The 144,179-nt window shown below is 34.5% G+C and overlaps 1 protein-coding gene across 10 annotated transcripts; it reads left to right on the plus strand.

The window, feature by feature from the left end:
* On the plus strand, window positions 28,778-118,047 carry TRIQK (triple QxxK/R motif containing). 10 transcript variants are annotated; one of them, XM_021089115.1, is made up of 7 exons: window positions 28,778-28,913; window positions 48,212-48,366; window positions 61,087-61,149; window positions 82,575-82,632; window positions 85,306-85,387; window positions 107,043-107,128; window positions 112,215-118,047. In XM_021089115.1, exons 5-7 carry the CDS (start codon window positions 85,327-85,329, stop codon window positions 112,326-112,328), a joined length of 261 nt encoding a protein of 86 aa, XP_020944774.1. In that variant the 5' UTR covers window positions 28,778-28,913; window positions 48,212-48,366; window positions 61,087-61,149; window positions 82,575-82,632; window positions 85,306-85,326; the 3' UTR covers window positions 112,329-118,047. The 10 variants fall into 10 exon arrangements, 8 of the variants coding, with proteins under 8 accessions (XP_020944774.1, XP_020944775.1, XP_020944778.1 ...); XR_002343223.1 differs by lacking the exons at window positions 61,087-61,149; window positions 82,575-82,632 and adding an exon at window positions 38,461-38,497; XM_021089116.1 differs by lacking the exon at window positions 82,575-82,632.

Raw genomic sequence — 144,179 nt, forward strand, 5'->3', positions numbered from 1 at the left:
CTGAATTTCTACTGACAGTTTCGCTCTTGTGGGCCTCCTTTCTCATCTCCTCCAAGTACAGTCATTCTTTAATGCATTACAATGAAAAGGCGCTATTTGTAACATATTTTACTGAAGGTTTGCAGGAAAGGAAGGGGAATTACTCCATAGCACTGAAAGAAAAACCATGTATAATTGACTATAGTTATTATAAACTTAAACTTGTTTAATCATCTTTAACAGAATTTTCCAATGGACACCGATGTTCATAGGCCCATTCTGTATCCATATTGATTACCTACCCATCAACATTCTTTCTACTACTTGTTAATGTTTATGTTAATTTAGTTTGAATATTAACTTGGCTCTCAATATCTACACCAGTCTTAATTCTGGGCCTATCTGTGCAAAATCAAAAAGGTACCTTACTAAGTTTGCAAAAAAAAAAAAAAAAAAAAAAAAAAAAAAAAAAAAAAAAGGAAAGAAAAAAAAAATCAGGAGTTCCTATTATGGCTCGGTGGTAACAAAACTGACTAGGGTCCTTGAGGATGCAGGTTTGATCCCTGGCCTCACTCAGTGGATTAAGGATCTGGCATTGCTGTGAGCTGTGGTGTAGATGGCAGACATGGCTTGGATCTTGCATTGCTGTGGCTGTGGCGTATGCTGGCCGATTCAACCCCAGAGCCTGGGAACTTCCATATGCCACAACTGTGGCCCTAAAAAAAAAAGAAAAAAAAAAAAGGATTCACAGTTCTTTTTTTTGTCTTTTTGCCTTTTCTAGGGCCACTTCCCATGGCATACGGAGGTTCCCAGGCTAGGGGTCTAATTGGAGTGTAGCCACAGGCCTACACCAGAGCCATAGCAATGTGAGATCCAAGCTGCATCTGCAACCTGACACCACAGCTCATGGCAACACTGAATCCTTAACCTACTGAGTAAGGCCAGGGATCGTACCTGCAACCTCATGGTTCCCAGTCAGATTCGTTAACCACTGCACTATGATGGGAACTCCAGGATTCACAATTCTTGATGTCAAGGTGATAACACTGTGCAACATGTCACCTTCTTTGTGAAGCATTTTCTTATAACCATTTACCCCATATACAAGTAGCTACTTGATCTTTAATGCCAAACACTACTCCTTACATATTACTATTATAGTAACTGTAAGACACAACCCATAATTTGCCTACAAGCCTATCATGCTTTCTGATTCAAGGGAGTAGGCTAAGCACATTAATTTACCTTATCAAATTCATTGAAATAACATATATATGTATATATGTATGTGTATATATATGAAATAACAAATATATATATACTTACATGTACATATATATGTATTAAAAACACCATGAGGACATTGGAAAATAATAAAAGATACAATCAGTAGACTGGACATTTAAAAGAATTTGGGGAGAACAGAAAACATAACAGAAAGACAAGTTCTAGTGTGGTGCATTCTGAAGCTGGGGACATAGACAATATCTAGATCATGCAAATGATGTAGACCATGAAAAGGAGTTCAGATTTACTTTCAAGTGCATGGGAACATCACTGAAGAATTTAATCAGGAAGTGACAGGATATGCTTTACATTGTTATAAACTCACTTAGGGAGGTTCTGGGAAATGGCACTCTGCACCCAAGTCCCAGACACCCACATTACCAGCTTCCTATCAACAACATCTCCTTTGAAAGGCAGGAAATAGCGTAGGTAGCTTGACAGAGCTGGCCCAATGCACACCTGTTCAAGGGCTTTGCAAAAATATTTGGAAGAGAAAGAAGCAGAATATGTTATCCTGGTGGTACAGGGAAGGGACATTGAAATTCAGAATATTCCAGGACCCAGAAGGACTGAAAGGGAAGCCATATAGATGGACTTGGATAATTCTTAAGTCCAAGACTGTATATGCTTTAAGAGAATACAGATCATAAAATCTTCGTTCTGGTTCTTGGAGACCTGACAGTTGATAAGTTATACATTCACTTGTTCACAGGAAGCTGAACTGTGTACCTTCTATTACTCTTAAATTTCCCATCACATAAATAATCTGGGAAACTACCTAGCCACTAGGAGCAAATAAAGACATGAGTGGGAGTTCCTGACGTCGCTCAGTGGTTAGCGAATCTGACTAGGAACCATGAGGTTGCTGGTTCAATCCCTGGCCTTGCTGAGTGGGTTAAAAGATCCAGCATTGCCCTGAGCTGTGGTGTAGGTTGCAGATGTGGCTCAGATCCCGCGTTGCTGTGGCTGTGGCTTAGGCTTGCGGCTACAGCTCCGATTAGACCCCTAGCCTGGGAACCTCCATATGGCACAGGAGTGGCCCTAGAAAAGGCAAAAAGACAAAAAAAAAAAAAAAAAAAAAAAAAAAAAAAAAGGACACGAGTAGGTGAAGGAAAATACTTGTTTTCCTAAATGAACCAAGAAGAATCTTTAAAATTAATGGCCCCTATGAACTAGAATTGCAAGGTGAACACTAAACAATGTTCATCATCTTCAACCAAAAGAATAATAAATAGAATATGTTATAACTTATTATACTTTCCACAACAAATGTATATTATTTTCATATTAAACAAATCTTAATAAATGAACTGAAGGCTACAATAAAGTAAAATAATAGTAAAGATAAATTAAAATGAAAAGGGTAAACATAAATATATCAGTTGTTTCTCTAAATATGAATGGGATGAATTCTCCCTCTTAAAGATAGCAATTGTCAGCCTGTGAGGGGGAAAAAAACGTATTTTGTGATTAATTTTTATAAATCACAATTGAAACAATGAGATTTTAAAAAGGAGAAAACAAAAGAGTGGTAAATAGATACCAGGGATCTATAGAAAAAAGGAGAGCAGTCACATCTGCAAGAGATTCACTTGAAATCCAAAGATACGAACAGGTTGAAAGTGAAAGTCTAGGGAAAAAAAAAAATTATTGCTTTCAAAACTCTTTAATATATATCTTAAAAAGATAAAAATAAAGGAACACAATTCATCTTGGTACATTAAGAAATAAAACAGGAAATTGTAGGAAAAAGGTATTAGAAAAATATACACCGAGATTAATAAAATAAAAAAATAGAAAGTGAGTTGTTTGGAAAGGCCAATAAAATAGTTTAATCTTTGAGTTCCCGTTGTGGCGCAGTGGTTAACAAATCTGACTAGGAACCATGAGGTTGGGGGTTAGATCCCTGGCATTGCTCAGTGGGTTAAGGATCCAGCGTTGCCATGAGCTGTGGTGTAGGTTGCAGATGCGGCTTGGATCCCACCTTGCTGTGACCCTGGTAAGGGCTAGCAGCTACAGCTCCAATTAGACCCCTAGCCTGGGAACCTCCATATGCCGTGGGAGTGGCCCTAGAAAAGGCAAAAAGACAAAGAAGAAGAAAAAGTTAAATCTTTTACTGAGCCTGATTGAAGACAAAATTAGGAGAGGAAAAATGTATGTAATTTGAGTAAGATAGAAATATAATCAGGTTAACAGTAAAATATTTCTAAAAGAAAAATCTGCAATTTTTGGCAGCAAAGTTAAAAATTTAGAGGAAATGGATGTTTTTCTAGCAACATTTAAGTTAGTAAAATCAACCCAACAGGTAGAAAGCATGAGCAGATCAACTAATCATAAAATAAACTGGAAGTATGTCGAATATCAACAGTTAAAAAAAAAAAGACATCACACTTAAATGAATTTAGATAAGCTGTGTAACCTCTCTGTGCTTAGGTTTTCTTATCTGTAAAATGTGAATAATAATATCTACTTCACAGACTTTCTGGGATGATTCACTACGTTTATATAAAAAAGGGCTTAAAATTGTAACATACTGAACTTTATGTGAGTGTTAACATGATGGAGGATAATGTGAGAAAAAGAATATATATATATGTGTGTGTGTGTAACTGGGTCATTTTGCTATATAGCAGAAATCGACAGAACATTGTAAATCAACTATAATACAAAATTAAAATAAATAAATAAATAAAAATAAAGAAATTAAAAATTTTGGTTACTATTGTATTGAAGAGGATATAATCCCAATGCTATTTAAATGATTTGGGCAATAGAAAAAAAGATGAAAATTTCCTCACTGAAATAATTCCTAGATTTGATTATAAAACAAAATAGGAAATTGGAGTTCCCATCATGGCTCAGAGGAAATGCATTTGAGTTGTATCCATGAGTACGCAGGTTCAATCCCTGACCTCACTCAGTGGGTTAAGGATCCGTCATGGCATTGAGCTGTGGTGTAGGTCACAGATGTGGCTCAGATCTGGCATTGCTGTGACTGTGGCTGTGGGTGGCAACTGTAGCTCCAATTTGACATTTGACCCCTAGTCTGGGAACCTCCATATGCTGCAAGTGTGGCCCTAAAAGGACAAAAAAAAAAAAAGAAAAAAAAAAGAAAAAAATTGTGAACTAACTTTTCTTATAAATAAGTTGTAAATTTCTAAGTATAATATTAGAAAATTGAATCTAGCATATTCATACTCATCATACATTATTACAAAATAGGATTTATTTTAAGAAGGCCGGGATAGCTTAAATCCATAAATACAATTAATCTCAACAATGAATTAGATGCAATCCTTCTGAATATATCAGTAAATGCTTAACAGATGAATCAAATGTGATAAAATTTAGAATTCAAATTCAAGAATATAATAAAATTTATCTGCCATTCTTAATTTTTAAAAACTGAAATTTAAAGAAACAAAATATAAAAAAGGATAAGATTTCGGCAACAAATAACATTTATTCTAAACAGTGAAGCTTGGAGTTCCTGTTGTGGTGCAGCAGGTTATGGATCCAGCGTTGTCTCTGCAGGAGCTTGGATTACTGCTGAGATGTGGGTTTGATCCATGGCCTGGCACAGTGGGTTAAGGATCCAGGCTTGGCCCAGCTGTGGTGTAGGTCACAGGTGTGGCTCAGATTTGATCCCTGGCCTGGGACCTTCCATAGGCTGCAGGTACAGCTGGAAACAAAACTAGAACAAAACAAAAACAGTGAGACTCTATATTATAAAGGACAATAGTTCTTCCTATTGCCATTATTTTCAGCCCATCTGTAACATTGTCCATGATCCTCCATATTTTATTTTTATCATCAATACTTAAAATTACATAAACATACTGTGCATTTGGCTATTTTTGTGGTTTTTTCTCTGTATCACATTGACCTTGATAATGTAAACTCCATGAGGACAGCGTTTTTGTCTGTTTTCTTCTTTGCTGTATCCTTTGAACCTTTAACAGTGCCTAGCATAAGAATTAAATTAAAGGAATAATTAAATAAATTAATTTATTCCATTTTACTTTGGGGATAATAACTACTGCAATAAGAAAATTGGGTTAAAAAAGACAAAATTACTTCTTCGTTTTGACAGTTGCATGCATAAAGAAAACCTAAAGACACAAATTAAACATTTTAAAACTACCAGAAATAATGAAGTATTTGGTAGGAATTTCATTCTTTCTTCCAGAAATTTAATTCTGGACTGAAATTTAAATTTCCATGAAGTTAGTGGTATCTCCAGTTGAGTCACTCTGTTAATAGCAACCTAAAATACAGTTCATGGGCCCTTGCTCCTGACATCTCTGAAGCTCCTCTAATTTGTGTTTCTCAATTCTATGACCCAGCAATAAATTTGATTTTTTTCTGGCCCAAGTTAATCAAGGCCAGTTTCTGTCACTTGATATCAATAATCCTACCTGGTTGCACCAAATGATACAATAAGTGAAACCTGATTGTTTTACTTAATGAAAATAATATAAACAGATCTTTGATGAGCCTAATAAAAAAAATACAGAGAAAGCCCAAAGAGAAATCAAAAAAGAGCACAAAGGAAATAAAAGAGAAGGATCATCACAGCGAAAACAGCATCAATATTAGTACCAAGTTGACTGAAATTATTAGAGGAGCAGATGCTCTAGTCAGTTTAATTTTCTTATTAATTGACAAATAAAAAAGAAACCCCCAGCACTAGAGAAAATCTTTATGAAACATATTCCTTCCTTTTACTGTTTTTATAAGCAATGTAAAAAGCATAATACACATTTTCTTTCGTGATTACAGTATTATGTTTCAATCTTATCACATTCTGGCCAATATTGTTATAGAAATATTACATTTGTAATATATTCTTATGACTTTAATTATTGAGGTATTAGTATTTTTAAAATATTACAAATTCTTTATTAATGTTGTTAAAACTTGTGGCAGTATTTCCATTATTTGTTGTTTGCTTTTAAGTCTCTATTTTTAACAAATAAGAGTTTTTAAAAAATGTTTTTACATAGCCAAATGCATTTAAATATAATTTGTTCACTTACTTTTATACTTAAATGTTTCTGATTATCTAGGTATCATGCCAGGTTTTATTATAGTTATAATTTCTTCCACATTTTATTGTTAACTTTTTATATACTTGGAATTAATTCCTATTTTTGGATGCCTTATAGCTCTAAATTTATTATTTCAAAATAGAAACAATGGAGTTCCTGTCATGGCTTAGCGGTTAATGAACCTGAGTAGTATCCATGAGGATGTGGGTTCAGTCCCTGGCCTTGCTCAATGGGTTAAGGATTCGGCATTGCCGTGAGCTGTGGTGTAGGTCGCAGACATGGCTGGGATCCCACATTGCTGTGGCTATGGTGTTAGCCAGCAGCTACAGCTCCAATCGGATCCCTAGCCTGGGAACCTCTATATGCCATGGGTGCAGCCCTAAGAAGACAAAATACAAAATAAATAAATAAATAATAAAATAAAATAGGAACAGGAGTTTCCGCTGTGGTGCAACGTAATCAGTGCCATCTCTGCAGCGCCAGGAAGCACAGTGGGTTAAAGGAACCATTGTTGCCTCATTAGTGGCACAGGTCACAAGTGCAGCTGGGATCTGATCCCTGGCCTGGGAACCACATATGCAACAGGGTGGCCAAAAAAAGGAAAAAAAAATGCACTTAAAAAGTAAAGTAAAATAGAAACCCCTTTTACTTACTAATATTTTCATTCCTGACATAATATTATCAAATATTATATTTATCACATATTAAATTAAATCCTCATTGCTAAAAAGATTTTTTATGAATTATCTGTTATTTTTTTACTGTTTTGTCCATGTGTTTTTGCATCTGTAATGCACTCATTTTCTTAGCTCTTCTTAAACATTACTTTTCCAATTAAAATTTAAAATAGTTTTTGCATGTCCACTTCCAAAAATGCTGTTGGAATGGAGCTAAAAGTACAAAATGGGAAAAGGGGTAGATTTCTGTATATATAGGCTTTGTAGGGCCACACTTGTGGCATTTGGAGGTTGCCAGGCTAGGGGTTGAAACAGGGTATAGCTGCCGGCAACACCACAGCCACAGCAATGTGGGATCAGAGCCACATCTGCGACCTACACCACAGCTCATGGCAACACTGGATCCTTAACCCACTGAGCGAGGCCAGGAATTGAACCCACAACCTCATGGTTCCTAGTCGGATTTGTTTCCGCTGCTCCATGATGGGAACGCCAATCTCTGTATAATATTAACTTCAACTTATATACATAAATATTCCAAGGTATAAGAGTTTAGTAAAGTATAACCCCTGACTCTAAGAAACTTATGGTCAATAAAATTTGTTAAGTGTTCAGAGAAGAGTCTTCTGGTGTAATGAGAACGCAGAGAACTTATATATGAGCCAAACTGGGAATCTTGGAAAGCTTCTGGGAACAGATGATGTTTGAGATGACCAATTTATTAAGGGCAAATTTTACCCTAGTAAATGTTGGAGATTAAGTAAAACAGAGACAATCTGAAATAGAATAATTTTAGAGGAGTTAAATTAAATGACACGTTATAACACCTGAAACTAAAATTTACTTTGGTGAATTTCTGGTATGAAAGTAAAATAAATGTAAAGAATCCCCCCAGTCTAGAGCCCTTTTTGACTTAGATGCCAGAAAAGGTGGCATGGAACTTAAATAGCCATGCACTTATACAAACACACACATTTCTTCCTCTCTCCTTCCTTTTGTGCCAATAAAGAGAATGAAAAATGTAAAGAAAATGAATTCACTTTGGGGGGGTATAATAATTTGAGAAAATATAAATAAGTATGAGGTAACAATAAAAATCATCATAAGTGTGTTATTCAAAGATAATCCTGAGAACTAAATAACATATCTATATCTGTATATATGTCTGTGTCTGTCTGTATATTTTTACCTATATATCTATCTATATCAATATTTAGATCATTGTAAATATACTGCTTATTAGCCTGATTTTTCACCTGAGAAGTTATACCCATGTTTTTAAATATTCTTCAAAAACAATTTTAATAGGTACATATAATACTAGAATATGAACATATTACAAAGATCTTTGTATTAAAATTACTATAGATAATTTTGGTGAACTGACAAATCAAGGTTCTTAGACTGTAAATGTGAAGGATAGAACCTTGATTGTGCTAATGACCACCTTATGTGTATTCTTATTGGCCAGAGCTTAGACATGGAATATGTAATGCAGTTTCTTAACAATAATAAAACAATCGCACTTTACATTTTCCTCAGTTAACAAATGCTTTTGGCTAAGTTTGTCTGACTTTTGTGACAGCTGAGCCTAAGGAAACCTTGGAGGCCTTTAGGACACGGCAGACATGGACAAACAGTAGTACATGATATTAAATGTTCATCTTTGGCTTCCCACAGTATATGGAAACTGAAATAGAGTGAAGCCAGATCTCATCTAATGTCTCTAAATTAAGCTATTCCCTTATTTTTGTAGGAATAGATAGGTACATTAATTTCCCTTCCACTTATTATATGATGGGAGTTGGTAGGAAATCAAGAAGAAAAGTGGGAAAAAACATAGGGGATGGAGTCTAGAAGCTATGCAGTGGTGACAAGGAATGGAGATTTCATGGTCCTTAGCAAAATTTGCAATGAGATTTTACTATACAGACATCCCCTCTCACTTTTGCACACACAGGTACAAACACATTTCAACTTGCATTTTAAGAGAAAAAAATGCTACCTGTTTAAGAAATGACCTCATACAAGTTTGGAGATCAGTAGAAGTCATTCAGAGTTAATTACAGTGTCAGTCAATTTGAAAAAGAAAACCAAAATGAAACAAATATATTGTAGTATTTGACTTTAGTCTAAGAAAGAAATTAAGGCAATGTATTTACTAACTTTGGACACATGATAGATTGAAAGGTATTTTTCATGACAATTGACATGGAACTAATCTATTCTTTTTTTTTTCCTGTTTACTTCCCTTTAAAGTATATATGGTATATAATGTTGTGCCCATTTCTTCTCTACAGCAAAATGACTCAGTCATACATATACAGATGTTATTTTATTTATATTACTTTCTATCATGGTCTATCCCAAGAAACTGAGTATAGTACCCTGTGCTATATGATAGAATTTTAGTGTTTATCCATTCTAAATGTAATAGTTTCCATTTGCTAACCCCAAACTCCCAGTCCATCCCACTCCTTCTCTCTTCCTCTTGGCAGCACAATCTGTTCTCTATGTTTGTGATTCTGTTTCTGTTTTGCAGATAGGTTCATTTGTGCCATATTTTAGATTTCACATATAAGTGATATCATATAGTATTTGTCTTTCTCTTTCTGACTTACTTTGCTTAGTATGATAATCTCTAGTTGTATCCGTGTTGCTGCAAATGGCATTATTTTGTTCTTTTTAATGACTGAGTAGTATTCCATTGTATATATGTAGCACATCTTCTTAATCCATTCCTCTGTAAATGGACATATAGATTGTTTCCATGTCTTGGTTATAGTGAATGCAATGAATATTGGTGTGCCTGTATATTTTTGAATGAAAGTTTTGTCTGGATATATGCCCAAGAATGGAATTGGTGGATCATATAGTAGTTCTATATTTAGTTTTCAGAGGAGCCTCCATAGTGGTTGTACCAATTTACATTCCCACCAACATTGTAAGAGGGTTCTTTTTTCTCCACACCCTCTCTAGCATTTTTTATCTGCGGACTTATTAATGATGGCTATTCTGAGTGGTGTGAGGTGGTACCTCATTGTAGTTTTGATTTACATTTCTATAATAATCAGCAATGCGCCTATTGGCCATCCATATGTATTCTTTGAAAAATGTCTATTTAGATCTTCTGCCCATTTTTCAGTTGGGTTGTTTGTTTTTTGTTGTTGAGTTATATGAGTTGTTTGGATATTTTGGTGATAAAGCCTTTAATTAATGAAATTAGACAACACAATTATACCATTCCCAAAAATAAACAAAATAGCTTAAAGACTTAAACATAAGACATGACACCATAAAACTCCTAGAAGAGAACATAGGCAAAACATTCTCTGACATAAACTGTACAAATGTTTTAAGTGAGTCTCCCAAGGCAATAGAAATAAAACAAAAATAAACAAATGGGACCTAATTAAACTTAGAAGATTTTACACAGAAAAAAAAAAAAAAGAACTACGACAAAGAGAACCTTAGGAATGGGAGACCTAATTTTTCTTATGTGGAATTTATCTTGTTAGAGGTAACAAGTGATGTATTATACATAACAGTTAAACATCCTTTCATAATTTTCAGATTTTATAGAATAATGACATAAAATATATACATATATACAAAATCAAGAAAACATGGAAAAATGTAGGAAAAAGAGAGGAAAAGGAAAAAATGGAAGGTAAGAGAGGAAAGAAAAAAGAAAGAATCGTATTTTAGTCTACCTAAATATTATAATGTGAACCTTCATAGAACTGGCGCATCTTCTAATCTGCATGAAAAAATTACTTGGTCTTAAGTTTTGATTTATATGATTAAGGACAGGATTGTGAATGTTAAATAAGCAAAGATTTATTGCAACGAAAATGTGTTTTTAAAGGTAGACTACGGTCTGTAATAGAATAAAAGGGAAACAAGAATTAATTCCTCTTTACAAATCTTTGATGAAGAATTAGCTTAAATTTTTTCTGGTGAGCATGCTGCAGTGTATATGAAAGTAGAAATATAATATATGCATCAAACTTTCATAATGTTAGCTCAATAAAAATAAGACAAAATTAGAAGATAATTTCAGGAAGTTAAAAAAAACAAAAACCAACACTCAAAACAAAACCAACCCTACTTAGGTTACTTCATCATTCCAATATCCGCTATAGCACTGATAACAAACCGAATTCTGCACATTTCAGATCCCAGCCCAACCCAGTCTTTAAGAGCTCCTTTCTTTCTTTACTTCTTCTGACTCCTTGTCTTCCAAATCCTTGCCGCCTATGTGTATATAATGGTATCTCATATGTTCTCTGGGATGACTTCATTATTTTTTATATCATAGTTTATTCAAACCCTGTCAGTATAAGAAAGTGTTAACTAGACATAGATTCCAGTTGTACAACACACATGGAATTCAAATATACATCTGACATTTAAACAGCATGATTCGCACAGGGATGCTAATGGACTTGATGAAGACAGGACAGAGTGGTAATAGAATGCCAAATCATCATTACAGTAACTTTTCAACCATACTTTCATTAGTAAAAAGTAATGCCTCATGCTTCCTAATTTATAAACACCTTTTTTTGTGTGTATCATCTCAATTTAACTTTCCATTTCTGTGATTTAAATATTTTTCAGATACCTGAAACTTCAAGGTATTGTGTGACTTGAAATTTACAAAGACCTAGGCATAAGAAACCAGCACTGAATTGAGATCTGCTGAAATGAACTGATTAGCAAATCATAAGCTAAAGTTGCATTTATTCTTCAGTTTAAACAAAACTTGGATGTTTATTTTGAAAACTATTCAAAAATAATGTGTAAAACTTAGGTGAGATAATTAAAAAGAAAAATTCAGTGGATTCCCTGCCCTTATTCTGGCATCTGACCAAAAGACATCTCCAGCATAAATAATAGTACATATTTACCAAACTTTCTTTTCTTTCTGACCTGGCCACACAGATTATATCTATAAGCCCACCCTCTCATAATAGGTAGGAACATGTGACTAAGTTATAGTCAGTGCAACAGGAAAAACTTAGGTACATACTGCGTCTATGCATGGTCCCTAAAGATACACCCATATTATTCTCTATTCTTAGTCTCATTTATTTCTGCTTGCCAGATGCAGTAGATTCACATGTGATCTTAAAGACCCTAGGAGTAGTGGACCTTCTAGATGAAAGAAGCTTCATTCCCTGGATGACCTCATGGAGCAGAAGCCTCACTGTCTTCCTATATCAATTGCAAAGTCAGCAAGAAATAAAATTTACTACATTAAATCACTGGAATTTGGCACTTGTTTCTTATATCAATTAATCTACTCCGTGCTTATAAATAAGTACAAAATATTTTGCCTTGACTTGAACTGAAGTTAAGTTCTTTCGTCTCTAGTCTGCTTCTTTGTGTCTCCAGTGGCATTTCTTCCAAGGGAGCTGTCAGATAGGACTAGTGGCCTCCTGATGGGACAGACAGCAGCCCTGCTCTTCTACTTTGTTCAATATTTCTAGAGCAAATAAAAGTAATTTACTCTGAGTTTAAATTTGGAAACCATATCATTCATATCACTAATTGTATTTATAATCTTTCAAACATTTATCTTATATAATTCTTACAGCAGCACTGTGAACTGGATATTATTATTCTAATTTTGTAGATGAGAATCTAAGGCATAGAGACATTAAACAGCTTGCCCAATTTGTCACATATAGATGGGATAGACCTAGCATTTAAGTTCAATTCTGAAAGGCCCTAACGTCTTCAGAATGGATTGCAGTAGGGTCCACGTTTCCCATAATACTTCTTTTAGTATTAAGGCACCACAACCTCTATCTATGAGGAGGACAAATAGCCTCAATATCACATCAAAACATCATCCTACTTCTGGGCTTATAATGTGACCCTTTTCAGGAAGTATAACAGAAGACTATGAAAAACACAATAAAGAAGGCTGTATGAAAAAGGGTATATAATAGGTCCCATTAATTTGGGGGCATCTGATTCTACAGGAACAATTAAAAGAACAATATATGTTTAATATATTCAACTACTTAAGCAATAAAAAATATTTCTTTCTGATGTTTTTCATCAGTTCTTGTGGATATTACAGCATAAGAAAATTGCCCAGAAAGAAGTCAGTCGTGATCCATCCTTCACCTTGCATATTTCCCATAGGTGAAGAATATATGGATAATTCAATGAATGTCAGGTTGCTGAAGGAATTTTTTTTTTTTTTGGTCTGATATACATGCATTAGGCTGAATGACAAAAAATCAAAGCAAGACAAACCAAAAAACTTTACTGAATTTGAAGAGGGCAGATATATTTTAATATTCCATAATACATATATCATACATAAAAACTTTGTGTTAATATCCAGAGAGTACACATGACTGAAATTAACAGTATACCAACTGTCTATGTTATCCTTATTTAACTCTAATTAAAACACAAAATTATTTTTCATAAAAAAATTCACGTAAGGTGAATTACATTTTTTGTAAATGATGCAATTGCTAATTTAACAGATTTCAAATAAAAAGCAGCCAAGGGCTGCCAAATTTCTATAACGTAGTAATATTTTTTTACTATCAATTGCTAATTTTAAGTATTTCTATTTTGTCTCCATTTAATTATTTTTCTAAGATTCTTACAAAAATAGAAAACGTTATGTATTTGTTTCTTGATATCTTGAAAGTGAGGCTTTATTGTGTGTTCTAAAAAGTACAATAAAAGTTATTATTTGCATAAGGGAAAATAATGCTCTTAAGATGTCATGATAAGCTGTAGAACTTAAAAATACTATAATTCACTAAGATCAAAATAATGCAAGTAAGTAAATGCTACATCTTCTCCATTTCAATTTATTAGATTTGATAGTAAAAATATCTTAACATATTCATTATTTTACCAGAAAATAAAAAGTTTTACCTGTTCTTGTCCAGAAACTATTGGAAATTTAAAATACTCTTCCTGAATTCAATGTAGGTAGAAAACCTCACCTGAAACAAAATAGTACAGAACTACTGTAATAAAAAGAAATAAAAACAGATAAGCCCAAAACTCAAGAAAAATAAAAGAATAGCAATATTAATATTAGACCAAATAGGATTTAAGGTAAGGAGCATTAAATGAAGTGAAAGGAATGTTTCATACAGATTAAACATAATGTAGGAATTTTAGCAGTATATAGTGGTAATGGTTCTTTATGCACCAATCAACATAGTTACAAAATATATAAAATGAAACTGACAAATATACCAAAACATAATAAATCCACAATTATAGTGACAAACTTTAGAAATGCTATTGTTCATTTCAATGAGTAACGACAAACATTAAATAGAAGCAAATATTTAGTCATAATAAAAATAATTAACAAAATAAATGTATACTAAAGCATCTTTAACTGAATAAATTATCAGTGACTTGTGAGATTGTCATATCACAATGGTGAAACATGAATCACAGTAGAGTTAATACCAAAATGAAGATTCTCTTTATTATTGCTATTCTTCAACATTGTATTGGAAATCATAGTTAATGGAATAATACAAATAAAGTGGCATATACATTGAAAAGGGAGAAACAACTCTACACATGATTCCAAATTCAAAGACAGTCTACCATTACTTGCACATGATTCTATATTTCAAGACAACAGACAAATTTCTGTAGCAGCTGAGAAATTAGACCAATTTGAATGGCTGTATATATTTTAAGTTTGTGAAAATTGAGCATTTTCCCAAAAAACCAGTAGTAAGCAATTAGAAAGTATAGTTCATGTAGTAAATGCAATTCATAAAACCACAAAAACTACACTATTTCAAAAAACAAACTTAACAATAAATGTGCATATGACCTGAAAAAGTTATGTAACTTCAGTTAATGAAATACAGAAAAGATATACTATGTATGCTCAAGAATAAGAACACTCAATATTACAAAGGCATCTAAAAGTCAATACAGGCTATCTTGTTTTATTGCACTTCACTTTATTTTACTTTACAGATTTTTTTTTTTTTTTTTACAAATTTAAGATTTGTAGCAACCTGGCACTGAGCAAGTCTACTGACACCATTTTTCCAATAGCATTTTGCCCCATGTCACAGTTTGACAATTCTTGAAATATCTCAAACTTTATGATTATGATTATTATATTTGTTATGATCTGGCATCAATTACTTTGATGTGACTGTTATAACAACAAATGTGATGGAAGTAGCAAGAGAACTAGAATCAGAAGTGAAGCCTGAGGATTTGCTGCAATTCCATGATAAAACTTTAACAAACGAGGTGTTGCTTCTTGCGGATGAGCAAAAAAGTGTTTTGTTGGGATGAAATCTACTCTTGGTCAAGATGTAAAAATCATTGAAATGATAACAAAGGATTTAGAATATTACATTAACTTAGATGATAGAGGCAGGATTTGAGAGAGTTGACTACAGTTTTGAAAGAAGTTCTACTCTGGGTAAAATGCCATCAAAAATGCATGACATACTACAGAGAAATCATTCATGAAAGGAAGAGTCAATTGATGCAGAAGACTTCATTAATGTCTCATTTTAAAAAATTGCTTGGAAATCCCATTGTGGCACAGTGGAAATGAATCTGACTAGAAACCGTGAGTTTGAAGGTTTGATTCTTGGCCTCACTCAGTGGGTTAAGGATCCGGTGTTGCCATGAACTGTGTTGTAGGTCTCAGACGTGGCTTGGATCCTGCGTTGCTGTGGCTGTGGTGTAGGCTGGCAGCTATAGCTCCTATTAGACCCCCTAGCCTGGGACTCTCCATATGCCATAGGTGTGGTCCTAAAAAGCAAAAAAAAAAAAAAAAAAAAAAAAAAAAAAAATTGCTGGAACCACTCCAGGCTTCACCACCACTACCCTGATCAGTTATCAGCCATCAATATCAAGGCAGACCCTCCACCAGCAAAATGAAAAAAAGGCTCAGATGATGATTAGTACGGGGGCAATAGAGTATTTTTAAAGTAAGGTATGTACATTGTCACTTTAGACATAATGTTACTGCACACTCAAGAAACTATAGTAGAGTGTAAACATTTTTTTTTTTAATTCACTGAGAAACCATAAAATCTGTGTGACTCATTTTACTGTGATACGCACTTTATTGCAGTGGACTGGAACCAAACCCATGATATCTCCAAGGTATGCCTGTATGAATGTCAATAAAATAACTATCAAAATACCAATAATATTTTTGTGGAATTTGAAAAATTCTCAAATATATATGAAAGTTGAGAGTTCCATATCTAGTGCCATTATTGAAACTAAATAGCCAGATTGACCTCTGGAATTTCTAATGCTGAAAGCAAATATATATGCTGAGGATTTAGATATAGATATAGATAAAGGTAAAGATATAGATATAGGTATAGATATAGATATACACATAGATATATAGACACAGATAGAGACATATCTCCAAAGAGCTAGTAAGATTAAAACATTTTTTAATCACAAAAAAGAGATGTGGCAATTACACTCTTTAAAGATGAACACAATAATTTCTTCCATCTCACTGTAAGGTGACCTCAACATGCTAAGAGAATTCCAAGCCATGCTGAAAGGCTATGTTCAGGTCCTCTTGTCAACAGTCCCAGCTAAGTGCAATCCAACTTTCGAGACATCCTAAACCTAATTTTGTGTAGAGGAGCTTAAAGATGATTGATTTCTACTGCCAGCCATTTGAGTCATTCCCCTGCAGTTTAGCTCCCCTGCTGAGACCCCAGACATTATGGAACAAACACTTCCTGTTGAGTCCTGTCCAAATTCCTGACCCATAGGATATTTAATCATAAGAAAGTTATTGCTGTTTTATACCACTAGATTTTTGGTGGTATGTCTTGCAATAACAGTTAATTGAAACAGCTGTATTTCAGCAAGTAGCAGGAATACTGAAACTGCTTTTGCCATGAATGTGTATGCTGAAGCTGGAAATTTCAGTGGTTTTCACAGCCTTCACAAGTCAGGGCCCATCCAAAGCAGGAACTCCAATAAGAAACTCTCAAACTCTGAGTTGGGAACCTCAGTGTAAGCAGGAAGAATATAAATATACCCATGCCCCTATCCTCAAAGGACAATGGTTGTGCTGATTCTGAGCAGAAAGAAGGAAAGAAACAAAATCCCTGAGACATTGTACCCACAAGGTCAACTTTGTATATACTTGCAAATATTTGCAAAAATTGAGGTTCTTATGCTTCAATTAAGTTTTAAATTATTCTACATTTGTGATGCCTAATGTACTTATAAAGGGAACACAAATCTTGTGTGGAAGATTTCCCCTTACACCCCCAAAATTCTAATAATTAATTTCCAAATAAAATGGAACAGCACAAAACTTCCGTTCCAAGCTATGATTAAGTAATAAAGATCAGATCTTTAACCTAAAACAACTAAAAAATGGGACATCTCAATAGTTTTAAACATTGGACATTAGGCAGCAGGACAGTAAATCCTGAGAGAGGAAAAAATATTAAGTGAGGGCTATGACTGCCCTACTTACTTACACCCTGGACAGAGTTTCCAGGCCACAGTGCAGGGAGAGGGAACCTAGGTGGAGCCTGGTGGTGTCTTTCAGTTGAAGTGATGAAGTTGGGAATGCGCAAGGCCAAGGACGCTGCAGTTCATGATGGCGACTATCAGAGAGGAGGGTACAACAGAGTGAGAACTCTGCATAGATACAGAGGTTACTTCTTGAATTTCAACTGAATACTGATCAGTGAGTGCATATAAGGAGACAACCTGAATTTTTTAGAAAAAATTCAACTTGGAAGAAGCAAAGAAAACAATCTACAGGGCTAATACAGCTTCAGGAATAGTTTCTGTTCTTATCAGCCAATGTGGAAATACATTGGCTCTTAGAATAAATGTAAGTGTATTAGATCAGTATGGGGAAAGATTAATAGACTGAAGGCTGCTCTGCTCCTGCCTACTAAGCTTAAAACAACCCTGAAGGGGATTTAATTGTTTCTAGTATCAACTGCATTCCACAACAAAACTCAAGTATATTTTAGGAACACAAAAATATCTAGAATCCAGCAAGGTAAAGTTCAAAATGTCTGATATTCAACAAAAAAGAAATCACCCATGTAATGAAAAAAATATTCAATCAAAAACAGCAGACTCAGAAGTGACCCAGATGATAGAATTAGTAGACAAGGATGCTAAAAGTTATTTTAATTATCTTCCAGATGTGCAAGAAGGCAGGGATAAGAATAAATATATTAAGAAAAGTCATGAACGATATTAAAAATTATCAAATTGAATTTCCGGATATATAAAAATAGTCTGATATAAAAAATTCACAGGATGGGATTCACAGCAGACAATATAAGTGAACTTTAAATATAAAGCAGTAAACAATAAAAGCATTCAAAACAACAAAAAATCCAAATTATACGAAGAGAAAAAAGTGTTTAAAAATATGAACAATGGCGCAAATGATCCTATCTACAAACCAGAAACAGATCATGGACAGGGAGAGCAGATTTGTGTTTGCCAGGATTGGAAATGGGATGGATAGGGAGTTTGGGGTTGGTAAATGCACACTATTACATTGGGTATGGGTAAGTAATGAATGGGTAAGCTATGGGGTCCTACTGTACAGCACAGGGAACTATGTCCAATCTCTTGGGGTAGAACATAATGGAAGATGGTATGAGAAAAAGAATATATATACTTTATGCACACACACACACATATATGTATATGACTGGGTCACTATGCTGTATAGCAAAAATTGACACAAAACTGTAAATCAACTAATACTCTAATAAAAAAAATATGAACATATCAAGTGGCCCAGTGTATGTCCCTGGAGTAATTGAAGGAGATGGAAGAGTAGGCGATAGAAAAAATATTTGGAGCAATAGTGACTAACAATTTCACAAATCTGAAAAAATTTATAAAACCATGGCTCCAAGAAGCTTAACACATTCTGAACAGAAGAAACATGAAGTCTATATCATGACACAAAATTAAATTTATTAAAGTTACTGATATAGGGAAATTTTTTAAAGCAGCCAAAGGTAAAAGAATATTTACTTAAAGAAGAACAAACATAAGGTAACTGCAGATAGAAGACTTCTTGCTGGAATTGATGCAAAGCAGAGAAAAGTGAGGTAACACTTTAAAATACTGAAATGAAAACTGCCAACCTGGAATTCTACACCCAGAAATAATATCTTTTAAAAATGAAGGCAAAATAGAAACTTATTCAGGCATGCAGAAGGTAAAATAATCATCACTAGCACCATAAGTAATGCTCAGAGAAGTCCTTCAAGCAGATAGAAAATAATACCGTATTGAAACATACACCTACGCAAAGGAATAAAAAACATTGCAAATATAAATATGTGGGTGAATAAAAAAAGATCATGTCAAAATCTTTATAAAGAAAAACTGAATTGTTAAGAGAAATAATAATACACATTATTGAGGTTATAACAAATAAACAAACTACAATATCACAAAAACTGAAGAAATAACACTGATTTAAAGTTCTTTTACTATATGTGAAATGATATAGTATCACTCATTTCTTACCAGTGGAAGCTGAGGAGGTCATAAAATAATGTACAATACATCTTATACATCACATATCCTCTTGCAGCAAAAGTATTACCCTCACTTAACTGTGACTCTGCTGAAATGAGGTTGTTGGACTAGATCATGCAGATTTTATAGGACAGAAATGGTTGTTATCAGGGCAAGCTACACAACTTGTAAGGCTCAGGGTAAAATGATAATGTGTGGTCCACAGTTTAAAACACATAAAAGAATGTCATTACAGATACTAAAATATAAGATTTTTTCCCCTCCTCCAAAGTTTCTCTATCAACTTACCATGGTATTTTACATTTGCTATTTAATGCCATTCTAAGTAAATAAAAATTAAAATTTTAAATAATTAGCATGAATATTACCATTCACCTTTGTATTGTATAATTCTCTTTTTAAATGAAAATATAAGAACATTTACAGCTATACAAGGCTCTTGTATATATATATATTTGGCTCTTTCTGAAATACTGGAAACACTGCACAAAACTAACTCAACTGTTCTTACTTCATTCCTTTATATATGCATATCCATATATGTATAGCCTACCAACAGTCAAGTTTGTATTCTGAGTTTTGCTGAATTCTTACATATCTTGAATCCACTAGAATTCTGTGCCTCTGGAGCATCCAGAACTCCATATGCACATGGGATGCCCAGGAATGATGCCAAACGTGCATACTATGCATATCTCCTTTGCTTATGCACATGCTCCAGCATCCAATTAGACCTCCTTTACAAAAGATAAATCCAAAGATAAAATTATTAAGAATATCATGATGGCAAGAGGAGAGCATTAACCAAACTTGGGGTTCTTCTGCAGGTTCTGTGTGCCTGCACAGTTCTCATGCCAAAAAGCTGGCCCTGAGCAATACAACCTGGATCAGTAAAGACCAAGTGAAAGTCTTAGTTTATATTACAGGCTGAGTACCAGCTGGCTTTCCACTTGGTGGGATTGGCTTTATTACCTCTGTTTGTTCACTTCCCTGACTCTTTAGCCCAGGTACAGAAGATAGTGTTTTCACCTTCCCAGTTTTGTTACCCCATGTAACATGATGCCAAAAGGTGTAGAAAGTTCTCAATGACCCATTTAAGCCCTGTGTATAGGCAGCTGCTCACCTGGGCCACCATCTAAGGCTTCAGCTGCATATGATAGGTTGATGGGGGAGCCACTAGGGTTAAATTTGATATTGAAAAGTATTAATTTAATTCCTCACAACAATAGGAAAGGTTGAAAAACATGATCATTTAAAAAAGAGCCAAAAAAGATTTGATAAAATAAACACCTATTAATGATTGCTTTGAAAAAAAATCTTTGAAAACTAGATATAAAGGGGAACTTCCTTAAACTAGTAAAAAATTTCAAAAAATTCACAGCCAATAAGCACTTAACGATAAAATATTTAAACCTTTGCTTTTGAGAATACAGAAAACATAAGAATGATGCAATCATTACTTCTATTCAACATTTTAGCATGAAAAAGAAATGAAAGTGTTCAAAAGGAAAAGTTAAATAGTCATTACTTAGAAATGACAGAATTATGTTGAAAAAATGATGCAGATAATTTAAAGAGAAGTTGAGCAGAATTGCAAAACACAAAATAACAATTCAAATGTCAATGTAGACTTATGCTTCATACTAGACTAGCCTTTCTATTTAAACAACTGGACAAGATATGTGAGGCAGCATTGCAGGTATGGGGCATGGGTCAGCATATAACTAATCCCTAAAGAAGGGAAACAGTTGGCATAAAGTCCCATGTTTGCTGCAGCTCTCCATTCGAGGTCAATTTTTCTGATCACAGCATAAGGAGTTGGAGAACAAACAACATGTCAGTTCCACTGATCCGTGGAGGCAAATTTCTGAGTTTGGGTCTTTAAAAATAGCTGGAATCTGCAGGTCAGGCTGCTGGAAAGAAGACATAAGAGGAAAGCAGAAGTCTGTTTGGGGGTTCCCTGTAAGTCTTTGTCCAAGCATTAGGCTATGCATATACAATGAAAGACTTTGCAAGGCTTAGTAAAGACTAGTTACTATGAGATTGAGAGAAGAATAAAGACGTTAAGAAGTTGGCCAGAGGTAGAAATGAAATTTCCACCCAGTAGAGTGAATAAGCCTTAGAAACACATAAGGATAAAACTGAGACACCAGAAAGTCCATAGCTTAGGTGCTAAGACTGCTAAAGCTTACTGTAGGCCTACATTAACAAAGGTCAAAACCAATTCTGGACAAGAACAGGAGGGAAAATAGAATTTGGAATTTGAGGACAGCCAGTGTAGAGGGTCTTAAAAAATGCCTTGGGATTTCCACTGATCCACCTTAACAGAGTATAGAAACAAGCCTACACAAATGTAACATGATTATATATAGCTGAACTGGCTGCAAGAAAAAAAAAATTTAAAACAGCACCACTTTTCAGAGGAATATAACATAATTCAGTATCTCTACAGTACATCATCCAAAATGACCAGTTTACAATAAAAGGTTACTATATGGGTAAAGAAACAGGAAAATATGAATGATGACAAAGAAAAAAAGCTGTCAATAGAAACAGATGTTGAGAAGACCTAGATGTTTAATCGCTAGGTGAAGGGTTTAAATCAATTATTATAAATATGTTCAAGGACTTAATGGGAAACATAGCCTTAATGAGTAGAGAATTGAGGAATCTCATTAGTGAAATAGAAATATAACACTGAAATGGAGATTTAGGAAGTCTACAGTAAATAACTTTAAACAATTAATGAATAAGTTTCAGGGAAGAATGAAAACAGTGACGTGGGAATCCAATCTGAAGAACAGTGAATAAAAACTTGAAAACTAACAGAGCCTCAGGGATTTGGGGTGAAAAAATTATCACTCATGTAATTGGTATCCCAAAATGAGAGTATTATGATGACCCCAAAAAATTGTTTTTAAAAATATGGCCAAAGATTTCCAATTGAAACAAAGTGTTGGCTTATAAGTCCAAGAAATTCAATAAAATCAAAGTAGGAAAAATACAAAGAGAAGCACACTTATACACCTAGATATGTGACAGTCACACTACTGTGTTGAAAACCAAAGATAACATCTTGAAAGCCACTGGAGGTTGGAAAAAAAATGTCTGCAGCAGAGAAATAGTTAAATAAGCAATGGCAAAGCCCACATCAGAAACATAGAGGCAAAAAGACAATTGAATTGATCCAGAGTATGGCCAAAAAGAAAAGGGAAAAAAAAAAAAAAAAAGCAACAACTGGAGGAAAGGAAGACAGATGAAAGCTGAGAGGAAGTAACATCAACATACTTGGTGTTGCTGATTTTGTGATATGAAGGAAATTGTTGCCATTGAAAATGTCAGGAAGAACAAAATGTACCAGAACTGATACATTTATGAATAAATATAAAAAGATAATTCCTTAATTTCCTTAAAAAAAGTTAAGTCGGGGAGTTCCCGTCGTGGCGCAGTGGTTAACGAATCTGACTGGGAACCATGAGGTTGCAGGTTCCATCCCTGCCCTTGCTCAGTGGGTTAAGGATCCGGCGTTGCCTTGAGCTGTGGTGTGGCTCGAAGACGCGGCTTGGATCCTGCATTGCTGTGGCTCTGGCGTAGGCCGGTGGCTACAGTTCAGATTCGACCCCTAGCCTGGTAACCTCCATATGCTGTGGGAGCAGCCCAGGAAAAGGCAAAAAAACAAAAACAAAAAAGCTAAGTCAAAAGTAATTACATTTAAAGTTGAAGTTTTATAATTCATTTAAAAGAAACATTTCTGACAATAAGACAAAAGATGGTTTGAGGGAGCCAGCCAATAAATAGAATTACATTGTTACAAGTTTCTCACATTTGTGAAGTGTCTTTTCTGAATGGGAAGTGTGAGGTATTATGTGTGAAATGTGAAACTGTGAGCTCCAGCTCTCAAACGCTGGAGCTGGGGAGAAAACTGAGGGTAGTGTGAAGGAAGAACAAAGGGGAATAGGGGAAATCACTGTTAAATACACAATATTAATGGATATAATATTGATGAATCTTAACAATCGTTTAAGGATACATACTATTAATCCTAGAATTATAGAAAACTACCTCCAACAATTGCAGAAAACACATTCTTTTTTTTTTTTTTTTTTTTTACAGTCACACTTGTGGCATATGGAAGTTCCCAGGTTAGGGTCGAATCAGAGCTGCAGCTTCCAACCTACACCACAGCCACAGCAATGCCAGATCCCAGCCACATCTGCAACCTATAACACAGTTTGCAGCAATGCTGGATCCTTAACTCACTGAGCAAGGCCAGGGATCCAACCCACATACTCACAGATACCACATCAGGTTCTTAACATGCTGAGCCACAGTTGGAACTCCCATATTCTTTTTTAAGTACACTAAGAGTAATCACTGAAATAAACCATATGCTAGGCTGTAAAATAAGTATTAGTAATGTTCAAAAGCTGGAAATCTTATAGAGTATTTTCTTTAACAAAATGTAGTGAAATTAAAAGTCAGTAACAAGGTATTTATGAGATATTTACTCAAATACTTGAAAACAAAACAACAGAATTCTAAACAAATAACGGTGATAAAAGAAAAACTCACAGAAAGGAAAATTTAAAAATATTTTTAGAGAGTTCCTACTGTGGCAGAGCAGGTTAAGGATCTGGCATTGTCTCTGCAGTGGCTAGGGTTGCTGCTGAGGCACAAGTTTGACTCCCAGCCCAGTGCTGTGGGTTAAGGATCCTTTATTGCCACAGCTATGGTGTAGGTCACAGCTGCAGCTCAGATTTGATCCCTGGCCCAGGACCTTCCATATGTCACAGGTGTAGGAAAAAAAAAATTCTGACTTCCAAATGGCTTATATTAACACAACATATCAAAATTTATGGGGTATTACTAAAATGCTTGTTAGAGATAATTTTCTGGTTTTAAATGTTTGTATTATTAATGAATAAAAGTTTAACTTAATTTTTAAAGTTTACACCCATAAGGACATAGAAAAATAAGAAAATTAAGTAGAAAAAAAGAAATAACAAAGCAGAAATCAATGAAATAGTAAATAAATTTTAGAGAAAATTAACAAAGCCAAAATTTGCTTTTCTGAAAAGAAAAACATTTAAATTGCAGAAATATTTCTGTCAGGAAGGCAAAATACAATACCTTGGAAAAACAATTTGGTATTATATTTTTATTTAGAATGTTCATGCATTCTACAAATTTGTGGTTTTACTCCAGATTATAAATCAAAGAGAAACTCTTGCAAATGTACACCAGGAAACTCATATAAAACTATTCGTTATTGAACACACCTAGAATCAGTCTCAAAGCACTATCATAGGACAATAGATGCAGGAATTGGGGCATATTTATGTGTTAGACTAGATTAAGAAATTAAATCAATTATAGTGATGCACAACAATTAATTTAATTAAAGAATTTGTTGAGTGCCTATTAGAAGCTAGGCACTGATTCAGGCACTAGGGAGCAATTAATAAAACTGACAAAATGGATCTCTACCCTCAAGCAACTTACATTCCGAGGTGAAGAAAGATAATAAACAATTCACATAGTAAATAAGTAAATTATGTATAAATTACACTAAAAAGTGGTGAGTGACTATGAGCAAAGAAATAACTGAAGCATAGTAAGGGGACTCTGGAATACTGGAGTTGGAGAAACTGGGGCAGTAATACACAAGGGCTGCATATTATTATCTGTATCACTAAGGAGAAAATCTATCAGTGAATTATAAGCTGCATCCAGATTTCAGAAATGTTCATGAAGTATGTCATTGGTATTAACCCAATGTTAAATGCTCAATAAACTGAGAAAAAAAGTAAATGTGAATATTTTTAACTGGCTGCAAGTGTGCTTTTTATGTATATGTCATTTGCCCGTTAAAGAAATATCTGGCAACTGTAAGTTTGAAATTAAATCCTCAAAATATTTGAAATATGTGACCCACATTTTTCTGTGTTTACAAAATAATTGCATATGTTATTATATCATCTGAAGAATATTTTGAGGTCTTTTTTCTAAATTTCAGAGATACTGCATTTTACTATTCAAAAAGCAAACAAAAATTGAAATATGTATTTAATAATGTAGGTCAGTTCTTTTCATAGACTACTTTCTACATTCTACATATGGCTAATAACTGTAATTTCAAATATTATACAAATTGACAAGATATTTTTAAAGTTTATTAATGTTCCGAGTTTTGAAAAGGAAAGTTTTCTTTAAGAAAGCCCATCTATTTCCCAGGTTTTATTAAGTGATCTAAATAGAGTGCAATAGATTAAAACTAAGACTTTCAAGCATAGACTGGAGATCATAGTCATTTCTTAAACAAACTTACATGAAAAATCATTTCTTAAAATTTTTAAATGAAATTCACCCAAATCTCCTCCTGACTGTTCCCATCGGAATAGTGATATATGTGTTTGACTAATTCCAGGCAGCCAGTTCCAGCAACTGAGAAAGTAAATTTGGATAATCCAACTTTTAAAATTTAAGGCAAACTTTAAGACAGCTGAACAAGATTAAGTAATTTGATATTATATTTCTTAATTTAATGTAGTCAATGAATTTAATACATTTTGACAATATTATAAAACCTGCAAATTGATCCAAAATGATTCTTTCAAATTTCAATCTATATGCACATTCATCTAGACCAAAGATGTTAGCACATGTAATTATTAGATTCTAGTTTACATTTCTTTTACCATAAATTTAACTAAATGAAAAATCTGTCATTATATGATAAAGAAATAAGCATATACATAACATTTTTTTGGAAGTTTTAATTTTCTGTGAAGCCATTTATTTCTTGCTCATTGTCCCTATATGTATTTTATTTGGTATTTGGTTAGTATATTTGTCATAATTTCTTCTAATATATATTTATGCCTATGAGGGAATTTTAGATTATATGTGTTCCAAATATTGGTGAAGAATCATGAACTGAAAAATAAATAATTGAGACATGGAAAACATGATAATGTCCTACACGAAAGTGGAGACTATTAAAGTTTAATTTGAAACAGTTTTTGGACTTTAATTATTTTGAAAGCTGCTTGCAAGACTCTTGCAGTAGTTATATTCATGCAGGGTAATTTGGCTAGTGCCTACTTTATAGATCAGTAAACCACTTGCTGACAATTTGCAAGGACAAGATCTCTCATAAGAATATGTTCAAGATAAAAAGTTCATTGGCAGACTCCTTACTCACTATTCTAACCTTATTACCTCACTGTTGATACAGTTTGAAAATTTATTCCTATGTATATGTAGCACACTGTTTTTCACTAGATGTTTAAATAGACACCAAGGTGTAGAGTTCCAGAAACTTGAATATATATGGTCCAAACATCTGGAACTCTACTTATGGGGAATATACAGCTGTGTTTATTTCAATGATTACACATTTACATGGAGACAATACATTTATTTAAATGTATAATCTCATATATATGAGAATATTCAAACTAACACATTTGCTATACTTACATGATATGCAATTGAAAATGGATTCAAGTAAATAATTCACCATTTTTATTTAAATATTACAGTATTTATTTATATATTGTACTTATTAATATATAATCAGATAACATTCTTTTTAGTGTGAAACCAAATATTTTTAAAAGATTAAAGAAACAATGGGAATCATGAGTCATACAAATCGACTTTTTTTTTTGTCTTTTGATGGCTGCATCCAAGGCATATGGAGGTTCCCAGGCTAGAGGTCAAATTGGAGCTGTAGCAGCCAGCCTATACCACAGCTACAGCAATGTGGGATCAGAGCCACATCTGTAATCTACACGACAGCTCAAGGCAACGCCAGATCCTTAACCCACTGAGCGAGGCCCGGGATCAAACCCGCGCTCTCATGGATATTAGTCGGGTTCATTAACCACTGAACCATGACGGGAACTCCACAAATCAACATTTTTGTACAGAGGAATTCATAGCCAGCAAACTTTTAGAACTTGGAAATTCACCAGGACAAGAGGATAAAATGATCTGCAGTTGGGATGTGTGTTTTTTTAATTCTAATAATTTCGTCATAGTATAGTGGCCATTTTCATTGAATCTCAAAGCACTTGTCCAGAGGCATTGTTTTAGTTTTAAAAATTTCGTTTCCTACTACTATATCTGACAAGATAAACACTTCTGCTATAATATAGAATTAAACACTCTATTGTATAATATACTAACTATTGGTACTCTATTGGAATAAAGTAAAAGGATTTTTATTATTTTAAAGCTACTCATGCAATTCTGGTTAAGAGTATTAAGATAATCTCATTTAACACTACCTTTATTTCTGGAAGAGAAACTGGAGTCCAACAAAAGATTTAGAAGGACAGAAATAAAATTACATTTTAGACTCAATTCCAGGCCCTGATACTTTGGAAGATTTCAGAGACCCTTCTAGTTAAGTCTATTAATACTTGTCTCCTCTTTTTTTGTATGCTGTTTCCTTTCTCAAGGTTTTCATTTGTTTGTGTGTTTGTTTTTAAAGATATGACGGCCTGGCCTAGAGGAAAGTGGCTTATATATCAGCAGAGAAAAAAATAAATTGGAAGTCGCATATATTTTTTAAGAAATTTAAATTCATTTAACCACAGTATAAAAATAATGACTGCAGAACGACCAAATCAATATAATTCTCATCCCCAGTTTCCTCTTTTATAGGCTGAAGACAACATCTCTCATTGGGTGTTGTGAGGTTTATATAAGGTATAAATCATTTAATTGTCAAATGCTTTCCAAATAATAACTAATAACAATATTTCATTCCCATTTTTTAGGTGTGAAAACTGAATACCTGGACAAACCTCCAAAACTTAGTTGTTGGTCAGGCTTCAGGAATCACCTTTACTAAACTGATCAGTCTGTTAAAAGCTTGAATTTGCAAACAACATTGTTTTCAGAGAGGGTTTATCCCTCTATCTAGGGATGCTCCCAAGAGAGTGTGGATAGGAAGTGCGTGTGTGTGTATGTCCATCAGGTGAGAAAAGTTCAGCAATCAAAATCACGTATTTCTGTATTTTATATTTATAAAATAAGCTGCAGTCCTTATTTTCAGTTACTACAGTCATTTAGTGAGACAGGTATCAAAGCTTGGCAATCTCGTCAAAAGGAAGGAATGCCACAGAGCTCTCGCTTTTCCTCGCAGAGAGACCGACCAATCGGAGCGCAAGTTAAAGCTGGTCCAGCCTCTCTCTGTCGAGCCCCGCCTCTTTTTCCATACCGCCCTCTGGGAGTAGGGGTGTGCAGCAGGCTCCTCCCGCCCCCTTCCTCTGAGTGACAGGACCGTCGATCGCAACATTTCCAGGTGGACACGTAGTTTGTTGGCCCTTGCGTTGGCTGAGCTGAGGTGTGTGTGTCCGGCGAAGGGACTGGGGAGGTCCTGCCAGGGAAGATCGGGGTCCGGGACCGAAAGCGGGCGCACTTCCTTAGTGGGCCCCAATGTGTTTTAGGATACATTCGATCCGCCTCTGGGAGCGGCACTTGGGCGGGCTTGGTGGAGGGGGGGATTCTGGAAGAGGAGTAACCCGGTACATGGTAAACCCGTAGGTACGGTAATTACTTAAGGACCCCATCCCGAAGAGCAGGAATTTTTTGGTGGGGCTGGGGATGGCGGGCTCGGGATACAGGCAGTGGGTGGGAGTGGCTGCTGCGGTTGCTAAGACACGCTCGATTCCCGCCCTGCCAGCGTGTCTGTCGCGGTCTGCTGGGGCCTAGAAACCTTAGTCCCACCCACTCCCGAGGCCTTCCTCTAGGCTAGAGGTTGGCTGCCTAGTGCTGTCAGTTAATTCGCGTCTGCTAATTTCACTGAGCTGCTCTTTGCGTCTTTAGCTAACTCTCAGGCCTTCCCTCTTCCACATAACTCCTCTCAACACTTTCCTCTGCCTCCGCTTCTAAAATGAACAAGTATCTGCAGACCAAAACATGTGCAGAGAAGGGCTTCAAGCAGCATGAGGTGGCTTTATTGCCAGGAGTGTGGGGGTTGGGATGAGTCTTTAGGAAAAGAGCTTGGTGAATCCCTGAACCAACAGGATGTTGGTGTCCACATGGATGATTAGGAAAAGGGGGATAGGAGATCTGATTTCTTCCACCTGGAATTCTTTTTGATAGCTGCTGCTTGTCTGAGCCCAATCAATGAGCTTCTCCGGAAGTTGAGGCAGTTCATTATTGTGCAGGTACTAAATTGTGATTTCCCTTTCAGTCCCTGTTGTGGTACCTATAAAGCCCTCTTTTGCTTTGCTGGCTCACATTTAATGATTAACTATGAGATAGTAACCACAGATAGCCCTTTCAAATCTCTTCTTTGCCCGGATCTTTTAGCCCCAAATGATTCAGCAGAACAAACATTCCAGAGAGAAAACAAAAAGGAGCTAAATGTCTGCTTTTACTTCCTTCTGCTAGGTTTACTGTGTAAATCTCCTGAGAAGGAATCTTGTCCTGCTTGTTGTCACTGGGAAGAAGATTAGCCTAGGAGTCAGCATCTGGCAGAGTTAGGAAATACTTCTCCGTGGGCAATAGCCCTCATAACTGTTTTCTCATCTGTAAAGTGGAGATACTTAGATGTCCTTTGTTTATAAAAACAGTAAGGAGGAATAATTGATTGGAAAAGTGTTATTAAAGTAATGATCTACAGAGATGTAAACTGTTACAGATTACACTTTCTTTTTGTCTATATGATCTCTTGTTGATTCTGTCTTTGGTTAGGTAGTACCTGAGAAGTCTTGCATGATATTTCTTTTTTGGTATCACTAGTTTTTCAAATATAAACATAGCCTAAAAGAACTGAAAGAATTGGGAAAGATTACCTTCTAATTCAACCATGAATGACCTTTTTGGTGTCATATACCACTTTGAGAAGCCAAGGGAAGCTAATGACTCTCCCCTTTTTCTAAGGGAAAAATTAGAAGCATAAGTGGACCCTGGGTAAAGAACATCTGTTTTTGATCAGCTTCTTGAGCTTTAAGGAAATTACCCTCCTACCTGGCCTCTAAAGAGTGACTGAGTAATTTATATCCAAAATACTTGGCTGGGAGCAAAGTTGGGTCTCTTTCCTTTTTTCCATAGTGCACCTTACCATAGTTTCCCTTAGGTTAGGGTCTTTAGTCAATTCCCACGCCTTTTTTTTTTTGTTAGTATTTTTTAATGCTCAATAATTGTTGCCATTTGTCAAAACCATGTAAACTGTATTTTATTTCAGACACCCTTTGATCATTATCTGAAATAATATTTTTATATTTAAGCAAACAAAAAGAGAAATTGTCAAATATTTTGGGAAAAATATTAAATTGCATTTTTGAGGTAAACATTAAGTACATAAACCTTCTCTTCTATTAAAGTCCATTTGGGACAAAGAAAAGCTGATTACTTTTAGTATGTGCCACTGAAATATCATTACCTACTCCTAGAACTCTTTTCTTTACTTAAGTGGATGACCTTTTATATCATTTTAATTTCCCATGGCCAAAAAAAATATTGTGTTTGGTTCCACTTTGGCTCTTTTCTTGATTTCTGTATTAAAAATGGGAGGCTGGGAGTTCCTGTTGTGGCACGGCAGACACGAATCTGACTAGGAACCGTGAGATTGCAGGTTCAATCCTTTGCCTTGCTCAGTGGGTTAAGGATCCGGCGTTGCCTTGAACTGTGGTGTAGGTCGCAGACGGGGCTCGGATCCTGTGTTGCTGTGGCTGTGGCGTAGGCCGGTGGCTACAGCTCTGATTAGACCCCTAGCCTGGGAACTTCCATATGCTGCGGGTGCAGCACTAAAGAGACATAAAGACAAAAAGACAAAAAAAAAAAAAAAAAAAAAAAAAAAGAAAGAAAAAGGAAAAGAAAAAAAAAGGAAGGCTGTAAATAGAGTTCTTTTATTTCCTAATCTGTATTTATCTAGCTTTATCAATAAAAGTGAGCATCTATAGTAGATATTATCACTGGATAGAGAATATATTGAAAAGTGAAAAATATAATACTTTTGTAATAAACCTAAATGTATTTAGGAGCACCTGTTGTTTCTTAGCACTTAGAATTTTATTCAAAGTGTTGTTTGGTATTTGATTCTTTTTTAACTCATTGTACTTCTAGTGAAGAAACTAGAATAAAGACAAATTGATTAGAAAGAGAATTCTAATGGATTTAGAGTTTTAGGGGCTCAAAAAATACTACCTCTTTTCTTCTCTAAACTTTGTAATCACACAGGTGGAGTTTGCACTATCAGCTTTGTTGCTGCAGAACTGATTGGACATTGTTCTTTGAGCAAGACACCAGAAAATGAGTATTAGTACTTCCCTTTCACAGAACCTAGTCCAGTGAAAGAAAATGTCAGTTTGCAGCGTGGATACAAGTACTGCTGGCCTGCATGATTCAGGGCAAAGAGGGAAGTAAAAGAAGGCAAACCTCTAATGTTTACAGGTTTATAATAGGTTATTTCTACCTACTGGAATAAAATGGACCATTGGATTTCAGCTATGCATCAAATAACTCCCCTGTTGAGAAGCTGTGAATACAGAGTTGGATCTGAGGCCAGGACTGCTAATCTAGTGCATGGGTTTTTCAGCCTGGGTAATGCCTCAAATCTATCAAATGGTGGGCTATTTTAAATATGTAGGGGTATTCTTAAATTATTATAATATCATTAAAAGCTGCTTGCTTCTATTTTATTTATTTTTTTATTACTCAATGAATTTATCACATATGTAGTTGAATAATGATCATCACAATCCAATTTCACAGGATTTCCATCCCACAACTCAAGCACATCCCCCAACCCCCCAAACTGTCTCCTCTGGAGACCGTAAGTTTTCAATGTCTGTGACTCAGCATCTACTCCACAAAGAAGTTCAGTCTGTCCCTTTTTCAGATTCCACATGTCAGTGAAAGTATTTGATATTGGAGTCTCATTGTATGGCTGACTTCACTTAGCATGATAATTTCTAGGTCCATCCATGTTGCTAAAAATGACAGTATTTCATTCCTTTTAATGGCTGAGTAATATTCCATTGTGTATATGTACCACATCTTCTTGATCCACTCCTCTGTTGATGGATATTTAGGTTGCTTCCATGTCTTGGCTATTGAAAAGAGTGCTGCAGTGAACATCAGAGTACATGTGTCTTGCGAGTCGTGGTTTTCTCTGGGTAGATGCCCAGGAGTGGGATTGCTGGATGAAATGGTACTTCTAGTTTTAGTATTCTGAGGCATCACCATACTGCTTTCCACAGTGGTTGCATCAATTTACAATCCCACCAACAGTGTGCTAGGGTTCCTTTTTCTCCACACCCTCTCTGGCACTTCTTGTTTGTAGACTTTTGGATGATGGCCATTCTGGCTGGATTAAGGTGGTAGCTCAGAGTGGTTTTGATGTGTATTTCTCTAAGAATGAGTGATGTTGACCATCTTTTCATGTGTTTCTCGGCCATCTGTATGTCTTCTTTGGAGAACTGTCTGTTTAGATCTTCTGCCCATTTTTGGATGGGATTGTTTGGTTTTTTGGTATGGAAATTTTGGAGATTAATCCCTTGTCAGTTGATTCATTTGCAAAGATTTTCTCCCATTCTGTGGGTTGTCTTTTTGTTTTGTTTAGGGTTTCCTTTGCTGTGCAGAAACTTTTAAGTTTGATTAGGTCCCATTTGTTTTTATTTATTGTCTTTAAGAGGTGGATCTGAGAAGATGTTGCTGTTGTTTATGTCAGAGAGTGCTTGGCCTATGTTTTCCTCTAAGAGTTTGATAGTGTCTGGTCTTATATCTAGGTCTTTAATCTATTTTGAGTATATTATTGTGTATGTTGTTAGGGAGTGTTCTCATTTCATTCTTTTCCATGTGGCTGTCCAGTTTTCCCAGCAGCATTTATTGAACAGGCTGCCTTGTCTTCATTGTATACTCGTGCCTCCTTTGTCATAGATTGGTTGGCTGTAGGTGTGTGGGTTTAATTTGGGGCTTTCTATCCTGTTCCACTGATCTCTATTTCTGTCTTCATGCCAGTACCATATGGTTTTGATGATCATTGCTTTGTAGTATAGTCTGAAGTCTGGGAGCCTGATTCCTCCAGCTCCATTTTTCTTTTTCAGGATGTCTTTGGTTTGTCTGGGTCTTTTGTGCTTCCAAACAAACTTTAAAATATTTTGTTCAAGTTCTGTGAAAAATGTCCTTGCTAATTTGATAGGAATCCACATTGAATCTGTGGATTGCCTTAGGTAGTATAGTCATTTTGATAATATTAACTCTTCCAATCCACGAGCATGGTATATCTTTCCATCTATTTTGTCATCTTTGATTTCTTTCATCAGTGTCTTATAGTTTTCAGAGTATAGGACTTTTGTTTCTTTAGGTAGGTTTACTCCTAGGTATTTTATTCTTTTGGATGCGATGGTAAACGGGATTGCTTCCCTAATTTTTCATTCTGATATTTCTTTGTTAGTGTATAGAAATGCTGTCGATTTCTGTGTATTAGCTTTGTATCCTGCGACTTTGCCAAATTCATGGATGAGCCCTAACAATTTTCTGGTAGAGTCTTTAGGATTCTATAGGTATAGTATTATGTCATCTGCAAATATAGTCTTACTTCTTCCTTTCCAATTTGGATTCCTTTTATTTCTTTTACCTATGATTACTGTGGTTAGGACTGCCACAACTATGTTAAAGAGTAGTGGTGAGAGTGGACATCCTTGTCTTGTTCCTGATCTTGGCGGGAATTCTTTCACCTTTTCACCATTGAGAATGATGTTAGCTGTGGGTTTGTCATATATGGCCTTTATGATGTGGAGGTATTTTCCCTCTGTGCCCACTTTCTGAAGGGTTTTTATCAGAAATGGGTATTGGATTTTGTTAAAGGCTTTTTCTGCATCTATTGAGAGGATCGTATGGTTTTTATTCTTCAGTTTGTTAATGTGGTGTATCACACTGATTGATTTGCAGATATTGAAGAACCCTTGCCTCCCTGGGATGAATCCCACTTGATCATGATGTACAATCCTTTTAATGTGTTGTTGGATGTGGTTTGCTAGTATTTCGTTGAGGATTTTTGCATTGATGTTCATCAGTGAAATTGGCCTGTAATTTTCTTTTTTCCTGGTATCTTTGTCTGGTTTTGGAAAGCTGCTTGCTTTTAGAACCCTGAAGTTTAAAGGTGCTAAATACTGTATGATGTAGAGGTCCGCCAGCTTCATGAAAAATTTCCTTCCCTTACTCTAATGCCAAGATCATCTGCAGACTATTCTATTGGAAGTTTCTATATGTAGAAACATGGGACTAGGACAGATTTCCCTCAGTCTTTGTTCATATGTACTATATTTGTACTCTCTGCTCTTTATTTTTACTTTTTTTATTATTATTTTTTAAGTTCCCAGGCTAGGGGTTGACTTGGAGCTGCAGCTGCTGGCCTATGCCACAGCCACAGCAACATGGGATCCAAGCTGTGTCTACAAACTGCACCACAGTTTGCAGCAACGCTGGATTCTTAACACACTGAGAGAGGCTAGGGATTGAACTTTCATCCTTATAGGCACTGGTCAAGTTTGTTTCCGCTGAGCCAGAATGGGAACTCCCATTTATTTTTTAAATTGAAGTGTAGTTGATTTGCAATATTATATTAGTTTTAGTTGTACAGCATAATGATTATACTCCATTGAAAGTTATTGTAGAATATTAGCTATATTCCTTCTGTTGTGTAAAGTTTGTACCGCATAATCTCCTATCCCCATCTTGCCCCTTCCCTCTTCTATTTCCCCACTGGTAACCACTGGCTTGTTCACTGTTGTGAATCTGTTTCTATTTTGTTATATTCATTCGTTTTATTTTTTAATTCCACATATAAGTGATAATATACAGTATTCTTATGACATTTCACTAAGCACAATACCTTCTAAGTCCATTCATGCTGTTGCAAATGGAAAGATTTCATTCTTTTTATGGCTAATATTCCACTGTGTGTGTGTGTGTGTATGTTTGTATATATACATATATATATATATATATATATATATATCACATATTCTTTATCCATTCATCTTTTGAATATGTACCATGTTTTTGTTGTCAATAGATTTGGCTCTAAATGTGAAGGTCTTAAAAAAGTCTGCTTAGACTATAGTTATTTTTGGTATTCTCTTAGAATGACTAAAATGATATTAATGGAAAATGGTGATACATAGTTTATCATATTTGATTTCCTTAAGATATAACATATCCTTACTGAACATGCTAAACATGTAAAGAATCATAGAATCTTGGAGCTAAATATTTTCACACATATTTTGCACATTTAATTCTTTCTTATGTGATAGAACTGGTTAAGTGTCTTTGCAACAATAGAGTAAGATAGGTATATATTTTCATGAAAAGGAAAAGATGACTTTTTAGTTTCAAAATGTTAAACAACAGCAATAGAAAGATACTCAGTACTCAGCAGTTTAATAAACTGTTTTGTTGAATCACAGCGTAGAAACAGATCCATAATTGAGAGGACCTTGTCAGTTTCATGTTTTTCAAGCCATTGAACATGGAGAATGACAGCAGGAATATAGTAGCTTGCCTCTTCTATAGTAGTATTATGCATGACATAGTTGCAAAAATTAAAGACCAATTAGATTGAGCAGTTTAAAATTTTGACCAAGACAAAAGGATGATCATTTAACCTAAAAAGCATTTTTACATAACTTGAATTTAAAAAATTCAAGTATTGCAAGATGTAGAATAAGAAATATATGGATAACTGAGACAAAAATCCCAATTGTAAATGACAGTTTATAACCTATACTGGGTAGAAGGTACACTAGACTGAAAGTTTTAGACTTGGCTTTAGCAGTAGATACATCATTTTTTGGGTTTTATGATGTTTTGAGGTATCAAGTTCCTTATCTGTGAAAGGTTTCAAGATTTAAGGTTTTCTATCATTTTTTTTTTCTGAAAAATACGCTTGAGTATTATAAGAATTCCCAATATGCATAGCGATTTACTGTAGCACTGAATCTTTCTGGACAGGGGTATATGAAATTTTTTTTTTTTAGGTATAATTTTAAAAAGAATCTCCCAGTTCCTGATTCCATTTTGCATTTGTCTGTTCATAAAAGTCTATTCTTTTTCTCCTCTCCTCTCTTTCTTTCCTTTTTTTTTGCTTTTTAAGGCCACACCCATGGCATATATAAGTTCCCAGGAAGGGGTTGAATCGAATTGGAGCCAGCCTACACCACAGCCACAGCAACGCAGGATCCGAGCTGAGTCCGCGACCTACACCACAGCTCGTGGCAATGCTGGATCCTTAACCCACTGAGAGAGGACAGGGATCGAACACACATCCTCATATATCCTGGTCGGGATCATTAACCCCTGAGCCACGAGAGGAACTCCCTCCTCTCCTCTCTTCAGCATTCCCCTCATCTTCCAACATATACACATTTACAAAAGCTTGGGCTTTATAGAAATGATCTATGGGGTCTCTTTCAGTGCCAGAATTTTCTGGATGAATTGAGCATTTGAAATAAATAAAGCAGAACAAAAAACACCACAAAACCAAGAAAAAGGAAATTGGCAGAATATGCATAGGCATACCTGTGAAAATCTGAGAAGAATTTTAAGGAAGAATATCTGAGAAGATTCTTTGACATCTAACACATGCAGGAATACATGGACTCAATGGATAGAATTCCATATGAAAAGAACAATGATTCAGAGAATAAGGGCAGTCCCACTATGGTGCGGTTGGTAAAGAATCTGACAGGACTGTTTAGATTGTGTGGACCTGTAGGTTCGATCCCTGGTCTGCCACAGTGGATTGAAGGATCCAGCATTGATACATCTGTAGCATAGGGCACAGCTGCAGCTCAGATTCAGTCCCTGGCCTGGGAACTTCCATGTACCACAGGTGCAACTATTAAACAAACAAACAAAAAACAAACAAAAAGAGCGAGAATATGGTAGAGCCAAAAGAGGACAAAGAAACTAAAAAGAGTAAAACTATATTAGTTTTATATTCCTACTGTAACAAACTACCACAAATTTGTGACTTAAAAGTTCAGGATCTTATACTTTTCAGAAGTTTGATACAGGTTTCACTGGACTGAAATGAAGGTATTGGCAGGGATGCATTCGTTTCTGGGGGCTCTTGGCACCTTTCCCAGCTTCTGAACGCTGCTCACATTCCTTGGTTTACGGCTGCCTTCCTCCATCTTCAAAGCCAGAAACATCCGCATCTCTCTTACTATTCTGTGTCAAGTACACTTAAAACCACAGCTAGGAAAACTTAACAACATAAAGCCATCCAGTTGGATAATTCAGGAGGTTCTTCGTTTAATCACATCCTTTTGCAATGTTTGATAACATATTCACAAATTTTAGGAATTAGGACTTGGATATTTTTGAGGGGGAATATTACTCTGTCTACCACAATAACATAAGTCCATATTTGAGGCAATAAAGAGCAGAATTGATTTTAATGTGGAAAATTTAATGTGTGGAGAATAGACTTGAAATGTAATCTGAACTAAAATACCGAATGCATGAAAAGATGATTGTATATAGAGAAAAAAGAATGAAGTCCACTATATGAACATTTGGAGTTTCTGGAGCAGAGACAAAAAGGTAGATAATGTTTATAAAGAAGAGAACAGAACATATTTTTAAAAGTAATAAAAAGATAACAGGAAATAAAACTTTTCTCACCTAAAAAAATACCTATGTATGGCAGAATTTTTCTTATATAGTTGTGACAACTCAGAGAGACACACTATAAAAATATGCCAAATTATATTGATAAAGGAAATAGTCTTCATATATCTAGAAAGAGAGAAATAGCATATTAGCATCAGGAAACAAAATTTAAGCTGGTCTCAGGCTTCTTTTCTGTGGTGTTAAGTACCAGATGACAACAGAGCAACATTTTTAGAGTTAAATTTTTTTTTTTCATGCAGTTCGTCTTTCTCATGTGACAGCAACAGAAAACCACTTGTGAGTATGTAAGGAACTCTACATCTTTTTTTGCTTTTGGTGGAAAAAAAAGACATGCAATAATTTATACAGAGCTGATACAATATAAATACAAAAGACATAGTATATAAAAAGCAAAATGGATGATATATTGGTATATTTAGAGTCCTAGAATATAGAGGTGGCTTTAAATCTTTAAATAATTATATTAAATCTAGTTAAAAATTGATGGCATATGTTTAAAAAACTGCATGTGAAAATATACAATGTAAAAATTAATCCAGTAATAAAAAATAAAACTTTGTGATCGTCTGATTTATTTTGCCAGAGTTGAAGTCTGGTAATTGAAGAGTATGAATAGATTAAAAAATGTACCTAAACCACTGCCCAGCAAACTGAGCTGGGATCCACCCACATTTAACTTCTTTTTGTAGGACCCATGAACCAACAATTGTTTCTGTTTTTAAATGGCTGAAAAATATCAAAACAATGATATTTTCCAAGTGAAAATTATATGAAATTCCAACTTTAATTGTTTATAAATATTTTTTTGGACACAGTTACACTCATTTGTTTACATATTATCTATAGAAGCTTTTGCATTAAAATATCATTTTTGAGAAATTGTAACAGATGTAAATGTGGTGGTCTCATTGCTTTGCATTGCTTCTCAGCACAACAAATCACAGTGACAAAATGGGAGTTATAACTTGATTTTGCCTCTTGACCTCTAGAGCCTAAAATGTTAATGATCTGACCCTTTACAGAAAAGGGTTGCATCTCCTGACCTAAATATTATATGAACTTTAATGTGTATGACTGAAACTTTCTTCTCTATTCAGGAGACCTAAATTTACTCAATTATGGCTCTTCAGTGTTCTACTTGCCTTAGCATATCTTTGGTCTTATGTGGACTGGGGTTAAAAATCAAGAATCTATTATACTTTATATGTTATAATCTAGATTTTCTCTTTTTCATCTTTTTGGTTTAAATGAAACAAAATTCATGTAAAGGTTTTAGAATATCATTTACAAAGAGTAAAATCAGTTAATACTTTAGTACTGTAAGGAATAATGACCACTTTACTAATGGATGCCAAAATTCTGTGTGTGCATAGAGATAAGCATGTAGTACATTTAATAAATGAGTTATGTGTTAATCATTTAATCACCAAATATTTGGCAAGCACAGGTATCTTATTACAGAGAAAGTGGCATTGAAATGAGGTTTTAAAGGATCCTGTAAATTCAAGGTAGATTAGGCTAGGGCTAAGGTAACATGGAGGCAAAGAGATCAAGATTGGTAAAGCCACAAAGCTGTCAGTAGGGTCCTGTGATTGGGAAATGAAAGAAATTCAGTAGCTGGAACAAAGTTTGGAAAACGTGGCTGGAGTTGAGGCAATAAAGACCCACTAGTCCAGTCCGAGAAGGCTATTGTATGTCAAGCAGAACAATTTTCATCTCATGTGGAAGGAGGATCCATTTCAGATTTTGAAACTAGAGAGCAGCATGATTATTTAGATGCAATCAGATTAGCATTTAAAATGATGGTTCTTAAAATTTTTTTTGATGGCCACACCCACAACATATGGAAGTTCCCAGGCCAGGAAGTGAATCTGAGTTGCAGCTGTGACCTACATCACAGCAGTGGCAATGCCGGATCCTTTAACCCACTGTGCTGGATCAGGGCTTGAACTTGCCCCTCTGCAGCAACCTTAGCCATCCAGTCAGATTCTTAACCCACAGCACCAAGTGAGAACTCCAGTCTTAAATTTTTCAAAACAGTACTCCCTAAAATTCTTTTTTTTTTTTTTTTTGGTCTTTTTAGGGCTGTACCCAGGCTAGGGGGTCTAATCAAAGCTGTAGCCACTGGCCTACACCAGAGCCACAGCAACACGGGATCCAAGCCGCATCTGTGACCTACACCACAGCTCATGGCAACGCCGGATCCTTAACCCACTGAGAGAGGCCAGGTATCAAACCTGCATCCTTATGGATGCTAGTCGGGTTTGCTAACCACTGAGCCACAAGGGGAACACACCTAAAACTCTTTCATGCTGTGACTTAAATCCTCATGAAACAAAAGTTGCCAGGATATCCCCATTCATGTTATATTTTTATAACAAGTTTTCTTTGAATGAGGACGTGTAAACAATCCCCTAATTATCCTAGAAATATATATGGTATGTAAACTTTTGTGAGCAAGCTTTTAAATACACTGAAATCATTTTAAATTTTCAAGAGATTAGAAAGTTACCTGTAAATTAAAATAATGTCTGGCTTTTCCAAGGTACATAGACCTGCTTTAAGACCAAACATAATGTGTATGTGGTATATATGAACACTGGTGCCACTTTTATATGTATATAAGCTTTATCAAAACTTGAGATGATAGAAATTCAGTTATGGATCACTTGAATGTATTGAAATTTTCTAGGATATTTAAAAAACAATGTTTACATTAATCCTTAGCATGTCTTCCAATATGATTTATTTTATTACAACATTTATTAACATTTATTTTGAATACCTGTATAGAATTTGATTAACACTATCCCATTTTATGGAGTTTCTGTCATGACACAGCAGACACAAATCCGACTAGGAACCATGAGGTTGCAGTTTCGATCCTTGGCCTCTCTCAGTGGGTTAAGGATCTGGTGTTGCCCTGAGCTGTGGTGTAGGTCACACATGCGGCTTGGATCTGGTGTGGCTGTGGCTGTGGCATAGGCAGGCAGTTGTAGCTCCAATTCGACCCCTAACCTGGGAACCTCAAGCGAAGAAAACCAAATATCAAAAAACTGTACCATTTTAGGGCTTAATTTAAATATATTATGCAAATAGTTTTCCAGATAATATTTATTTATTTATTTATTTGTCTTTTTGGCTTTTCTAGGACCACACCTGCGGCACATGGAGGTTCCCAGGCTAGGGGTCGAATCAGAGCTGTAGCCACCAGCCTATGCCAGAGCCACAGCTATGCGGGACCGAGCCGCGTCTTGCAACCTACACCACAGCTCACGGCAATGCCAGATACTTAACCCACTGAGCAAGGCCAGGGATCGAACCTGCACCTCATGGTTCCTAGTCAGATTCATTAACCGCTGCGCCACGACGGGAACTCCCTAGATGATATTTACATACACATTTATATTTGACAGATTATTTTCATAGAAATGATCTCACTTCATCCTTTTAGTAATTTCTGTGATATATGTAAAAGGCTACTTCTCTCCATTTTACAGATGTAAAGTCTATATCTTAGGTGAATAATCTGAATACGTTCTTTCCTGTAGAGGAACGTTGAGTGTGCTCTGTGATTAGATTGACTTGAGTTCGAATCGCTGCCTTTTTTCTTAATGGTGCGTACTTGGAAAAGTCACCTAATCATTAGAAAACCCAGCTTTCCTAGATGAGGTTAATTGTACTTTTGTAGGAATGTTTGAGAATCCTTCAATATATGTGACATACTTAACACAGTAAAAGGAAACTACTGATATTGTTACTATTATTAATCATTATCATTAATAAGGGTCCAACACCCACTGTTCATTTTCAATTTTTTCCATGTTTTCCACAAGCTAATTTGAGGCATAGTAGAGTTGAAATGACAAGTGGTTCCTTAATGTAGTATTTATTTTTCCAGTCTGTGTCAATATTGATAAGATTTTGCTCTGAAGTGTTGATGTGTTGCCCCCATATTCCTCTAGGAGTGTTATGTAGTTATGGTAGGTATGGGACATAATACCTTTCTGTATTCTTCAAGATACATCTCCAAGACACATCTGGCCCAAACATTTTAGATAAGGACTTCAGATTGATATTATTATTATTCTTTTATTTTAAAAACAGCTTCATTGAGATATAATTCACATTCATAAAATTTATCATTTTTAAATGTATATATCAGTGGTTTGAGCATTTTCACAGAGTTATGCAACCATCACCACTAATTTTAGAATATTTTCATCACCTCAAAAATATCCAATGTTGGTCACTGCCCATCTCTTCTGCTCCCACCTCCAGCCTTAAGTAACCATTAATCTATTTTCTTTTTCTATAGATATTCTCATTCTGAACATTTCATATAAAGAGAATAAATAGGAACTGTGGATTATTTGGACCTTTATGAAAGGCTGGTTTTCACTTAGAATAATGTTTTTAAAGTTTATATGTGTTGTACTGTGTGTCAGTATCTCATTCCTTTTAATGTTGGAATGATATTTATTATATGGAATCATTTTGTTTATTCACCATGAATTGTTTTCACTTTTTGGCCAAATAAGGGTAATGCTGCTATTTACATTTGTGTACATGTTTTTATATGAATAAATATTTTCATTTCTCTTGTGTATATATCTAGGAGTGGAATTACTTGGTCATATGGTCATTCTATGTTTTGTTTTTTGAGGAACTGCCAAAGTGTTTTCCAGAATGACTAGTGTTTTTCATTCCCACCAGCAATATAAAAAAGTTCCAGTTTCTCTACGTAAACATCAGTACCTTTTTTTTTTTTTTTTTTTTGTCTTTTTGCCTTTTCTAGGGCTGTTCCCACGGCATATGGATATTCCCAGGCTAGGGGTCTAATCATGGATATTCCCAGGCTAGGGGTCTAATCGGAGCTGTAACCACCAGCCTACGCCACAGTCACAGCAGCGCAGGATCTGAGCTGTGTCTGCGACCTACACCACAGCTCACGGCAATGCCAGATCCTTAACCCACTGAGCGAGGCCAGGGATCGAACCCGCAACCTCATGGTTCCTAGTCGGATTCGTTAACTACTGTGCCACGACGGGAACTCCATCATCAATACTTCTTACTGTCTGTCTTTTGGTATATCCAGCCTAGTGAGTATGAGGTGTTAACTCATTGTGATTTTTGATTTGAATTTCCCTAATGACAAATGATGTTGGATGTCTTTTCGTGTGCTTATTGGCAATTTGTATTTATTTATTCAAGACGTATCTATTCAAATCATTTGCCCAGTTTAGACTGGGTTATTTGTATTTTTATTTTTGTAAGTGTTCTTCATCTATTCTGTATATATGATTTGCAAATGTTTTCTCCCATTCTGTTGGTTGTCATTTCAGTTTTTGATCATGTATTTTGGAACACAAAAGTGGTTTTATTTTTTATTTTGTTGCTTGTGCTTTTTTGTATGTGTCTAAGAAACTGTTGCCAACCCCAAGGTTATGAAGTTTTACTCCTATATTTTCTTCTAAGCGTTTTATAATTTCAGCCTTTGCATCTAGGTTTATGATTCACTTTCAATTAATCTTTGTGTATAGTTTGAAATAGGAGTTCAACTTTATTCTTTTGCAGTACTATTTTTTTTTTTTTTTGTCTTTTTAGGCCCACATCCACAGCATATGTAAGTTCCTAGGCTAGGAGTCGAATTGGAACTGCAGCCTCCAGCCTTTGCCACAGCCACAGCAACGCCAGATCCGAGCCCCATCTGCAACTTACACCACAGCTCACAGCAATGCCTATCCTTAATCCACTGAGAGAGACCGGGGATGGAACCTGTGTCCTCATGCATACTAGTTGGTTTCATTACTGCTGAGCCACTATGGGAACTGCAGTTACATTTTTTTAAAAGTCTATGCTTTCATATTGTGAATCTTGACCTGAATTATCATTATTATTTTAAAATAGTCTGAAATTGCAAGCTATTTTTATTGAAATATAGTTGACATATTATATCAGCTTTAGATATGCCATATAGTGATTTGACATTTGCATACATTATGAAAATATCACCACAATAATTCTAGTAATCATCTGTCCCCATTCAAAATTATTGACTGTAGTTCTTATGCTGTACATTACATTTCTATGACTTATTTATTATATAACTGGAGCTTATATCTCTTAATCCCCTTTACCTATTTCACCCACATCTTCACCTCCCTCTCTTTTCATATCCACTCATTTGTTCTCTGTATCTATGTCTCTTTTAATTTTGTTTCATTTGTTGTTTTCGATTCCACTATAAGTGAGATCATTCAGTATTGATCTTTTCCTTCATCTGATTTGTTTCACTTAGCATAATAGTGTCTTGATCCATATATTTTGTTGGCTTTGGCAAGATTTCCTTTTTACAATGGTTGAGTAGTATTCCACTGTGTGTGTGTGTATCACATTGGGAGCTCCTATGTGTATGTATTAATTCTGTCTGTTCTAATGTGTCATTTAAGGCCAGTGTTTCTCTATTGGGATGATTACCTTAAGGCGTTAAAGGCATCCATTGTTACTGTATTACTAGCAGTTTCTTCCTTTATAGGAGGTAATATTTGCTTTACTTATTTAGGTGCTTCATATTGCATGCATTTATATTTACAATTTTTATATATTCTTGTTATTTTGATACCATTATCATTATGTCATGTCTTCTTTGTCTCTTGTTACAGTTGTTATTAAAATCTATTTTATCTGTTGTCAAATTGCTACCCCAGCCTTTTTTCTTTCAATTTTCAGAGTATTTTTTTCCATTTTCTCATTTCAGTCTGTGTGTGTCTTTAGATTTGTAGCGAATCTCTTGTAGTCAATATATAAATATATATGTGAATTTGTGTCTTAATTTTTAAAAAATTATTCTATGTCTCTTGATTGGAGCTTTAAGTCTATTAAACTCTAAAGTCTTATTTATTTATTTATTTTTTATTGGTAACCAATAAACTCATTTTTTTAAATTTAAGTATAGTTGATTTATAATGTGTTAATTTCAGATGTATCTTTAAAGTAATTATTGATAGTATGTAATTTTTGCCATTTTATTAATTGTTTTGTGATTGTTTCTGTAGTTTTTTTTTTTTCCTTCTTTTGCTTTATTCCCTTTTGATTTAATGGTTATCTTAGTGTTATGCTTAGATTCCTTTCTCCTTTTTTGTGCATATATCTATTTTAGGTTTTTAGTTTATGTTTACTATGTTGGTTCAGATATACAACTTGTATACATATACACACATATGTATATGTGTAGTATATATTTGTGTGTGATTATTTTAAGTTGATGATCTCTTAAGTGTGAAGGCATTCCAACCACCTTATATTTTTACTCCCCCATGCCCCACCGTTTTCAGTGTTTTGGACATTATACTTTTGTTTTTGTATCCCTTAACCACTTATTTTGGATAGAGATGAGTTTACTACTTTTGTTTTTAATCTTCATACTAGTTTCATAAGTGGTTGATCTACTTACTACCTTTACTGTATATTTACCTTTGTCAGTGAGATTTTTACTTTTATAATTGTCATATTTCTAGTCATGGCCTTTTCTGCTTAGAGGAGTCCCTATAACATATCTATTAGACCTGGTTTGGTGGTCCTGAACTATTTTAGCTTTTGCTTGTCTGTGTAAAACGTTTGATCTCTCTAAAAAATCTGAATGAAAGCCATACCATTAGAATATTTTTGGTTATTGGTGTTTTTATTTTTTTTTCTTTCATCATTTTAAATATATTGTGCCACTACCTTTCTGGACTTCAGAGTTTCTGCTAAAAGTCAGCTGATAGCCTGATGGGAGTTTCTTTACACATAACTTGTTGCTTTTATCTTGTTGCTTTTAATATTTTCTCTTTGTCTTTAATTTTTGCCATTTTATTTATAAAGTTCCTTGGCATGGACCTCTTTGTGTTTATCTTGTTTTGAAATCTCTGTGCTCCCTGGACTTGGATGTCTGCTTCCTTCCCCAGGTTAGGAACATTTTCAGCTATTATTTCTTTTGAATAAGTTCTCTCCTCCTTTCTCTATGTTTTTCTTTTGGGATCCCTATAATATGATAGTCAGTTTCCTTGACGTTGTCTGAGAGATCTGTTAAACTATCCTGTTTTTAAAAATTCTTTTTTTCTGTTAAGCTTGGGTGATTTTTACTAGATTGTCCTCGAGATTGTTGATCCATTCCTCTGTACCTAATCTCTTCTTGATGCCTTCTAGTGTATTTTTTTTAATTAGGATAGTTATTGTATTTTTCAGCCCTGTTTGATTCTTTTTATTTTCAAGCTCTTTGTTGAAATTATCACTGTGTCAGCTGTGTGGTCATGTGTTGTATGGTAGCTGCAGGCCTGCTTGAGGGTGGAATGAGCTTTTTATGCAGGTGGTTGTACAGCCTGGAGGACATAGGACTGCTGCTGGTCTGTTGGTGGGCCTGGCTGGATCCTAGCATGGCTTTCTGACCAAGTGGGCACTGGGATGGTACCAATCTTCTAGAGCACAAGGCCAAGTCTCTGGGTGGCTGTCCGCATGGCCAAGGGAGGTTTGGGCCTGTTACTGTCCCACTTATGGAGACTAATAGGCTTGAGGGAGGGTTCCAAACTGGGGATTGACCACAACATTGTTATTGCTGTAGAATGAGCTCCCAGAAATTGTTGTTGCTACTTTTCTATTCCCAGGGGCAGTTCCACTAGCCTCCTGGCTCTCTGGGAGGCTCTCTGAGATCAGCAAGTGGGTCTGACACAAGTCCTCTCAAACTACTGCCTCTGAGCTAGGACTAAGAGCATGTGAGATTTTGCACATGCCCTTTGAGAGCAGAGTGCCAATTTTCTATTGCTCTCCGGCTCTCCTAAACATAAGCATTGTTGGTTTTCAAAGTCAGTCATTCTAATGGTTTGTATTCATGGTATAGGACACCAGGCTGGGAGCTGGATGTGGGGCTCAGTATCCTTATTTTTTGGGGAGGACTTCTAAGATTTTGATATTCTTTTCATTTGTGGATTGACAACTCAGAGATATGGATTCTGACTGTACCTCATCTCTGCCTCTCCTATTCATTTTGTTGTGATTCTTTCTGTGTTTAGTTGTGGAAAATCCTTTATGCTAGTCTTCATGTTGTGCTCATAGACAGTTGCTCAGTAAGTAGTTGTAATTTTGGAGTGTCTGTTAGTAGGAGGTGAGTTCAGAGTCTTCCCACTCCACTGACTTGGCTACCTCTGCAAGATATTTTTAATATGATTTGAATTAATAAAACTAGTATTCTCAAATACTTGGGCTTAAATTTTGAGTTGATATTATTACTGTTAGAGAGCAATTTGGAACCACTTAAATTTGATAGCCTTTTCTATGTGAGAGCTATTGCAGTATAAAACTAAAGATAAGTTCAGTGTCTGACACATGATAAATATTCAGTAAATATTCATTGAACAAAAAAAGAATAAACCATACATTATTTGATTGTTCTTCTTGTTGCTTTTATAATGGGCATTTGGTTTAGAAAGTAACATACTTAACAATTTGTGGTTGAATAAATCCAATTATGTTTATAGGCCAACTCTACAAATTACAATAACAGAAAATAATTTCAAAGCAGTCTCCACATTCATATTCAAGTCTAAAATATAGTGGAAACATCTCTTACTACTTTTCAGGTGGTCACTATACAGTGAACTATTCTTCAAGTGTGATTTGCAGAAAGCCTGACACTATTTATTACCGTGAAAGGTGGTCTTTACTTAAATAAATTTGGAACATATTAGATGGAGTCAATTTAAATAGGCTTTTCTATTACAGGACTTCTCAGAGCCTTTTTTAAAAAGTGTACCTTATGTAAAAGGGGGACTAGTATGCAATGTTTTTCAGGTATAAATGGCCATGGAAACTTAATCAAAGTAACCATACAACAGAATTAACAAACCATGAACCGTATATGGAAAATGCCACTGTAGTGATTTTGATTTCTGGACATTAGGGAACTGGAGATCATCAATTTAATATTTCCATATACTCTATTTTGAATTCCAGTAAGAAAAAGAAACCAAGAGTTTATTGTATCTGGAATTGAATTTGCCAGGAATGTGAGCACAGCTTCCTCTGTGAAGATCTTGCCTTTGGAAACATCTTACCCCTTGGCAGCTCTCCAGAGTTCAAACTTGGCAGCCTCAAGGACACAACACAAGGTGTGTTTATTTGATTTAGCATTTGGCAAAAGGTGTTTTGACTTGTGGTTTGTTTTCTTTCACTTTGTTTTTCTTGTTTTGGTTTGTTTGGGGCTATGAACTTGAGATCAAATATAGTTCTTTCTTATAGAAGGCTGAATTACAATAGGAAAATGTTTTTACTTGGATTTATTTTGTAATATTTGGGCAAATTCTAATAAATGAAGCAAGATCATTAGAACTATAAATCTATATCTGATTAATTTGTCAAATTATTTAGTATTAATTATGTACAAGGATTTGTCGCAGCATTAATGCAGTGGTCTGTCTTGATATCTGATATACTGTGATACTTGGTAGGTTATTTTGATAATTATATATATCAGTTAAAATCAATGCCCCCGCATAGTAAGAAATGATCAAATTAAGATCATAAAAACTAAGATCTATTATGCAACATTATTTTGAAATCTTCCTTGATTAATTGGTATGTCCATGTTTCACATATTTTGTGGGTAGAGGAAATATGTCATACAGTAGAAGAAAATGGGCCCTCATTATATCTGTGACCTTATCTTCTGCTGTCCTCTTCAACCCACATCCTACTTAGAATTCTCCCATGGCTCCCATTTCACTCAAAATAAAAGCTAAAGATTTGAAACTCACCTCCATGTCTCTGCAAGACCTTGCCCTTTGTTACTGCTCTAATCTCACATCTCCGACTATTCACTTGCTCAGCCATACTGTCACCCTTGTTCTTTGAACATGCCAGGCATGTTCCCATCTCAGGGTTTTTTTTTTTTTTTTTTTTTTTTTCTGTTATTTTCTCTGATGAATTCCCAGTTATCTGCATGACAAATTATTTACTTTCCTTTGGGTTTTTATTAAAAGGTCACTTTTTAAATGAGGTCTTATGGTTCACTATCCAAATATCTCTGCTCTGTATTCACTAATTAACATTTATTTTATCTAATAAACTATGTATTTTGTACTTATTTGTCTTGCTTATTGCTGTTATTTTTCACAAGAATATTATTTCCTTCTGTGAGGGCAAGGGTTTCAATGAGTGAATGAATGAATGAATGAATGAGTCAATGCTTGATTTAGCAAATATTTTTTAAGGACCTACCATGATCTGTGCTAGTTGATGAGGATATAGGAATGAAATACACAGTTCCTGCCCTCAGAAGTACAGTTTGAAGGGAGGTGGATAATTACAACAGTACGAATAGTATGTTATCATCACTTGGGGAAACAGCATTTAATAAGACTGTGTTGGGCTCATGAAAGTCTTACTGAAAAAGCTAACCCTTTCTATCACTCAGTCTATTTTATGATGTAGGAACAAACAAGCCCAAATCTCAGTGTCTTAACATAACAAATATTTCTTTCCCACACAGACTGTGTGTCCAGAATGGGTTGGTAGGAACTCTCAGTGACCACAGGTATTAAAGATTTTGTCTGAATGAACTTCCATGATCACTGCAGAAGTGGGGAGAGGGAGTGTCTAGTTGTCATGCTAGTGAACTGGCATGTAGATTTTCATTAGTCAAAGCAAATTGCTTTATTTAAAATGGGGGATTGTGAAGTGCAATACTGACTTCTACCCTTAGGGAAAGGAAAATTGGAAGATAGGTGAATAGAATTAATGACCGTGATATCTTTTTACTGTTTTAAAGGAGTATAAGATATTTAGGGAAAGAAGTATTTGAAAGCATTTTCAGAGAAAGGAAGAGTATGGGCAGAGCCAGTAAACTATTACATAGTATGATCATTTCAGAAAACTGCATGTAAGTAAAAGACTATGGAGCTACTCTGTGTGTGGATATGTGTAGTATATATGAGGGATAAAGACAGGTAAAGAGATTGGAGAGAAAACAGGGGTTAGATTATACCATATTGTGCAATTAGAACTCTCTCCTAAAGGAATAGGGGAACAGTGAATGACATACTTCAGGGGAGTTTCTTGATTAAATTTAATTTGTAAGAGATTATTACTTTTTTGTTATTTTTGTTTTTGTGGATTTTTTTCATTGAAGCACACACGCGCATATATATGTATATTTTTTCAGAATCTTTTCCATTAAAGGTTATTATAAGATAACAAATATAATTCCCTGTGCTATAATTATGTTCTTGTTGTTTATCTATTTTTATATAGTAGTGTTTACTTGTTAATCTCAAACTCCTAGTTTATTCCTACCCTCTCTTTCCCTTTTTGTAACCATAAGTTTATTTTCTATGTCAGTGAGTCTACTTCTGTTTTGTATCATTTTTTTATATAGCACATATAAGTGATATCATATGATATTTATCTTTTTCTTTTTGATTTCCTTTGTTTAGTGTGATAATCACTAGGTCTATCCATATTACTGCAGATGACATTATTTCATTCTTTTTATGACTGAGTAATATTCCATGTGTGTGTATACCACATCTTCTTTTATTTATTTATTTTTTTTGTCTTTTACTATTTCTTTGGGCCGCTCCCGCAGCATATGGAGGTTCCCAGGCTAGGGGTCGAATTGGAGCTGTAGCCACTGGCCTACGCCAGAGCCACAGCAACGCGGGATCCGAGCCGCGTCTGCAACCTACACCACAGCTCACGGCAACGCTGGATCGTTAACCCACTGAGCAAGGGCAGGGACCGAACCCGCAACCTCATGGTTCCTAGTCGGATTCGTTAACCACTGCGCCACAATGGGAACTCCCCACATCTTCTTTAACCCATTCCTCTGTTGATGGATATTTAGGTTGCTTCCCTGTCTTGGCAGTTGGAAATGGTGCTGCTCTGAACATTGGGGTACTTGGATCTTTTCAAATTAGATTTTTTGTGTGAGAAGATAGAGTGACCTTATTCTAGAAGAAGTGTGTGGGGTAGCTTTGAGGGGAGGAAAAAATGGAGAGAGTAAGACCAATTATGATACTAATGCAGTAGTGCTGGTGAGGCCACAGATAAAGACAATGCCAGAGGAGATGAAAAGGAGGGAAATAAAAGATAAAAAGGCAGAAAGAGTGTTTATGAGGTGGACTCCAGGGCACAGAGGAAGCAGGACACTTCTTACACTGAGGTCAAAATACTGACACCAAGCAGGGTTTGTGCCTGAGTGTGTGTATTTGGATTTATTTCTATTTGGTGTGTGTATATATATGTGTATTGGTGTATCTGAGAGAGTGAGAGTGAGTTTGCAAAGTGAGTGAGTCACGCCTAAAGATCTGTATTTTCTTTGTGATTTGGGAAATAAGCTCATATGCCCCGATTAAAATGTTGATAGGTTTCAGGAGAGCCCTGCAAGCTGGGATAGCTACTGAGTCAAATGGGAAATGGGATCAACTTGGGGCTGAGAGGTTGTTGGGCACTGTTCTGTACACTTGTAAAAAATCAGATAATACATTTTACTGCAAAAATTGCTTTGGTAAGTTCTTTTACTTTTTTCTTTAAATTATTTAGAGTTCAGTAATAATTTGAAAACAAATACTTTAAATGAATTTTGTGTATGCCGTTTCCATGAGAGGCGCCCGTGGTATATAATCTATCCCCTGCTCCCAAATTTTGGTTAATATGGTAAATACAGACCCAATCATTTCATAACAGAGGAAAATTTTCTAAAACTAGTGAGGTAGTTATCTAGTACTTTTATTTTTTAATTTAATTTTTATTTTACTATTGGACTATAATTTATTTACAGTGTTGAGTTAGTTTCAGATGTAGAGAAAAATGAATCAGTTATGCATATATATGTATATCATTCATTTTCAGATTCTTTTCCCATATAAGTTATTACAAAATATCAAGTAGAGTTCCCTATATGGTATATGGTACTATATGGTATGTCCTTGTGTATTATCTAGTTTATACAGAGTAGTGTATATATGTTAATCCCAAACTCCTATTTTATTCCTCCCCCAATGTTTCCCCTTTGATAACCATAAATTTGTTTTCAAAGCCCATTAGTGTATTTCTATTTTGTAAATAAGCTCATTTGTGTTATTTTTTTATATTTCACCTATAAGTGATCTCATATGATATTTTTCTTTCTGTGTCTAACTTACTTCTCTTAATATGAGAATCTCTAGGTCCTTCCATGTTGCTGCAAATGGTTGTATTTCATTCTTTTTTATGGCTGGGTAATATTCCATTGTGTTTTCCAGTGTTATTATAAAATATTTTTTATGATAGACTTTAAAATAGAATAGTATAATGTTATAGTGAAATTTGATTTTTAAAAATAGAAGAGAAGTGATTGGAGTACTTACGGTATTTTTCTTAGAGGCTTTTAGAAGACATTAGAATGTACTGTAATTTAAAGGATATTCTAAAATTTATTTCTTGTTTGCCATTCTGTGTTAGATTCATGGTCATTTAAAATATTTGGCATGCTAAATTTATTTCTTCAGATTGAAGTTTTGGTTCTTCATTGAACCAGTTTTATCTAATGTCAGACTAACAGCTCTAATAGAAAGAACCTACATTCAATGCATGTTGTTGATATATGAGAATTTTTAACATACAGACTTAGTAGAAATGATATCAAGAATTACAACTCCTGGGAATTCCCATTGTGGCTCTGCAGGCTAAGAACTGGACTAGTGTCCATGAAGATGTGAGTTCAGTCCCTGGCCACACTCAGTGAGTTAAGGATCCAACCTTGCCACGAGATATCTGGTGTTGCTATGGTTGTGGTGTAGGCCACTGGCTAAAGCTCAGATTTAACCCCTAGCCTGGGAACCTTCATATGCTGTGGGTGGGGCCCTAAAAAAACAAAAAAAACAAAACAACAACAAAAAAGATTTACAACGCTTTAACTCCTAAGAAGAGAATAACAAAGAATTGGTGGAAGTGTTAACCTGAGAAAACTCCTTTCTTAGACTGGAAGATAATTTGATTCTTCTGACAAAGAATTAGAGATTCCGGTTCTTAGTTCTAAAACTGGTGTTTAATCTTTTGATGTTGTTCATTAAGACTTCTATTTTAGAAAGTAAGTACTTTAGAATACTAATTATGTACATGTACTATAAGCATGTAATAACTATTTATCCACAGTTTCCAGCACTTATTAACAATAAGATAGCATATATAATTTGGTGTTTATATAACCCAAGTTATAAATAGGTTAAATATTATGAAACCATTCTCCTTTTTCTTTGGATCTTATTGGCTTTTTAAGTGAATATGAAGTCATCAAGTTCAGGTTATTTTTTGTCTGAAAAGCTATTTGGACTGTGTGGTGCCTCAACAGTGTATAACTGATTAAGCCAGCATGAAGTAATGATACTAACATTTATTGAGGACGCACTATGTGAGAAGCACCATGTTAAGTACCTTAAATGACTAGTTATTTAATTTAGTGTTTACAGCAGCCGCATGGGATAGGAGTTCTTACTATACTGATTTTAAAAGTGAACTTAGCATGGTACACAACTAAAAAGTGACAGAAGTAGAAAAGAAATGAGTTAAAGTAGGGAAACATTAACCCACACTTTATCAGGCTCCTTTTTTTAATAAAGAACATATAGTAATATTTTAAAACTCAAAAATTTTAAATTATGATAATTAAGCGTAAAATGTAGATGTTTGAAGTTAAAAGAATAGTCTTCTAGAAAATATCTCCTCGAAAATGTCCTGAGTGTCTATTATGTCCATATTATTCTAATTGTTTGAGATTAATGTACAAATACTTGTGGTATTACATTCTATTGGAAGCAAGTTGGAGAATAAGCAATAGACTAAATTAATATCATAAAAGATTTTTAACATTTTTAAACTAATAGTTGATAGGCCTAAGATAAAATAATTTTTATGCTGCACCACTGATCATCTAAATTGTTCATATCATTTTGTAGTGCCCACATCAAATCATGAAAAAGATGAAATAGTGATTGCTATAATATGGTTATTTATTTTAAATATTATTGACCATTACTTTGAAGAAATCTCTCCCACACTGAAAATGCAGCATTCCAAGAAAGCAATTAAATGTCATTTGTACAAAAACTCTATTTTCTATAATTACAGACCTAGGTGGTCCATGGCTAAAACAGAATGAAAGTGAAAAGTCTTAGGACATATTTTTCCTATGAAATAAACATTTAATTATATTCTCAGCACTGAAATAATTGCAAATGCTGATAATTAAAGATTCAGTCTTATTCTTTTTGTTTTGCAGTATATAGGTGTGTGTTTGTATGAGTGTGAGAAAAAGAGGGATGGAGAAAATAAACACACGATTGAGAGTGAATTAGGTCAAGGTTCCCTAGGTACTTTTGTTTTAGTAGCTTTTCAGAATCCTACCACTGTAATTCAGGGAATTGACTAAACTTTTACATATATTGTTAACATAGAGGGTGCCATTTTCTCTGTCCTGTGTTTCCTCTGTTTCCTCTCAAGTGATCTCAGTACTACTATTCTGGCTATTCCTTTATGTAGCTGTCGCTAGTATACCACTTTGAACTTCTACTTGGTAGGCCATCTTGCATTTATTCTTTCTTGTGAATTCTTTAAGGAGTTAAAAAATGGATATGGTTTATGAACTTCATTACTGAAGTAGGACTGATGTGGTACAGTGAAAAATTATAATGTTCAATCACAAGGTCATTAACAAAGAATGAAAAATAATTAAGGGCAAAAGATGAAAGAAGGTTTTAAGATAAAATCAAAACTCAAATATGAAAAGACCACTGTATTGAGAGAGGCATAGGGAAGATTTTTGCAGAGGATAGAATTTGTATTAAAAGGAAAGTTCAGTTCTTTTAGTAACTAGACTTTTGTACTGAAAGAGATAATATGAAAGTCTTTGGAACAGGCTATAAAAAAAGTTTTGGAAAAAGTAAAGGTAACAAAAGTGATAACTGTAGTTAAAAAGAATACAGTTAGGGATGTGATTTATTAAGTAGAAACTTGGACCAAGAGATTGTAATTATAGTCAAAACGTGAAAAAGTTAGGCAACAGTATATTTTCCTTTATTAATTGCCTCATGCAGTTTATTCATGGACTAAGAGTTGTTTACTTTCATAAAATCCCATTTTCTAATCTGAACTAAACAGGGCAAGTTTGAAGGCAGGGATTCAGAATAGTTCACAGCCTTTTTACTGCATTCATTTCTAAGTGCCTTATTTGAAGGAGAATGTCCTGGTTTATGATTTTCATGTTTTGTTTTTGTTTTTTCCTTTTAGAAAGAGGCAGATGGTATGAAAACTGGACTCCCTTATTTAAAGGGAATGTTGATATTTATAACCAAGCTTATCTCCAGCAAGATTTGTTTTTTACAGCTGTTCCAGGTTGGACAAAATATTATATTAAAACCCTGGCTTGTTTTCCTTTCCATATTTGGGGAGGGGGAGCAATCTTCAGAATGTGAAAAAGTGATGTTAGATTTAAAACCTGAATGCAATGTAAACTGTGATTTTCTGCTTCTATATGTGAATTTTCTGTTTGTATGCTGTGATGATATTACATTTTTTGTTTCAGTGATCTATTTCCTAGATACATCACACTTGAGAAATAATTTACTCATCATTTTCCTATCATCAAAGTATTCTAGGAAGTGTAGTAGATTTTCACTGAGTTATCTTTATTATTAAAAAACTATTTTTGAACTTTCCATTTTGATATTTTAGGTATTTTCTTTCTTCCCAGAGTGAGTATAGTTTTCACTGAGAAATAAGATTTTTCTGTTTTTTGATAGTTATTTTCTAGAAAGTATTTTTTTTCTAATTTTCTATTCACTTCAATTTTCAATTATAAATACTGCTGTTTTTCTTTCAAACATATTTAAAACCTTTCTTTCATAATTAAACTGAAAATTAATTGTATTTTATACCCTAAAATTAATACACACATATTATCTTTGTTTATGTATATTCTGATTATGTACCCATATTAAAAATTTTCCATATATATGGGTATTTTGGTAACAGATATATGGATTTATTGTGAATAAAGTGATTATTAATTTAAGCGGCAATAACTTACATAGCTTGCTTGTCAAATTAGAGCAAGACTCCCTATTTACGTAGCGATTACCTTCCTGAATATGAAATATTATGCAAATTATGATTATGTCAGATATATACTTTTCCTTTTTAATAATTAAAATTGAAACTTTTATTTAAAAGTTTTTTTTCTATCAGCACTCACAACTAAACTATCTAATTTCATGTCATGAAGACCAGCATATTGCTTAAATTTACTAAACCAACCATTACTAGTAGCAAACAATGTAATTATTTCTAGAGAGTTTCTAGTTGTTCTCTGAATAAACGCTTTAAACTCCAATCTTTGATTCATAAAATAATCACTCTCTTTAGTCACATAGAACATTAGTAACTTTAGTAGATCTTATCAATTCAGTTTATTTTACTGTCTTTTATCTTCCTTATTCTTTATAATGATAATTGGTTAAAATTGTTAGGTGAGGAATATGTGAAATCTTCGTTGGTGTATCAGCTCTATCTTTTCGTAAGGAATGCTTAACTCTAGAGTATTAGTTCATTGTACAAATGCTGTTTTATCCTTTTATGAGTGTTTCCCTAATGTGTGTTTAGTAAACATTTAAATAGAATTTTCAAAATAAGCAAATTGACAGGAAATGCTTAGTGAAAGCTGCTAGCATTCTATTACTCTGGGCTCTCACCATGTAATAAAGTGATTCTACAAAAGGTAGGAAACCGTGCAAACAAAGGGTTTGTGACTCACTATCCCTGTTGCTGTTATTGCTGCATGTTCTCAGTGGATACCTAGATGAGTGAGCGTTTAAGGACCATGTGACCTGGGATGGTCTATATCCATTTGCTACTTCTTTAGCTAGGAAATCCAAAGTATATGTTTTACACATTTTTTGAAAAAATAAAAATGAAAGGATGTTCTTCCAATCAGTACCTTCTACATCTGAATGACACATAAGTTCAAATACAAAGAGCTATGGGAGAAATAAAATCCACTCTGTTACTGTATGAAATGGCTGAAGAAGATGTCATATTTAGTCATATAAATATAGACAGTGTATAAAAGACAAGTGAAATAAAATATATTTATAAATGATATTAAAATAATTGAATTTTTAATTCAGAAAGCATTTATATATTTCCCAGGCTTTCAGCCTTTCATTTTGAACATCATTATTCTATTAGTTTATGGGGAAAAATAGCAAGCCACTGACAATAATCATCTTCTCTTTTTTCGTAAATATCCTTCTAGAGGACCTGATTCAGAGGTAAACTGTTACCTTATCTGAAGGAGGATTTAATTAAGACTCTTAAAATTGACCAATGGGAAAGAGAGTAAACTTGCAGAGTACTAATGACATTTTATAGTAAATAAAAATTGAGTTAAAATAGAAACTATTAAAACATATATTAAAGTACAATGACAATTTAATTTCCTAATAAGGTTGTAGCTTAGTTAAGATCTAACAAAATTTACACTTTTTTTGTCTTTAAAATAATTACTGTAATAATATGGCTATGTTTAACTCAATAAACTAGATTTAAAATAATTCATTTCCAGGTATGTATTAGTTTTCTATTGATGCATAACAAATTACCATAAACGTAATGTCTTACAACAACAACCATTTATTAGCTCACAGTTTTGTGAGTCAGAAGTCCAACATGGCCTGAATGGGTTTCTGCTCAGCTCTTATAAACCTGAAATCTGATGCCCACCAGGCTATTCAAGGCTCTGTGAAAGAATGCATTTCTAAGGTTATCTGCCAGATTTAGTTTCTTGTGGTTGAAGGACTGAGGTCCTCATTTTCCCCCTAGCAGACCAACCTTCTTCATGTCACCCATATTTCTTGTCACATAGCCCATCCATCACTGGAGAATTTCTCCTACATAAAATTCCTTTGACTTTGAATTTCTCTAATTTATCTGGCTTTGACCTCTAGACCAAGATTTAAAGTGATTAGATTAGTCCCACTTGAATAATATCCCTATTTTAAGGTAACTGATATAGAGCATTAATTATGTGAAATACCTTTGCTATTAATGTAACATAAGCATAGGAGTTATATTTTATCATATTTCACAAGATTCTACCCACATTCAAGGGTGGATTTGCAAAGACAAAAATATTTCATGTCCCAAAAAAAATTTCATGTCATCTTAGAATTATACCAACCACATTTGCTATAGTTATTTTTTATCAGTATGCATATATGCATAACTTTTAATTGACCATGTGCTCTAGGATTGCCTCATTATTTTTCTATTTAATGCCAAGTCTTTCTTTACCCACTTAACATTTTTTTTACTTACGTATTCTAATTCCTACATCTCTGCTGCTATTTTCATAATTTTCTTCCTGTCTGGATTTAGAACAACAGGTGAGACATAAGAACCCACATATTAAGATTTCTACTTTTTAAAAGCAGTGAATGAATTCCTTGGGAAAGTTATTCTGGGTCTCCATTGGATATTCAAAACTGTTTTGAGAAAACAGAGTATCCCACTTAATTGCAAAAAGCTATGTTATATTTAGGAACTGAGGGGGCAGAAGTAGAATAATTAATTATATTATCTCAGATTCCCCAGTCAACAGACTCTGAGGCACAGCTTAAATTTGGGTGCAGTACGAGGGTGACAAGAGTGAGTGAAAAATGGAAGAAAGAAATATTTTAGGGAGTTCTCACTATGGTTCAGTGGAAGCAAATCTGACTAGCATCCATGAGGACACAGGTGTGATCCCTGGCCTCACTCAGTGGGTTAAGGATCCGGCTTTGCTCTGAGTCCTGGTGCAGGTCTCAGATGCGGCTAGGACCTGGCGTTGCTGTGGCTGGGGCATAGGCAAGATGCTGACCCCTAGCCTGGGAACCTCCATATGCTGCAGGTGAGGCCATTAAAAAAAAAAAAAAAAGAAAAGAAAAAGAAAAACTTTACATAAGGAAGAAAAACAAATATAAGGTTCTTAGTAAGCTGGCCATGACTTCATGAGAAAAGGTAGACTTTTTATTAGTCACATGGGACAACTCCAGACTGACTATAGAATGAATTAGCTAGATTGAGGAAGAGAAAGAAACTTAACTGCCAGCATCTTCTATATCTTATTTTTCATTCATCAAAGCTCACTTCATAGTTTGTTACTCTTCCTGTACTTTTCAGATTGTTGTTGGGCTTTGGGGCTTAATTGGGGTTCGTATGTGGGAGAGGGCCCAGGCTTCCTATGGGTTTAGGTGTAGATATGGCTATAGCAGTGGAGTTCACCTTCAACCCCCAGAGGAAGCCAAGCCAGCCATTGGTATTAGAAGATTGGTTGAGGGTAATGGTTGTTCATTAAGCAAGTGACTGAGGATCCAGTAGGCAGTGAATCTGGGGAAATAACATAAGATGATGTGTAATGATTGTATCCATCCAGTTTCGTTAAAGATTCCTTATAATATGTAAGTATGCCTTTGATAGTACCTAGGTCACAGTTAGAACTCATAAAATGTTAAGATTGATTTTTATATAACATAGTCTCCTTCCATCTTATATAGTCTTTTCAAAATCTACATAGGATTTTTTTTAATAAGTAGGGAAATGTAGCAAGTATAATTAATATGAAAAATAATAGGCTTCATTCCTTCAGATATCTCTTGTTAGTTGAGTACTAGACTTATACTGAAAGGCATTGATCTTATGGATGTGCTTCTTTTCAAATATGAATTTTCAACCAGACCAATATTTTTTAGCAGTGTAGGCAAAAGCCAATTGTCTACTTTTCACACAGTAACTCTAACAACAGAATTCAGATTGATATATATTTGGCCTTCTTAGACAAAGATTTTGATATTATTTGTTTTGTTGTCATTGTTAGTAGGATGAGGGTAGCGTTGAACACAGGTTCTCTGACACGGCAGTTGGACTGTCCAAGATATAAAGGTTAAGAACAAATAGATTTACTTAATCTCCGAGGTTTCTTGAATTTTGTGATTCTGTCATACTAAATAAACTGTTGTGCTAACCAGTTATACTCAGATCCTTCCTTTTTTAGATCTGAGGTAAGTTCTGTATCTGTAACACTACCATCATTATTCATACATTTAGGTATATTCATATATATTTTACTTAAGTTACATGGCATTAACTACCACCAAACGGTCCCAGATTTCTTTTCTTTCAAACTTACCTCAGATTTTATTCTCTGGGACTATATTTTAATTTACTTTTCAAAAATTCTAACTATGAAGAAAGCAATAGCTATCTAAATTTTGTGATTGATTGAATGAACAAACCAAACTAAGTCTGTATAATTCAAGTAAATTTTCATTATCAATTTTATTTTTATTTTATTTATTTTTATCTCTTTTTAAAATCTTTTTAGGGCCGCACCCATGGCATATGGATGTTCCCAGGCTTGGGGTCTAATTGGAGCTACAGCTGCTGGCCTACACCAGAGGCATAGCAATGCCATATCCAAGCCGCATCTGTGATCTACACCACAGTTCACAGCAATGCCAGATCCTTAACCCACTGAGTGAGGCCAGGGTTTGAACCTGCAACCTCATGGCTCCTGGTCGGATTCGTTTCCGCTGTGCCACTACAGGAACTCCTTCATTGTCAATTTTACATGAAAAGCATATTATCTGTTTTATAATGAAATCTTTCCTTATCAAATGAAATATGGTAAAATAATGTTATGAACATCTATGTATCACACCCAAGATTAGGAAATAAAGTTACAAATTGATAGCTTCCTTTCCTGCAATGATGGAATTTGCCTACTAAATAACTAACAATAACAAACTTATACATTTTAACAGTTTTAAACATTGGACAACATTCAGCCTAGAATTGTCATCCTTGAAAGAAGGGAGACAAACAAGGTAAGCAGTGGCTTTCCTCCTGGAATTAGTTTCCTGATTGTGTGTATAGAGAGGAGGAACCCAAACAGAGCCCAGCAAACTCACAGAATTTTGCTGATAGAGATTGGAGTTTGCAGAAGCTGAGTGGGCTGTATATTATGAGGTGGAGATCTGGAGAGAGCTATGTAGCTAAAATATATCAGAAGTCTGCAAAGGTAAGTCCCTTGAGTCTTTATTGGGTACTAGGCCATGCATGTGTTGTGTATAACTCTACATGGCAGGGCATAACATAGGAAGGGAGTTTTAAATTGAACTATTCTGAGAGTTTACACAGAGTGGGGAGATTAGAGCTTTGGCCAGTCATAATGTGATGACCTCATGATCAAATAGGGCATTGAGTGGAGACCCCAGATGCCTTAGAAATAGGGCTGGCTGATCTATCTGAGTAAAGACTGTGCAGACCCAACCTAGAAAAATTTAAATAAAACCTGATCAAACAGATTTGTAAATTAACTGCCTCCCCATCCTCCCCCACAAACTCCCAAAATTTTCAAAGGAAGAAATGATATCCAGGTAGTCACCAATGTAATCTTTATGTTTATCATCCAGTAAAAATTACTAAACATGCCAAGGAGCAGGAAAATGTGGTCCATAACCAGGAGAAAAGCACTCAGTAGAAACAGATTCATAAATGATAGATTTGTGGACTTACTAAACAAGAACTTTAATCAGTTGTTATAAACATTTTTAAAGTTTTGAAGGAAAACGTGAGTATAGAGAAATAGAAGGTATTAGAAAGAATCAAAGGAATTCTAATGATGGAAAATATATTTTCTGAATTTAAAATTTTACTGTATAATATTAATAAAAACAAGATAAGTCAACATGAACTTATTGTAATAAAATTAACCACAAATAGAAATCAGAGAGAAGATGATTAGTTTAAGAAAAAGAAGAAAAAAAAAAAGAATAGAGCCTCAGTGACTTAGACAATATAAAGTGGTCTAATACATATGTAGCTAAAGTCCTAGAAAGTGGGGGGCAGAAAATTATTTGAAGAAATCATGTCAGAAAATTTCCAAATTTGATGAAAACTTGAAACTCACAGATCTAAGAACTCAGGAACCCAACCCAGAATAAAAATAAACAGACATGAAAACATGTCAACATTAAATTGCTAAAAGCAAGGATTAAAAAAAATCTTCTAGATTGGCCAGAACAGGAGAGGAACATACAGCAAAGAATAAAGATAAATTTGAAGAATGCTTATCAAAATTATGCCAGCCAGAACACAGGAAGAGTTGTGCCCCTAGAAACACAAAGTAAATACTTTCATATATAAAAACAAACAAAGCAAAACAAAAACCAAAAAAAAAAATAAAAACAAAACAAAAAACCCATCAGGAGAAAAAGGAAGAGGGCTCAAATCAATAAAATTAGATATGAAAAAGAAGTTACAACAGACATCACAGAAATACAAAGGATCATAGGAAACTACTACAAGCACCTATATGCCAATAAAATGGACAACCAAAAAGAAATGGACAAATTATTAGAAAGGTATAATAATCTTCTAAGACTGAACCAGAAAAAAATAGAAAATATGAACAGACCAGTCACAAGTACTGAAATTGAAACTGTGATTTAAAAACTTCCCAACAAACAAAAGTCAAGGACTGGATGGCTTCACAGGTGAATTCTGTCACATATTTAGAAGCCTGCTTGTCAACAGAGAAAGTTCTGTTTCTGTTTCTTCCCTTCTTTCCTTCCTCCACCAGCCTTGTTTTTTTCTTTCTCTCTCTAAGAATCAGTGGTTTGTATGTAAATTTTATTCCTGTCTGTTGATTGAGGACATCAGTTTTTTTCTCTTCTTTAAACAGTTAAGAGGGAATATTATTAATGTGTTATCTAATATTAACTTATCCTTCAATTTTTGTTATTGCAGCAGCTTATTCATGGTGAATTTTAAATTTATGATTTTACATACTGGATTTAGTTTCTAATATTTAGGATTTTTAGATCTCTCCTCATGATTGAAATTGGCCTATGATTTTGTGTTCTCATAATGTCCTTGCCTCATTTTAATTTCAAAGTTTTGTTAGCCTCATAAAATGAGTTGAGAAGTGTTATGCCTCTTTATATTTTTACAAATAGCACATTACTTTATATATATGATATAGCTTGTAATAAGGATTATCTGTTCCTTGAATAGTTAATATAACTTATCTCTGTAACTCTAGTCTTGCTTCCTTTGTTTTGTGTGGATATTTTATTTTTTAAGGGTAGATTTTTAAACACCGATCACTTTTTAAAAATGACTACTGTTCTATTCAACTTTATTTGAACTTTATTCTGCTGGTATTGGTAAAGCTTTTTTCTAAGAAATGTATATTTTATCTTAATTTTCAAATTTATTAACCAGGCGTTTTTCATGTATTGTCTTGTTATAGAATATTAATATCTACTAAATCTTTAGCTATGCTCTCTTTTTCATTTCTAATACTGTGCATCTTTTTTCTTGAAAGTTTGTCCCATTTTATTATTTTTCAGATAGTCAGCTTTTGTCTATATTGATCATCTCATCTCTTTTGCATCTTTGTTTTCTATTTATTTATTGCTCTTAGTTTATTGTATTGCTCCTTATAATTCGAGGGATTTTACTATTCTTTTTCTAATATTTTCTTTTTAGTTTTTCTTCTATCTTTATTCTAATTTCTTTTTTCTAAGTATTATGTTTTTTGAATCCTATATTATCTGTAATTTTCGTTGAAATATAACATATATACACAGCAGCATGCATGTAACACAAGAGTATAGATTATAAATTTTCACAAAATGAAAATTTATGTAACTAGAACTCTGATAATTTCTAGATATTTTTCAGTTGAAGTTTTTGGATCTCTGTTGTTCATAACTTGATGGAAATAAAAGGCTTTTATTGCTTTTTACTATTCATTTCAAATCTATATTTTCCATATTTTCATTTGGTAGCTTTCCTTTATTTCTGTGACACTAAATGCTCTTAAAATATCAGCTATCAAACAGTATTTTGACATCTTTTATAATGAAATGCCTTATAAAAGACATTCTACATTTGATAGACTAGGAATTAGGGAATAAGAGTTGGGAGATAGAACCTGTTAAAAACTGGAATTCACGGTTTTCTCTTTTGTGTTTTTAACTCACATCTGGGATATCTTTGTCTCTACTAAGCCATTGCTACAGAAACATTTAAATATACTCTTTATATTGTACTACTTTTCTATATTTTTACTTATTTCTACATGGTAGTGCTATATTGGTTAATAACCTGTTTCTCCCCATTAACCTTTTTCTGCACTGTTTTATCAATTTTTTAAACTCATTGCATTCTCCAGTAGTATAATTTGATAGTTTTATAAACATATAATTTACATCATCATTTATAGATATAAATTTTAATAACACAATCTGTTTGAAAACTATGAGTCTGAGAAATTCTTATATTAATAATTGTAATGATATGATCACATAGAACTTCAGTATGAGTGTATGTACTGCAACTTCTATGAAATTGGGTGCAACTAGTTGTTACACTTTTGACATTTATTTGCTAATAAAGCTATTTTTTGAAAGTCATATGCAATTATGAAACTATTAGGCAAAGGAGTCATAAAGGGCATTCTGATGGTTGCCTTAAGCTGTTTATTTCCTTATGTATTCAGATTAAGTTTACCTCAGTGAGTAAATCTTTCACTGGTTTTAAAAGAAGTGTTTAAAAAGCATGTAATGTTATTACTGGGCTTATCCTAATATACAGGGATGCATTTCCAGGGATGAAACCACTATGGAAAACAGTGTGGAGGTACCTCAAAAAACTAAATATAGAACTACCATATGATCCAGCAATCCCACTCCTGGTCATATATCTGGACAAAACTTTCATTCAAAAAGATACATGCACTCCTATGTTCATTGCAGCACTATTCATAATAGCTAAGACATGGAAACAACCTAAATGTCTTTCAACAGATGAATGGATTAAGAAAATGTAGTACATATACCCAAATAAAATGCTACTCAGCCATGAAAAAGAACCAAGTAATGCCCCTTGCAGCAACATGGATGGAACTAGAGACTCTCATACCAAGTGAGCTAAGTCAGAAAGAGAAAAAGACAAATACCATATGATATCACTTATTTTGGAACTTAATAGCACAAATGAACCTATCCACAGAAAAGAAACAAAGTCGTGGACATGGAGGACTTGTGGTTGCCAAGGGGTAGAGGGAGGGAGTGGAATGGACTGGGAGTTTGGGGTTAGTAGTTACAACTATTGCATTTGGAGTGGATAAGCAGTGAGATCCTGCTGTAAAGCACAGGGAACTATATCTAATCACCTGCGATGGAACATGATGGAGGATAATATGAGAAAAAGAATATATGTATATGTGTGTGCGTGCGTGCATGTGTGTGTGTGTGTAACTGGCTCACTTTTCTGTACAGAAAAAAATTGACATAACATTGTAAATCAACTATCATAAAATGAAAAAAAATTACCCTTAACCTGATATATATACTCATGTACTCTGCGTTTTTAAATTTGAAGGAAATTTGAGGATCGTGTAAGAAAGAAAACACTATGACTTTTATTGACTCTCCAGTCTTTTATTGGAAAGACATGCTAACCTAGTTATTACTGCTAATCTGGCATATTTTCCTATAATTTTTATATTTTGTCAGATGATAAATGTTGTATGTTCCTTGGAAACTATCCAGGTGCCAAACTAAAACTATATTTTTAAACTACTTTTGTTTGTTTTTTGGCCACACCTGTAGCATGTGGAAGTTCCCAGGCCAAGGATGTAACCCACTCCTCAGTTGCAACCTGTGGCACAGCTGTGGCAATGCTGATCCTTAACCCACTGCATCACAGGAGAACTTCCTAGAACTTTATTTTTCGGTTCTTCACTATTCCTGAAGTAGCCAAAGAGAGAATGAAAGAAAGAAAGACAAATCTAGGTTATTTTGCACTCTCTAGATAGAATTAAGTGATTTTTCCTAGGATGTTTTTGTTGAATTTGGAAACCGGATTATCTGAAATAGATAATATACATTGAAATGAGTAATAATTAGCATAAGTGATGCTTGCCATTAAACTAGATACAGGAAGTTCAGTGATTTATCTATATATTTTGTAGTGGGAAGAAGTGTGATAATCATTTTTAAATCTTAGATTGTGATGAATAAATATGAATACACATAATTTCATAATGTAGATCTTGAATGTTAGCAATTTGATTTATGCAATATATATATATATCACACACACACACACACACACACACGCAGTATGTGGCTCTACAGGGCAATGATACTTTTAATTTTCTGTTTTAAATCCCTTATTTATCTCTTACCTTCAAAGAGCCTTGATTTTATTCTGTTATCTACCCCTCCCATATATAGCCATGTGCTTGGGGGAAATAGGCCCCATGGCAGGCTTTAGGGATAGGCCTCTTTGGTTTAAGAGCAGTCTCATTTTCCCTTGCTATAGAGTGGGACAGATGTCTGTAAAGTGTAAAATACTGGGATTATTTAATATTTGATATTGCTATTATCTTAAGTTGGTCTATATCACCAAAGTTTGGTTATTTGATAGAATTAGTTCAAATGGACCTTTGTCTATTGTTTCATAGGTGATCTACAAATTAAAGCAATCTTACATATTGGGAGTTCCTGTCCTGACTCAGCATTAGTGAACCTGACTAGTATCCATGAAGATGTGTGTTCAATCCCTGGCCTAGCTCAGTGGGTTAAGTTCTGGCATTGCTGTAAGCTGTGGTGTAGGTTGCAGATGCAGCTCAGATCTGGCATTGCTGTGGCTGTGGTGCAGGCCGCCACTACAACTCTGATTTGACACCTAGCCTGGGAACTTCCATATGCTTTGGGTGTAGGCCTAAAAATATAAAAAAAAAAAAAAGATATTAACTTTTTATTACTAAATATAAAAAATTGGAGTTCCCGTTGTGGCTCAGTGGTTAGCAAATCCGACTAGGAACCATGAGGTTGCGGGTTCGATCCCTGGCCTTGCTCAGTGGGTTAAGGATCCAGCGTTGCCCTGAGCTGTGGTATGGGTTGCAGACGCGGCTCGGATCCACGCGTTGCTGTGGCTCTGGTGTAGGCCGGTGGCTATAGCTCCGGTTAAACCCCTAGCCTGGGAACCTCCATATGCTGTGGGAGTGGCCCTAGAAAAGGCAAAAAGACAAAAATAAATAAATAAATATAAAAAATTAAATATGACAAATTTATATCGCTAACAGTATCTGACAGGTTTCTTACCTGAAGAGAAGAAATTTACAAATATAAATGTGGAAAAGCTAAAATTTCAATGCATTGTGTGACATTAGTTTGGAAATTGGAAGTAGTGACCTCACATGAATACATATATTCCCTACCCCCGTCCACTGGGAAGACTTGGGAAGAGTATTATTCTATTATCCATAAGCATATCTTGTCCCCAGAGCTTGATTTCTAAATACAGTTCCCCACTGAAAGGAAACTCAGCTCCTGGGAGAAATGGCAGATTCCAGGGCAGGACAAAAAGTAAAAGTTAACCTTGAATATTTTATTGTGCCAGAAAACAAGGCAGTGCTTAAAAAATGATCGTGATATGTCAGAGGGACACAAGAAGGACCTTCCACTGGCTAAATCCAGGGCAATTTGAGCCTCAAAATAAACAAATGATGTAAATGGGTTCTAACCCATTGAATAAAGTGGCAATTTATGAGTATATACTGCTATAAACACAAAAATGAATAAATAAATGTGGAGGAAAAAACACTTTCTCACACAGTAGAATACCAGCTAATAAATGTGGAAGAAATGATAGAATTAGAAAATCATCATTTAGCAACTGTGTGAGTATAATTAATTCAGCATAAAACATCATTAAATGCTAAACTAGTAGTTGCAAATTTGATGATGAACAGACTATTTAAATAGTTACAAGGTACCCCCACATCAAATAATTAATTACAAAGGGATAAAGACTGAATTTGTAGTGGTGATATCAGGCAGGAATCACCTAAATCAAATGATCAAAATTAGCACCATCATTTGAGGAAAACATGCAATGAGAAGAAACAGCATTACTTCTGTGATATTACTATGAATTTACTTAGAAAACAAATGAGCAGTAAAAGCAAGCTAGTCATAGGGAGAAATGAGAAATTCAGGTTGGCCATCGGTTAGAATGATTCTTGGAGTGTGATTGAAGAAGTCAGGGCTAGGGATATAGGTTCTTGGGATATATAAATACACCTTTGAGGGAATGAGGCATGCAAGGAGTGCAAGTATGGCCTGTAATATTCCTTTTTGTATATGGTATCCTTGTCTGGTTTTGGTATCAGGGTGATACAGGGTGATGGTAGCCTCATTGAATGCGCTGCTAATTTTTGGAAGAATTTTAGAAGAATAGGTGTTAACTCTTCTCTGAATTTTTGATAGAATTTACCTGTGTAGCTATCAGGTCCTGGACTTTTGTTTTTTGGAAGTTTTTTGATAACATTTTCAATTTTGGTATTTGTGATTGGTCTCTTCGTATTTTTGATTTCTCCCTAGTTCAGTCTTTGTAGGTTGTGCCTTTGTAAGAATCTGTCCATTTCTTATAGGTTGTCCATTTTATTGGCATATAGTTGCTTATAGTAGTCTCTTAATGATCTGTTGTATTTTTGTGGAGTCAGTTGCAATTTCTCCTTTTTCATTTCTAAATTATTTGATTTGGGCCCTTTTCTTTATGAGTCTGGCTAAGATTTATCAATTTTGTGGACCTTTTCAAAGAACCAACTTTTGGTTTCATTGATCTTCTCTGTTGTTTTCTTTGTCTCTATTTCATTTCTTACTGCTCTGATCTTTATGATTTGTTTCCTTCTACTAATTTTGGGCTTTATCTATTCTTCGAAGTCTAATTGTTTTTAGATGTAAGGTTAGATTGTTTGAGTTTTTTCTTCTTTCCTGAGATAATATTGTACTGCTACAAAGTTCCCTTTCAGAACTGCTTTTGTTGTGTCCCATAGGTTTAGGATTGTTGTGTCTTTGTTGTCATTTGTCTCTAATTATCTTTCGATTTCCTTTTTGATTTCTTCTGTGATCCATTCCATTGGTTGTTCAATATCATATTGTATAGCTTCCAGGAGTTTGTGTTTTTTGCTGGTTTTTTTTTTTCCTTGTAGTTGATTTCTAGTCTCATAACATTGTGGTCAGAGAAAATGCATGAGGTAATTTTAACTTTTTAAAAATTTACCAAAGCTTGATCTGTGGCCCAAGACATGATATATCCTGGAGAATGGTCCATGTGCACTTGAGAAGAATTACATTCTACTGCTTTGGGATGAATGTTCTATAAATATCAGTTAAGTCTGTCTGGTCTAGGTTGTCATTTAAGGCCTGTGTTTCCTTGTTGATTTTCTGTCTGGGTGATCTGTTCTTTGCTGTCAGTGGGGGGTTAAAGTTCCCCACTATTATTGTGTTGCTGTCTATTTCTCCTTTCATGGCTGTCAGCAGTTGCCTTATGTATTGAGGTGCTCCTATGTTAAGTGCATATATATTTACAATTGTTATATCTCCTTAGATTGATCCTTTGAACATTATGTAGTGTCCTTCTTTGTCTCTTGTGATTTTCTTTATTTTAAGATCTATTTTGTCTGATGTGAGTATTGTTACTCCTACTTTCCTTTGATTTCCTTTTGCATGTAATATCTTCTTCCTTCCCTTCCCTTTCAATTTGTATTAGTCCTTAGGCCTGAATTGGGCCTCTTGCAAACAGCATAAATATGGGTCTTGTTTTTGTATCCACTCAGCCAGTCTGTGTCTTTTCATTGGAACATTTAATCCATTTACTTTCAGTGTAGTTATGGATAAGTATGTATTTATTGCCATTTTGTTAATTGTTTTGAATTGTTACTTTGGTTATTTTATTCTTTCTTTTGTTGTCTGCTCTTGTGATTGTCAGACTATCTTTAGTGTTGTGTTTGGATTGCTTTTTCCTTTTTATGTGTGTGTCTATTATTGTTTTTAGTTTATGTTCCCCATTATATTTGGATATGACTATCTATGTGCTTACAGAATTGGTTGGGGTCGTGATTCTCTTATTTTCAAATGCATTTTCAATGTTCTGCATTTGTCTTCTCCTCTTCTTATGCTTGCTAGTTTTTTTTTTTTTGTGGTTTAATAAAGCAGTTTATTTCTAGCTTATGCGAGTTGTCCAGAGAACTTTGCTGATTGTAGTCAAAACACAGACCTGTGTGTGTGTGTGTGTGTGTGTGTGTGTGTGGCAAAATAGATGGAGGTGAGGTATATCCTCTTAACCATTTTAAAATGTGTAGCTCATTGGCATTAAGTCTGTTCACATTCTTGGACTACCTGGAGACCCAGTCTATCTTAACATGTGTTTCCAAGGCCACCATGGTGGGGAAAAGGGGTGTGAGGACATGTGTACAGGCCCTTTAACACTTCCTCCTGGAAATGATGCTTGCTAGTTTTGATAACATATTTGTCAGTGGATGATTTTCTACCTTTATACTACAGTTGTAGAGCTGGTTTCGAAGTGCTGAATTCTTTTAGCTTTTGCTTGTCTGAAAAGCTTCTAATCTCTTCATCAAATCTGAATGAGAGCCTTGCTGGGTATAGTATTCTTGGTTCTAGATTCCTCCCCTTCATCACCTTAAATATCTTGCCACTCTCTTTTAACTTGCCAACTCTCTGCTGAAAGATCAGGTGTTATCCTTATGGGGTTCCTTTGTATGTTATTTCTTGCTTTTCCCTTGAGGATTTTAATATTTTTTTCTTTGTATTTAGTTTTTGTCAGTTTGATTAGTATGTGCCTCACTGTGTTTCTCTTTTGGTTGATCCTGTGTGGGATTCTCTTTGCTTCCTCAAATTGAGTGTTTCCTTTCCCACATTAGGGAAGTTTCGAGCTATATCTCTTTGAATATTTTCTCTGGCCCTTTCTCTCTCTCTTCTCCTTCTGGAACCTTTATGATATGAATGTTGATATGTTTAATGAAGAAAAAATAATGAAAAGAACTAAGGAGAATCTAAGAGATCTCTGGGAGAGCATATATGGAATGGATGAGCTATGGGAAGCACCAGTGTATAATGGGCAGACTGAGGAAGAGCACTTATGAAGGCTGTCAGGAAGAAGTCAAGATGAAGAAGAAGGATAATCAAGGGAGTACTGACTTGGAGACCAATGGCTTCATATTATAGTACCAAAGGGAGTTAGCCTTTCATAGCTATGAGTCAAAAATATCAAAAAAGAAAATATTCCAGAAAGTTCCAGAAAGTAGGACTTGAATTTGTACTGACAATTATTCACAAGCATTTACTTGTATTAGGCATTGTAAATAATCTAGAAATGATTTAAAGTATATGGAAGGATGTACATAAGTTATATGCAAATACTATACCATTTTATATAAGGGACTTGAACATTGTAATATTTTTGTATTCTTGAGGGGTCCTGGAACTAATCCCTAGGGATACCAAAGGCCATCTCTACTCAGTAATGCCACATATAACAGAGAGGTTTCACAAATAAGAACAGTTTGTCTCCTGGCACAACCTGGTCTTGTGGTATTCTCATATCTGCAACAAATTTTGTCTAAAATAATCATGTTTTCTGAAATCAGAAGATTTGCCATGTTTTCTTCATACTGCAATACTGTCTGAAAGATGAAACCAATTGAGCTACAGTTTGTTGTGAATTGTCCTTATGTGCTTCATATTTGGCCTGGACATTCCTGGTTTTTACTTGTTGTCCTGGTGTCATAGGCCCCATTTCATTCTCAAAAGTGTCCTGGTTTGGATGGTAAATTATACAATCACCCTATTTTCTTTTCTTTTCTTTTTTTTTTTTTTTTTTTTTTTTGTCTTTTTGCTTTTCTAGGGCCGCACCTGCAGCATGTGGAGGCTCCCAGGCTAGGGGTCAAATCGGAGCTGTAGCTGCTGGCCTACGCCAGAGCCACAGCAATGTGGGATCAGAGCCAGGTCTGCAACCTACACCACAGCTCACAGCAATGCCATATCCTTAACTCACTGAGCAAGACCAGGGATTGAACCTGCAACCTCATGGTTTCTATTTGGATTCGTTAACCACTGAGCCACATGGGAACTCCATAATCACCCTATTCTAAATCTCTTTTGACAGAATATCCCTTTCACATCTGAAACTTGGGAGCTGATAGATAAGCATGTCTCTTACCCAGTTCTTGATATTTTATCAGATGTTTATTCCATTCTCTTATAATTCTTCTAAAACAGCTTTCTAATCATCTCTTTATTTCACCAAACTTTACATGAAACAGGTTTTATGGATGATAATGTTCAAAATTTGAAAACTTGGACAAGTAACATTGGAAACATGACATTTTTCAAGTCCTCTCTTACAAGCTGACAAGGCTCATATAGAGACTTGGTAAAGCTTTTCAGTGAACTTCCCAAAATTATTAAAATATTGTCCTAAAACTCCCACACTTTGGGAACTTGGTTCTATGTTTACTTCAATGTAATATACATGTAAATTTAAAAAAGTAAAAATTTTAACTTTGAAATAAGCCTAACTTGGTTGCAGTGACTCTTATAGATTTAGAGTAAATCAGAACACTTCATCTGTACAAATCTATAATTTAGAAATTCCAAGTCATATTTAACATTTGGGTCCCAGTTAACATTTGGGGTAAATATAAAAACTTTTGTCTCAAGTAACTTATTGAAAGCTCTGAATAATAAGAATTTGCTAATATTACTTCAGAACCAAGAAAAAGGAATACATATTGAGAAATTATGATAAAATAGATATTTATCTGTTTACTTAGGAATTCCATAAATAAGAGTAGATGCCATCTGAGATGTTTGCCTCTAGAGCTCATTGTGTTCCCCCATCCTTTAGCAACCAGTTTTTGGTACCATATGGATGGAATAAGTTTTTTTTTTATTATTGATATAATTGCAGTAATCTTAGGTTTCATAAAATTCCCTTAACTTAACCTAGTTTAAAGGAATTATAAGTGTTGAAAAATCAAGGTTTGTGACCTTTAGAGCTAGAACCCTATTTTTAATTACTCTTTGTCTCATCAGGAAGAGCAGTCTAAAGGTGTGTTGGTTCAGGTCAAAGACATGAAACTACCTTTGTCTCTACCTCAGAGTCCCTGAAGCTAATCATGCCCTTGCTTCCTCTCATTCCTCTTTGTTAGTTAAGCTTTTAGCATGGCGTGTACATGCTGCCTGACTTATTAGTTTTATAGTAGAATTGTAGGTGTCTTTGTTCTTTTTCCATGGTTGGATATATATCTCTTCTTGTATCAGCACTTTGTAATAGTAAAATCAGGGTCTGCAGGTGTATTTATTTGGTACCATGTTATTGTAATTTACAGAAGCTTTGGAAAGTACAGTTTATGTTAAAAACATATTTATTTGAAAGTACAATTTATATCATTTTTCCATGACATTTTATTAACTCTTAAAAGTTACAGACCAATCCTAGCTTAAGTAACCTCCTTTTGCAAGTATAATTCGAGAAATTAACTGAAGTGCATTTCCCATTTCGCTCAATTATACCTGTAAATCAAAATGATCACTTTTCTGTCTAAGAACATGGTCCAGGTAGAAATCCAGATAGAAATCCTCTCCCTCTCAAATTTGAAGTGCCTATTCCTTTGATACCTATGCAAAGTTCATAATTGAAAAAAATAATTCCATGGGACCCAGTTAGTGCAACTCCCACTCCCCCTTGCCCCCCCCCCCCAGTGATGAGTGTTGTTGATGGTACATGCAAGGCAGCTTTTTGTCTATTCTGGGCAGTATAAATTTAATGTGTTGTTTTCAAGTATGTCATGTGTCCAGATGCCACTACAATCTGTGCATTAAAAAGGCATTAAAATAAAAGTAAGTAAAATATTTGTTGGTATTTTTTGATGGAGACCAGGGAATTTGTGATACACTTAATGTTTGGATTAACTAGTTCTATTAGGTTTTAGGAATATACAAGTGCATTGTTTTCTTTAACAATTTTAAACATTTTATAATGTGGATTTGTAATACTACCCTTACCACCTACCCCACACCTACTTATCCCCCTATATTACCTATTTCTGTCAGTGACATTGCCATGTCTCTGTTTTGCCAAGTATGGTCTATGAACCACGTGAGTCTGAAAATTCTGGCAAGGAGCTGGTGCTTGCTTAAAATGCAGCTACCTTGGCCCCTCCCCAACATCACTGACTGGATTATCTCTGCAGAAAGAGGCCTGAGACTTTGTATTTTAATTATGATTCTAGTTTAAAAGCATAGTCATCTTAACTTTTCCTCATTCTCATCCATAATGTTCCGAAATTCTAAAAATGTCGAACACCAAAATGGCACTACCTTTCTACTCACTCTGTTCTTAGCAGATTGCCTTTGAACATAACTACATTTTTTGAAAAAGTGTCTGGTTTGGTCACCTCACTGCACACACACACATACACACAAAAGTCTGAGGTTTCAGCTGATCAATAAAAGTTTCTGCAGTGCAGTCAGACTGCCCCACTCAGCCTCCATCAAAGAGGCTGAGGGATCTCACAGCCCTCATGCAGGCCTCACAGCTACTTCTAGCAGTGTTACTCACACTGAAGAATTACCTAAGAGCTGGTTAAAAAGAGCACTAGTGTTTTTCAAACATTAATGCCCAAAACAAAAACAAAAAAATGAAAAACTGGATATTTCTGGACCTTGGCTGTTGAGATTCTGATTCAGTGGGACTGTGGTGGGGCCCAGGAATCTTTATTTTAAAGAGCAGCTCAGATCTCTCTGATGCTGGTGATGGATGGAGCACATTTTTTGCAAATCCTGACCTAGAGTGTCTAGTTGTGTTCCTGCTGAGTTGATATGCTCAGCTAGATTCTTTTTTTTTTTTTTTTTTTTGTCTTTTATCCTTTTAGGGCCATGCCCGTGGCATATGGAGGTTCCCAGGCTAGGGGTCTAATAGGAGCTGTTGCTGCCAGCCTACGCCAGAGCCACAGCAATGCCAGATCCGAACCATGTCTGCATCCTATACCACAGCTCATGGCAACACTGGATACTTAACCCACTGAGCGAGGCCAGGAATCAAACCCGCAACCTCATGGTTCCTAGTTGGATTCGTTTCCATTGTGCCATGATGGGAACTCCCCCAGGTAGATTCTTAAGACCTGAACCTTTTCCTCTGGAACCAAGATGCTCAGTTCTAGGCAGCTGACCCTTCCTACATGGCCTGGGCTCTCCTCATTTTACCTAGTCCACAGCTGACTCCTGAGAGGCCTCAGCACTCAATGCAGTTCTGAAATAAGCTGATTCAAGATACTGCACATTCCTGTTGTCTGCATTCTGTGTCCAAGATGAACCTATTTGGCCATTTGTCCTCTCCTAACACTTACACGCCCTATTCTATTGTGGTTTGTTTTTGTTTTTTCATGGACTAATCTTTTGCTACTCCCTATCTCCCTATGTTTTTCTTTATATCCCTCTTGAACCCCATCCATTCTCAAGAAATTTATTATTACTTTTAATTTGCTCTTATATGTGGACATTCAGGTCACTCAGTCTCCCTAACTTTGTCTTTCTTCCCATCCTCCTGAGTGCCCTCACTATTCATAAGTTTTAAGTGTATATTATCCTGGTCTCCTATTTCCCTAACCTATCTGCCATAATATTGTTCTATCTTTATAGTCAACCTCCACTATAACCTGCTCCATCTCAGTAATAACATCAGTCACCTCACACTTTCTATTAATAACATTTAGTTCTTCTGGATTAAAAGAAGAATTTGGTTGTTTGACCTCATCCAAATCTTTAAGTCCAAAAATTGATCTGTGTTCTCTTAACTCTTCAACCCTGTTGTCTTCACTTCTTTATCTTTAAACTCTGTGGTCCATCATTTCACCCACTTTTTATAGCATCCCAATCTCCTTTGCCCTATTGACCTTCTATCTTGCCTGTCTGGGGAAATAGAAACTTTGCCTAATCTACCTGTCTCCCCCTTCCCTAGGTCAGCAATAAACTGCTGAGTACTCAGAAATATATTATTTACAATCAGGTAGTTTGCTGCTACCATGGATTTGTGGTTACCAAATTAACGTGGCCTCTTAGTGTTTCTCATCAATTCTCTTTTTCCCTCTTTCCATTTCTCCGCAGCAGAAATTCCAGCCTCTGTACCTTCAAATCTCCAAACTTTTCACCTTCTATTTCATTCTTAAGAGATAATCTTGCCTTCTAATTCATAGTACAAGTAGAACTACCTCTACTTTCAGCTGCTAAACCTCAAAAATTATGCATGTTTTTACTCATCATCTTTCCTCTTTCTTGCTAAAGTGAAATAGGTAGTCTGCATGATTATCCCTTCAAGTGTACACTGAATTCTCTCCCTTCCTATTTAGGCCATGTCAAATTTTCACTTGTATTCAAAAACAGACATGCCCTCAAGAGTAAAAAAAAAAAAAAAACAAAAACAAAAAACAAAAAATTTCCCTCAACCTCAGTTCCTCTCTACTTGCTGTCCTGTCTCTCTCCTTCCTTTTAGTTATTTTGTAATAGACTAGTCTAAGCTTTTCATCTCTGCTCTCTCACCTTGTGAGTATTCACTAGCCCAAAGGAATTAAATTTTTCAGTGTGTGTGTCAGAGAAGGAACAGGAATGACCATCATTGTCATGTTATAAGGCTACAACAAACTGATGAATGCTCATTCCATTTAGGTCTAAAGGAGCACTTGCTTCTTCTGCTCAACGTAGTATTTTTCAGATTTATTTCCATTATTGCATATTATCAATAGTTTATTTGTTGGGTTGTATTTCATCATATGGATAAGCCACAGTTTATCATTTTTTTCTGTTGATCAACATTGGAGCTGTTTCCAATTTTTGGCTATTATGAATAAAAATGCTGTGAATATCCTTGTACAAAGCTTTTTGTGGGCATATGTATTTATCCCTCTTAGATAAATGTATGTGTTGGAGTTCCCGTTGTGGCGCAGTGGTTAACGAATCCGACTAGGAACCATGAGGTTGCAGGTTCGGTCCCTGCCCTTGCTCAGTGGGTTAACGATCCGGCGTTGCCCTGAGCTGTGGTGTAGGTTGCAGACGCAGCTCGGATCCCGCGTTGCTATGGCTCTGGTGTAGGCCAGTGGCTACAGCTCTGATTAGACCCCTAGCCTGGGAACCTCCATATGCCGTGGGAGCGGCCCAAGAAATAGCAAAAAGACAAAAAAATAAATAAATAAATAAATAAATAAAGGGAAATTAAAAAAAAAAATGTATGTGAGTGGAATTGCTGGTAGTTAACTATGTTAAGAAATTGCTAAACAATTTTCCAAAGTGATTGTATGATTTTACGCTCATACCATATCCTCAGAGTTTCAGTTGCTCCATATCCTCCCAATATTTTGTAGAGTAAATCTTTATTTGAATCATTCTAGTGTCTGCATAGTGATATCTCAATCCTAATTTTAATTTCCTTTTTGCTGATTACTAATGGTGTTAAAACTTTTCCATGTGCTTTTTTTTTTTCATTTTTATATATTTGGTAAAGTTTCTGTTCAAGTCTTTTACCCATTTTTTTTGTTGGATACTGTGTTTCATATTATTGAGTAGTTCTTTGTACATTCTGGATGCAAGTTCTTTTTTTTTTTTTTCAGATATAGGTATTATGGGTATTACTTCTTGTACAACTCGCTTGTTTATATTTTTACTTGATGAAGTCCAGTACATCCTTTTTTTATTTGTTTGTTTCCACGATGTGTACTTCCTGTGTTCTAAGAAATGGTTGCCTACCCCAAAGTCATGAAAATAAACTTCTTTTCCCCTAGCAACTTCATTGTTTTATTGTTGATCTCTTTTGCTTAGGTCTATGATCTATCTTCAGTTGATTTTTCTGTGTGGTAAAGATAGGGATCCAGTTTTTTCCTCCTATAGGATAGACTGTAGTTCCAGCACTATTTGCTGATACTGTATTCATTTTAGTTTTGTAGTGTAGAGAATTCCTTTTTTGGAACATGACTTTTTCAAGTCATATAAATAACTGTCCTATAGTTATTTTTCTTATGAATTTTTATATCAATGTTGGAAAGTGATCAGGATTTTAGAAATCACCTTTTCACATATTCAAGTTTTCACATACTCTTTCTGCAGCTACAAAGGAAATTAATTTGACAAAGTAAAGATGAGGTGGTCACTTTTGATCCCTGAAAACATTAGGAAGGCCACTGTTTAGCTCGCCAGATTTATACAGTAATAATTTGTTCTGCCTTGTAATGGCTTATCTCAATATTACATTTATGTCAAGGTATACATTGTCTATTTGGATACTGTGTTGCACTTCGGTAGTCTTTTAATTACCTATTTTTCATTTCCTTAAGTGTGGAGAATTCTCTCTGGAGATCTGAATCATGTGCCCTTGCTTGCTATATTAAAATACAGATTCCACAAATGGGGGGGTATGTAAGTTACATTTAAAGTAAATTGCATAGTAATAACATTGTCAAAATCATGGACCTAAAAGCCAAATTGGATAGTGCACTGGAACATGAGTAGAGAACACGTGTCAAACTTGGATCATTAATGGTTCCTTGTACCAAGGATTTTTGCTTTATGTAGGAAAAAGATTGTCATTGGGATGACTTAAGTATATTACATGATCAGCTTTGAGTTTTTAAAACATTAATCTGGAATGTTAGATAAGGGACATTTATCTTCTTCATTTACTTTCTTCGTCCCATCATCTAGCATAAGATTGTATTTTCATAATTGGTTCTCAATTCTGATCAAGCCATAACCAAACATCTTTTTTTGCTTATTTATAACTTCATACTTAAGTAAGAGTTTTTTTAAAATGTCTATCTTTTTAGCCTTAAAAACTGAGATGGTTATTATTTTTTTGTGTGTGTGGTCATGGGTTGAACTTTTTTAATAACCTTTGTTTCGATCTGTACTTAAATGTCACAGTCTGGATTGAATGCTTTTTCTGGAAGCAGAGACATATGTGAAGGCTTCAGGTTTCTTATTTCCTTACTTGTTCTTTCTGGATTTCATAAAAAAGGTATAAATGAGCAATAAAATAAGTTGGTTGGAATGTAATTGAATATAATCCTACCTTTGTTTTTTTTAAAGGTCACATATTATGCTTAAAAATATGTGTGGCAAGTTGCTGTGTGAAATTCAGGTTAAAAAGAATATTAAAAACAAAAGCCTTCTCTTTAATTTTAAAAGTCCTAAAGATTGTACAGTTTTATTCAAATAAAAATTAATTATGAATTATTTTAATATGCAATTTAGGTATTAAATAAAATTAGCATTTTTTCCTTCCTCAAATATGTGTTATCAAGTTTCAAGAATGTTAAAAACTTCTCTGATGATTTAATCCAAAATCATTCCTACAGCAAAATTCATAAATAATAAATATTATCTTATTAATCCATATTTTAGTTTAGTTGGGTCTCAGAGCAAGTTAGTTCCTCAGGGAATGTAGCCTTCTTTATAAAAGAAGGTGATGAGATGTAATCTCCAAGGAATTAAATTGTGAAAACAATCTTGGTATTGTACATGCTAATATAAATCTGTTATTCCCTTTTCGCATCTATCACAACACATTTTAAATTGTGGCTGATCTTGTATGCAAATAGCTGTCTTATTAGAAATTGCGGCTGTATGTGCTAATGTCTCCCTGGATTTCTTGGGAGTTTGCTATCTAACCATCAAAGCAATAGAAATGAATGATGATTACTGCAAGGCTTTGAAGAACAAAGAAAAGTCAGAGTGTTTTAGAGGTTCTAGATATCTGTGGCATTGACAGTTTGCAATATACACATGAATGGGTTTCCCTTTAGGTCATTTAAAATAGACTCAATATATTAGGAAAGTAAAATATTTTTCACCTTCTTATGTTTTTTGCAACGGATAAAATGTGAGTCATTCGTGCATACACGCGTTCTCTAGACCTTTCTTTTTGTTTCAACACTTGTTAAAATGTCATCTTGCTTAAAAAATAGAATAATCTCAAATACAACTAAAGTTTACATTTTTGAAAATTTGACTAGGGATTACCAATCACCAAAATAATTGGGAACAAACATTTAAAACTAGTTCCTCTTTAATGTATCTCCTAGGTTGAAATTCTCTTAAAGGTTTTATTTTCACAGGTTATTATACATATAAAATGTGCCATTCATAGAATATAGGTCCTATAAAACTTTAGGTTCTTTAGCTTTTTTTTTTTTTGGTATAATTTGTGTTTATTTAAAGTACATTTTAAAATAAAGTCCTTTATTTGGTGAAAAGATATTCTCTTAAGTCTCTTTTTTTATTTACTACAGGTAATGAATGAATAAAATCCTGGGCATCTCTGTTCAGATGTTTGTTAAATGACCAGGAAGGAATTAGGGGAAGCGTAGTGAAGTGAACATTCTGGTAGATAGTTGTAGTAACTTGCTTTTTGTAAACATTTAAGCTATTCCATAAAGGTAAAAAAATAAATCGAAGAGAGAATAATATCTTATATACTTATTCATTTAGACTACCTTCTAAACTGTAGGGCTATCTTTTCTAGACTCACACAATTAAGATTAAAATAACTGATTCCTCTCTACAGTTAGCAAATGCAAAATACTATGCAAATTAAATTGCTATATGAATAAATTTTAATATATCTATTGACATCATTTGTGGTGCTTATATTATTGGAATATTTTTAATGTTCTGAATTATAACAAGTGAGATTGCAGGGTTAGAGGATGTCTTGGTTTCAATTCTGAAATTTTAATAACTACATAGTTTATGAAAGATGAAGACTATTTGACTTTTTGCCTTACTTTCTTACATTCCTAGATATTACCGTAATATTCAATCTGAAGTTTATAATGAATATAAAAATATATTTTTAGCAAAATTTATAATTTTCTTTTGTTTTTTTTTCCCCACACATGCAACATAAGGAAGTACTCAGGCCAGGGATTGAACCTGCGCCACAGCAGCAATCTGAGCTATTGCAGTGACAATTCGGATCCTTAGCCTGCTGTGCCACAAGGGAACTCCTGAATTTATAATTTTTTATACATAAATAGAAATTATTAGTTTGTGTATGCCTTTTACTGTATAAAGCAGGATCATTGTTAACATTGCTCTGTGTGGCCATATATATAAATAATGCAGTTTGACCTGAACATATTTTAAATGCATTAATATTTCAAATTTGATTTTTTTAATAATGCTTATTAGGAAAATTAGAGTTTGATAATTGCATCAGTTTATATAGAGACATCTATACATATTTCTCTTAATTAGGATTATACTACTTACTGTGACAAATAGATGCAAAATATATAAAGGCTCAAATGCCACAACTTTATTATTTGTTCTCACAGCAGTATGAAAGAGAAAACAAATTGGCTGAATAGCTGTCCTCCATGCAGTCTTTCAGGATCCAGGATGTCCTGGGCTCAGCCGTCTTCATAACATTATTTCCAGGGTCACTCTGGAGGTCATCTCCATTTCAGCCAGATAAACGAGTACATATGGGAAGTTTTTATAGGTTAGATATTGAAGTAGCAAACATCAATTTATTCATATTCCCTTAGCTGAAACTCAGTCACTTGCCCACAACTAATAGCAAGGGAAGCTGGAAAATGTAATTGAGTGTGACCAGGAGAAAAAAAAGCAGAATATGTAATTTAGTAAACAGTGTTTACTATATTCTACCTCTCTGGCCCTGAAATAGCCATGCATATCCTTTCTCCTGCCTCCCCAGTAGGTAGACCCTAAAGTTCCCCACTTACTGAATCCAGCACGAAGTCAAAGATCTCCAGCCAGTGCACAGCCCCCCCCTCAAGTTGGAATGTGGTTCCGTGAGGGTTATAAGCTATGAAACTTACCTACTGATCCCCAGCCTCACCAAGCCTCTAATAAATAATGGTGAAGCAAAGGATTACTTCTTTGTATATTCAATAATCACTCGAATTTAGAAAAGGAAGAATGGGAAACACACGGGAGTCACAGATCCATTGTGATGTTGCAACCTGCTCTGCAGGACACCACTGAAAAGGCCCATTATATCCACAATAGAACTTTCTTGCTTAGGCCCTAAGTATGGTCTATTTAGAGAAATTCCCTTGCCATGGCTCTGCTTTCTGGATGGTTCTCCTTCCTAGTCACAAATGAAGTGAACGTTAGAAATTTACAGAGTTTGCCTTCCTTAGAGGCTGAACTCTGCTGGTTTAAGTGCAGAGGCTCAAGGATTGGTTTTCATTCACAGACTTTTTTAAACGAAGTTTCTGGTTTCCCTGTAAATATAGTTCCCTTATATTTCAGTAACATTTTTACCACTTCCAGTTAGTTCCATGTGCCAGTAATCACACTGTGATTTCTCTCCTATACATCGTTCTTATGTTTGCTTTCTTTCTATACTTTAGATCTCAGCCTCTGTTTCTATAGTGGCCACCTCCAGGTGATCTGGAACAGGAGGTTCAGGTGAGAGAGAAACATTCTTGATCGGCTCCCCCCACCTTTTTTTTAAAGACTGAAACTGCAGCATATGGAAGTTCCCGAGTTTGGGGTCAGATCAGAGCTGTAGCTGCTGGGACTCCACCATTGAACCGCATCTGTGACCTATGCCTCATCTTGTGGCAATGCCGGGTCCTTAACCCACTGATCGAGGCCAGGGATCAAACCTGTATCCTCATAGACACTATGTCAGATTCTTAACCTGTTGAACCACAACAGGAACTCCCCTCTCTTTTTTAAACTGAAATACCAATGAGCACTTGTACTTCAAAGTCTTTTCAAATTTTATTTTCTGCTATTTGACATTTAGAAGTTGACTCTTCCACCCTTGTTCCAAAATGACTGGGCTCTCTATTCCCTGATAGTTTTGCTTGTGAACTGACCCAATTCTTGCCTGGCCTCATCTTTATATTGTAGCTCCTTTCTAGAAGCAATGAGAAACAACTTCCAGTCGCCACTCTGAGAAATATAGACCCCATCATCAGAAAATGATTCAATCACAGTAGAATTTCATTCCTTTTTCAGTAGAGTACTGAATGGTACTAATGGTAAATAATGGTAAAAAATTTAATGGTAAATAAGTTAGAGAGAATACCTTCCTCGACTCCAAGCAGACAAAGATTCTATGTTTCTTAGGGTTTCTCCGGGGATTATTTCCATTCATGTCAATTGGAAGGGGAAAAGGAACAACTGATTCAATAGGAGATTTTTTTTTTTAATTAAAGCATATTTTATTTAGAATGTGATAATTTCTTCTGTACAGCAAAGTGATTCACTATTTTTTAATATTCTTTTCCATTATGGTTTATTATAGACATTGAAAATAGTTCTCTATGCTATACTATAGGATCTTGTTGTTTATCCCCTCCGTGCATAATAGCTTACATCTGCTAACCCAAACCTCCCACTCCAACCCTCCCCTAGCTCTTCCCACTTGGCAATGACAAGTCTGTTCTCCAGGTCCATAAATCTGTTTCTGTTTTGTAGATAGGTTCATTTGCATCATATTTTAGATCCTATATATAAGTATATCATATGGTATTTGTCTTTCTCGGACATGCTTCACTTAGGATGTTCATGTCTAGTTGCATCCATGTTGCTGCGAATGGCAGTATTTTGTTCTTTTTTATGGCTGAGTAGTATTCCATTGTATATATCTACCACATCTTCTTAATAATTCATCTGTTGATGGACATTTAGAATGCTTCCATTTCTTTGCTACTGTGAATAGTTCTTCTATGAACATAGGGCTCTGTGTATTTTTTTTGAATTATAGTTTCATTTTGTTTTTTTCTGGAGTGGGATTGCTGAATCATATGGCATTTCTGTATTTAGTTTTCTTAGGAATCCTCCATACTGTTTTCCATAGTGGTTGTACCAATTTACATTCCCACCAACAGTGTAAGAGGCATCCCTTTTCTTTATACTATCTCCAGCATTTGTTATTTATAGACTTGTTAATGATGGCCATTCTGACTGGTGTGAGGTGGTACCTCATTGTTTTTATTTGCATTTCACTAATAATTAGCAATGTTGAGCATTTCTTCATGTGCCTATTGAACATTTGTATTTCTTCTTTAAAAATTGTCTTTAGTTTTTCTGCCCACTTTTCAACTGGGTTGTTTGGGCTTTTGTTGTTGTTGTTGTATGAGTTCTTTGTATATTTTGAAAATTAAGCCAACAAGGGAGATTTTTTTTTTTTTCAAGCCCACATCTGCAGCATATCTAGGGTCGAATAGGGGGTCAAATCAGACCTGGAGCTGCTAGCCTACACCACAGCCACAGCAATGCTGGATCCAAGTTTCATCTGCAACCTATGATGCAGCTTGCAGCAATGTCAGATCCTAAACCCACTGAGTGAGGCCAAGGATCCAGCCTGCACCCTCCCAACACTATGTTGGATTCTTAACCCACTGAGCCACATGGGAACTCCAAACAAGGGAGATTTTTAACATTCAGGTCTGGAAGTAGTAGCCATCACTTCCATTCATACACTGTTGACAAGAATTCAATTGAATGTTTGATTTGAGGTGAGGAAGTTTAGTTACAGAAAGAAAAGGAGAATATAGATTTTGGAAAGTTTCAGTCTCTGCTACAATATTTAAATTCAATAAAAAATAATGAGTTTTGAAAGATATATGTGGATTAAATCAAAGTGCATATAATGTAGTATGGGGAGGAAGAAATTTTCCTCTACCCTCTAGGTTCTTCTGGCTGATTTAAGAATTAAGCTGACATAAGACAGATTAACAAGAGAAAAATCAAACAAAAGTTTATAAACACGTATACATGGGAGAGATCTGGGAAAACTGAATGACTCACCCAAATGGTTAAAACACTTACCTTAAATATCATCTTCAGCTCTGTAACAGCGTGGGTTTAGTTGAGCATTGTTAGTATTTGATAAAAATGAATATTACCAAGGACAAATAATTGGAAAGTTTAATTGCCAGCAATTGTATCCTTGATAATTTATTTGAAAGAATTTTGTATTCTTTACTGATATCTAATGGGAGTAAGTCAAAGGCATGTTTACACACTACTTTAAAAATGAATTTTATAAAATAAATTATTCCTAAAATATAGAGATAGGCCTTTGATTTCTTACGACTATATCATAATTACTTTCTTTCTTTGCAGCAGTCATTTTGGAGATCAAAGATGGGTAAAAAAGATGCCTCCACTATAAAACTTCCTGTTGATCAGTACAGAAAGCAAATTGGTAAGCAATGAATTCCCTTGGCTACATTCTTATGAATTAAGATGAAGTAAATAAGCAATTATGTGTGATATTAAGAAAATAACTTTTCTGTAACACATATGATACACAGAATATGAATAACAAAGGGCTACATAGAGTTTTTAAGGAACAAAAATAAGTGCAGTCTTTTTACCTATGAAGAAATACGCTTTTGTACTTGTGATTTTTCAGAGTTCTTTTTTTTATTATTTGGTAAAAGCAAAAATACTTTTATAGTTATCCTTAAGGCTAGTTGCTTGTATATGGTAGTATTTTTAATGTTATCACTTATTTCTTTTTATTCATGTAAAATCTTTAATTACTATTGACTCCTTATGTCAGTAATTTGATAAACTCAAAATTCTCCATTAAAATTTTATCTTAATAAAATGGTGGACTAGGGAAAAGTCCACTCATCATCATAGGAAAATAACAGGAAGCTTCTCTGTTTTAGACTATACTCTAGATGCAAGACTAGACTTACTCTTTTCAAGGATGCATGAAGTATTTATAAAAAACTACCTACATACTAGATCAATCTTAAAGAATCGATATCCCGCAACCACAGCTTTGAACAAAGTGTAGTAAATTGGAACTCAGAGGCAAAAATGTTAACTTCCCCTTCCCCACCCCCACCCTCTCTTTTGCTATGTTCCTTCCCATTCGTAACTGTTTCTGTCACTTTGAAATAAAAATTAATTAATTAAAAACTCCCCTAAATAACTAAAGGATAAAGAAGTAACAAGTCAGAAAATAAGTAGAAATATAACAAGTCAGAAGATAGGTAGAAATAATTCATACCAAAAGAGTATGTACCTATTTCCTAAATATGATACATAAGGTACATTCCATAAAGGAAAAGATATTTTTGTAAAACAAAGGAAATGCAAAAAATTAAAAATATTTAAAATATATAACCAACTAAAAATTTACAGGTAGAAAAATAAAGCTCTACTATAAATTAATAAAATAGTCTGGAAACCCAAAAGTAAAATGGGCAAAAATATAAGGAGACAATTCATAAAAGAGAAAATATAAATACACAAGTACAAAAACATATACTTCTCTTTCTCTTTATTACTTCACTTAGTATGAGAGTCTCTAGTTCCATCCATGTTGCTGCAAATGGCATTATTTTGTTCTTTTTCATGGATGAGTAATATTCCATTGTGTATATATACATCTTCTTAATCCATTCATCTGTTGATGGACATTTAGGTTGTTTCCATGTCTTGGCTATTATGAATAGTGCTGCAGGGAACATTGGGGTGCATGCATCTTTTCAAATGAAAGTTTTGTCCAGATGTATGACCAGGAGTGGGATTGCTGGATCATATGGTAGTTCTATATTTAGTTTTCTGGGGAACCTCTATACAATTTTCCATAGTGGTTGTACCATTTTGCATTTCCATCAATAGCAAAGGAGGGTTCCCTTTTCTCTACACCCTCTCCAACATTTGTTATTTTTAGACTTGTTAATGATGGCCATTCTGACAGGTGGTACCTCATAGTAGTTTTGATTTGCATTTCTTTAATAATTAGTTATGTTGGGTATCTTTCCATGTGCCTATTGGCTATCCATATGTTTTCTTTAGAGAAATGTCTTTTTAGGTCTTTGTCCCATTTTTCAACTGAGTTGTTTTTTATTATTTTTTTTTTGGTTATCAAGTTGTATGAATTATTTGTTTATTTTGGAGATTAGGCCCTTGTCAGTTGGAAATATCATATGATTATATGTGAAATATAAAATATGGCACAAGTGAACCTATCTGCAAGCCAGAAACAGACTCACAGACATAGAGAACAGACTTATGGTTGACACGGGCTGGGGAGGGAGTAGGATCGACTGGGAGTTTGAGGTTGTAGATGTACACTATTACATTTGGAATGAATGAGCAATGAGGCCCTACTGTACAGCATATATCTCTTGTGATATAACATGATAGAAGATAGTATGACAAAAATAATGTATGACTGTGACACTGATGTATAGCAGAAATTGGCACAACACAGTATATCAACTATACTTTAACAAAAAATGAAAAAATAAAAACAGGCAAAAACCCCAAAATAAACAAAAACATAGTAAACAACTATTACAATGAAAAATGAAATCAAAGAGTCTTATGAAAAGATCTTACTTACCTAACTGATAGATATATTCAAATTAAAAAAACAGTGTATCTGACTATATTAAGAAAACTTTTATATTTGATTTTTCTATATCCTTCCTTCCCTTGCTTATAGGATGCTATGTAATAAATAGTTCAGGTTGTTATATTATTTTTGTGTTTAAACAGAAGGTCTGACTTACTAGATTGAAGTCTGATCAAATGGGATGTGTTAACCACATAAATAAAGAATAACCATATTGGGCATCAATACACATCTGGCTCTTAAATAAATAATTCTTAGAATTTTGACAAGTGTATATACCTGTATATGCACATATGCCAATAAAAATATAGAACATTCCCATCTTCTCAGATTGTTTCTCATATCTGCTTCTAGCCAGTCCCTCCCACCACCCCCACCATATACAACCACTGTTCTTATTTCTATCATCATTGATAAGTTTGTCCTATTAAAAAAAGGAAAGCATTTGCCAAAATTTTTATTGAAACTGAGTTTTATCTAATAATCAATTTTGGAGAATAGACATTTTAAAAATCTGAAGTCTTCTGTTCTACAAACATTATCTATCTTTCCTTTTATTTAGTTGTATTCACATTTATAAGAGCCATGGAAGAATAAGACAGAAAAAGTAACATAATTGTAAAGCCTCTGTCCTCTTTTTATACTAATTTTTTTCTGAAGGTGCTTATGTTCCTGTTTTACTTTCATGAAAATATAAGCAGGTACAAGATCTACTTGTCTCACATTTTCTTATGAGATCCATGAAATGCATTAGAGCAGTTTGAAAACATGTGTGTTGCGTGGACATGAGTTATCCTGGGTGTACTTTACATATACAGTGATCATGGTTACACAAAATATGTTAAAATTAAAATAATGAGGGTACATTTTTGTTTACTCTCTTTTAGGGATAATGCACTGCCATCTTTAGTTTTCACTTTATATAATATTGAAAGTAATAAAATATAAAGTTTTTATGAAGTTAGAGAAAAATGAAATAGAAAAGATATTCAGACAGTTCTCCAAAGAACACATACATATGGCCAAAAAACACATGAAAAGATGTTCAACATCACTAATGATTCGAGAAATGCAAATCAAAACTACTATGAGGTACCACCTTATAACAAAATGCCTATCACCAAAAAGTCTACAAACAATAAATGTTGGAGAGGGTGTGGAGAAAAGGGAACCCTATTACACTGTTGGTGGGAATGTAAATTAGTGCAACCACTGTGGAAAACAGTATAGAGATTCCTCAGAAAACTAAACATAGAATTACAGTTTGATCCAGTAATCCCACTCCTGGTCATCTATTCAGAGAAAACCATGACTTGAAAAGATATATGTACTCCAATGTCCATTGCAGCACTGTATACAATAGCCAAGACATGGAAACAACTTAAACATCGACAGGGGAGTGGATAAAGAAGATGCGGTACATATACACAGTGGAATATTACTCAGACATTAGAAGGAAAGAAATAATGGCATTTGCAGCAGCATGGATGGACCTAGAAATTATCATGCTAAGTGAGGTTAATCAGACAGTGAGACACCAACATCATATGCTATCATTTACATGTGGAATCTAAAAAAGGACACGATGAACTTCTTTTCATAACAGATACTGACTCACAGAATTTGAAAAACTTATGGCTTCCAAAGGATACAGGTTGTGGGTGGAGGCATGGACTGGGGGTTTGGGATGGAAATGCTATAAAATTGGGTTGTGATGATCATTGTACACCCATAAATGTAATAAAATTCATTGAGTTAAAAAAAGAAAAGATATTAGTTAGATAATTAACTAATTCAGGATTTTCTCAAAGAAGGATTTTTTTGGGGGTCTATTTCAGGGCCACACCCATGGCAAATGGGGTTTCCCAGGCTAGGGGTCAAATTGGAGCTGTAGCTGCTGGCCTATACTATAGCCACAGCAATATGGGATATGAGCCATGTCTGTGATCTACACCACAGCTCACGGCAACGCCGGATCCTTAACCCACTGAGTGAGGCTAGGGGTCGAACCCATGTCCTCATGGACCCTCGTCAGATTTGTTTCCACTGAGCCATGACAGGAACTCCTCAAAGAAGGATTTTTGTCTAATTTTCTGTGTCAGAATTAGAAAGTACCACAAGCCTCAACTCATACTGATAGTGATAGACCATTTATCACCAACACTGTCTTTCTTACATGGTGGTCTATGTAGATGTTACCCAGATATGATCCAAAATGTGAGAAGGGAATAAAGCAGCTAGAATTATCTTGGGAAAATATTTCAGTGTTGATGGTAAAAAAAAAAAAAAAAAAAAAAAAAAAAAGTGCAAATAGCAAATAAACTGAAAAAAATTAGAGTATTTTTTAAAAATTAAAGTTGTTAGTAAGCTAATTTAGGTTGCCAATAAACTTTCACAAAGAAGAGTAGCATTTTATGTGTACAGTGTTCCCTTGTACATAAATTACATAAATCTCATTTATGCAATTTCTATATGGTCAGTAACTATACCTGGCAAAACCAGTGCCATTTTTGAAGAGCATCACTGTTTAGTATTTATCTTCCACTGGAAGTTTTGGCTTTTCAATTATATAGTAAATGACAGTGATTAATGGCTTTCATAAAAGCCTTCTTTACAATAGTCTTTGCTCAGGTAAGCATCAAATGGGCTGATACTATGACTAGAAACACCTTATAGATGTAAAATCTTCACATTGAATGGACACCGTTAATTATTGTAGCATGATTTTTTTTTTCTTTCTTTCTTTTTTTTTTTTGGTCTTTTTAGGCCGCATGCATGGCTTATGGAGGTTCCCAGGCCAGGGGCTGAATCAGAGCTATAACTGCTGGCCTACACCACAGCCACAGCAACATGAGATCCAAACCTCATCTGTGACCTACACCACAGCTCTCGGCAATGCTGAATTCTTAACCCACGAAGCGAGGCCAGGGATTGAACCTGTATCCTCATGGATATTGTAGCATGATTTTGAAATGTGTAATGAACTGAGATGAAATACCTTCTCACTTTCAAGGCAATGTACAAAAACTGAGCATTCTGAAATATTGCTGACTACTAGGGGGAAATAAACTGGTTTGGGCTGTATCATTTTTTCAGAAATAATGTTTTAAAAATAGATGGTGTGAGACTAATATTATATGTATTATTCTACACATAAATTACTTCAAAATTGGAAAAGAATAGAATTTAAAACTTCTGACACAATTAAGGTGTTTTATAAATAGATGTTATTAAATTTAAAAGCCCAAATAATATTTATACATGCCAAGTAAATCATATAAAAATCACAACTAATTTACTTATAAATCCTTATTTCTTATATAATAAAAGTAGCTAAATATTATTAGGCATCTTGTGCCAAGCACATCTTATTTTGTACTCATGGCAGCCCTATGAAATAGGAACTACTGTTAGCTTCATTTATTACAGATCAGGAAAGGTCAGCACAGATGGGTTGGAGAATTTTCTCAAGGTGCTACATTTGCTAAGAGGTAGAGCCAGGACTCTATTCCAAGAAACTGACCATAGAATCTCTTCACTATACTGCTTCCCTGGGACCAAAAACTATATTAGGTACTGGTGGATGCAAAGATAATTAAGGCACAAGATCTTAGCTCAAGGAATTGACAGTGTAATAGCACTATGGCTGTTGTGTCTCAGGAAACTCTGCTCCTAATTCAGAAACACAAAGGGAAAAATAGAGTCTTGTATTTCTTAATTTTCCCTATATTTTTAAAACTCCTGTTACTGTATACTTTTTCAGTAAAAACTCACATACAATTGTATACATATTTACTACTTCCTCTAATCCTAATTCTCTATCTAGAATCTTTTTCTTTGTGCCTGGTGGACATTGTTGTAGAATTTCCTAGAATATATGCCTGCTTGTGGCAAATTCTCAGCTTCTTTCTTTTGTGATATTTACATACTATTATTTCAGAAATACGTTTTCTCTGATTATAGAATTTGCATTTGGCAGATTTTGTTTTTAATTCATTATGTGTCCAAACAACACTTGAAAATATCATTCTGTTGCATTTTGGCTGTTCTTTTTGCTCCTAAAGAAGTCAGTCTAAATGTTGTTTCTTTGAAAATCAATCTCTTTTTTTTAAACCCTCCTGTGTTTTTGGATTTCTGAAGTTTCACCAAGATGAGTCTAACTATAGATTTGGCTTCATTTATTCTACAGGGGGTTACTAGGCTTCCTGTTGTTGTAGATTCATTTTTTTAACATGTTCTTGAAAATTATTTTCCATCGTTTCCTCAAAATATTACCCATTTAATTCCTTTTCTTTCATTTTGGGAAAATACTAGATTTCTAGTGCTGTACAATAGAAGACGTGCATTTTCTCTTTTACTAAGTGCTGATAAATTACTGTCTAAAGTTGATCTACTATTTTATAGTCACACAAGCAATGTAAAAGGTGTCCATTTCTCCATGTTTCTCACATCTCTTTGTCATTTCGTAAACTTAAATTTTTTAACCAATCTCATGCTCATGAAACTATATTCATTCTTATGTTAGGTTTCATTATTACTTTGAAAGGTTAACCATTCATATATTTACTGACCTTTTGATTTCTTTGGCAAATCTATTGCTGCTCATTTTCCTTTTGTTTTTGAGGGGGAATAGATTTTTAACTAATATTCTTTCTTTCGTTTTCTTTTGTTTTCTCTTCTCTTCCCTTCTTTTCTTTCTCATTTTGGATGTGCCCATGGCATGTGCAAGTTCACACGTCAGGGATTCAATTTATGGACCCAAGCCACTGTGGTGACAACACCCCATCCTTAACCCCCTGCACTGCAAGAGAACTCCCTCTTTCTTTCTTTCTTTTTTTTCTTTATCTGTTCATAGGTCTATATTTTCTTGAACAAATTTGAGTAACATGTTCTGTGATAAAGTTGAATGCAATCTATTGATTCATTTTCCTCTCACTGGAGTGTTTCACTTTTTATATATGATAAATCTCTGTTACTTTATTCCATTATCCAAGTTCCTTCTTGTTTTGGAAATTCCTTACTTATTTAGTCACTATAGCTTTATAATAAGTCTTTAAAATGGCAGGACAAATCCTTTCCTCTAACTGCTGTTTTTAAAACTTATCTCAACCATTCTTGGTCATCTATCCTCTCATATGAATTTTATTTTATTTTTTATATAATACTTTTTTTTTCACTATAGCTGGTTTACAGTGTTCTGTCAATTTTCTACTGTATAGAATGGTGATCCAGTTACACAGACATGTATAGATTCTTTTTTCTCACATTATCATGCTCTATCATAAGTGACTAGATATAGTTCCCAGTGCTACACAGCACGACCTCATTGCTTATCTATTCCAAAGGCAATAATCTGCATTTATTAACCCCTAGTTCCCAATCCAATACTATATGATATCACTTATATCTAGAATCATTTGAATTTTAAAATTAACTTTATATAGTCATGAAAAAAGCCATTGGTAGTCAAATTTGAATTCTACTGGATTTGTAGATTACTTTGTGAAGAATTTATGTCATTATACGTGAAAATTCATATCACTTTTATCTTTTGAAATGATCAAATGGCTTGTATACTCAATGCATTTGTATTATTTTCTTTATAAAGTTAATGAGTATTTTTTAGTTAAAAGGGATACATAATTTTTTGTAATTATTGTGAGTTGAACTTATAAAATTATATTTTGGAATTGGTTCCTGCTGTCATATAAACATGCTACTGAATTTTAATTATTAATCTTGTATTAAACAATCTGACTCCATTTTCTTATTAGTTATAATAACTTGTAATTTATCTTGATTTTCTGTAGAGATGATTTTCTAGTAAGTATAATTACAATTTTATTTCATTTTTAAAAATTTTATTAAGGTATAGTTGATTTCCATTGTTATTATTTTTCATATCTTGTTATGTTGTGCTTTTCAGGTAGTAGATATAAATTTCTGACTTTTAAGAAAATACTTTAGGAGTTTTTATGTGGCATAGTGGATTAAGGATCTGACTGCAGGGACTTAGGTTGCTGTGGAGGCAAGGGTTCCATCCCTGGCCTTCCAGACCTGCCAGAGATATGGCTCAGATTCAGTCCCAGGCCCCGGAACTTACATAATGCTGTGGGTTTTGCAATAAAATTTTCTTAGCAGTATGAATTATGAAATATTCTTATAGAATAAAGTTTTATTTACTTGTTGACAAGTAGGGATTTTATAGATTTTGGACCATTATTCTGGACTTATTTCTTGGCCTAGGATTCTTGCAATTTGGACCTCACACCTTATTTTGGGTCTAACAGTATTAAAATTTGTATTTCTCACAGGAGGCACATCTATCCTCCATACCCAGAGCTCATAGGAAGCAGAAAGATTTCTTGCTATTTCTCCAAACAAGTACAAATTATTTTTCTGTCCTCTTTGTATATTTTGGTCAGTCCTCTGAGGATCACAACTTTATCCATACATCTCAATTTCACCTCCTTTCTCACAGTGGTGTTAGAGATGCCTGGGCCTTAAAAATCTAATGTGTAAACCTCTTGACATCTAAAACCAGGCATCACACCCACTTCAGCACCCAGGGCTTCCAGGACATCAGGTGGAACTAACTGTCTTGCTTTGAGTTTTTCCCTTGTTTCTGGCATTTGAATATTTCCTCTATTTCTATATTTTATTATAAATAGATGAATATATGTATATATGTGATATGTATACCTCTAATATTAACAGTTTTATATATTTTTTTTGTACTATTTCTGTGTACTTATATCAGAGAATGGTCTACCTCAGCCTGGTCTACCATGTTTTCAGAATTTTAAGTCCTTTTAATATTTAACTTTGCTAATTGCACATACCACTTTCTTTTTACCTTGTTTTATTTTTATTTAATTAATTTATTTTTTTATTTTAATGATTTTTATTTTTTCCATTATAGCTGGTTTATAGTATTCTGCCAATTTTCTAGTGTACAGCAAGGTGACCGCTACCTTGTTTTAAATATTTATATTTTTATTTATACCTACTAGGATTTAAACATTTTTGCAGGCAGAAGCTCTATCTAATTTTATTTTTGCATCCCTAATGCTAATTAATCCCTAATGATAGAATGTACTTAATAACTATTTATTAAAATAATCAATAGAATAATGTTCCTAATTCTCCAGCAATTAAAATTCTATATACTGTTTGTTTAACCTATTTTATTATATTAGTCTTTAATGTTTTATTGTCTCTCTTGAAATAATTAGCAATATCTTTTACTTGAAAACTTATTGAAATATGCTGTTATTTAACTTTTCTAGAGTATGATTTTTTTTGTCATTTTCCTTTAATTTTACATCTGTATCCACAAGGATGCTTGGCACATCCACAGCTACTTTAAAAAAAATGTTTGTTGATTTTTTTTTCTTTTTGGAGTACAAACTCAAGATTGATATATTTTATAATATCTTTTGCTTAACTACATTTCCCTCTGTTGGGGAGAAAGAAACTTTCCTTTCCCTTTCTAAGTTCTGACTAGTCTAAAAATTAAATTGTCATGAGATAGATTAACAGGGGAAAATCAAACAAAAGTTTAATAACATGTATAAGTGAGAGAGACCCAGGGAAAAGTAACTCCCCAAGTGGCTGAAACTCTCACCTTAAATACCATATTCAACTGATAAAGGAAAACTCCTGGGGGTATTGGTTTGGAATTTCAAAGGAAATGAAGGCAATTCACATGAAGATGGAAGAGCTAATGTTTGGTAAACAGATGTTTACTAGACTATGAAGAGATAATGGGGTAGAGCTCACTCTGATCTCTAGACCCTGCTAAGTTTCACCCACCACACCTGGCCCATATATTCTTTGCAGATATCTCTGGTGATAGCTATATTCTTGGAACTAGACCTCTATCTAAATATTTTAGACAAGAGAAGGTCAAAGTTTCTTCCTGAGTCTTTTTGCGCCTTAATGGTTTTCAGCTCCAAATAATATGAGACATTTGGGGGTGACAAATTTTGCTCGCCAACACCTCCATGTATAAGTTGTTGGTTGGTTAGCATTTTTAATACATTTTTCTGGGAAGTTAATTTATATCTCATGAGCACCTTATGTTATCTTCATAACAACCCAGAGTAAAGTAGTTGTGTCTTAGTACTTAATGTGCTGTTAAATGATGGTGTGTCCTTTGCAAGTATGATTAATATCAAGTTATTCTGTCCAGTCATTGAAAAATTATCATTGTTTGTGTTGCCTCTATAACATAATTTTAAAAGTTTGCATGAGATTTTTGTTTTTGAGGATTAATTTACCAGCTTCCTCTCTTTAACCCAGATATCTCTCAGTAATTTAAGGAAAAGAACCTTTTCAAATTTTAAGTTTGTAGATTATATTTCCTTTTTTTCTTTAAGTAACTTTGTGGCAGTATTTTGAGTAGCTGGCTAAGTATAAAAGTGTGCTATGTTGATGAAAATCCATTATATCTGTATTTTTCATTTTGTTTCATGTTTTGTAATAATTTTCTTTTCATCAACTTAATTAACATACTAATTATATTTTGCCTGTAATCATGCTATTTGTGATTTTATTCACCTTGCAGCTATCAAAATGTACACATTTATTTACTGATAAAGCTACTGCAGCTTGCTGTAGAGTTCCATAGGAAAGACTATTGATTCTTGTCTTTGCAAAGAGTTTTCTACAGTTCTTTGTGGTTTGTAATACAGTAACTAAAAATTGTGCTCATATAGTCATTGGAAAATTACTTTATGTGACAAATTTTATTGTTCTTTTGTATGTAATTTTGGTAAGACAAAAAAAGGAAGATTCCAAATAGTGTCTTGGTCTTTGAGGAAGGGAGGGATTTGAAGCTGTTAATGAGAAATTAGTTTTACAAATGTTGAAGGAAATATAAAAGTCTTTATTGTTGATTAGGAAATTTTATTATTTGTCAGTATTTTTGGCATGCTGTAAGTAACTCATCTTCCAATAATTCAAGTAATTAAATTTAGATTGCAAATTTTTCTTTTCAAATATTTTGACTCTTATCTCTTTGCTTTTCTATTGTATCTTAATTGGTGTGGTCTATATAAATGGACAATAAATTATATATCTTTGTTATAGAGATCAGAGAGTGAATAGAACTTGGTATTCATCCCAGACAGAATTATGATTGAATGTATTTGCAAGATTAAAGCACTGAATTTACTTTTTTCTAATTAAAGGCAATTAAAGATTTCCAGACACAAATAAAAGACAATGAATTGAGGAATAAGTATAGGAGCAAGTCCATTTGCAGGTGAAAAGATGTGCCTTTGAAGCAGAACCAGCTGTATTTTCATTGAAAGAATAACAGTTTAGGAAGCTTTTCTGCATGTGCTTGCTTGATAGCATAATGTACTCATAAGCAGCTTATGCAGTATTCAGAAAATAACAGTGCATTAATTTTTAAAGCAGCAAAGGCAGAGGAAGAGCAGTACTGCCACATGATGATAATGAGCGTGGCTAGTGTAACGTCTACTGTTGCAAAAGAAAAAAAAAAAACAGTGAGCTTCTGAAAAATGAACATTTATAAAACAATAACCAGATATTCACATGATAATGAGCTTAGGCAGCAGTAACAACAAAGGGCAAAGATGCAGTCTTGTTTCTGGGCAAAGCTAAGGAATTGAAAAACAAAAAGCCAAAAGTAGTTAAGTAATCTATTCTTTCATTAAACTAAGGAAAAGACAGTAAAACTGTGGCATAGCTAAAAGTAACTATCACTTTAAATATAAAATAATTCATGGCATAAATGTAGGTTTTTATATTGAATTAAATAAGAATATATAAATTATTCTATCCTGAATTAATGGAACATGAAGAATGGTAAATGATAATATTGAGGTACCAAAATATTTATGATTTTTATTAAATATATGTTCTTATATCTACTTGTCTGTCTTTATAGAAACAGTGCCCATGTTAAAGTTAAGTATATTTTAATTATACTGAATAAGAAAGGAAGTTTTAACACACATAATATCTACTGATTAGAAATTATATATAAAAATGGCTTTTTAAAGTATTCTCTTTAAAAGGCAAACAATACACAGATTGCAAAGTAGATAAAAATAAAAATTATGGACACGTATGGTATCATCTTTGCTATCAAATATTTTGGCATAATTCAAAAATTCTTTTGCCTCAATGTTTTCTTTTAGTTATTATTTTGTTTTTAGTTGATACTTACAGTCTCTGTTTAAGACTTGAAGCAGGAAAATTCTGTTGACTAGGTACAGTAAGTTTTCAAGTATGTTTTCAATTTATATATATATTTTTTTAATTTGCTTTTTATTTATTTGTTTTTTATCTTTTGTCTTTTGAGGGCTGCACCCGCGGCATATGGAGGTTTCCAGGCTAGAGGTCTAATCAGAGCTGTTGCCTACAACAGAGCCACAGCAACGCCAGATCCTTAACCCAGTGAGCAAGGCCAGGGATCGAACCCATAACCTCATGGTTCCTAGTCGGATTCGTTTCCACTGCACCATGTCGGGAACTCTTCAGTTTATATTTAACAAGAGAAATAGAGACAGACTAGTTTGTTTTGATAAGGCTGCTGAAATTGGGAACCAGACATATATTAGTTTTCTAGTTGATAGATAATCTTTTGGGGCATAAGAATGATTAAAAAAGTGATCCCAAGGAAAAATATCCATTCCACTTTGCTCTTATTTTTATTTTTATTTTTTTTTATTTTTATTTTTGTCTTTTTGTCTTTTCTAGGGCTGCTTCCTGCAGCATATGGAGGTTCCCAGGCTAGGGGTCTAATCAGAGCTGTAGCCACTGGCGTACGCCAGAGCCACAGCAACGCGGGATCCAAGCCCCATCTGCAACCTACACTACAGCTCACGGCAAGCCAGATCCTTAACCCACTGAGCAAGGCCAGGGATCAAACCTGCAACCTCATGGTTCCTAGTCGGATTTGTTAACCATTGCACCACGACGGGAACTCTGCTCTTAATTTTAAGAGTGTGAATCAGGGCAGGAAGTAGACATAAATTTAGAGTGAGACAAAAAATAAACACCTTCCTCTATTATATCCTGGAATCAATCAATAATCAATCAAGCTCTCTCTTTCTCACTCTCATTTTCTTCTTATTTCACATTGGGTTTCTTTCCTTTATCATGAAAATAATCCTGAAGAGTATCTAAAAAGATCCTCAGCAACTACCCAGATATTTTCCAACCATCACGGACAGTTACTCACTAAGTTTAGGATCTGGAGTGATATTTAGTCTTTTACTTTCTTCTTCTCTTTTTTTTTTTTTCCTATTGTGATCCAGCCTAAAGGATGAGAAAGAAATATTTAAATTTTTATAATTCTGATTTTACAGACGTATTGGTTGTGTAAAGGGGATGGGCAGTCCACTGTAGGGGCGAGCAAAGAATTATAGGTTCAGTTATCATTGTTAGTGTTCTAGCTGGTCATAGTAATTACAATTTATGACCTCTCATCTCCAATATTTGATCTAGATCTTCTTTTCCTTAGCCAGCATCTCAGTTTCGTGACCCCTTTACCTTTAGTGGGTAACCAAATCTTCGTTCCTAAAGGTTCTAAGTGATTCTTCTTGTTACAGAGTCATACAGTCAGCCCTTGGTATTCATGGGAGATAGGTTCCAGGACCTCCATGGATACCAAAATTCTCAGACACTCAAGTCCCATATATAAATAAAATGTTGAAATATAATTGACCCTTGAACAACATCAGTTTTGAACTCCTCAGATCCATTTTTATGTATATTTTTTCCAATAAATGTATACTTGAGTACTACATGATTCTAGATTGGCTAAATTCATGGATGTGGAACTGGGGATACAGAGGACTGACTATAAAGTTATACATGGAGTTTTGACTGTGCAGATGGTCAATGTCCCAAACCCTGAATTATTCAGGGGTCACCTGTTTTTATGTATGACCTCTACACATCCTGCTATATACCTAAATCATCACTAGATTACAGTGGACTGTATTGAAATTTCATTAACTTCTACCATTGGTCATGGTAGCACATGGGATTACCCCAGGAGTTCCTTTACATCTTTTTTTTTTGTCTTTTTGCTATTTCTTTGGGCTGCTCCCACGGCATATGGAGGTTCCCAGGCTAGGGGTCGAATCGGAGCTGTAGCCACTGGCCTACGCCAGAGCCACAGCAACGCGGGATCCGAGCCGCGTCTGCAACCTGCACCACAGCTCACGGCAACACCGGATCGTTAACCCACTGAGCAAGGGCAGGGACTGAACCGGCAACCTCATGGTTCCTAGTTGAATTCGTTAACCACTGCACCACGACGGGAACTCCTACATCTTTCTATATTCCTTTTGGCTTTCACTATGTGTTAACAAATGATTTTATCCTCGATAACCACTATCAGTTACCCCAGACAACACTGTGAGTACCCTTTTACCTATTTGTTCATAGACATGAAGAATCCAAACTGACTAGGTTGCAGGCTCAGCTTCCAATTTAGGAAAAATAACATTGTGTATTTTCTTAGGTTATTTCTCTTTCCAGGTAAAGTGCACAACAAAATGTACTACTTAAACTTCAGCCACTGAGAAGATTACCCTTATGAATTATGTTTTAAGGCCCTCTCCAAAGAAGCAGTTTACTTACAGCTAGTGAAGCATATTATGAAGAACCATTCACATACATTTTTTTAACTACTAAAAGGGTATACGCATTTTATTATTTGTTGAATTAGATAACCTCCAATTCATGACTATTCTCTGAGTCATGACCAGGTAATTGGTCTTCATCATATCTTGGTAGCAATCCAGGAGTTGTTTCTTAGCAGCTGTTGCCTGTTGAAGGATGTATGACATTGTTCCAAAACCCTAGAGACTGCTGCTTCTTTTTAATTGGGACCTTTGAAAAGATGGTTTCTATTTCCTAGTTAGCCAAAAGCACTTTAGACTCCATTGTCTATGCCATGTCATAAGTTCTAAGATGTAGAGTAGTTTGCACAGCAATCTGCTGGAATTATTTACTGTCCCATGTCCTAACAGCTTTTCAGATTCCCTACATATATAAAATCTGCATGGATATTTAAAAAAAACACTAACAAACATGAACAGGCATATATCCATAATGTAGGTTAAATGCTAGACATATATCAGTACATTAGATACCCCTTTATGCCTCTTCCCAATTGTAAAAAGCTTCTGTACCTCTGAGAAATAACCACTATCTTGATTTTGTATTAATTCCATGTATGAAATTTCCACCTAGATATGTGTCTACCAATATATTTAAAAAAATTTTTTGAACTTTATATAAATAAAATCATGCTATATTATTATGTAACTTGCTTTTAATGAACATCATATTTTCAAGTTTTATTCTTATTGATGAATTTTTAAGGTCACACCCACGGCATTTGGAGGTTCCCAGGCTAGGGGTCAAATCGGAGCTACAGCTGTCAGCCTACGCCACAGCCACAGAAACGCCAGATCTGAGCCGTGTCAGCAACCTACACCACAGCTCATGGCAATGCCAGATCCTTAACCCACTGAGTAAGGCCAGGGATCAAACCCGCAACCTCATGGTTCCTAGCAGGATTCATTTCTGCTGTGCCATGACGGGAACTCCTTTATTGATGAATATTGATATAGCTCATTCATTTTCTATGTTTTACAGTATGTATTGTATGACTATATCAGTATTTTTCTTCTATTCTCGTGGTTTTGACAATTATGATTCTAAGTTTTATTTTCCTCTGAATTCTATTATGAGAATTGTATATTTTTAGACAAGTCTCTTCTTTGGCTCACATGCATAAGAAAGAGTATCTCTATCTTATTATATACCCAGTAGAAAAATACTGGATCATAGGCATGAATATGTGACATTATCAAATAATGCTAGTTTTATAAGAAGTTGTACCTGTGTTCCCTTCTTAATGGTAAAGTGTGAAGTGTTGCAAGTTGATCTTTTCTTCTTGGAGATAATCTTAACATGCTTTTAATCAGTAGATTTCACTGAATCAGATTTAGTTGACAAGCTCCTGTATTTTAACAGTGTCATTCTTCTCCATCTTATACATATAAGGCATCTCAGGTAATTTTTATGTCTTCTCCAGGGCTTATGTCCTATACTGTTGCTGTGATATATTGTAGGTTGGTGAGGCAGTTAGTCTCTGGGAATTAGATTGTAGCACTAGATGGAGAGTTAATTTAGTTTACAAGCAGGTCTGTAAATGTACTGCTATCCCTTCCAGTAAAGGCAGGTCGTCTCTTGTGGTATCTGTGATCAGAGTTTAAGGATAAAATGCACTGGATAGATTAACTGATTGTGACCATGTGTAAAGAACATTTATATTCTGCTACAATAAGTACAGTTATAAGATCTACCACAAGTTTAATAGTACTCTGTTAGTCTTCAAGACCAACTAGCCACAGTGAGGAAATAAATAGGTTTTGAAAATAATCAGCATATTTAGTTTTTGATAAATATTCCTTAAATTTCTCCAGGAATATGCATTCCCTTTGAAAGAAAGAATGCTTGAAAAGGTAATGTCTAAAACTTTCTCTAGTATGATGAAAAAGTATAATATGTATGTACTAGACCTTCACAAAATTCTGAGTAGGATAAACTCAAAGAAAACCACACCTGGTCACAACATAGTCAAACATAAAAGTGTATCTTGAGAGTAGCAAGTAAAAAGTAATTCATGACATATTATATGCTGAAAGCAAAAGGCTGTCGACCAAGCATTCTATAGCCAGCAAACTACCCTTCAAAAAAGGGAGATATTGAGATGTACTGGATAAACAAAACCAGGTAATTTGTCAATAACACACCTGCCCTACAAGAGACAATAAAGAAATTACTTCATACTGAAATGAATGTAAACAAGGCAGTAACTGGAATTCTCAAACAGAAAAAGTAAGTTAACACCAGTAAAAGCAACTGCATACATAAATATAATATCTGCATTTTTTTTGTCTTTTTGCCTTTTCTAGGGCCACTCCTGCTGCATATGGAGGTTCCCAGGCTAGGGGTTGAAGTGGAGCTGCAGCCTCCGGCCTACACCAGAGCCACAGCAACACGGGATCCAAGACGTGTCTGCAACCTACACCACAGCTCATGGCAACGCCAGATCCTTAACCCACTGAGCAAGGCCAGGGATCGAACCTGCAACCTCATAGTTCCTAGTCAGATTCGTTAACCACTGCACCACAACAGGAACTCCCTGCATGTGTTTTTGTATATAACATTTTTCTTCTTGCTGATTTATGAGACGCTGATAAAGCAGTACTTAATTTATACTCGTTAATGATTACATTAATAAAGAAGAATAATTTCAAATCAATAACCTAATTTCCATCTAAACAAATTAGAAAAAGAAGAACAAACTAAATTCAAAGCAACCTGAAGGAGAAAATAATAAAAATTAGAATGGAAATAAAAAAAAAACTCAAAAAAAGAAAAACAGTAGGAAAAAATCAACAAAACATAAAGTTTCTTATTTTGAAAGATCAACAATATTGAAAAATCTTTAGTTAAACTATCTAAGGAAAAAATAAAGAACAAATTACTAATACAAATAGTGAGACAAGGTACACTACTATTAACCTTAACACATATAAAATGGATAAGGAAATACTTTTAACAGTTGTACACCAAAAAATTAGATAATCTCATAAAACACCAAATGCTAGTGATGGTATAAAGCTGCCAGAACTCCTGTTCATCACTGATGGGAATACAAAATGATATCGTCACTCCAGAAAATGGTTGTCAATGTCTTACAAAGTTAAATATATACTTACCATATGACTCAGCAATCCTACCATAGACAAATGAAAACTTATGTTCACATAAAAATCTATATACCTGTTTTTATAGTATTCTTTGTCATACCTACTAAACACTGGACATAACCCAAATGTGCTTCAGTGAACGAATAGATAAACAAACTCTCATACCTTCCTATAATGGAATACTAATCAGCAGTAGAGAAGAATGAACTGCTGATACATATAAATTGGGTGAAATTTAAAGGCCTTAATGCTGAATAAAGAAACCCTTGCCACGTATTGCCACATTATTGAAAAGACAAAGCTATTGAAATGGACAATAGATCAGCAGTTGCCAGGAGTTATGGCTGGGAGGAAGGGTGTGTATAGAAGGATAGTGCCAGAGAGTTTTTGGAATGATATAACTTTTCTGTATGCTGATTATAGTAGTAATTATGTGAATCCATACATAAGCATTAAAATTCATAGAACTGTAAGCCAAAAGTAAAAAAAGTTGACTTCACTGTGTGATAATTTTAAAATAAAATATAACAAAGTAATATAATAGGATTATATTACAGGGAAGAAGCATAAATCAGTCCATCAGAAATTGTGGAGGTAGGGGGAAAATTTTTGTTACTTAAATTATCATAAGAAATGAAAATATAGAAATATGATTAACTAGAAACTAGAACTAGAAACTAGATGCTTGAGGCCTCATATTGGCTTTATAGGCTTGAATTATCTGGGTGAATTTCTCATATAAAATATAATAAGCAATTTCTAAATAGCTACTTTGGTTATTGCATTATTGATACAGCCAAAACCAGTTCTAATTTTATTTAAGAAGCTATCTACATATAAATTCTGGATTATATAAATGTATTTTTCCTAGGTATAAGTACCCAGAAGTAAGGAGATTCTTATTTTATATTTTTTATAATCATATGGTCATAGGTATTTTTCTTGAAGTCATAAAAAATTAAAATATTAAAAATCTCTTTAGGTATAATGGAAAGATCTGGTTTTACTTATAAAGAACTTAACAGATGCCCCGTAAACGTTTTCACTTACTAGACTGAAACCACATTTTGCAATATATACTTTTGGATATCATAGTCAGCAAGGAGAATGCTAAATTAATGACAGATGCACTATTTGGAGAAGCACCAGGTGTACAGTAATTTAAAAAAACAACAACTATTTATTATAAATACTACTTCAAATTTCATATCAACCTTAATAGAAATCTAGAAGTATTATTCTCTAAGAGCTTATAGGAGTTGAAATAGAACACATTATTAGCCAATGGCAAGTGAAATAGAGTGATAAAAATCTCACTTTAATATTGACTCTTTGAGGTATATTTGAATCTGTTTTATGACAGACACATCATCCAGAATATTGCATACGTCTATGAAAAGCAGATGAGTTAAGGAGTTCCCATTGTGACTCAGTGTTAATGAACCTGACTAATATCCATGAGGATGCAGGTAGATCCCTGGCCTCACTCAGTGGGTTAAGGATCTGGCATTGCCGTAAGTGTGGTGTAGGTCACAGACATGGCTTGGATCTGGCATTGCTGTGGCTGTGGTGTATGCCAGCAGCTACAGCTCCAGTTCAACCCCTTGCCTGGGAATATTGATATGCTGTGGGTGTGGCCCTAAAAAGAGAAAAAAAAAAGAAGAAGAAGAAGAAGAAGAAGAAGAAACAAGTAGATGAGTTAAGAGAATCCTTTTTTGTTTATTTTGTCCCCATTGCACCCAGAGTTTATTTTAGGGCATAAATAAGATAACATAAGAAATGACTTTTTGCACACTATTACATTTAGAATGGATTAGCAGTGAAGTCCTACTGTATATCACAGGGAACTACATCCTATCTCTTGGGATAGAACATGATAGAAAATAGTATGAGAGCAATAATGTATATATATGTATGACTGGGTCACCATGCTGTACAGGAGAAACTGACATAACACTGTAAATCATCTCTAATAAAAAAGAAAAAGAAATGACTTCTTGGCCTCAAAACCATAATTTTGAAATTTATTTTTAGATTTTCATTAGAAATTTGCTTTGTAACCCTGAGTGGAGACATTTGATGTGTCACCAGTTTCATTGTTCTGAACTGTTTATATCTCAGCAGGAATAATGACATGAATAGTTTGACTGTTGAGATGTGAAATCAGAGTGAACACTTGTCAGGGTTTTTTCAGCAAAATTAAATGTTGCTAATTTAAAATGGGTCAGAGTAATAGTTTTCTGTATTTTGTTCATTCTTAATTTAAATTTAGATCTTTTGCTGTATATTTTTACAATTGGTTCATTTCTGGATCATTAAACCCCATCATCAAATAATATTTATTAAGCTTTTGCATGTTCATAGATCCAGAATGACTGCTACAGTATTGCTGTTAATGAAATGGCATACACTCCTTTAAAAAAAAAAAAAAAAGCAGTTATTTAGCCAAACAAATATAACATTTCTTCATTACTCCCATATATTTGACTCACGTCTCCCTGCCATTTCTAATTCTAAAAATCTGTATGGAATTTTAAAGGTACTTTTGAATCATTAGCAAACACATTAAGAAATATATTGCACATTAAATTTTGATTATGTAATTTAGATAAACTGCTTTCAGATTTACTTCAGTGTGAGGAAGATGTGGAATTTAAAGTTATAAGTTGTATTATTTAGATAAAGAAAATACAGGGTAAGTCTTGGAAAGTAACTGATCATTGAAAGAAAAGGAATAAGATAAAAATAACCCGGCTAAATAGGAGTATATAAAATAGCAAAAGAGATGATACAATCAAATGTTAACCCCCACACAGAAGGATATACTTGTATATACACAATATCATATATATATATATCCTTATTCATATTTGAGACTCATTTGACTCAATTCCTAGCTAAGAGTTTAGTCAACAAAAAAGTACATTTTTCTAGTCTTTTGTTGTTGTTATTGTTAAATCAGTTTTCCTCACAGGCTGTGTAATAGCTCTTTTTTCACTCATTAGTGGGCTTACTAGATGGTACCACACAAAAATGCAAATTTGGTGACACTAACTCAGTTTTGTTCGGTTTTGGTTGTTAAGTGTTGCAGAGAAGATTGAAACTAATATCTAGATATAGCTATCCTACATCATTTATCTAGCCATATTTATTCAGTCCTCTATTGAGGGCAAACCAAAGTTAAATATTTTTTCTAATGAATTCAGCAGCTGAAAGTTAATTATTTACAGATCTTTCTTTAGTTTCTTAGAGAAAACTTAAAGATATTTCTCAAATTGATTATTGAATATATAATATATCCATAATAAAATACATTTCTAGTGAACTGTCATTCTTCAATTATGAAGACCAAGTTAACTTTACCTACTTAATGGGATTTTATGTATATTCCTTTAATTCCTCATTTGTTTCCAAATGCTTCTAAAGATTTACTCTTTACTTTAAACGTCTTATTCTCTAAAAGAATATCTTTATCTTTTTTTGGTATTCACTGACAGCAAATCAAGATGTCTGTCAAATCTTCTTCCTGAAAAGGTAAGAGAGGATGAAAAGTTGACCTTAGGGTGACAAATTTATGATTTCCATAGCTGGGAAGTACTTTTCAACTTTGTGTCCCAGTTTTACTCTATTTAAAGGCCCTTTGACATTTCAGATGGCTGTTAAACTTGAGTTATAGCTCATTGTCTAAAATTATGTCTTTCTAGGTAAACAGGATTATAAAAAAACCAAACCTATTTTACGAGCAACCAAATTAAAAGCAGAAGCAAAGAAAACAGCAATAGGCATAAAGGTACCTGCATTTAATAAATTTAAAATTTGATATATGCATGCCATTTCATTTTCTAAAACTGGATTGCATAAAAGTTGAATTTTAAATGTTCTATGATAATTTAAAATCTAAGTGCCAGAATTAAAGGTTTTTTATATACGATTACCTTAATGACAGACAACTTTCCCATCCTCAGATTTTATCAGGTCTTAGAATAAGACCCATTGTCATTTCAGAGAACCAGTTACACTTAAAGTTGCAATATATTTTTTTCTCTGTTTGTGGCCTGGATCAAAAGCTTCTCTCACTTGCAATAAGTTTTATTTTATGGTTAAGTTCTCATTATAATTGTATACACTTAGATCATTAATTATGTAATTTTACTCATTTATTATTTTTGTTGTCAGTATGCTCTATGATGAAATTCTAATGATGCTCCCAAATTTGTTCTTTTAGTAAACCAGTGTTTTGACTGCTTAAGAGGGATAAAAGCAACTGAGAACGTTGTTAGCAGATATTAATCCAATGTGTCAGCACAAGAAGTTCAGCAAAACTACATTTCCATTATTACCCATGTCAACTCTTTGCCAAGTATTTAGAGCCAAATTAAACTATAAATAGAAAAATTAATTTGATGGCTATACTGTCAAATGAGTAAAATTAAAGCGACTAGTATGTATATTTTATTTAAATATTAAAATGTTAAAAGGAGATTTTGGTTTTTATCTGGCAGATGAAAAATCAATTTTTCTAAGTTATAGCTTATAGCAAATGCCAAGGTATTACTACCAAGCTGTAACAGCTGTTGAACTGCCAGATGATATATTTGGTTGTCTTCCAGAATTTGCTATTATGATCACGAAACACTGCCTTCTTTTTACTCTTGATTGCTGATTTTGATCAAGCTTTGCCGTGTGATGCGGTATGTTTTCATAACACAATCTCCTCAGTTAATGCTGTGTGTCAGATTTTAATGAAAAAAAAAAAGCGAATTGCCTTTTTGTTTAAAAGAGAGATGATTAATCTTTTGAAGTTTTCTTCTAATTTCATATGAAATTTCATTCATCTTCAAAATTATTTCCATGACACGAACTTTCTAAAACCAAGGCTTAGTTTTTCATTTTGCAATTAGTTACCTGATGATTGTCTCTTGTAATGAGAGCATTGTCTGTCATCTTCCAGGAAAGCAGTGTGTCACTTACTTTTATCTTTCACAATACAATGCTTTGTTTTTGTTTTGTATGGTTTTGTTAGAAAAATATTTAGGTAGCACACTCCACTTGTGGCACAATAGAATGAGCAGCTATATAAATTAGAATTTGAAAAATAATGCAGCCATGCATTTATTGTTATATACCACTTTCTTGTATGCATCCTCTTTTTCATTTGCTCTTTTAATTTTTGCTATTGTTTTCAGTTGTGGAAATAATTATATTCCTAGTATAAGTCTACCTTACATTGCAATTATCTAATGTCTTTTTAAAAACAGTGTAGAATTGGTTTCTCTTTTATGAGAAAAATATCTTTCTTAGATTTCATTTACAATTTAAAGTATGTGCCAAAAAGTTTCTGCCAGCAAAACATAGCTCCTTTTTAATAATTGATCATATCATTTTGATTTGTAAACCCATGAAAAACAAAAATCTTAACATTGTTTACCTTGCTTAAATTTTATGTGAAGAGCCCATTAAAATGATATGAAACTTTTTAGAGTTAGAACCAAGTAAGTGTTTTACATTTCAAATCTGGCATACTAATTAGTTTGCCCTGTCAAACTTTGATTGCCTTGTCATTTTAGCATAGTATATTTTAAATAACAAAGTTTCTTTCAGCAATTGCCATTTAATTCTATTTAATTTCCCCAGTGAGTGATTTTACCCATATTGATAATGTCAGAGAAGCAACAAAGAACTAATGAACATCAACTACATTTGACTCTTATCTAGTTAATACAGGATGACCATAATGTTATAATATTTTATCACTTCACTACTTATTTTTCAGAATCATAGCTCTGCTCTTAAAATAATTTAAATCTGTAGAAAATCTGAACAGCTGCATATAATAGAAAAATAACAGCAATAATAAAACAGAACACAAAAGAAATAGGCCTAAAATGACATACCTCTTTCCTCTTACTGTTACCATGATCTACCTGAGTCTAAGCTGGCACATTTATAAAATGGATTTTATGCCACTTACCTCACAGTATGGTCAGGAGAGTGAAATAATACAACAAAAACATTTAACATTGAACCTAGCATATAAAGTCCTTTATGACTTGTTTGCTAATTGAGAAAATATTTCTTTGAGTTAGCTATTATTGGTTTACATACATAAGACTTTCCCTGGATGCTTGTTATTGGCCTGAAGACCTCCTACTTCAGCTAAGTCTGCATCATATGAGTATATTACGTATTACTAAATGTTCTTAGTTTTGCTATGAAGATAGTATTATGGACATTATTGCTGAAAGTTTTCAAGGCATTACATAGTTTTAATATACCTTGTACATAGATTATATAAATCTGACTTAGTCCTCCGTTATTTATTTAGAAATTGCTGTGAGTTTTACAATGTTATAAAATGACAGATAAGACATAGTTGTCTTGGAGGAATTTATACAAGAAATCACTTCCAGATTTCATTACCATATAAAATCAACAGTACTGACTGAGAAATCATGAGTTATAAAAAAATCATACAACAGGGCTTTTACCCTCAGGGGCTTCTAGCACGTTTTTATAACTGTATGTTTAGTGATAGAAAATGATTTCAGGGAACAGTAATGATTCAGAATAAGACATGAATATGATTGCTTCAAATGTAGAATGAATTTCTATTGAGAAGCTGTTTTTATTTCCTGTCTCTTACCAATATAAACATTTATGACCCAGTAATGAAATCAGTACCACCTAAAAAATATTTGCACAACTAATACTTGCTATTTGGTTGCTGTTCAATTCGAAGATTATTTTTCAAGAATTGCAACATCACTAAAACAATTTTTAGAGTGTAAATGCTCGTATTTCTTAGTATTTAGAAGGAAAAAGATAATCTGTATTTGTTAATTAGTTTGTTTTTATTTAAAAAGTATAATTTATAATAAAAGATAACGATCAAAAATTTGATTTATCTGTTACAAAAGATAAAATATTCAGATGTCAACCAGATCCTGCTGACAACCCCTTGGGATGAGCCAGCTGGAAGCATTATTTTTGTTCTTTTTGTTATTTCTCATCCGAAACTAAAAATGGCCAAGGACAGGGAGAGTCGTAAATACCTGTAGGTCTCTAAGTTATGATTAGTATGACCGCCATCCTGAATTATTTTTAAAATTTACCCCCAAACATGCAGCCTTTACAATACTCTTCTCCTTAACAGAATAGGGACATTTTGAAAAAAAATGATTTGCTGTACCTTCTTAGGTCCCAACCCCACACCACAGTATATTGATTAGACTTAATTGAATTAATGGATCCTCTGATGTCATATTCTATGAATGCTCTCTGCTTCCTATCCTTAAACCCCTTTTTCATGCCTCTGAATATTCTGAAGATGATACAGAATTGTTTGGAAGGATAAGAGGAGTTGAAAAGCAGCAATTAGAGGTGATTATCAATGAGATGAGAATCATAGCCTCCCTCAAGAGTAAAAACTTTATTCTTATGTTAAGATGTGAATGGTGACTGCTGTTGAATAGTTTTGTTGTCCACTATACAGAACAGATGGAGTTTGCAGTTGTGTGTCACTTGTTTATTACATCCTCTTAAAATTAGTAGCTGTGTAACCAGATGGGTCTGGGAGCACAGCTGTGGATACAAGAAAATAAATGAAACCTGTCTGATGCTGCCATGCCCTTTTGAGATGCCAAAGTGTTTCAACTGCAACAGAGAAAAATTCACTTTAATTTGACATTATATTGATATAGTAGATTGAGAAATCAGATCTTACAAAAATAGATGACACTAAGCATTTCAACCCCATGGTTCTTATTAATATTTATTTTCATAGTTTGGAAATCTAAAAAATGAAATTATAAAGCTAAAAATACATATGTACTGTCCATTTTTACTTTCAACATTTGGGCAAAAATTACATGTTGATTATAAACCAAATTCATTTTAATTTTTTAAAGTTTATTAGGTAGCATATGTTGAATTATTAATTTTGCATTCTTATGAAATGTCAACTACCCTTGTGTAAATGCAAATAAATTGCTTCTCCATAAAATCACATCAGGAAGAGGTGTGCTATAAAAGTGAGAATTAGAAAGGAATATTTAGGCCTGTTAGGAAACTGTACTGGCACTATTCTTTTTTCTGTTTAGCAAAATGATACGTTAATATTGAGGAAGTTCCTTCATTGTATGTATGTATATAAAAAGTTTTTGAAATATAATGTAATTTTTTCCATCTATATGTGGCTATTACTTCAACATGATTGATTAGTGTAATCCACATCAAATCACCAAATGAAGTATCCTGGACCATCCTTCATAGCTGTGATAATTAATACTGTATCACACTTCATGATCTAAGAGTACTCTGTTTTGTTCTGCCATATTGTAAACAATAGAATTTAGAATTTAAAAACAAGAGTTTTGACAAAAGAATATTTAATAAAGATGTTTACAGAGACATAATCTACTAACTGGTTATGTAGTTTCTTCCCACTAGAAAAAGAGTGATTTTTTTCTTTGAACTGTGTCCAGATGCTGTAATTAATAATAAATAAGAAATAAAGTTAAACATACTCAAACAGAGAAATATAAACTGTGTAGGCACAAACTACATTGAACTACATCGCTTGCATCCAACATTTTGATGTCCAAACTATGAAAATATATATTAAACCTATAAATGTTAATTTAACTATTAGAAAAATACAAGGAAATTAAATAAAGGTAATAATAGATATGAATCACCCGCCAGTGTACTTGCCATTATAATGGTTATGGTCAAGTATAAAGTAAGTTTCTTTGCTTAATGAAAGTATTAAAAAGAATGTGATTATTCATTCTAGACTGTGAGTTTGTTTATCTCATGAATCTGATAACATTAATCAATCTCATTTCATGAATTTCAAATCTGCTTTTCTTCTGCAGGAAGTTGGCCTTGTACTTGCGGCTATATTGGCCCTCCTACTGGCTTTCTATGCTTTCTTTTATCTCAGACTGTCTGCAGATGCTGACCCTGATCTGGAACCAGATGAAGATTAGTTAAGCAGCAATGAATGCATGAGAAGGAAATAATTTTATAAAAGCACCTCTTGGGACCAATACTTTCTGAAGTACTGAGACAGCAACATCTTGAATTCTTTCTGCTGGTATTTTCAGTTTGCAGAAAATATCTTTTTAGATAGTTGCATAGGATATCAAGAAAAGAACTTTACCTAGCAATGTAGTGTAATGTATGCTACCGGATACTTTTATAAATCTTTCTACTTTGACAGGTAACCTTTTCACGGTGCATTTAGATAAAATGGAAAACAGATCCTAAATTCTTTGAATGTCTTAGCCAATTTATGTGTATAACTCCATAAGAGATTTTAAATCTATTTTTGTTCCATATACATCATAAGTAAAAGTATATATCCTCATTTACAGAAACATTCTCTAGTCACATTCAGAGCCTAAGAAGGAAAGGAAAGTCATGGGAAATTTTTCATTTTACAAAGAAGCCCTGCTTTCCTTCCAGACGTATTTTATATCATTAGAGAAACTATCTGCACATACATCTACAGTAATCTTTTTCCTCCTTTGCCAACTGTTCAGTGCACATGTGCTCCATCAGAAATGGCACCTGGATGACAGAAGCTCAAAGAGTCACATATGTCTCTAAAATAGAGTTTCTTTCCTCTTGGGCTGTCTGAACTGGTGTAAATAGAAAGTTCAGTTGATCTTGATTTTAATTAACTTATTACTATATTAATATAAACTTGGAATTCTATTTTAATTATGTCGTTCTGGCTGCTTGCAGTATCAGTTTGCCCCTCTTGTTAGGAAGCTATGTAACAATCTGTCGTCTACTTGTGCAGTCTTTTTCACACAACAGTAATAGCAGAAGTCCAACCTACTCAGAATCATTTTCTTGGGTTGTCTCTTATATCTGAACAATACAAACTTGTTTTATAAAATTATATTTTGTCTCTGGAGAATTAAGTCAATTAGAACTCTTTCGTGAACAGTAAGTGATAGAAGAAAATAGATGTCTTATATTACTCATATATGTAGTTTTCTGTTTATATAACTTTTCATGGTGTTTTACATTTGTTGGAGTATAAAGAACAATGTAGTCAATATTTTCTACCAGTAATGGAATTTTTAAATATTTTTACAATGCATGAATACATAAGCTTAGAAAATGGAAAAATATGTGTCCACAGCAGGGTTGACAGTTACTATCTTATTTAAATCTGTACAGAAAATGAATATTTTGAAACGTGCATATAGTGTTTTATGGTTAATACATTATAATTACAAATAGTAAATAAAATGTTAAGATTGTTTCCATACTCACCAACAGAAGAAAGTTTTGATAAGTACTTTTGCAAATAATTGAATGTGGCTGTGTAGCTCTATGTTCTGTAGAATTTTTTCAGGTAGCATAATTTATTTCATCAGTGTGAAAACAGCCAAAAGTTCCAGTATCCTCACAGATCATTTATGCCAAATATCTGAGGGCAAAATTTAGCTAGTGCTACTTACTGGATTCTTCCCCTAAAAAATTGCAAACTTAAGAGACAGACCAAGAGTTCCTACACACTCACCACAGTGGACCAATCCAAGTGGCATTTTTAGGAAAGGTTGCAGCATTTAATGCCATGTGGTATGTCTGTTCGTGAAGTGGGTGGCAAGGGAATATCCAAGCTGGCATTTTGGATATGATGGGTCTTTTCTTTCCTGAGTGACAGGCCACATGTCAAGAAATACTGCTTTCCCCACTCCTATCACATTTACGTGAACAATTTTCATTTAGTTATTTCCCCTCCCATCTGGTGTTAAATACAGTTATATTAAATAAAGATTATTTCCAATTTCAGTGGTAATTTAAATGCAAGGGAATGTAATAATTGTTTTTTAGATACCTATCCAAGTGAGATATAACAGGATTTACAGTATTTAAAATAGATGATTATACTCTTGGAAATGTCGAAAATTCATTACTCTGGGAAGAAAAAAAAAAAAAAAAAAAAAAAAACTTTACTATCCTGTTCCTCCCTTGAGGTATTCTTTTGGAGAAAAAAAAATGTTATTTCTGATAGTAATGAATGTTTGCCTAAGCATAGTATAATTATTAAGCAAGTTTGACTACTTAGTTTTATCAATACTCCGAGCCTATGGCTAATACGTTTATATGATTGATTGATTGATGGTAAATCCTAAAAGCTGAACTCTGATATTAATAAATAGAAGGTAAAGTGAAACAATGTATATTTACAGAACACTGTTTTCATGAAATGCAAATTTTTCAAACTCACATTAACTGGGAAGCAGCCAATCCTCTGTAGAGAAATCCCAGGTTGAAGTCTGGATTGAAACTTTGAAGACGAGGAGGTGATATCCGGCCTACAGTTTCAGAGGACTACACTTTTGAATACTGCGTGGTATTTGGCATAAATCTGAGACTGGCACCAGACAAATTTTGGGCATGGGTTTTCTCCCTGCAATAATTCACTTCTCAGAGTAATTCGGAAGACAAAAACAGAAAAATTATAATGACCTTTCAGTATGTTAGAATTTATCATATGTTAGAATGTTAACATACTCTCTGCAGAATAAATTTCAACTAATGCAGCTGGACTTAACATAGAGCCTATGAAACACTGTGAATGAAGCCTGAAGCGTTGCTGGTTTTATCCTGCATGAAAAATAAAGAATATATAAATTCATTTGAGTGGAGATGTTATAAAAATAAAACCTCATCTATAATTTCTTTTAGAACAAATGTGCTAAAACCCTGTCTTAGTGCCAGTATGAGGTTTGTTGATATTTTAAGGGGCTAAATACTTGAAGATTTTCTAATATTTTCAATTTTCATAAAGGTAGGAGAAATATTCCCACCCCAACCTATGCTTGCAAGCTCCTGAGACTATTCATTTCTGTAATTCCTGTAGTGTAGTGATCTGTACATGTTTAATAAATGCATGTTAAAATTTTAATTAATGCCTTTTAGTTCTCTCAGAGTCTGGCATAGTTTTTGCATGTAGTAGATGATCAAAAATTGTTTGCATTTAATAAATAAAACTTAAAAAATCACAATATTGATTAATTCAGCATTTAGTATTTATGGTCTGGTTGTATTGAGACATAGATAGATTTCATTGTGGTTCTCTTTGAGATCAAGACAACTAGTGTTAAATTTGCTTTAGAACAGAAACATTGCTCTTTTTGAGGAAATCAAATATACTGTTTTGCTCTTAGTATTATTAAAAATCTTACTCTGTTTTAAATTCAACTTAGTCTACATCTTCACTCCCATTGAAACTAAAACTAAGTTTCATTATAGTGCTTATATAATGAACACTAAAGTGCTTTATTTTCCAGATTCTAAAATGATATAGTCATTGATAATTCAGTAGATCAAGTTATGCTTTAGATAAGCTTCAGAAATAAACTTCTGGAAATGAAACTTAAATTTTAAAATTTAATGTACTTATTCATAACATAAGGTTGTTGAGCCGGAGACTAAGATTTTTTTTTTTTTGCTCTTTATGAACAATTAGGTTTCTTTGTACTTACCTGGGTCTTCTCTGGGGAAATTCTTACACTCTCCCCTTAGCGGCACTGCCTTCTTTTATTAGAATTCCTCCAGTGCAGCATGGATAGAATATTTGCTAGATTTTGTTCCATTGACACCATATTTAAAATCAGTGCAACTCACAGTTAAAAAAAAAAACAAAACAAAAACAAAACTGTAACAGATGAATGCAGTGCCTACAGAAATGCTTTACTCTTTTGTATAGGTTTTAACTCCACAGAAAAGTATAGCGGGAATTTGGAGAGTCATTTAAAGAACTGTACTACTGTGGAAATATCCATAGTGGGTCAGTAAATGCATTTAAAACAATTGAACTGCTGTCGTATTCAGCATTGTGCCTCCTTGTTAAACATTTTTTTTATCCCTAGCAACAGACATGAGATACTTATTTCAAGAAAAATAAGATACTTTACATGCCAGAAGATTTTTTTTTGATGACAGTACCCCCTCCTATTCTTCATTTTTTAAAACAACAACCAAATTGGTGGGGAGGCAGCCAAAATTTGAGGTACCAATGCCTCTCGAACAGATGTCGCACCATTATTTTTTAGCTCGTTTAGATGAATAAACATGTTAAACTGTGAAGTATTACATTTTAGATTTTTTCATTAAAAAAAGAGACAATCTGTTTACTGTCCTAATTGAGACAACAATCCTTGTGGTTGCCAGTTTTGGCAGTCATAACAATGAACTATAAATATTTGGACCAACCAAGTACATGGCGGCTATAAAGGCTATAGCATGTGTAAAGTTCTGTTTTCACGGGCACCCATCTTGGTATGGCATTTTTTTTCTGACTTCTTCAAATACAATTGTTTGTGTAAATCTGAAGTTTCATCGTAAGCCTAAAAGAAATTGATTTCAATATCTAATTTTGTTCTAGTTTATCATCCTTTTCAGTGTTCAACTATCCATCTGCTTGTAACAAATTGCTTCTGCAGTTGCTCTATTGAATGTGACAAGGCAGGTCTTCAGTGGATTGCCTTCTCTGTACATCACACAATTCAGAGATTTTTTTTTCCTGTTTTGCTATTTATAAAGTGAGGTTAAAGACATTTTTTAAAGTCTCTTAAATTGCAGCAGTTTTTGGTAAAGAATGTTTTATAAATAAACATGGCCAAATATAGCTCTTGCTATAATGACCATGAGGTGGAGGTCATAGTCTCAGACCTCATTAGGATGCTTTAGATAAAACAGCAGTGTGGGAGAAGTTGGTGCACCAAAGAGAAATAACCCAGACATAAAAACATATTATTCTGCTAGTTCCTAAACATCTATGATCTAGATGGCAAGTGCCCTTGTAGGCATCTTATTTGAGTGTGCTTGCTCGCTTCTCTCACTCTTTACCATCTCTCCTATTACCTCATTTCTAAATTCTCAAAACTCTTGCACGTTCCCTGTTTGTATGAACTTTACTTGTACTTTAAGTATGTGCTTACCTATATTAACTGCCTCTACCTACTCTTAGAATCATCATTGATCCTCACCTTTTTTTCTACTATCTCTTCCTCTCACTGGCTTGCTTTCTTATACATTAGTAACCACACGCATTGCATACAACTGGAAAGAATAGTACAATGAACCTCAATCTACCCTTCACCTAGTTTCAACAAGTGCCAATATTTTGCCACTCTTTTATATACTTCACCCATTTCTGTAACCTGAGGTATTTTAAAGCAAAACTCAAAAATGCTGATGTTTTACCTATAAAAATCTCAGTATGCATCCCTGACAAGAATTTTGGTGTGTTTGTTATTTGTTAGGGTTTTTTTTTTTTTCTGCATTACTAAAGAGTACTATTACAGCTAATGGAATTAAAGAGTTATCTCTTATTATAAATTAATACCCACACAGTACTCAAATGTCCTTGTCTTCAAAATGTCTATTTAAAATAGGTTTATAATCAAGATCTGTACTGTATTTGGTTACATGTCTCTTAATTTTTTTTTTTACAATTGACCTTTGAACAATGCAGAGGTTAATCTGTGTGCCACTTATTGTCAGCCTTCCAGAGATTCATGGTTTCTCTACATTTGCAGATTCAACCAACCACAGATTGTGTAGAACCTGTAGTATTTACTATTGAAAAATATCCCCATATATAACTGGACCCATGCAGTTTAAACTTATATTGTTCAGGGGTCAACTGTGTTCTGTAATAAACCTCTTTTTCCTTCATGCTATTGATTATTAAAGAAACCAAGTTCTTTATCATATGGGGTATTCAGCATTCTAGGCTTGGCTTTTTCATTTTGTTATTCACTTTATTCCTCTATTTTTTCCTATTTTCTGTAAGCTAGGAGTTAGGTTTTAAGTTAGATTAGATCCAGACCTTCTTGCTGTTCTCATTTGTTTGTTTTCAAGGCAAGAGTATTTCATAACACTTAATGAGACACATGATATCTGGTTGTCTCACTGATGGTGATACTGAAACATGTCAGTCGGTTTATGTGCTTGTAACCCAATTCCCTCCAAAATAAGATTTCATATCAACATTTTACCTAAGGCTTTTAGCATCTATTCATAATTGTTTCCTGGGATTCATTATCTCATTAGACATTGCAAAGTGGTGATTTTCTATCATTTCTTTAGCATATATTGAGTGGAATTATTAAAAATAATTTCATCAACTATATTTGGTTGGCTTAAATAGCACATAACAAGAAAGGAAGAGTAAATACTTGAAATCCAAATTTCAAAGTAATGGGTTAGTACTTTCTCACTGTGACCAATGAAGATGTGGTATTGCTGTTCCTGTTGTTTCTTTTATTATCGTTATAAAAGCATAGATTTTATATATGGGATGTGATTCAATCCATTGCAGTCCTCACTCTTTTCAGTAATGAAATGAGAATTCATTATTATTCTTTATATTATTAAACCGTGAAAGTTTTATATTATGTTAAGTTATTCTGAAAGTGATAGCCAGTACAGATTTTTAAAATAATAGAATGAGTACTAAATATGGGGAGAAAATCTAATATTTGCATATTCTATGATTGACTAGAAAACTAAGAAAATATCAAGTAAGATTTTTTTTCTTTTTATGGCCACACTTGCAGCATATGGAAATTCCCAGGCTAGAAGTTAAATCTGAGCTGCAGCTGCAGCCTGCACCACAGCCATGGAACCACCAGATCCCAGCTCCTTCTGTGACCTTCTGCACAGCTTGTGGCAAAGCTGGATCCTTAACCCACCGAGTGAGGCCAGAGATTGAATCCACATCCTCATGGAGACTACATTGGGTCCTTAACCACAGTAAGCCACACTGGGAACTCCTTGAATGAGATTTATATAACAAGCTCTTTTAGAAAAATAACCGAAAATCAATAGCGTTATCTAAATTTACAATAACTACAACAATTAGCCAAGTATGATAACATAAAAATGTATTTTACAACTGTAATCAAAACTCTGAATTACCTATTAAAAAAGCAAGAAATATGAACAGTCTTCACTGGAATAAAGAACTTTACAGTGTAACATAATAAAGCTTTAATAAAAAAGTGACCGTTTCCCTGAATGAGATCATTCAGTATTGTACAAATATAAATTTTCTTCTAATCTGGAAATAGAAAAGAGAACCTTAATCCGTCATCTATTAAAGTGTATTATAAAGTTATATCACATTCAATACTCTTGTCAAGGAGGAGTAGACAAGCCAATAGAAAAAGTACAATGTCCAGAAATATATTCAAATATAATATCCATTTAATATATCCTATAAGTCATAAAGATGGAAAGATTATTTATTCAATGTATGGAAAGAACTGAGTAACCATTTGGAAGTTAAAACATGCCTATACCATGACTTAAAACAAGATTAATTTCTGGTAGAATTTGATTTCTCTATAAAAAAATGAAACCATAAAAAATATTAGAAGAAATTGTAGACATTTTTAGAAACTTTTAGTAGGGAAATTATTTCTAGGCATTGATTCATGAGTCAGAAACCATAAAGGAATGTTGGATTATAACACATTAAATTAAAACCTAACATGCAACCCATTACCCAGTATTAATTAAGGATGTGAGGAAACACTCTCTTTCATATACTGCTTGGAGGAATGATAATATCACACACTTTCTGCAAGGGACTTTTTGCAGTGTACATTAAAACCTTTAATTTCATATATACTTTAGAAATTTATCTCAAGATAATAATGCCTGTAGTGTGCAAAAAATACCCAAAGAAGTTAACCACAGCCTTCTTCATAACATCAAAAAAAAGCAATGTAAATGTCCAATCTGAGCCTTTTTTTTTTCCCATTTTTGTCTTTTTAGGGCTGCACCTGCAGCATATGGAGGTTCCCAGATTAGGGGTCCAGTTGGAGCTGTAGCCACCGGCCTACACCACAGCCACAACAACGCAGGATCTGAACCACATCTGCTACCTACACCATAGCTCACAGCAATGCCAGATCCTTAACCCACTGAGCAAGGCCAGGGATTGAACCCACGTCTATGTTAGTCAGGTTCGTTAACTGCTGAGCCACTCCGGGAACTCCTGCATCTTTTTAAAATGAGTCATATTACATCTATAAAATAAAATGTGATAGATTCATTAAAATAGTAAATATTTCTACTTAACTGACATGGAGAGATGAAAAAGCAATTGTAAAGGATTACATGTGATACAAATCAGTTTTGTTTGAATATATATGTCTGTGTGTTTTACATGTATGTGTCTGTATGGGTGTGTAGGAAAAATAATCAGGATTTAAAGAGTATCTTTCTGTATTAGATTGTAAGGGATTTTTACTTCTTTATATTGAGTGAATTTTTCAGTCTCTGTTCTTCAAGAAAAACTAGAAGGGAAATGTTTTACTGAGCTATATCATGAGTCTAGACACCTGGCAGATCTGTCTACTTTTTTCCATTATGTTTTTATATTTTTCATTCAGTTAATAAACATTAAGCACCTATTTGGTAGAATAAGTCGTCTTTGACAATTCCCCATCCATATACAATGTAAGAATTATGAGAAAAGGCATTTTTATTTGTTTGTTTTTGTGGTCAGAAATTGAAGAATCCTTCAGAAAATAACATATTTGGGTTTTTTCATTTGTTCATTCAAAAAACAACTAATCGAACATGTGCAGCATGCCAGAACTGTTTTTCTGATTGCAACATATCCGTGAACATTAAAAAGAAAAACAATACTCTTGCTCTCCTGACATGTGTTCTTGAGAGAGGGTGATGGTTTCACCAAACAGAAAAAGAGAGTGAAAGGGTACTCTAAGGTGAGAGAAAACCAATAAAAGCCTACAGAGGTATATTAGTGCTTGGCCTGTTCCAACATGTTCCAGGAGTAGCTGGAATACAGTGTATGTAGTGGAGTGAATGGGAAGGTTGTTTGTTAATGTCCTTTATGCTTCCTGTCACCTTCTTTCCTTCCTCTGCCTAAAAACATCTCTTTATATTTAATCTGAAAAATGCCTACGTAGATGTCCTTTAAGATTGTCCTGGACTTCCCCCTTTCAATCCCTCAAGTTCTTCAACCCAAGGCTAGTTTAGGTGATTGTTTTCTGTCATTGAAAGAATGTATTCCATGACAATTATTCATTTATATAATTCTCCAGCTGGACTTTGAGGTCCAACGGGAAGGAAGGCCATGTTTCTTGGCTTTATCTCAAATGCCAAGCACTGCTCTAGACCCATAGTATTTGCCACAGTAAATTTTTGAATGCATAAGTACTATAATGCATTCTCAGAAGAGGGTTTCTCAACATTGACACTATTGAGATTTGGGGCCAGATGATTCTGTTGTGGGGTGCTGTCCTGTGCATAGGAGGATGTTTAACCACGTATGTAGATGCTAGTATGCAACTAAATGCCAGGAGCTCTCCTCCTGCCCCAGCTATTGTTGAAGGTCATCAGGAGGATGAGTTTGTGTAGGCCAACGGGAGCCTCCTTGTCCCTTCCCCTGTTTCTGGAATATAAAATCTGCCCACAGTTTCCCCAGTGGGAACCCTTTTCAAGGACATAGCCTTGAGTGGACAATGTGTTGTGGAAATCTGGACCATATATACATTATTGAACCCTGTTAAGGCCTCTATATGAATGGTAAGATTCTGGTGACAGGTGCAGAGATCTCACCTCTCAGCTGCCCAAGGCAAGCTTCGTATGTAAGTTCCCTTATGAAACTTGCCACCTATGAATCTGGGGTAGTCGGCCTCTTTCTTTAGTCCCTTCTTACCCTCCTTATATGGAGACCAGTTTCAGATTTCACTCCAGAAGCTCCCCAGATTTTGAACCGATAGTTACTACAAACAAAAATATCTCCAGATATCACCAAATGTCCCCTGAGATCTGAACCACTCCCATTGCACCATTGAGAGCCACTACCCTCGGACTATGAAAATCACAATTTCAATGAGCATAAAGTGGAATTTGGGAAGAGTGTAATGAGATTTTCTTTCAAGTTACTTCAAGTCTTTTATAAGAAAGATTTTCATAAGTCCAAGTACTCCTAATCCTATACTAACTATGGACTCAAATCCTATGCTAACTGATGCAGGGTGGGGATTGGAGACTCTGGGGTGGGGAGGTCATAGGTAAAGATAAGAGATGTCTTGCCCCACCTGCTGTACAAATCTCTGTGTTCTTGCAATATTGTTTTATTTCTTTTCTCAAAAGAATAGAAGTTTTAAGATGTCAATGTTATCAGATAAATAAGCTAGCATTTTTTTTTTCAAAAAAGCTTGCATGCACTCTAAGATAATTCTAAAACGGAAAATGTTTTTCTTTAAATAGTGTGGCCCTCTGCATTTTAATTTTTTATTAACAAAAGATATTTCTGTACAGCCAGAAAATTCTTATACATAGGTAGCTAAATAACCAGCCTTAGGCAAAGATATGATCACAACTGATCCCTATTTTCTCTCTTTCTTTCTTTCTTTTCTTTTTTTTTTTTCTTTCTTTTGCTTTTTATGGCTGCATCCATGGCACATGGGAGTTCCCAGGCTAGGGGTCGAATTGGAGCTCTGTATTTTTAAATCTGAAATAACTCATCCTTTTTTTTTTCTTTTTTTTATTTTCCCACTGTACAGCAAGGGGGTCAGGTTATCCTTACATGTATACATTACAATTACAGTTTTTCCCCCACCCTTTCTTCTGTTGCAACATGAGTATCTAGACATAGTTCTCAATGCTATTCAGCCTTTTTTAAAAAGCATCTGTATGTATTTGTATGTCGTTGAAAGAATGGTAATAAAATAAATACCTGTGTAACTACTACCTAGCTTACTGACATTTAGTATTGTCTGGATATTTCGATTTTTTGCCATTTTGAAGAGTATTTAAAAATACTTCATTTACAAATTTTCATTCCTAGCTATTGCTTAATTTAGTTTTGCAATTGATTCTTTAAACTTTTCCAACTGCACTATTCTGTCACCTGTAAATAGGTATCCTTAACTTTCATCTCTTACCTATAAAACATGCAATAAGCTTATTCTGCTCTCTCCTTTGTCTTTCCCTTCTTCTGTTTCTGGTTGTTTTCTTTCTGCTTTCCTAGAGCATATTCTTCTATTCATGCCTTCTTTTAGGTATTTAACTCTTAAATTTAACCCTAAAATTAAATCTATGAAATGCTCTTCATCAGTTCTTTTGCCAACATTTTCCATATTTTCTCCTAGTTGAATTAGGCTTATCCAATCAAGGGAAGGTTCATGAGAAAAGTATTCCCTGGATTCGTGAAGCTTTAAATTGTTTTTTTCTATTGCCTTGACACTTGAGGAATCTTTGACTGATTATAGAATATTGGTTTGCAATTTTTTCCCCTTAAACTTCTTCAAAATGTTGCTCTACTATTGCTTTGTCTTATTTATTGCCCTTGAAAACACTGATGCCAGCCTTTCCCAAGCCTTGCCCCCTACCCGTAAGTAACTGGAACTTTTTGCTGTATACCCTAAATATTTTTCTTTGTCCTTAAATTCGAATTGTTTTTCTAGGACATGTTCCAGAGTTAACTACTGAGTTTTCTAGGCACAGAGTGGGCCCTTTGAGTATGTAAAAATAGTTTTTTCTTAGGTCTGAGAAGTTTTCTTTGATTATAGTTTTACATATCAGTTATAGTATGTTTTGTCTTTCTTCAGAGACTTCAATTACATGTATTTTGAACTCTCTTGCATGTCTTCCATTTAACCATTTTCTCTCAAACCCTTTTATTGACTACTGTATGTCATTTTTATCCATTTGTTTGTTTTCCTGATTTTCTTCAAAGTCTCTTAGTAAATTTCATCAGAACTATTATACCTTGATACCTTGGATACTTCATTCTTTGTTTCTGAGATGGACTGCATTTTTCTTTTCTTTTCTTTTTTTTTTTTTTTTTGTCTTTTTTTTTGCCATTTCTTGGGGCTGCCCCAGCGGCATATGGGAGGCTCCCAGGCTAGGGGTCTAATTGGAGCTGTAGTTGCCAGCCTATGCCAGAGCCACAGCATCTGCGACCTACACCACAGCTCACGGCAACGCCGGATCCTTAACCCACTGAGCAAGGGCAGGGATCGAACCCACAACCTCATGGTTTCTAGTCAGATTCGTTAACCACTGCGCCACGACAGGAACTCCCAGGATTTTTCTTTCAGTTTCTTTGCTGAGGTCAATCAACTCTTACCACATTACTACCTGTTTTTTTTTTTCCTACTATGATCTAGTTTTAATTTTCTATTTCTAGTTTATATCTGTATCTACATTTACCTCTATGTTTCTATCTACATATCTACAACTAATTTCCAGATGCTTGTTGAGGATTTTTAATTCAGTTAAAAATTGTGTTAGAATAGTCTTCTCGTTTGTGATTTTCAGTTTTTTTTGTTTATGTTATTGGTTTTTGGTAGGGAGCATTTCATCAGCTGAAGTATTTTGATTTGAATTTTCTGCTCTTTTCTTTCATTAATTTTGTATGTAGTTGGCTTGATTTTTTTTCCTATTCCTAGTCATTTTGAGGATTGAGTCTCTAGTCTAGGAGTCTTTCCTTATAACAGCCTAACGAAACCAGTTTTTTTAATGAATGCTCTCAGCAGTAGGGGAAACACAAAGGCTTGGCATGCCTTGTTTCTCTTTCATTTTGAAGGATCTTATATTTTTCCCTTACCCTCTTTCTCATTTCTGCTACATCCTTAAGAGCATAATCTTTTCTCTACTTTTTTCATTCTCTCTAGGAAGCAGTGCTTTTTGAAGGTTCTGACTTTTTCAATATCACTCATTTTCAAACCTTTTTCGTATAGCTAGTACTATGAAGTGCCAAATACCAGACCTCAAATTTTGCCATTAATGTTGTATTTCCCTTTTCTGGGGTCTATGACTTATTTGTATCCTCCACTTTTTAATGGTGCCCATTAAACTTCCACTTTCCTACTTTTGTGCACAACTCTGACTTGTGCATGGGTTAGACTCCTTAGTCCATGTTTCAAGACAGGTTGGGTAGGTGGCTTTTGTGCTCCCTTTTCCTAGTTTTGACATGCATAGGCTTATGGTAGTTTAAGGATGTCTGTTGGAATGTGGTGTTTTTATCTCTATTTATAGGAAATCTGATTTTGATATTTCCTACTTCTTAGTAAGGCTAAATGCTTGAGCCATTTGTGATTGCATATGCCCTCTCTTTTGGCTATTATTATTGGGTGGAGGACTTGAGGAGAGATTTAGGTTCAGAAGGGTATCCTTATCTCTACTCCCACAATTTCCTTGGAAATAGAATTTTGAAATTCATCCTTTTTTGGGTTAAATGCATAAAGCCACCTTGGATTTGTTTTCTATAGGTTTTATTATATTTGAATTTTAAAATGTATTTGTATCTTCAGCTTGTATATTTCTAATTGGACTCCATACTCTGAGGGGAGAGATCTTGTAGTTTTGATATTCACAATAGTACTTGGTATAATAACATACGCAGAATAGTTTCTCATACATATTAGTTATTGGTTATTAAGACTATCATTTATTAATATAAAAAACTCTTCTATGTAAGAAATTGTAAGCAAAATAGTTGTTATTTATATATCTTAAAATTTCTTCCATAAATAAATGTTGAGAAATATCTTCACAAACAATTAAAATGTAGTCTGATTTCTTAAAAAGAAGGCATGTTTTAAGAGGAACACCAATCTGAGAACATGTTCTCATGAAAAAACTGGAAATAATAGAGACTAAGTCATTTCTCCAATTCCTATTTTTCTCAATAATTTCCCTGTAAAAAACAAATGAAAACCCATAAATTTTGTTCTGTATATTAGCATGTGGAAAAATTAAAGCATCAAACAATAAGAAAATATAACACATTATTGTAGTCTCTGCTATTTATTAATTCATTTAATTTAAATGCAAATTATATGTTTTAATAATCATAAATTGCTTGGCATCAGGTTGTTCCAGTAATGAGCAGTTCAAGAGATGACACTTTTTTGAAATTCTAATAAAGCATTCCGCAGAGCCCTCTTCCTTTGTGAGCATGGTTGCCCCTTGAAACATCCTGAAATACAGAGCTGAAATGATTTAAAACCTCACAAGAAGGTTTTTAAGGTTGGAATAGGAAGCCACTCTTAGCTTCATGGCTAGATCTGAACGCTGACATTAAGAAGTAATTTCAAATCAATCTGTAGAAAGATTTTACCTCTGATCATGAGCAAACAGAAGCCCTCTCTCCAGTAGGTATCAGGAGTCATGTGATGGACACTAATGATGTCTGCTGCCTTTTATCATCTGTCAGGGACAAGTCACATTTATTTCCACACAGACTGAGAACATTTAATGAAACAAAACAGAATCATCGAGCTCCAGGTTTCTCAAACCTCTTTGGTCCTAGAAATGAAGCTCCAGGTTCATTAAATTGTGGCTTGTGGAGGTATACCACAATTATAGTCTGCTGAACCAAAAATTCTAATAAGATCCCAAAGCAAGGCTTTAATATACACTGACCTCTTCTCTCTATTTCAAAAGTTCAAGTCAATTCAGCAAATGTCACAGGTTTAGGATATATACAGAGAAAAATAATTATAGAAAAAATAAAAAAAAATGAAAAAGAAAAAATATATTTTGTTTCTTCATATAATCATATCCACAAATATCACTTAATAATATTAATAGATTTATTATTTACTCTTAGCCTTCTAGACTTTATCCTTTCATATCATTTAAAAAATATGTAATTGATTTGATCCCAGGCTTCAATAGCCTGTGACTATAATAATAGCCCAATGTTTGCTATCTTTAATCAAAAGATACATGAATGTAGGCAGATACAAGCCTACCATAGTGCCATATTCTTATTTATTTATTCACTCAACAGATATTTTCTGAATTTCTGCTAGAAGCAAGGTACTTTTAAGCAAGTGGAAACAGAGCAGTAAACCAAAAATAAATCTTTGTCCACAGAGAGCTCATTCTGGAGGAATAGGTGAGTAGACATATAAAATAAAAAAATACATGCAAACATATAAACATAATATGCCAGGTGACAAGAAGTGCTATGGAGAAAAAGAAGGTAAGGGGGAAAATGAGTGTCCCATTCAGCTCACTTGCTCTGCCAGAGCCACAATTCAGACTGTTGTTGATTTGACCAGACATGCTTCAACCTCAGGGCCTTTGCACAGCTGCCGTGTATCCATCTGTATGACTCACTCTTTCACCTGTTTCTAATCATTGCTCAAAGGACACCTTCTCAATGAGGTCTGTCTTAACTACTCTATTTATATTTGCAACTTGATGCTTCTGCTTGCACCAGCACTCCTAGGCCACTTAACCGTATCTTACTTCATCACTGCTTAAGACTTACTACCTTGAACATTGTGCATATTTTACTTAGTTATTGTTCAGTTTGTCAATTTTCATCCTCTCTCCTCTGTAGTGTAAGATCCATAAGAGTGGAGATTTTTGCTTGGTCATAATGTATTTCAAGTGCTAAAGCTAGTGGCTAGCACACAATAAGTGTTCCAAAAAAAACCTTTGTGTAATGATTAAAGTGGAGATGTTGAATAGGTAGTTGAATAACTAAGACTCAAGTTTTCGGAGAAAAATCTAGGCTAGAAATACAAATTTGGTGGTCATATAGGGTAACATTTTAAGTCATAAAATTGGAAGAGATATTCTAGGGAATAAATAACAATAAAGAAGAGAAGAGGTCCTTGGAAAAATCTTTAGGTATGTCAATGTTAAGAAATCAGTAAGATGGGAGGGCCCCAGGGAGGAAGGTGGAGAAAAGCGGGTAGGAAGGTAGGGGGAAACCCAATTGTGCATGACCCCCTGTCATATGAGGGAAGAAAGTGCTTCAGTAAAGAAAAGGTCAACAAATTTTGAATATTTGTAAAAGATAAAGATGCAACATCTTGTAATTGTATCACTAAGTACTATACTGCAAGATAAACTCTGTATTTCTGAGTAGTGAAAACAAGTTTTATCATCCCTCCAATTTCATTATGAGGTATTATAAATATTCTAACTTTTATTAATAACTTCATGTAATATGTGCACATAAACAGAAAGGTGGCCCAGTAAATGAACAGCGAACATTCTGAATGTCTTAAGATATTCAAGCTTCACAGTAGAGATCCACTCATTTACAAAGACTCAAAGGGATCTCTGTTTGAGCTCATTCACTCAAAGGGATCTCAGTTTGAGCTCATTCAGAGGGCTCATCATCTGCTTTCTCATTTCTCTTCCTCCTCTAATGATCTCTGCTTCCTATTTGTGGCACATCTTTCTGTACAAACTTTGCCCTTCTACACTGTTCCTCTTCCCTCCCTTCCAGCCAAGGGACCAGGCTTGGCTTTGCATCCTGCCCGCATCACCTCTGTGCGCTCATTCACACCTTGTCTGCTCCTTCCTTACTGGGGGTATCTTCTTTCAGGCCCTTAATATTGCCCTTTCTGTCTTCTCTTCATAACCATGTATCATCAAAGCCATCTCTCTTAAGGTTCATCTGCATTTGCTAACTCTCCTACTCACTCCTCTTTCATTCCTCACCTTTAAGTTCTTACTTTTCCGCCACATCTGCTTCTGTTGGGATTGCTAATAACCACTAATTGTTCACATCAGTGGACATTTCAGCTCTTTATTTGCCAATCTGTGGCATTTGACATTGTTGGCATTTGACATCTTTTCTACTGGTGGCTTCTCTCATACCACATTGTATCCTACTTTTTCACTTCTCCTGATTCTTTAAGCCTTCTTTGTTCTCTCTCTGGTCCTTAAGTTTCAGCGTTCCTCAGAGTTCAATCTTTTGTCCTCTCAGCACACCAGTGTCTTTATTGTACATGAGTCTCTTGTTCCAATCTAATTAAATTGAATTAAACTCAGTAATTCCCCAATGATCATCCATGTTCTCTTTCTCTGCTCTTTGGTCACAGTAACTCTACCGTCTAGATTCTTTTCCCTACTTTTGCCACCAACTCACTATCAGATCTGTACTACCAGTACTTGAAGACTCAACTGAAAAAGTCTTGTCCCTTCTTCCCCAGAGCACTTCATCTGTGCCTTTAACAAGACACTTACATAGACCATCAAGCATTAGCATCCTGTCACACCCCCCACCCCCCAGGACTGGCCACATATCTAATCCATCCTTTTCCTACATTGATCTTGGATAGCTGAAACTCAATAAGTGGGCTGCATGAAGAATAAATAAATGATAATATCCTAATATTACAATGACATAGTTATAGTCACTAGGAAAAGGCCATTTAGCTAGCAACTTCCTGAATTGCCTAGTGCACTCTGAAGTGAGAAAACTAATTCCTGTCCTGTTGAAAATACTTACTTGACAAAGCATCTCAGTGCATGATGATCATGGCATAGATTCACTAAGAAGTAAATGTCTTTTTCAGTGTTCTGAATAACTGGACACAAAATTATAGAAACATGTTTACAAATATGCAAATTATAGTGGTTATCTTTTCCTCAGCTACTTTCGATGAACCATTTATGTGTACATCAATACTGTTATTTCACGTTTTTACAATGTTTTAGGCATTTATTTTTATGATTTCACAGTTCACTGAGTACCTTGGCAGAGCTCACTCTGAAATAAAATTAACATTAATGATTATTAATAACAATTTAATGGAGCATTACATTAACATGTGAGAAGATTAGGGCTTATTACACTTATTACTAATATTCCTCATATGATAATTTCTTTAACAGTTTTTAAATTTATCATGTCAATATATTGGTCCCTTTTCCTTAAACATTTTTTGGGCTTACAACTACCAAAACCACTACATTTTATTAGCTAGTAATAATAGTAGCAACAAAAGCTACCATTTACTGAATAGTGTAGGCCCACTTGTAAGCACTTTATGTACATTATTTTCTTCAATTCTTTTGGAACCCCAGAAGGTAAATAATATTGTTATCGCCATTTTACGTTGAAACTGAGGTATAGAAAATGAAGGGATTTTTTTTCAATGTCATAGTCTAGAAATAATGGATCTAAATTTCCAAAATGAAAATGTCTATTTTCAGAACCAGGTTTTTTTTTAACCATGTTTATTTAGTTTCTAAATCTCTTTAGACATATAGACAATACCACTTCTATTGAGTTTGCCAATTTTCATATTTAATACCTGTAAGGTCATGTTGTACTTTGCCCTAGGAAAAACCAAATGTTCCCAAATAGGGAACTTATTAAACACACTCTGGTATGCAGTATGTTTATTGCATTTCCATAAATGCAGTATGTTATTTTGGAAACACTATCTTAAAAAAATGAACCTAAGATAGGTTCTTATTGCACAATACTGGCTTCATGTTAAGTGCAACCAGAATATGTTTTTAAACAAAACATTTTAGACTCCTGCCTGGAGCCAAGTTCTCTGGCCTGCTTTGGAACAGCTGAGCTGAGTTTGCCCACCTCCAGTCTTCCAAAATTTCAAATCTTCATGATTCCATAAAGAAATCTAAGCTAGGAATTCCCACTGTGGCACAGTGGGTTAAGAATCTGACTGCAGCAGCTTGGGTTGATGTTGAGGTGTGGATTCAATCCCCAGCTGGGTATAGTGCATTAAAGGAACCAGAAGTGCCACAGCTGCACAATAGGTTGCAAATACAACTCATATCTGATCCTTGGCCTGGGAACTTCCATATTACACAGGTGCAGCTACAAAACTTTAAAAAATAATAACCATTAAGTCCGTCTGGTCTAATGTATCATTTAAGGCCTGTCTTTCCTTGTTGATTTTCTGTCTGGATGATCTGTCCATTGCTGTAAGTGGGGTATTAAAGTGCCCGCTTATTATTGTGTTATTATGGATCTCTAATTTTAAGGCTGCTAGCAGTTGCCTTATATATTGGGGTGCTCCTATGCTGAGTGCCTATATACTTACAATTGTATCTTCTTGGATCAATCCTTTGATCATTATGTAACTACCTTCTTTGTTGCTTGTAATATCTTTTATTTTAAATCTATTTTGTCTGATATGAGTATAGCTATTCTGGTTTTCTTTTGATTTCCATTTGCATGGAATATTGTCTTCCATCCTTTCACTTTCAATTTGTATGTGTCCTTAGAGCTGAAGTGGGTCTCTTGTAGACAGCCTATATATGGGCCTTGTTTTTGTATCCATTCAGCCAGTCTATGTCTTTGGGTTAGAGCATTTAGTCCATTTACATTTAAGGTTATTATTGATATGTAATTTCTTACATTTTGTTGATTGTTTTGGATTTGTTTTTCTGGACCTTTTTTCTTCCATCCTTCTCTTCTTCTCTCCCTTTTTTTTATTGTGGCTTGATGGAAATCTTTACACTTCTGTATGTATTGCTTTTTCTTATGCATGAGTGTACCTATTGCAGGTTTTTGATATGTAAAAGGTTTTGATATGTAAAATATTGTTTTTAAGTTGCTGGTCTCTTAATTGCAAATGTAACTCCAGTATCATGCATTTGATAAAAATAGATTAAAGACCTAAATGTAATGCTGGATACTATAAAACTCTTAGAGGATTTTCCCTAAGAATGTTCATAGGCTGAACACTCTCTGACATAAACAGCAGCAACATCTTCTCAGATCCACCTGCTAGAGTAATGACAATAAAAATAAATAAATAAATAAATAAATAGGACCTAATTAAACTTAAATGGTTTTGCATAGTGAAGGAAACCATAAACAAAACAAAGAGACAACCCATGCAATGGGAGAAAATATTTGCAAATGAAGCAACTGACAAGGGGTTAATCTCCAAAATATACAAACACCTCCTGCAGTTCAGTATCAAAACAAACAAACAACCCAATAAAAAAATGAGCAAAAAATCTAAATAGACAAAGCATACAGATGGCCAAAAAAAAAAAAAACCCATGAAAACATGTTCAACATCACTAATTATTAGAGAAATGCAAATCAAAACTACTATGAGGTACCACCTTATAACAGCCAGAATGCCCATCATCAAAAAGTCTACAAATAAAAGACAAAAAAAAAAAAAAAAATATGGAGTTCCCATTGTGGCGCAGTGATTAATGACTAGGAACCATGAGGTTGCAGGTTCGATCCCTGGCCTCGCTCAGTGGGTTAATGATCCAGTGTTGCCATGAACTGTGGTGTAGGTCACAGATGTGGCTCAGATCTGGCATTGCTGTGGCTCTGGCATAGGCCAGCAACTACAACTCCAATTAGATCCCTGGCCAGGGAAGCTCCATATGCCAAGGGTGCGGCCCTAGAAAAGACAAAAATGACAAAAAAAAAAAAACAGTCTACAAATAATAAATGCTGGAGAGGGTGTGGACGAAAAGGAGTGCTCTTTTACTGTTGGTGGGACTATGCATTGGTGCAACCACTGTGGAGCTTCATTTAAAAACTAAAATTAGAACTACCATACGATCCAGCAATCCCACTCCTGTGCATCTATGCAGAGAAAACCATAATTAGAAAATACACATGCACCCCAGTGTTCACTGAAGCACTATTTACAATAGCCAAGACATGGAAGCAACCTGTGTCCATCAAGAGAGGAATCAATAAAGAGGACAAGGTACATATATAAATGGAATATCACTCAGTCATTAAAAAGAATGAAATAATGCCATTTGCAGCAACATGGATGGACCTAGAAACTATCATACCAAGTGAAGTTAGTCAGACAGTGAAAGACAAACATCATATGATATCACCTATATGTGAAATTAAAAAAAAAAAGTGGATACAGATGAACTTATTTATAGAACAGAAAGAGTCTCACAGACTTTGAAAAACTTCTGGTTACCAAAGCAGACAGTTGGGGGTGGGGGTAAAAAGGACTGACTGTGGGTTTGGGATTGGCATATGCACACTGAAGTATATGGAACAATATATTGGCCATCAGGGACCTGCAGTACAGCACAGAAAACTAAATAGTAGTCTGTGATAACCTTCGTGGGAAAAGAATCTGAGAGAGAATGGATACATGTATATGTATGACCAGGTTGCTTTGTTGTACAACAGAAATTATCACAGCCTTGTAAATTAATTATACATCAGTAAAACTAAAAAAAAAATTAAAAATTTAAAAAGATATCCAAATTAGACTGATGAGCTAAGTTTCCTTAAAGTTCTAAATAAATGGTATTTGAAAGCTAAGAAACAAATGTAATTGAGATACATTATTCCAGTCTTATGGACTTCAGCCTTCCATTTCCTCTTGCCAGTGTTTGCCCGTTTTCCTATCTGAAGTTTACTCTTCTTTGACAACCAAGGTGAAAGGCATCATCCCTTAACAGAGCTGTTCTTTACCTGTCATCTGCCAGTACTGCGTTATAGGATCTGAGCAATGGGAAAACCTGGAGCTTCCGTTCTTCTTTGGAATATAAGTGAAACTACTTTTTTTTTTTTTTTTTTTTTTTGTGCTTGTCCTAAACAGCTTTCTCACTTCAATTCATTTAGATGCCGAGACTTCCTGATGGTATTCTTTAAAGTTTCTGCTATTTTTTGGTATTTTTTTTCTTCTTCAGTATACCTTTTCACATTGAAATCCATTGGAAGTTCCCTTTAGGGATATATGTAATTTCTAAAGTGATGAATTTAGACCATTTGAATGAGCAAACTTTGGAAATCTGATAAAAGCTCAGGGCACCCCTCCCCTGAATAATTCACCTATACATTCACTTCATATAAGTTTGGGAATTCATAAAACTAATGACTTTCATTAATGGACCCTAATGGAAAAAATCCTAATTAGAACCACCATTATTGAAGACTTTCTCATATATATCTTCATTAGGATTATCACAATTGTACTGAGGCAATTGCAATTTTATTTATTTATTTTTAAAATTTTTATTATTGTTTAATTATTATTTCCCCAATACAACTTTGTTTTCTTCTGTACAGCATGGTGACCCAGTTACACATACATGTTCATGTTATATTTTTGCATATTATCATGCTCCATCATAAGTGACTAGACATAGTTCCCAGGGCTACACAGCAGGATCTCACTGCTAGTCCATTCCAAAGGCAATAGTTTGCACCTATTAACCCCAAGCTCCCCAACCACCCCACCCCCTGCCCCTCCCCCTTGGCAACCACAAATCTATTCTCCAAGTCCATGATTTTCCTTTCTGCGGAAAAATTCATTTGTGCCTTATGTTAGATTCCAGATACAAGTGATATCATATGGTATCAGTCGTTCTCTTTCTGATTTACTTCACTCAGTATGAGAGTCTCTAGTTCCGTCCATGTTGCTGCAAATGGCATTATTTTGTTCCTTTTTATGGCTGAGTAGTATTCCATTGTGTAAATATACCACTTCTTCCTAATCCAATCATCTGTCAATAGACATTTGGGTTGTTTCTATGTCTTGGCTATTGTGAATAGGGCTGTAATAAACATGCAGGTCCATGTGTCGTTTTCAAGGAAACTTTTATCAGGATATACACCCAAGAGTGGGATTGCTGGGTCATATGGAAGTTCTATGTATAGATTTCTAAGGGACCTGCATACTGTTCTCCATAGTGGTTGTATCAGTTTACATTATCACCAGCAGTGCAGGAGCATTCCCTTTTCTCCACAACCCCTCCAGCTCTTGTTATTCGTGGACTTATTAATGATGGCCATTCTGACTGGTGTAAGGTGGTATCTCATAGTAGTTTTGATTTGCATTTCTCTAATAATCAGGGATGTTGAGCATTTTTTCATGTGCTTGTTGGCCATCTGTACATCTTCCTTGGAGAACAGTTTACTCAGCTCTTTTGCCCATTTTCCATTGGGTTGTTGGCTTTTTTGCTGTGGAGTTGTATAAGTTGCTTGTATATTCTAGAGATTAAGCCCTTGTGCGTTGCATCATTTGAAACCCTTTTCTCCCATTCTGAAAGTTGTCTTTTTGTTTTCTTTTTGGTTTCCTTTACTGTGCAAAAGTTTGCCAGTTTGATTAGGTCCTACTGGTTTATTTTTGCTCTTATTATGTTGCTTTGGAAGACTGACCTGAGAAAATATTCACAAGATTGATGTCAGAGAATGTTTTGCCTATGTTCTCTTCCAAGAGTTTGATGGTGTCTTGTCTTATACTTAAGTCTTTGAGCCACATTGAGTTTATTTTTGTGCATGGTGTGAGGGTGTGTTCTAGTTTCATTGATTTGCATGCAGCTGTCCAGGTTTCCCAGCAATACTTGCTGAAAAGACTGTCTTTTTCCCAGGTTATGTTCTTGCCTCCTTTGTCACAGTTTAATTGACCAGAGGTGTCAGGGTTTATTTCTGGGTTCTCTATTCTGTTCCATTGGTCTGTCTGTCTGTTTTGGTAGCAATACCACACTGTCTTGATGACTGTGGCTTTGTAATATTTTTTGAAGTCTGGGAGAGTTATGCCTCCTGCTTGATTTTTTTTCCTCAGGACTGCTTTGGCAATTTTGGGTCTTTTGTGGTTCCATATACATCTTTGGATTGTTTGTTCTAGTTCTGTGAAAAATGTCATGGTTCATTTGATAAGGATTGCATTGAATCTGTAGATTGCTTTGGGTAGTATGGCCATTTTTACAACATTAATTTTTGCAATCCATGAACATGGAATATCTTTCCATTTCTTTACATCTTCTTTAATATCCTTGATTAAAGTTTTATGGTTCTTAGCATGTAGTTCTTCCACCTCCTTGGTCAGGTGTATTCCGAGGTATTTGATTTTGGGGGTGCAATTTTGAAATGTATTGTGTTTTTGTATTCCTTTTCTAATATTTCATTGTTAGTATACAGAAATGCAACTGATTTCTGAATGTTCATCTTACATCCTGCTACTTTGCTCAATTTGTTGATCAGTTCAAGTACTTTTGGGGTTGACTCTTTAGGGTCTTCTATATATAGTATCATGTCATCTGCATACAGTGACTGTGTGACCTCTTCTCTTCCTCTTTGGATGCTTTTTATTTCTATTGTTTGTCTGATTGCTGTGACTCGGACTTCCAGTACTATGTTGAGTAACAGTGGAGATAGTGGACATCCTTGTCTTGTTTGAGATTTTAGTGGGAAAGCTTTCAGCTTTTCTCCATTGAGGATTATATTGGCTGTGGGTTTGTCATAAATGGCTTCAATTATGTTCAGGTATGTTCCCTCAATACCCACTTTGGTAAGAGTTTTCATCATGAATGGATGTTGGACTTTCCTTCCTTCTCCTGACTTTAGGTTTTGTTTTTCTGCATCTATTGAGATGATTATGTGGTTTTTACTTTTCTTTTATTAATGTGGTGTATGACATTGATTGTCTTGTGTATGTTGAACAATCCTTGTGCATCCGGATTGAATCCCACCTGGTCTTGGTGTACGATCTTTTTGATATAATGTTGGATTCGGATGGCTAAAATTTTATTGAGAATATTTGCTTCTATATTCATCAAAGACATTGACCTATAGTTTTCTTTTTTGATGGTATCTTTGTCTCATTTAGAATTAGGGTGATGGTGGCATCATAGACTGTGTTTGAGAGTGTTCCTTCTTCTTCAACATTTGACAAAGTTGAAGAAGGATGCATATACGTTCCTCTTTGTGTATTTGGTAGAATTCACCTGTGAAGCCATCTGGTCCTGGACTTTTGTTTGTAGAGAGTGATTTTTATGACATATTCAATTTCATTTCTACTGATCATCCTTTGATGATTCAGTTTTGGCAGGCTGATTTCTTCTTGATTCAGTTTTGGCAGGCTGTAAGTCTCTAGAAAGTTTTACATTTCGTCTAGGTTATCAAATTTGTTGGCATACAATTGTCTATAATATTCTCTCAGATTTTTTTGAATTTCTGTAGTATCCATTGTGAATTCTCCTCTTTCATTTCTTATTTTGTTTATTTGCATTTTTTTCTCTTCTCTACTTACTGACTCTAGCCAGATGTTTCTCAATTTTGTTTACATTTTCAGAGAAACAGATCTTGGTTTTATTGATTTCTTCTTTCATTTTTAAAATCTCTTATTTTATTGATCTCCTCTCTGATCTTTATGATTTCCTTCCTTCTCTTGACTTTAGGTTTTGTTTGTTCTTCTTTTTCTAATTCATTTAGATGATGGGTTAAGTTGTCATTTTGAGATTTTTCTCTTTCTTTGAGGAAGGCCTGTATCACTATGAATTTCCCTCTGAGCACTGCGTTTGAGGCATTCCACAGGTTATGAGTGGTTGTGTCTTCATTATCATTTCTCTCAAGGTATTTTTTTAATTTCCTTTTTTATTTCCTCTTTAACACACTGGACTTTTAGTAGCATGTTGTTTAGTCTCCATGTAGTAAGTTTTTTCTCATTTCTTTTCCTGTGGTTGATTTCTAGTTTCATGCCATTGTGGTCAGAGAAGATACTTGAATTAATTTCTATACACTTAAATTTGTTGAAGTTAGCTTTGTGTCCCAGTATATGATCAATTCTTGAGAATGTTCCATGTGCACTTGAGAAGAATGTATATTCTGACTTTTTTGGATGTAATGTCCTGAAAATGTCGATTAAGTCTAACTTTTCTATTGTGTCCTTTAGGATCTCTGTTGCCTTATTGATTTTCTATGTAGAGGATCTCTCTGTTGATGTGAGTGGGGTGTTAAAATCTCCTACTATGATTGTATTCCCATCAATTTCTCCTTTTATGTCAGTTCGTATTTGTTGGAGGTATCTGGGTGCTCCTCTATTAGGGGCATATATATTGGCAATTGTAATATGCTCTTCTTGAATGGATCCTTTAACCATTAAGTAGTGGCCTTCTTTGTTTTTGTTAATGGCCTTCGTTTTAAAGTCAATTTTGTCTGATATGAGTATTGCAACTCCTGCTTTCCTGTCTTGTCCTTTGGCATGAAATATCTTTTCCCATCTCCTCACTTTCAACCTATATGTGTCCTTTGCCCTATGGTGAGTTTCTTGTAGACAGCACATTGAGGGGGTTTGCTTTTTTATCCAATCTGCCATCTGTGTCTTTTGTTTGGAGCCTTCAGTCCATTGACATTTAAGGTGATTATTGATAGATAAGTATTTATTGCCATTTTAAACCTTGTTTTCCAGTTGATTCAATGTTTCTCTTTTCTTCTTTGGGTTGGATGGTTTCCGTTTATTTTATGCTTGAGTCCTTGTCAGTTTTTGTGAGTGTAATACTTGGTTTTCATTAGTGGTTGCCCTGTTTTTAAGTACGTTAACCCCCTTCTATCTGCTTGCTTTTGCCTGATAGTCATATAGGCTCAAACATGTCATTAAAATAATAATAAAAAAAAGAATCTATATTTTCTTGTCTTCCTTCCCCACATTATATGATTTCGATTTCTTTTCTTTGTTTTTTAACATCTTCATGTTTAGATCTGTATGCTGGCTTATTTAAGAGATTACTTTCCAGTTGTGGTTTCCTCCATCCTAATTTTTCTTTTTTTCTCTGTGTAATTTAGAGAAGCCCTTTCATTATTTCTTTTAGAATGGGTTTAGTAATGCTGTACTTTTTTAGCTTTCGTTTGTGGGAGAAATTCTTTATTTCCCCTTCTATTTTAAATGATATTCTTGATAGATAGCGTAATCCAGGCTGCAAATGTCTTCCTTCAGAACTTTAAATATATCTTGCCACTCCTTCTGGCCTGTAGTGTTTCTAGGGAAATCAGCTGATAGCCTTGTGGGGGTTCCCTTATAATTAACACTTTGCTTTTCTCTTGCTGCCTTTAGAATCCTCTCTTTATCTTTAACTTTTGCCATTTTTTATCACAGTATGTCTTGGTGTGGGCTGTTTGGGTTCAGCTTGTTTGGGGCCCTCTGTGCTTCCTGTATCTCAACATCAGTATGCCTTAGATTTGGAAAGTTTTCAGCCATAATTTCTTCAAATATATTTTCAATCCACTTTTTCTTTTCCTTCTGGAATGCCTATTATGCGTAGATTGGTCTGCTTTATATTATCCCATAGGTCTCTTATATTGCTTTCATGTTTTTTCGTTTGGTTTTCTGTCCGCTGTCCTGATTGGGTGATTTCCTTTATTCTATCTTCCATGTCACTAATTTGTTCCTCTGCTTTATTCATTCTGGTCTTTATTGCCTTAAGCTCAGTTTGTATCTCTGCAAATGAATTTTCTAGTTTTTCCTGGCTCCACCTTATATTTCCTAGTTCCTTTCTAAAGGAATCTGCATAGTGTTCATATCCTCTCTTAATTCCTTCAGTATTTTCAATACCTCCTCTTGAACTCATTGTCTGTCAGACTGCAGAGGTCTGTTTCATTGCTGCCTGCTTTAGGTGAATTCTCCTGTTGGTTTAACTGGGAAAGATTTCTGAGCTTCTTCATCTTGCTTGTGTTTTTCTTTTTTTGTGAGTTTGGGGAAGCCAAACTGTAGCCTTGTAAGGCTACTTCTATGCAAGAATCCCCCTTTGTATTTTTGTTGGGGTTACTATTTATTTTTGGTATGGGAGTTTGATTATTTGCTGTCTCTTTCTTTGGTGTGAACAGGCTGTTATTCCCAGGATGCTCAGTGTTTTTTCAGGGAGAAGGAGGCAATGGGTAGGGCCAGCAGTCAGTGCCTGGTCATTGGGCTCTTAATAGCAGCAAGGACTGCAGGAGGTGGTTCAGGCCACTTGTAGTTGCAGGGCGCTGGGAAATGGCAATAAGCTCTAGGTAGATCTTCAAGGTGACCAGATCATTTGGCAGCAGGGTGTCTGTGTTTTCCCAGGGGCATGAGAGCAACAACATTTATGTTGGATTACAATGCCCTCCTCTGAGATGATTAGAACCACAGGTGGTGCCTGTTCAGGGAGCCCTGGTGGAGCAGGCCATGACCATCTCTAGAGTCAGTGATAACTGTAGTAGTTTGCCCCACCACCTATAGACCATGCATGATGCAACCTGTCTCACTTAGCCCACATAGGAGGTGCTGTACAGGCTGCTCCTAGTTACAGGATCCTGGGAAGTGACAGAGATCAGGCATGTGGGTACTGCCTGGAACATTTGGCAGTGGCTGCATCAGGGAAGGTATGTTCTCAGGGGTTCAAGAGACCAACAGGCAGTGTTTGGTCACAATGCCCTCCTCTGTGGTGCCCTTTAGGTTAATGGTGCTGCAAGTGATTTTTGTTCAGGTATGTCCAATGGAAATGGGCCATGCCCAACTCTAGGATCAGGGATAACTGCCTGCAGACCACCCAAGAAGCACCCTGTCCCACTTAGCCCATACAGGAGGTGCTGAACCAGTTGCTCCTAGTTGTAGGATCTTGGGAAGGGACTGTGACCAAGTGTTTGGGTGCTGCCCAGAGCATTTGGCAGCAGCAGCTGCAGGGTGGGTGTGTTTCCATGGGTCTGAGAGCAACAGTGTATGGTGCTTGGTTGCAATGCCCTCTTTTTTTTTCTTTTTTGCCAACCCCTGAGGTGACTGGGTTCAATGGTTCAGCCTACTACAGGCTCCCAGTGTTGGAAAGCCACACCTCCCTCTGGCCTCTGAGATGACCACCGCAGTCTGTCCCTGCCACCTGTAGATCGTGCAAGAGGCACCACATCACACTTAGCCCCCTTATGCCCTTAGCCCACACAATAGGTGCCTGGTCACCAGAAGCCTGCACAACAACTGCCTAATTCCCCCTAAATGAGCAAAGGCTTCTTGCCATCTGCAGCCTTTGCAGAGCAGCCCCATCTTCTAAACCTGATGGCATGCACATACTCTGGTGCAGGTAATTTCCAATGGTGGCCTGCCCCTTCTCTTCTCCCCTCCCCAACAATTGTGCCTTGACTCTCCTTCAAGTCCAGATCTTCTCCCAGGTTCCCTCTGCCATGGAGTTCCCCTCCTTAGCCCATGGCACACTGCTCCTTAGCCCCTCATGCCATCCCCAGTTCTCTCCCCTAGCCCCTCATGCCATCCCCAGTTCTCTCCCCTGGACTGACCTCCAGAGCCTGAGTTTCGGTGTCCAGCCCCCACCTGAGTGTCTCAGGCTGTGGTGTCCGGGCCGGTGGTTCAGATGGTCTGTGTAGCTCTCACTCTTCTTTGCTGTTCTCAGTCCCGCTGCTGAGTTCCTCGGTGACTTTGAGGTCCCGAGGCTCTCACTCTGCTTTGCTGTTCTCAGTCCAGTTGCTATGCTTTTCTTGGTGACTTTGAGGTCCTGCTGACTCAGCCAATCTTTCATCAGTTAGGTGGTTTCCCAGGAGGTGGGTTCCTTTTCTCCTTCACAGCTCCCTTTAGGGAATGTTAGTCCCGTCCTGATTCCTTTTTTCTCTCTCTCTCTTTTCATTTGTTCTACCCAGTTATGTAAAGAGTTTATTGCCCTTTTTGGAGGTTTAAGTTCTTCTGCCAGCATTCTATTAATGTTCTGCGTGAGTAGTTTTACATGTAGATGTGTTTTTTTGATGTGTTTGTGGGAGAAGTTGTGTGCGACCTCTTACTCCTCCACCATCTTTCTCTGCCCCCACAATTACAATTTTAATATGTTTTTCTCTTTTCATTTTTTTAGATATAATTGACATACAGCACTGTAAAAATTTAAGGTGTACAGCATGCTGATTTTCATGAAATGATTATCACGAGTTAAGTGAATATATATCATCTCATACAGATATAAAATTAAAGAAAAAGGAAAAATGTTTTTCTAGTGATGAGAACTCAAGATTCACTCTCTTAACAACTTCCATATATCTTATAGTGTTTTTGAGTATATTTCCCTAATGATTGGGCTGTTGAGCATCTTTTCATGTGTCTGTTGGCTATCTGTATGTCTTTGGGAAAAATATCTATTCAAGTCTTCTACCCATTTTTTAATCAAGTTGTTTCATATTGAGTTATACATATTCTTTGTATAATTTAATGTTAACCCTGTGTTAGATATATCATTTGCATACATCTTTTCATATTCAATAGGTGGTCTTTTGGTTTTGTTGATAGTTTTCTTTGCTGTGCAAAAGCTTTTAGTCTGATATAGTCCCATTTGTTTTGTTTTGCCTTTATTTCCCTGGCCTGAGGAAATAGACCCATCAACGAAGGCAGATGTCAAAGAGCATACTGCCTATGCTTTCTTTTAGGAGTCATAAGGTTTCAAGTCTTACATTTGAGTCTTTAATCCATTTTGAGTTTATTTTTGTTTATGATGTGAGAAAGTATAGTCCAGTTGGATCCTTTTTTACATGTAGCTAATAGTGTGCTGCTACTGTATAGAAATGCAACAATTTATGTCTATAAATTTTGTATTCTGCAACATTTCCTGAATTCATTGAAGAGTTCTAATAGTTTTTTGGAAGTATCTTTAGGATTTTTTTCTATATAAAGTATCAAGTCATCTGCAAAGAGTGAAGTATTTAATTCTTATTTTCCAATTTGGAATTATTTCCTTTCTTTCTTTTTGTATGATTGCTATTCTTGGGACTTCCAATGATGTAATAAATAAAAGTGGCAAGAGTGGACATCCTTGTCTTATACTTGATCTTAGAGGAAATGATTTCAGCTTCTCACCATTGAGTATGATGTTAGCTGTGAAGTTGTTATATATGGCCTTTATTATTTTGAGATATATTCCACCTATACCCACTTAGTTGAGGCTTTTTGTCATACACAGATGTTGAATTTTGTCAAAAGCTTTATTCACATATATTGAGATAATCATTTTTATTTCTATTCTTCAAAATTTTAATGTGGTGTATCACATTGATTGATTTGCAGATATTGGATCATCCTTGTTTCCCTGGGATAAATACCACTTAATTATGGTGTATTATTCTTTTAAAGTATTTTTGAATTTCAGTTTTCTAATGATTTTCTGATGATTTTTTCATCCATGTTCAGCAGTGATGTTGGCCTTTAATTTGTGTGTGTGTGTGTGATATCTTTGCCTGAATTTGGTATCAGAGTGATATTCACCTTGCAGGATAAATTAGGAAGTGTTCCTTTCTCCTCAATTTTTTGGTGTAGTATAAGAAGGATAGATATTAACTATTCTCTAAATATTTGGTAGAATTTCCCTGCAAAACTGTCTGATCCAAGATTTTTATTTGTTAGAAGTTTTTAAATTACTGATTCAATTTCATTTTTGGTAATCAGTCTGTTCATATTTTCTATTTATTCCTGAATCAGTCTTAGAAGATTGTACATTTCTAGCAATTGATCATTTTTTATAGGTTGTCCATTTTATTGGTATGTAGTTGTTTGAGGTAATCTAATGATCTTCCATATCTCTGTGGTGTCAGTTGTAACTTGTCCTTCTTAAATAACTTAATTTTAACTATTCTAGGGTCACACCATGGATTCATACGTATCTTTAAAGATTTTGATGACCGTCTTCATAGGCTTTACTTTACTTACATCCTGCGTTTTCTACTACAGCTATTTTGTATTATTGATTCAACTAAGGCAGTGTGTATAATATAAAAACACAAGGTTTAATATATAACATTAATCAAGGTATTTAATATGTTTAAGCTGTAATATTTCCATGGGCTAAATGTGATTAAAATCTATTTCACTGATTGTGTGTTTGCTTTTCAGTCAGAATTAGATGAGAATGTCAGCTTCCCAACAGTAGAAATGCCATTGGTTTTGTTACTTGTGGTACCTTAGCACTGGTTCAGAGCAGTACTTGGCACATAGTGATAGCCATAGTTCAGTAAATCAATATTTATTGAAAGAATCAATAAAGCATACAATATTTGACTTGCCTGGTGATGATTTCATTTCTAAATTAAAAAAAAATTACTAAGGACATACCATCTGCTAAGAATATAAGAGAGCAAGAGTAAGAGAAACAATGAAAATATAAGACATAGAGAATAAGGGATGAGAAAATGAGACAGAAGCTAAAAGAGAGACTATGAGAGAGAGAAAATGAGTCCAGGAATAAGAGAAAGAAGTGTGTACACAAAGACTAGTTACTTGGAGATACTTTATACTATTTTCCAAGAGGATGAACAGATAATAAAATACTACTCTCCTACAAGAACTGACAGCATGAAGCTTCAT

The sequence above is a fragment of the Sus scrofa genome, chromosome 4, assembly GCF_000003025.6.
Source record: "Sus scrofa isolate TJ Tabasco breed Duroc chromosome 4, Sscrofa11.1, whole genome shotgun sequence".
Taxonomy (NCBI): Eukaryota; Metazoa; Chordata; class Mammalia; order Artiodactyla; family Suidae; genus Sus; species Sus scrofa.

What these genes read in the sequence shown, in the direction of transcription:
- TRIQK (XM_021089120.1), top strand. Translation starts at nt 85,327, where the DNA reads ATGGGTAAAAAAGATGCCTCCACTATAAAACTTCCTGTTGATCAGTAC. An exon ending in TCAGTACAGAAAGCAAATTG is followed by an intron (nt 85,388 to 107,042) that starts GTAAGCAATGAA and finishes ATGTCTTTCTAG; the next exon opens with GTAAACAGGATTATAAAAAA. An exon ending in AAACAGCAATAGGCATAAAG is followed by an intron (nt 107,129 to 112,214) that starts GTACCTGCATTT and finishes TTTCTTCTGCAG; the next exon opens with GAAGTTGGCCTTGTACTTGC.